We start from the raw sequence: 144,179 nt of genomic DNA, 5'->3' as shown, positions 1-144,179 counted from the left end.
ACGGCCGCCTCAGGTCTCTCCTCCTCCTGCCTCCCCTTTCCCTCATCCACTCTGTGGAAACTCCGCCATAGCCACCGCCAGAGTTATTTTTACACATCTGCCAGCACCTGGCCAATCCACCAGCTTTCATTGTTTATACTGTTACTAAAAAGAAAAGAAAAAATCATCAGCCCATAAAAACGAAAAATCACCATCGGCCATTGGGTACATGCCCTGTATGCCCGATGGCCAGTCCAGCTATGGTCATGCCATCAGTTAACTCTTCATGTGCCAGCTGTTGCACTGTGCCCAGGGTTGCCGACCCCCGCTCTAAACAGTTCACCAGGGTCTTTAATTGCTACTTGATGAAATAAGCTGCTCCTCAAATTTAAATTTTTGTTTTGTTTTTGTTCATTTTTTGATGTAATTTCACACATGTTAATAGTCTGACACCTTCACTACTGTTCTATGATAGTAAAAATAAGGAAAACCATTGATTGCAGTCACTTCTCAAGAGGCACTAAAATGTTATTTTGAAGAGGAGTAGTATTTCCTGTGTATTGTGAGTCTCTGTGTTTGTCTTGACAGTTTATCGAACTACAAGTGTGCAGGAGCTGCAGCCCTTGAGAGAGTGAGAAAGGAAACCATTTGCCCTCCCTGCACACAAATGAGGATAATTACAAACACGTTGAACTCCAACTTTTAACCAAATGCCAACCCCTACTGTTTTTAACCAGTTCTTTGTTCGCCTTGATGCATGCTCAATCATCCAGTTAAGTAAATTTCCAAAAGTTGATTCTGTTCATCTGGATGTAGCCTTTTCAGTGGAAGAAACATTTCGTCACTCATCCAAGTGACTTCTTCAGTCTCAGCTGACTGCAGGTTTCCCCAGTCTTATAAACAGTACATTGCATAATGACGGAAACCAGCCCAGTGAAGGAACAACGGGCTGGAAGGTCAGTTCCTTCATCATAATTATGTAATTTCTCATGACCATTGATCAACAACCACTAATCACGACCACTGATAAATGGCCATTAGTACCATTCACAGAGAGTTGGGGAATGGCTCCAATCACAGCATTGTAAGATGGCGAAAGATGTACCCTTAGGTGCCCTCCTCTATTCAGAGGTGGCCTTTTCGGCAACTGTGGCTCAGGGGGTTGGGAAGCGTATCTGTAACCGGAAGGTCGCCGGTTCGATCCCCAGGCTCTCTGTCCTGGTCGTTGTGTCCTTGGGCAAGACACTTTACCCTTCCGCCTACTGGTGTTGGCCAGAGGGGCCGATGGTGTGATATGGCAGCCTTGCTTCTGTCAGTCTGCCCCAGGGCAGCTGTAGCTACAACCATAGCTTGCCTCTACCAGTGTGTGAATGTGAGAGTGAATGAATAGTGGCATTGTAAAGCGCTTTGGGTGCCTTGAAAAGCGCTATATAAATCCAATCCATTATTATTATTATTTCCCTTTTCACGTAAATGGCCTCCTCGACACCGCGCTCAAACCAGCGTTCCTCCCTGTCCAGGATGTGTACATCCTCATCATTGAAAGAGTGTCCACTGGCCTGTAGGTGTGAATAGACTGCAGAGTCCTGGCCTGACGAGGTAGCTCTTCTGTGTTGTGCCATCCCCTTCACTAAAGGGTGTTTGGTTTCCCCGATGTATAAGTCCTGGCAATCCTCCTGGCATTTAACAGCATACACTATGTTACTCAGTTTGTGTCAGGGGACCCGATCCTTGGAGTTTAAAAGCCACAGAGACCCAGTGTTTAGAAAAAATGTGTCTCAACTGTTTATAAGATTGGGGAAAACTGCAGTCAGCTGAGACTGAAGAAGTCACTTGGATGAGTGACGAAACGTTTCTCCCACTGAAAAAGCTACGTCCAGAATCAACAGAATCAACTTTTGGACACTTCTTTGTTCTTATGGACACTGCTTTTTGAGCAGTAGTGCCTTACTTACATAATTTTTCCTGTAAATTTGCCATATTTAAAATAAAAGGAGGATATTAGCTTTTACAAGTTGACTTTCTCTGTTATAAGATTTCCCAACTATTGCCCTTAAATTACAAAAGTGGATAGCAACCTTACCCCAATTGACTTGGTGGGTGTTAGGAGGTTAAAAGACGCTGAAATATGAAATATAGTTATATTATATTATCTTCTTAATGTATAAACAATGCTCCACGCAATATTTTACATTTGTCCATTTAGGCATTAATTTTTTTTATTTTTTATTTTTATTTTTTTGACGGTACAATTTTACATTTATTTGGGATTTTCTATAGTCCACACATGGTATACATACAGGCTCAAATGTATAAATATACTCAAATATTTTATTTTATTTTATTTTATTTTTTTTGGTGTCCCGTTTGGATCTTTAGCCATCAGAATTGTTGTCTTAAGGCCAAGAAAGATGCCAAGCGGATTTATTTTACCAAGTGGATCATCATGGCCTTGCCATATTGGTCCATTTGATTGACCTTTATTATAATTATGAATTTATTTTATTTTCAGTTGCTACAAATGGGACAGACATGACTGGGGGATAGGACAGGGAGAAAGAATGAAAGAAAGAGAAGGAGAGAAAGAAAACCAAAGGGGAGAAGAGACGGTGAGAAGGGGGGGAAGAAAGAAAAAAACAAACAAACAAAAAAACAAAACACCTGGGTCACCTGTATGGAAAAAAAAAACAGAAGAGAAAGCAAGCAACAAAGAGCAACATAATAAAAAAAAAACAGCACCATCACAATAAACTAGCTAGCAGTAGATATCAGTAGATACTAAATAATAAACGATATTGTGCAGCACGCAAGATAGACAGCACACAATGTGCTTTGAGGCAGCAGCCAATAAAGCTGTAGTCCGCGTCTGTGAATACCCGTGTGTACACCTGTGTGCATACCTGTGTGGATCAGCATGTTTGCATTCCAAAGGTTTCTCCATGTAACGATCTGCTAGGGAGTGTGGGGAGCCACAGCCCCGTCCTCCAGGGTATGAAGCAGGTATGGAGGAGATCAAAACTCCAGACATCCAGAGGCCCCCAGAACACAAGAGACCAAGGAAGACCAACAGAGGGGCAGCCGCGCCACTGTCCCAGTAAGAGCTGAGGAGAGTCCCAGATGAGGGCTCACTCAGCAGCTGCGGAGCAGAAGCCAGGGGGAGTTGCAGTGACGCGCCCGTGAGCTCCGCCGGCAGCCAGCTGTGCCTGAGTGACCGAGCCCCAGGCCGAGAGGCCGGGGGCACCCCACCTCCGAAGTGGCCCGAGCGAGCCCCAGGCTCCAGGCCCCAATAAGCGGCGGCCAAGGAGTGAGCCGGTGTGTACCCGGACGCCCACCCCCAGACACAAAGAACCACCAACGCACCGATGTCTGAGGGAGTCCGCCACTGGCAGGGGAAGTGGTCGTGGGTGGAGATAGGCCTCCAAACCTTGGATGTCCCCAGAGAGGTGGCGTCTGATACCCAACCTGACATATAGACACAGACATACAGGCACACACAGACACAAACATCCATTCACACCCTCATGCTCTCATATGCACTTACTCCACACTCAACCAACGTGGAGACAGACATAAAGAGACGCTGTACACACGATCACACTCCCCAAGCATACTCTACGAACCGGGTCTAGGTACCCTTGCCCCTGGAGGGGGGAATTGCACCCAGACCCAGGTGGTGTTACCCTTTTCCCTGCGGTGGGGAGAGGCAGACCGTCCCGACTCCGCAGCAGCAGGGAGGCCCCACACTCCAGACCGCAGTCGGACGGCCAACTCCTCCTAGCCCCCCCCCCGCTCCAGCAGGCCGCAGAGAATGGGGGTGAGAGAAGACTCCAAACCTCCCTCCACCCGCTCATTGTAGTGTTGATGCATGTGTGTTCTAAGGTGCATTTAAAACCCAGGAGGGCATGGAGCTACCTGCCAGAGAGCAGCAGGTAAGCGCATAGTCCCTCCTGCTAGCCCTCAATGTCTACGTGTATTGAGAGGTGGGCAACGACGCCAGGGGTGAGGTGTACACCCTGATGGTAATTTGGACTCCGTGTATCGTGCCCACCCCCAAGATCCTATATGTATGTGTAATGAGAGTGTGAGTAATGTGAATGTCTAAGTTGTGGGATAAAATTGAGGCAGAGGCAGCCAGAAGGGGACAGAGGGGGGGATAGCCTCCTCTGCACCCTGGTGACATACCCCTACTCCAAGGCCCTGCATGTGTGGGTGGTTGTGGTGGAGCAGGAAGAGGGAGGCAGCTGGAGATGGGGAGGGAAGGAAGGGAGGGGCAGGTGACCCCTCCCTGGGGCCAGCTCCCCCGCTGACCCCAGTAGGCACTCCCATACTCCGCGACCCGCCAGGGAAAGGGGGCCCAGGCCCATCCAGACCGGGGGCCAGCGCAGCGGCGCCCCCCGGCCCCACAGAGCCCAGGACAGTCCACCCAACCCCACCACAGAGAAAACTGCACCCACCCCACCATCCACTCATCTTCCAGACTACATGAGACAATATGTCATGATCCGGAGTCTGCGACTCCGTGTTTATGTTTAGTTTATTAGTATTCTGTAGTTTTGGTTACCTTGGGTGTTTATACTCTTCTGTTTCATGGTTCATGTTCCTATGTTCTGTGTCCCCCAGTCTGTGTTAAGTTGGTGTGTTATGTCATTGCGTGTATGTGTTTCCTGTTTTATTGTGAAGGTCTGCGTCTTATGTGAGTGTTTTCAGTTTGTCTCCCTACTCTCGTCACGTAATCACTCCCAGCTGTGTTCCCCACCTGTGTGTAATCTCCCTGTGTTCTCTGAGTGTATTTAAGTTGTGTCTTCTGTCATGGTAGTTGCTGGTTTGTCTGTGTTGTTTCCCCTCGGTCTCCCTGCGTCTCTCCGTATGTATTTCCCCGGACCTCCCTGCATCTTCATTTCTGGTTTGTGTTGTTAGTTTACCCAGTTTAGGTTTCCGGTTTCATGTTTTCCCACCATTGCTGTTTGTACCCACCCTTGTAAATAAATATTCACCTGCACCAGAGCTGCCACCTTTTGGGTCCTTTCTACTACTCCACACGGCTTGCCCCGGCAATCCGTGACACAATAGACGCCCAGGCTGAGATCTTCCTCCACCTCTCCTGTATCTCCCCCTCCTGCAGGGAGTTCCTGAGGAGAGGAAAGCTCCTGTAAGGTGTGACAATCTCCCCCACCAGTTGAAGAGCCCCCCAGGTGGCTCGATGCACCGGCGGCACCCTGCACCAGGGATGGGCCCCCATGCACCCACCCGCCCACAACCCCGGCAACACACCAACCAGGACCCAAGGCCCCGAGGCCCGGCCAGGGCCCCAGCCCAGAGACGGAGCGCCCCCAGAACCTCACGCCCATCCCGGACCCACCCAGGGGCAGACAGGCTACCAGGTCAGTAACCCACGTCCGTCAGCACAGACCCTCCCCTAACCCCGCTGCACGCAGCCACGAGGAAACAGTCACCCGAGAGCCAAAAGAGCCCCTAACCGGACATGACCGCTACCCCGGGTTGAGCCCCCCAAGGAAGATGCCTCCGGGGAACCCCCCGACGCCCTAAGCCTGTCCCTACCCCCACACCAATCACAACAGTGAAGGCGGGACCAAACTATGACCCCCCACTAGGTGATGGAGCTGATCAAAGGAGCCAAGAGCAATTGATCTGATGTGGTGGCAGAGGCTGTATCAAGACTAATGTAATCTAATAGATAATTTCTATATTGGTTAGAATTAAGTTTGTTTTTATTTTTCCAGTTCATGAGGACAGTTTTCTTGGCTATGCATAGGGCAGTGAAAACCATATGGGCTATATTCTTTTCTGAAGTGACATTATCTAAGCTGCCCAACAAACACACTAAGGGGGAAGTTGGAATGTTACATTTCAGACACTTTGATAAGTCTTCACATATCTCGCGCCAAAACTTCTGCACTGGTGGACAGAACCAAAGAGCGTGAATGTAATTGTCTGGTGTATTGCCTTGACAGTGTGAGCAGTTGTTGGAAAATGTAAAGCCCATCTTGAACATCCGATAACCTGTATAGTGCACTCTATGTAATATTTTGTATTGTATTAATTGCAGACTGGGATTTTTAATCAATTTAAAGGTTTTTAAGCATACCTGAGACCAGAAGTTTTGGTCTAAACTGACTGATAAATCTGCTTCCCACTTTGCAATAGGAAGGGATATTGATTCATCTAATTTAGAAAGTGTTCTGTATATTTTAGATAATAATTTGGGGGATTTAAGAGTAAAGAAATGTGCCGCACTTGGTGGTGTTTGTAATTCAACTTGACTGAGGTTAAATTTCTTTTTTACTATGGATTTAATTTGTTGATATTCTAAAAATCTTTTCTTGTTGATCCCATATTGTGCAACTAGTCTGTCAAATGGAATAAATTCTGTTCCCTCTAATATATGTTCTAAGTATTTAATTCCTTTACAACTCCATTCTGGGAAATTAATCATATTATTGTTTTGTAATATGTCAGGGTTATTCCAGATAGGTGTACGTTTGCATGGGATTAATGAAGACTCCGTTATTTTTAGAAACTCCCACCATGCTGTCAGAGAGAAGCTGATGTTGATACTTTTAAAGCATTCATGTCTTTTGATGTTTGAGCTAATAAATGGTAGGTCTGAAATCTCTAGATCCTTGCATAGTGCCTGTTCAACATCTAGCCAGGGCTCATCTAAGAAGGTATGTTTTGACCATTCTGAGATGAACTGAAGCCTGTTGGCTAAGAAGTATTGGTGAAAATTAGGCAGATCTAATCCTCCTCTATCCTTGGTTCTTTGTAGCGTTTTTAAGCTAATACGCGGGGGTTTATCTTTCCAAAGGAATTTGGAAATATATGAATCCAGAGATCTGAACCATTCTTGTTATGGTTTGTTAGGGATCATCAAAAATAAGTAATTTATTTTTGGCAAGATCATCATTTTTATAGTGGCGACCCTTCCCATGAGTGATATGGGTAAAGATTTCCATCTAGTCAGATCGCCTTCTACTTTCTTTAGAAGTGGGATGTGGTTTAATTTAGTTAAGTCTGAAAGCTTAGGAGAAACATTAATACCTAAATATTTAATATTTAGGCATTTAGGCATTAATTTAAATGACACTGAGAAAAGGCTATTGGCCACCGGCGTGGAACTGCCAAAAGTAGATAGGGCATAACCATACATATGAAACAAGAAAAGACCGCAGTGTAATCCATTTATTTCAACATATTAACTGTATTCTGAATATGACCTTTTTAAACAGTAACTGTAATGGAATACAGTTACTTATACTTTGTATTTTAACTACGTAACGCCGGTACATGCATTCCGTTACTCCCCAACACTGTCTGTGCAATATCTCTATTATTTTTATTATTATTCTGAGCTGGATTCTTGGAATTCATTATTTTCAGGTTCCTCTCCATTAACCATATCGAGTGAGTGTGTGTGCCTCTGTGATCACTGGAGCCATGCTGTCATGAGCAGTTTCCCCCTAGTAGAGTAGCCTAGGCTAAATTGGTTCTGGGTGAGGGGCCAGATTAAAAGAGTTTTAAAGGGGAAAAAAAACATTAATGAAATTGAATCTAAGGGTTTCCTGCTCAAGACACAGTTACTAGAGTCCCCAAATTCATTACAACTTGCTCACTAATAACTCATAACAATTATGTTATTATAAGTTATTATTGTAATTAGAGTTCATATTAGCTATTTGCTCATAGTTCAGTATTGGAATTTATAACAGCTGATACATGAAATTTTTAAATAGTATGATTGTTGATATTGCATAGTTTTCCACTATAGAGCAATCTGTAACTCTCTAGTTGATGTTTGTATTTGGAGTTAGTGCTTCAGTTTGAGAAGCAGTGACAACTTTGTTTATGCTTATGTGCTGAGTGATAGTTCAGGGTACTAAGCTTTCTTGGAATCACTCGGCATGGTGTTTGACAGAGACGACCAGGAGCTCAGTTGTTCTTTTGGGGGACATCGACACTCACATGGGCAATGACTGTGACCTCAAGGGGTGTAACTGGGAGGAGCAGCCTGCCCAGTCTGCAAAAGAGTAATGTTGTTGGACTTCTGTGCTAACCATAGTTTCTCCATAACAAACACCATATTTAAGCATAAGGGTGACGCTAGGTTATAGGTTGATGATCATTTTTGTAATTGTTTCATTGTTGCATTACAGCATGCAGCCTTGGATCCTTTGGTAAAGAGGAGCTGAGCTGCCAACTGATCACTGAGCACAGACCTAGTACACCCAAATGTGCACTCATTATGCTTTGGGAGTGACTTGCAGAGACCTGAGTAGAAAAGCGCTATATAAGAACCAGTCCATTTACCATTTACCTCAGAGCATTAAACTGCATTAGTCTGCCATGGCAGTTGTGCATTATACAAGCTGCTTTGTGATTTTCCTCGACCCCAACTTCTCTTTTAATTCTGGGTAGATTTAATGTCACATCTCTTGTCACTGATGCCTGGTTTGTTCTGTGTTGGATTCTGCTCCTGCTCTTCGGAGGTCCCAGAACAGTGATGCTGCCAAATATGAAATTACATCAATTTGACTATAGTGTTCCTGACTATTTGTAATGTTGTGCAAAGAGCCATCAGGCATCCATTCCATTTGAATAGCATTGTTTCATATCCTCAAGTCCATCATAGTAATCATGGACAAGAGAACGACTGCAAAAGAAATGTCCATCAATGAAGGGAAGACAACATGTGTCAAACATCATCATCTCCAAGTTGGCCACAATAAAAAAACTGGCCCCAGATGTGACTGTGGTTAGGGGGGTTTAAAAAGGAAACTTCAGAAGAGTTTGAGCCTACCCACCACTCAAGTAGTCATGTAAAACCTAGGTTTTTTTTATTTAAAGTGAGCTGCATTAAAGAAGACTCAGGATCATGGAGTTTACTAAAACGCACATTGGCAAAGCAAATAATTTTAGTGTAATCCTTTAGACAATTTTAGTGTATCCTTTAGACAGACTAAATAAAATGAAAGATGAGTTGCATCAGCTCTGTGTTGTGTGTGTCATACTCTTCCTCTGTCACAGGTCATCTCTCTTCCAACAATACATTGACTTTAAATATGTGCCTAAAAGCACCCAGTGAGGGTCTCTGAAGGTGCTGCAAAGATCTTAACCCAACTGATCATCATGTTTAAGAAATACCTTTTGCAAACTTATCCAGAATGTATTTGTTTTATCCTTGGAAACTAATAACATAAAATAAACTTCAGCAATCGACAAAAATCAAATGGGATGGTTGTAGGGCTGGGTATCGTCATTAATTACTACAACTGATTCAATTCAACTTTGACTCAGACAGCCAGAAATATTATAATTATAATTATTTGTCAGTGCATATCCATATTTTTATATCTATGTATAAAAACAAAGCTGACTCTTCTGAAACTTCATTACATGGGAAAGCATCACAGCAGATGCCTTTGTGTCAAAGTAACTGATGATAAAACAGAAAAATATGAAGGAGATTTTCCTGCCCTGGTCTTTTATTGCATATAACCCCCTTATTCCCTTATTCTGCAGTAGATCATAAACATCACTCAGCATATGAACATTACCTGATGCTGCTGAAGTGAAGCAGGTTTTATTGGAGACACAGCCAAGTGTCTGTGAAGGTTCTCAGTCATCCAGGTCATCGTAGTCAAAGGAGCTTGCAAAGAAAAGCGTCTGGACTTCTTTAAGTTGCTTGAAGACGTTTCACCTCTCATCCGAGAAGCTTCTTCAGTTCTAAGGTCAAATGGTGGAGAGTCCCAGATATAAACCTAGTGGGAGTAACCCCCCACAGAGGGACAAAAGGACCCCCTGATGATCCTCTAGTCGCCTGAGCCAAGGTGTGAAACTGGGCGTGGGTCCAAATCAGCCAGAGTTTCGGGTGTGTTCATTGTGAAACCTGGCCCCACTTTATCATGCGAATTCCTGAGGTCAGATGGCCCAGGATGTGAGTGGGCGTTAAGGCGTCTGGGAAGGGATCTCAAAACTGGATTATAGATGGCAGAGAGTTGGTGTCGTAAACCCCCGCCTCTGTTCAAAGATGGTCGCTCACAGTGGACATAGATGGCTTCTTTCACTCCTCTTTCAAACCATCTGTCCTCTCTGTCCAAAATGTGAACATTGGCATCCTCGAAAGAGTGTCCTTTATCCTTAAGATGCAGATGGACTGCTGAGTCTTGTCCTGTGGAGGTGGCTCTTCTGTGTTGTGCCATGCGCTTGTGAAGTGGCTGTTTGGTCTCTCCAATGTAGAGGTCTGAGCATTCCTCGCTGCACTGTACAGCATACTCCACCATTGTTGACCTTAGAACTGAAGAAGCTTCTCGGATGAGAGGTGAAACGTCTTCAAGCAACTTAAAGAAGTCCAGACGCTTTTCTTTGCAAGCTCCTTTGACACAGCCAAGTGTTTTGTAATTTGCAAAAGCTGAAATTTCTTCAGTATTAGCATTTGCTGTCGAAGGTCATTTTTAGAGAAAAAAAACCTGGCAGCCAACAACACTGTACACAACAGTGGACTGGTGCAAGCGAATAATGCAGAAAATAGAGATGGTAAAGTGGTATTGAAGTACATTGAGAGAGAGCTGTGCAGGAAGTGTGATTTTATTGTAGTGGAAGCAAAACAGCAAAGGTATGAGGGAATTGATGACAATGTTTTTTCAAACATGAAGCGTAGTTTTGATATTCTTTTGGTGCTGGTTCAGTGAATTTTGGTCGGGGAGTGATGAAACCAAATCTTCTTGTGAAAACCTGCTCTTTGCAATCATCAAACTGCTCTTCAATCATTTGCTGTTTTAGCTGTTTGGCTGTTCTTGAAATAGTTTTGTAAGCTTTAAGTTAAGATTCTGGCAAAATACATTTATATTTAAAAAATGATTACGGTATTTAATGAATGAATATCGCATTATTCATATTAAAATTGATTTGGAGTCTCTTAAACCCACCCCTGGGTGGTTGTAGCTCAGGAGGTAGAACAGGTCATGGGTCATCTACTAATCGGAAGGTTGGTGGTTTGATCCCTGGCTACTTCAGTCTGTATTCCAAAGCATCCTTGGGCAACATATTGAACTGTTGGTCAGAATATAAATGTTGGATAGGAAGTACTTAGCTATGGGGGGGGTGAAGTGTTTAGTTGAATGAGGCACGTTGTATAGAGTGGTTTGAGTACTCGAGTAGAAATGTGCTATATAAGAACCAATGCATTTACCAAAAGCATGTTTCAAGACAGGTTTTCTTTTTTTATAGTTTCATGTTTGGTTAATGTTGCGAAATCAGTTTCACCCCAGTTCTTTTATTCCTCGGGCATCCAGAGACGGCACCGGAACTCAAAAGTAGTTATTTCACAAAACCTTTATTCATCTTTATTCATCTTCATTTAAGCATGCATCTTCTAGAAGGGGAGATGTGCCAGGCCGGTGTCCCTCTGCAGATCTTCCACCTCTTTGTTAGTTACAGCCAGCTTTATAGAAGTGAGTCTACGTGAGTGCGTGTGCATGTAGGTGTGGGTGTGTCGTAACAGTTAAAGCCCTGTGTGTGTCGCTGTATACGTGACTTCCTGGGGGTCATAAAAGTAATCTCCTCACCCAAGCTAAACCAAATTCCTCTACACAACATAGAAAACAGAGTTAACATATTACAAACACTGAGACCCCCACTCTGCATTCACTGGGCCATTGGCCTCTTGTAGTTTTACATTTACAGATAAGCATGTGGAGAGTCTCCTGCAAACCTACTTCTAAGTTATGGCAATTATGAACTTTTATTAAAGGTATAAGCATCAGCATCAGCAACCCCCAACTGTAGCTTCCTGACTCCTTTTATGACACCAGACCCCCAGTGTCCATAAATTCCTTTCTCTCTGAACAATTACACACACTCTCAGGCTACTGCTAAGCCAAACTAAAACACAGACCAATCCTTCCTTATTCCTGCGATCTAAACAAATTTAACACATCATATTATAATAATTATTTTCTTGTACTCACATTAACTTTCCCAGTACCATTAAAGAGACATGCATAACACCCTGCGTGTTATGCACTGCACCTATCTGTAGGTGAGATCTTCTCAAACAGGGCAGACTAGCTGCAAGCTATCCAATTATCCATCCATCTTCTTCTGCTTATTTGGGCCTGGGTTGCAGTGAAAGCAACCAAGAGATATAATCTCACCAGCGTGTCCTGGGTCAGCCTCGTCCCGGTGGGACATGCCTCACCTAGAAGGTACCCAGGAGGCATCCTTATTGGATGCCCAAACCACCTCAACTGGCTCCTTTTGATGTGGAGGAGCACCAGCTCTACTCTGAGCCCCTCCCAGATGGCCGAACTCCTTAGAGATAGCTCTAAGCTTCCACCCTTCAAAGGAAGCTCTTTTCTGCCACTTGTGTCTGTGATCTTTTTCTTTCGGTCACTATCCAAAGCTAAACTTCTCATCTTGGAGCAGAAACTTGTCCCTCACCCGGAGTGGGCATTCCACCTTTTTCCTGTTTGAGGACCATGGTCTCAGATTTGGAGGTGCTGAGTGTCATTTCCACCACTCCAAACTTGGCTGCAAACTGTTCCAGTGCAAGCTGGAGGCCATCACCTGATGAAGCCAACAGAACCACATCATCTCCAAAAAGCAGAGATGAGATTCTGACACCACCCAGGTGGATGCCTTCTGCCACTTGGTTATGTCTAAAAATTCTGTTCATAAAAATCATGAAATCTGGATGTCTGAAGTCTTGATCTCCTCCATACCTGCTTCATGCCCTGGAGGACGGGGCTGTGGCCCCCCCCACACCCTCTAGCAGATCATTACATGAAGGAACCTTTTAAAAAAAACAAGCGCGTCCATGCTCACAGGTGTACACATGGGTGATCACACCCACAAACTACACCCTTTTTGCCTCCTACCTCAAAGCACACTGTGTTCTGTTGATCTTATGTGCTGCACAATAATGTTTAATATTTAGTATTTACTGTCATATTCCCATATATCATTGTGATGTTGTTTATTCTATTACTCTTGTTCTCTTCTGCTTGTTTTCTTTTTTCTTTCTCAGCAGGTGATCCAGGTGATTGATATATGCTTTTTTTTTCTTTTTTTTTCTGCTCATTCTGTTGGGTTTTTTTTTTTTGCCCTTCTCCCCCGTCCCTCTTCTCAGCTGTTTCTCTTTCCCTCTTTCTTTCTCCCCTTCTTTCCCCCAGTCAAGTCTGTCCCGTATTCAGCAAGTGAAAATAAAATAAACAATAAAAGGTGAATCAAATGGACCATTACGGCAAGGCTGGGATGGTCAATTTGGTAAAGTAAATCCGTTGGGCATCTTTCTTTGCCTTTAGACAATAATTCTGATGGCAAAAGAGCCAAACGGGACAGGCAACAAAAAAAAAAAGGTCAAGGTCAAACAGTGTTGGGGAGTAACGGAATACATGTACCAGCATAACGTATTTAAAATACAAAATATGAGTAACTGTATTCCGTTACAGTTACCGTTTAAAAAGGTGGTATTCAGAATACAGTTACTTTGTTGAAATAAAGGGATTACACGGCGGTCTTATCATGTTTCATATGTTAGGCTCTGCCCTCTCTATTTTTGGTAATTCCACACCAGTGGAAACCCAAACAAAAGTGAAAAGTGTTTGTGCAGACCTAATATTTAGGAGAAGACTATTTCAAAGTCTGGGGCCTACCACAGAGAAGGCTCTATCACCACGAGATATGAGTGTAGTCTGAGGAATGGATAGCATTGATTTTGAGCTGGACCTCGTGGTTTTTTCCTGGAGCATAAACAGATAGGAGCACAGACAGGTATGAAGGGGCTCGGGCATTGAGTGACTTAAAAACAAAAAGTAAAAGTTTGTATTGGATCCTGTAGGAAACAGAAAGCCAGTGTAGAGAAGATAGAACTGGGGTTATATCCTCTCTAGCAGATGAGCAGCTGCATTTTGGACCATCTGAAGACAATAAATGGAGGCCTGGTCGAGACTGTTACGACCCGTCTAGGGCCCCCCCCCCAAGACCCAAGCAGCCACAGGAAACAAATCTGTTCTTAATAATGTGATTTATTTATAAAGTGGAAAAAAGAGGAACAACGAAATGGGAGTGTCAACACTTCAGGGTGAGCCAAGGCCAAAATAATAAACAAAAATAAAATCTACACAAATCCCGCACCCCCGACCTTCCCAAAACAAAGTCCAAAAATAAAGACAGAGTCTGACCTCCTTAACTAATTCAAAACAGGAGAAAACTGGTGATCAAAAGAAACGGCAGCTCACCCCTACCCACTCCACTTCCACAACTTTCAAACAGCACTGCAGCCAGCGGCTGTCACAGGTACACTGCTGGGTCATGAGGAGAAACGCGAGGACCTCTCCCACCATGGCACTCCAGCCTCCTTCTAATGGGCGGGTCCTCCAGCTGGAACCAGTCACGACGGGGCTGTATATCCACGCACCAATCGGAGCAGGGCCCTGGCACAGCTGAATTAACATAAACAGATACATTACCTGCACAGAACAAACACATGAAAATGCAAGTTCGTAACAAGACCAAAATACAATGAATTGCAGTAGTCCAATCTGCAAGTATGGAAAAGGTGAATGACACTTTTGAAGACGTTAGTCGGGAGTTATGGCTTTGCCTTAGCTAGCTGTCTTAACTAAAAAAAGCAGGATTGGACTACTGCCCTCACCTGCCTACTTAATTTAAAGGAACCATCAAGGTAGATACCGAGGTTTCCTACGTGTCTTGCAGTAGGAGGATAGGGGGCCCAGAGCGTTGTCAACATTGCCGAAAATGACAACTTCAGTTTTATTTTCATTTAACTTTAGAACATTTAAAGACATCCACTGTTTAATGTCAAGAAGGCAGCATTGTAAAAGTTAGGGTCAATCTAACCCTGCTTTTAAAGGCAGATCGATTTTACATTAAGATATACAGCTGGTGCTAATTTTCCAACCAATAAACCACTTCAGACATGTTCATTAAGGTTTTAATAGTTAACCAAACCTAATGGCACTGTCACATAGTAAAAAATAAGATGCCAACCTCCTTGCAACTAATAGAAAATTGTTGGTTATCCAGTGATTCCACTGTTTTTTAATTTGTTGCCTTCAGCGACCAAATACATCACTTTTGATCACAACCCAGTTGCACATGTTGCCTGGTGGGAGGCAATCTGCAATCTGGACTTGGCTCAACTGGTTGCCAACTGGTTGTATTCCTATATAAAAGGAATGTTTCCAAGCTTGCTTTCACCATTTACTGTTTTGGTTCACTCCTGCAGCTTCTAATCAGGCTTGCATCCTACAGCTGGTAGCTATCAACATAATTATATGGATTATCATAATTATTACCTGATACATGTATTCTAGTAAATACAAACCCCCAGTTTCTCAATTAAAATGTTATTTTCATGGTATAATCGAATGGCATTGTCTCTGGTATGCAATTAATAATGTTTATAAGCACTAATCTTTGTAGACCATACTTTTAAATACAACAGAGGCACTAAAAAGTGCTACATGGATTGACTGCTTTTCTTCAGCCAGGACCCGTAGTGCTCATGATCCAGAATGACAGTTCACCAATACTGACTAATGGATCTCTTTCTGTCCATGTTATCAACAGGTGTTTACACTTCACGGTTTATTTCTAAAGAGTGAATAGAAACATGTGGCAGAGCATAACTAAAATGTCTAGACACTTTGAACTGAAATGCTATGTGTTTTGTGGCTTCTTGGTAAAAAAAAAAAAAAAAATCTTGGTGGGAATCCCTCATGGATCATTCTGGTTGCAGATTGGATCATCTTTTCAGGAAGTTGCATTTTAATCCTGATGGCATACAATTTATTCTGTAGCTGTAAGCCAGGTTTACAAAGCAAATGTGCACTATGTTGTTATTAATGTTGCATAACAGTCCTCCTGTGCAACTTAATGTAAATGAGGTCATTTAAACCTAAATCTATATTATCATGAATGTTTAATCAATAAAAAGAAGGATCAGGAAAACACACACACACACACACACACACACACACACACACACACACACACACACACACACACACACACACACACACACACACACTTAAATAAAATTAAAAAACAAAAAACCCAAAACAAAACAAGACAAAACAAAAAAAATATTAAAAAAAGGGGGGGGGGGTGATAATATCAATCAGCTGGTAAAACGTTTAATGACTTGCAATGGTTTACAAGGGGCCCCAGATTCGATAAAATTCTCCATATTTGGCCTTTGTCGCTAGGCCTATCTTTTTCAATTTAAGAAATGACATCACATCTCAAAACCCAAAAGAAACTGAAGGTGGCTTTGAAGATTTCCAAAGGAGCAAGATACAACATCTGGCCAAAAAGTGATGTAAAGGCTAATATTTTGAAGTGTGTAGGGTTAGTTAGACCAGTATTAACTGGAAGCCCCAAAATAGCCAAAAAAGGGTCCATGCAGACCTGAGTCCCAAGAGCCTTGGAAAGAATAACTGAGTACCGTACTGACTCTAGAAGCCACGGAGTCTAGGTCAAAGAAAAAACATGTGACTCAGGTCACATGGGGTTGCATGACATCTCTCACACTGATCCACCACTTGTGGGTAAATCTCAGACAGACGAGACTTCGAATATTAAACCCTGTACAATGCCTTGAACTGGATAAGTTTTTTTTTTTTTTTTTGGCCTGTCCCGTTTGGCTCTTTGCCATCAGAATTGTTGTCTAAAGGCAAAGAAAGATGCCCAACGGATTTACTTTACCAAACTGACCATCCCAGCCTTGCCGTAATGGTCCATTTGATTCACCTTTTATTGTTTATTTTATTTTCACTTACTGAATACGGGACAGACTTGACTGGGGGAAAGAAGGGGAGAAAGAAAGAGGGAAAGAGAAACAGCTGAGAAGAGGGACGGGGGAGAAGGGCAAAAGACAAAAACCAACAGAACGGGCAGAGAAAAAAAATGCATATATCAATCACCTGGATCACCTGCTGAGAAAGAAAAAAGAAAGCAAGCAGAAGAGAACAAGAGTAATAGAATAAACAACATCACAATGATATATGGGAATATGACAGTAAATACTAAATATTAAACATTATTGTGCAGCACATAAGATCAACAGAACACAGTGTGCTTTGAGGTAGGAGCCAAAAAGGGTGTAGTTTGTGGGTGTGATCACCCGTGTGTACACCTGTGAGCATGGACGCGCTTGTTTTTTGTTTTTTAAAAGGTTCCTTCATGTAATAATCTGCTAGAGGGTGTGGGGGGGGCACAGCCCCGTCCTCCAGGGCATGAAGCAGGTGTGGAGGAGATCAAAACTCCAGACATCCAGAGGCCCCCAGAACACAAGAGACCAAGGAAGACCAACAGAGGGGCAGCTGCGCCACTGTCCCGGAAAGAGCTGAGGAGAGTCCCAGATGAGGGCTCACTCAGCAGCCGCGGAGCAGAAGCCAGGGGGAGTTGCAGTGACGCGCCCGTGAGCTCCGCCGGCAGCCAGCTGCGCCTGAGTGACCGAGCCCCAGGCCGAGAGGCCGGGGGCACCCCACCTCCGAAGTGGCCCGAGCGAGCCCCAGGCTCCAGGCCCCGATAAGCGGCCGCCAAGGAGTGAGCCGGTGTGTACCTGGACGCCCATCCCCGGACACAAAGAACCACCAACGCACCGATGTCTGAGGGGGTCCGCCACTGGCAGGGGAAGTGGTGGTAGGGGGAGATAGGCCTCCAAACCTTGGAGGGCCTGAGATGTCCCCAGAGAGGTGGCGCCTGACACCCAACCTGACATATAGACACAGACATACAGGCACACACAGATACAAACATCCATTCCCACCCTCATGCTCTCATATGCACTTACTCCACACTCAACCAACGTGGAGACAGACATAAAGAGACGTTGTACACACGATCACACTCCCCAAGCGTACTCTACAAACCGGGTCTAGGTGCCCCCGCCCCTGGAGGGGGGAACTGCACCCAGACCCAGGTGGTGTTTCCCTTTTCCCTGCGGTGGGGGGAGGCAGACCACCCCGACTCCGCAGCAGCAGGAAGGCTCCACACTCCAGACCGCAGTCACCCACGTCCGTCAGCACAGACCCTCCCCTAGCCCCGCTGCACGCAACCGCGAGGAAACAGTTACCTGAGAGCCCCTAACCGGACATGACCGCTACCCCGGGTTGAGCCCCCCAAGGAAGATGCCTCCGGGGAACCCCCCGACGCCCTAAGCCTGTCCCTACCCCCACACCAATCACAACAGTGAAGGCGGGACCAAACTATGACCCCCCACCCCCACTAGGTGATGGAGCTGATCAAAGGAGCCCAGAGCAATTGATCTGATGTGGTGGCAGAGGCTGTATCAAGACTAATGTAATCTAATAGATAATTTCTATATTGGTTAGAATTAAGATTATTTTTATTTTTCCAGTTCATGAGGACTGTTTTCTTGGCTATGCATAGGGCAGTGAAAACCATATGGGCTATATTCTTTTCTGAAGTGACATTATCTAAGCTGCCCAACAAACACACTAAGGGGGAAGTTGGAATGTTACATTTCAGACACTTCGATAAGTATTCACATATCTCGCGCCAAAACTTCTGCACTGGTGGACAGAACCAAAGAGCGTGGATATAATTGTCCGGTGAATTGGTTTGGCAGTGTGAGCAGTTGTTGGTAGACGTAAAGCCCATCTTGAACATCCGATGACCTGTATAGTGTACTCTATGTAATATTTTGTATTGAATTAATTGAAGACTGGGATTTCTAATTAGATGAAAGGTTTTTAAGCAAATCTGAGACCAGAAGTTTTGGTCTAAGTTAACTGATAAATCCGCTTCCCATTTTGCAATAGGAAGTGATATTGATTCATCTGTTTTAGAAAGCATTCTGTATATTTTGGATAGTAATTTGGGGGGTTTAAGAGTAAGAAATTGAACCACACTTGGTGGTGTTTGTAGTTCAACTTGACCCGGTTTAAATTTCTTTTTTACTATGGATTTAATTTGTTGATATTCTAAAAATCTTTTCTTGTTGATCCCATATTGTGTAACTAGTCCGTCAAATGAAATAAATTCTGTTCCTTCTAGTATATGTTCTAAATATTTGATTCCTTTATCACTCCAATCTGAAAAGTTTATCATATTATTGTTTTGTAATATGTCAGGGTTGTTCCAAATAGGTGTACGTTTGCATGGGATTAATGAAGACGCCGTCAATTTTAGAAACTCCCACCATGCTGTCAGAGAAGAGCTGATGTTGATGCTTTTAAAGCATTCATGTCGTTGGATGTTTGAGCTGATAAATGGTAGGTCTGAGATCTCTAGATTATTGCAGAGTGCTTGTTCTACATCTAGCCAAGGTTCATCTAAGAGGGTGTGTTTTAGCCATCCTGAGATAAACTGAAGCCTGTTGGCTAAGAAGTAGTGCTGAAAGTTAGGCAGTTCTAGTCCTCCTTGAACTGGATAAGTTGTAACCTAGCACAGGACATACTATAACGGACATTGGATACTGCTTTCTCCCATTGTTGATCTGAAAAGATTACTCCTAACTCCCGCTCCCAAACCAACCTAATTTTAACCACTGAATGCAATGGACATCTAATTCCATAAGTTGTTTATATATCAAAGATATAATTGATTTCTTTTTGAGTTTAAGGGACAACAATTCCTGCCAAGGAAACAATCACACGTGATCGAACCATCATCAACCACCTTTCTTCCTCTGAAGAATTAAAGCTAGTCCAAAGAACATTTATTCTAAGAAGCTCTTTGTAGATGCCGAGCTGCCTCAAGTGATTGTCTGCTCATTTATGACACTGAATGTACAAACAAGTAGAACACTGTTCTTTGTTCTAAAATAGGATCAACTGATGCATCAAGTAAGGCATAATGGATTTGTATCCTGTGATCTCAGCTTGGGTCATGGTTTTACATAAATACAGGCACATCCTTTTTAGCCATCTGGTGTAACCAGGGGTCACAAATGTAACAATTTACATGCTGTACGTAAGTATTTAAATCTTTCCAGAGAGAGATCCTGGAATATTTATAAATCATCAGTTCCCAGCTGAATTTCTGAAGTGACCCAGACTTTACGTACTTTTACTGTCATACAATCAGCGACTCAATTTAGTTAAGTGTATAGAAGACTTCACTGACTTTATATGACTTAGGGTTTATAAGCAAAATGTTTAAAACTGTCCTTAAATTATTGGATTGCATAACTGCTGACAGTGATGCCCCACCAGGTCACAGGCTTGGACAATGTCAGAGTTTCACCTCTGATACTGCTGGATAAACAAAAACTCACTCAGGAATGAGATCACAAAGAGCTCAAGTTTTCTCTCACGAAAGGGAAGCAGTTGCCTCCAACCCACTTCAAGTTCCTTCCTTTTGCAAGCTGCTTTTATTGTTTACACTCACGAATATTCATAACATTTGTTGCTATGTTAGCTAAGGCAGATTACTATAAATGGTTACAAAACATGGAGCGGGGTGTCTGTAGCTCAGCTAGTAAACCGGGTCACCTACTAACCAAAAGGTTGTTGTTTCAATCCCAGTCTGCTCTAGTCTGCATGCCAAATATCCTTGGGTTTTCTAAGCCCCCACTCCTAAATCAACACATTCACACACTCTAATGTCTGTTTCTCAATCTCACAGCCCATGTCACCTCTACTTGCAGCCGCATAATGACGTAAAGAAATATTTCTTAAAAATCATTTTTCAAAAAATGACCGACCTGAAGCGGGAGATGGAAGCATGTAAATATAATAATAACCACTGCAGCCAAAAAGAGTGCCTGACGAGCCCAGTTGTAAGTAAGCTATTAAGACTCGACTGTACACTGTGTTCACGTTTTCTTCCGAAACAATAAGTTCCATTGGAGCAGCCTTTCAACACCTTTCTCTGTCTCTCACTACCAAAGTTGCTAGTAAGTCCCTTTACTATAGTTCGGAGCCACTGACCTGTTTTATATACGCGCAGAATAGTTTTCTAAACTGCAAAAAGTGCATCCTTACTCAATGTCCACCCTACTGTTACTCATTTTATATTAAGCTTTAAAAATCTAGTTGGTATTGCTATGGCGAATAGCCTTCAGTAATAGAAATAAATCACACAGCAATAGTACATTCAGGTTGTTGTAAAAAGCATGACAATATATTAAGTAATCCAAAGTATTCAAAATACGTTACTCTCATTGAGTAACATAACGGAATGCGTTACAAAATATATTTTGGGGCATGTATTTTTTAATCTGTAGTGTAATACATTTCAAAAGTAACCTTCCCAACACTGTCCAGCTGTCACGCACGGATGCGGTAGCATCATGCTCTAGGCTGTTTTGCTACCAGGGTGCTGGTACTTTGCACAAAATGTGGTGAATAATAAAACAGGACGACAATCTTCAGATTCTTCCATTTAATCTCAAAGCAACAGCTAGATTATTATACACAATTTATACACAATTGTTGTGTACAGTTATACACAAGACCCAACAGGACCGTGATTCCTAATCACAACTTGTTCTGGAATAGATAAAGCAGGCTAACATTAAGCTTCTAGAATAGTCTTCCCAAACCCCTGTCTTCAACCCAATTGAAAATTTTAGGACTAAACTGACTCTACACCAGGAAACCAGTTTAAATAAATTTTAACAATTCTGCCAATTTAACAGGTCAACTATGCAGCGAGAATTATAATATAATCTTAATGATAGCTACCAAAAGCGACTCGCTGATGTGCAATTTGCTTAGGGACATTTAACTAAATGTTAGTGGGGGAGTATGTATATATGTATATGTTTGAGACTATATGTATATGTATGCTCAGAGAAATCATTAAAAGTGTAAAAAATTACCACAATATATATATTTTCAATATATACATTAAATGTATAAAAACTTCTGACAACAACAGTTGGCAAAAAAAAGTAACAATAGCTCTAGCGTTATATTGTTTGGTAAGAATATAACAAACGCTATATTGTTATATTCTTTACAATATAAAGAAATTCAAGAATAGATGAGAAACAAAGTCACTGACATCTATCAGTCAAAGCCATTTCTAAGGCTTTTGGATTCCAACGAACCACACTGAGAGTCATGGCAAAAATAGGGTGCCTGGTGCTAAAATTAAGGGTAAAACTTTAGCACCAGCATGGCAAAAGTTACTGGGAAATATCCTACATGAGAGGTTCATAAAAAAATTATGATCAAGATGTTAACAGTCAGATATACAAGGAAACCATAACGGCCCTAATGAGTTGGAGGCTTTTCTTCCACATAGTGACGCTGCATGGATTATACGTCTAACCAGAAATACATTATGAATGTTTGACTGGCATATTCATCAGTGGCACCGACTGCCCTGTGAATCTGAACAATGAAATCAACAAATAGATTCCACCTGGCAACCATGTATCAAGTTCTTGCTGCAGGAAGAAGATGCCCAAACACCGGAAGATGCAATCACACAGGCAGAGGGAGAGGTAGCTCCAGAATATGACAATATAATTCAAACATTTGTAGTCCATGCAATCAAAGGGGGCGCTGGACTAGAGAGCACCCCAACAAGGACAACATAACTGGGTGATGGGTAATACCTTGCAGGAGAGGTCCTTCTGACTGCTGAGGTTGAAGGTATCACACCTACAGTACACATAATAGTGCACAGCCTACGCTCACATAGTGATTTTCTATTTTGAAGATAAATTCATACACTGCGGGTACGTATCATGCTGATGCCATTTTGAAAATGGTTGAATGTGACCTAACAGTGCATGGCCAGAAAATCACCTTTCTTGTTGACAAAAGGGTGGGTTATTTCCAACTCCTTACTTTTAAAAAATAGATATAAAAACCTTATTTTGAGAAAAAAATAAAACAGTGATTCTGAGTTTGAGTTTTATAAAATTTCTTGTCACAACTTGGCTGAGGCTTTGATGTAAATGCTTATTGAGTCTGGCTGTTTTGGGCACTTTCAAAAGGTTCAAGTGAAGGATGCACACGCTGCTCCAGCTGACCACGCACTGCACGACTTCAAACCAGGAGACTGCCTGGTGGTTAGCAACCTGCTGAGGAAGCAAACAATGGAGCGGCCTATTCCAGGTGTCTCTAATGGCACACACAGTGGTGACAGTGCAAAAAGGGAAACGTGGGTGCATGCAAGTTGTTGTCAATGTATTCCATTAGCAAGGGTGGATGAAGTAAAATCGCTTTGCTCCACTAAACACCAGGTTTGGGAGGAAAATATCACATCAGCCTTGTTGTTTCAGCGGTGAATGTTAAATGGACTGGTTCTTATATAGCGCTTTACATAACTTGCCTCATTTTCCAATTAACATAACCACTTTCATCTATGCTCTAAGTGCTTTCTATCTAATATTCACACACCTTAATACTCCAATAAATACATCGGAGAGCAACTTCGGGCTATTATCTTGGCCAAAGATATTTTGCATGCAGACTGGGATTGAACCACTAACCTTCTGATTAGGAGGTGACCTGCTCTATTAACCCAGAAAGGAGTGCTGATCCTCATACTCCAAGTTCCAGCCACTAGACACCTCTAGGGCAATACTGCAGTAAGGTGCGATGGACTAAAGGTGCCAGTATACCAGCCATAATGGTTGCTTTGCTCACCACTGCAACCTTGTCAGTTACTTGTATGTATATCCGTCATTAAGGTGCAGGAAGCCACTGCAGTGTTCTCCTGTATGATAGATATCACCACTTAGATAATATGGCCAAATAAGCCCTGATATAGGAGAAGTGTGAAGAATGCAAACCAAACTAGGCCTGAATTAAACCTTTTTGTTGTTTTGGTCTGATGATTGTGTGACAAATGTGATATACTGGTGTCAGATTGGATGGATGAACAAAAATAAGAAATGTAATGGAAATGTTTGAGCTTCTGGTACTTTTCTGAATCAAGCTGGCCTTAATAAATTAAAGACAGTCAGTTTGTGTGCACCTGGATTTCTAGATTTTCGCAACAGCAAAAGGACAGCAGCCGTAAACTAACATAGACTCTGAACTCCGGCACAAGTTCATGTCTATGTCTTGAGGCAACATTAGAAATGTAAATTTTTATCCTGCGTCTCTAAAACTCCACACTTGTGTCTACAATATCCTATTATTTAAACCCACCAGGTTCACACTTGCATATTTAAACGCACATACTCACGAGCAGACGTACTATTATAGACAGAATCTGTCAGCTGAGGATAAGTTCACTGGGAGCTGCATTTCCTCAGAAAACTCACTGACTCTCTCTCAGTCAGCGGTCAATATTTTCCACTCAATATTTCCCTGAATGTTTTAAAGAACTCAAGCATGAAAAGGTCTCAGGATTGTTGTGGGTCCATGCAAACCTTTAAGTGAAATACAATTTCAAAAGCAGAGACAAAAAAGAAAAAGGAAGCATCTGTGACAGTAAATAAAGATGATGTTTATTCATTTTTGCAAAGAATCTCAGCTCATGCAAGGATACAGCTCTTGTAAACAAAATCACTTGAAAATATGTTATAAATGTGCACACATTTCTTATTTTCTTGGTGTCAAAATCTGGAATGTAAAATATGCAAAAGTCATATTACAGATGTTCCGTAAATAGCCATCACCTAAAACGTCCCCTCTCTTGTTTCCCACATTAGCCTATTGCCTGGCCACACTGCATTAAGAGCCACACTTGTTCAAAGCCAGAAATCCATGTATTGTGTGAGTGCATGACCACTCAGGTCAGATCACAAAGCATCAAAGTGGCCACTGTGGGGCTTAGATTCTTCTCCAACACAATCATGGACAGTTCCAGTCGAGCATTTGCACACAGAATCAGGCCCGGCAAAGACTTCAAAGTACAAAGAGATGGTTTTTTTTTTAAGACATTTGTGAGATATGTACAACAACATTAAGACAAAGATACAAACAACAGTAACAGGTTTTTGTCCTTGTGGTAGCACAATGTGGAACATCTAACCTGGAAACAAAACTTATGAGTGTCAGAATTTAAACATCCCTGTAACTTGCAGTGAAGCCAGAGGTGGATGCACTTGGTACTGTGCTGCTCTCAGTTTCTCAGTTAAGCTGTTGAACATTGTGAGAGTCAGGGCTACAGAATGGAGCTAGAGCGTAAGCAGTATGAAGACAGACATCAGCCCGACTGCTCAAAACACCTCAACTGCCTCCTTTCTACTTGGAGCAGTGCACCCTCTCAAATGATTGAGCTCCTCATCCCAACTAACTTATTAATCTCCATTCATGAATACATTACAGAGGCACATTCATTCCCAAACTGGAGCTGGACATCCTCCACCTTTTCCAGCTGAGAACCATTGCATCCATCTTTGAAGGTGCCAATATTTATCCCAGCCAATTTGCAATCAGCTGCAAACTGTTGAAACAATATAATACATGAAATGTTAAAACTGAGAAATCTGTTTTTTGTTTTGTTTTTTTAAATTACAAGCTCCTTTTAAATTTGATACCAGCAATGAATTATAAATAAGCTGAGAAAGGGCCATGTTTGTTACTAGGTTGCATTACCTCTTCTTCTTTGATCAGTGCACAGTTTATGGGAGCTGGCATGGCTAGTAGCTGTATATGTAAATTTTACTTCATAGAAATTCCAAATAATCCAAAACTCTTGTTAAAAAAAAAATCATTGTTTGATTTAAAACCCACTGTGATAGTGTACAGAGGCAAAACTACAAGAAGTACTCATGGACATAAAGTGCTTTTAAAAAAGGTTCTCAGTTTCAACATTTGATGCTGTTTTTGCGCTCTTCTACATTTTGTTTTTAATTTCCATTTCACACTGTGTGCAAAGGTTTCAGATGATTTGTGTACTCAAACATACAGTGAATCATGGAAACTATGGATGGTGCACCTCCCAACTCCACAAAAATGTTTTGTTATAATGATCCCTGCAGGAACAAGTGGACCCAAATTATGGCAGAAATATACTCCTATGAACAAATATATTCAGCTTCCAGTTAGAACTGACTGAGTTTGGCCTTCTGCGTTAGTGATACCATGCTCTACATTTCTGTACCCCTAAACATCATGACAAGTGAGAAAAATCCAGTTACCTTTCTTAACTGTAGCAGTACTTCCAGCTATAGAAACTGCCTGAGATTTAACGACAGTTGTTTGCTCAATGTCCAGTAAAAAGCAGTAACTTCTAATCTTTATTTAACTCCATCTTAAAACCCCTAATGTGTAATTTTTCAGATTGTAGACTCCTAGTGGTCAGCCCTGCTCACTTTATAAAGCTTAATTTAATCATCAGTCAGTTAATTGACTGATTCATTTGATGCCTCATACAGCAATCAGCCACTGCATTGAAACCACTACTGGGTGAAGTGAACGACACTGACCATCATGTTATGAAGAAATGTTGGATTTCTGGCATCATTACTGTAATAGACCAAACACATGAGAGGTGCTCAAAGTACTTCTCCAATCTGAAACCCGTTGAACACCGCCAACTCCCAGATGCCACAGGTCTTTCCTGGAGCTCCTCCTGAGCTCTTCTGTGTCACTTTGGTGGCACAGGCAGAAGTGACACAATATTGGGAAAATGGTTTTAATGTTATGGCTAATTGGTGCATGATAAACATGGCTGTGGCAAGTTGTGCAGGCATTTGAAGTGGAAATGTGGAAACACAAAATTTAGCCTAGGGTGTGGCAGCGCAGTGTGCTGTAACTATACACTGACAAACATGACAAACCAACTACTAGTTCAAATCATGGTAGTGCAAATCTGGTGGATGTATGTATGCATGTAACTTTAAGTCTGCTGAAACATTACGGATCAAGCTGCATGACACTTATACCCATCATCCATGCTAACATGGCTAAAAACACACTAGTTGACCCATATCGCACCAGTTTCCACCAGGATAATCTCATTCTTCAGCAGTGTTTTATCATCAGACGATTAAAAGGGGGAAGAAAAAAAAAAGGACGTGAGTGAATTTCGCCGCTTCATCATGTTCTTCCAGTTAGTTTAACCCATGTGTCTGGAATGTGGAGTTGTAGATTAAACATAAGAGGGAGGGGGTAGTCGGCTGAGCAAAAAGACACCAGACGATTTAGCAGGAAACAAAGATGGATGAGAGTAAGGAAGGCGGAGGTAGAAATGACAGGGATGGGAGAGAGCTATGAATAGACAAGCGAGTAGCAGAGATGATCGTAATGAGGCTGCCTTTTCAGAAGAATGTAGTCCCTCCTTCCTCGTGCCTTTCTTGCATTTTATGACTCTGGCTAAGTTTTTTGTGTTTTTCTCACAAAAATAGAAGAGCCAGCATAGAAGAGGCCCTCTATATAATATTTGACTAAGCGTGTCAGTAGATTTAAAAATATAGATATACAATATCATGCTGCAAATATTCCAGATCCCATTACAAACATTTAATAGATTGTTTTTTTGTTTGTTTTTTTCTGAAACAGGCACAGTAGTGTTATTCTGGGTAGGAATGCTAGAAAACATCAAAAGACAACAAAAAAGAAACGCGAGAGCTTGCTCTGACACGCTGCAGCCATGTGGTGGTGCTGTGCTGACAGGCGCCGTGCAAGAAAGAAAAACGCATTTTAATCTGAAGATGAAAACTCAAATAATCAAATCTGTTTAAAATAAATTTTTGTGCATTATAAAAATCAAAAAGAAATTAGGCAAGGAAAACGAGCACCCTCTGCTTTACACAAAGTCAGTAGTACTGGGAGCATCCCTGAGGAGTTCAAGGAACGCCAGAGTGATTGGAAAAGAGCCAGAGCAGCAGAGTTGTGAGTCCAGCGCAGTAGTTTGAAGTAAGGCCTCGGGTTTTTTTTCTTTTTGTATTGGCAAAAGTTTAAAAAAAAAAAAAAAAGAAAGAAAAGAGAGCGAGAGGAACATATACATCTGTAACTTACACCTAGCTTGAAAAAAATCTTATGTGCAAAATGTAAATCTTACAAATATGGAGAGTGAGTTTGTTTGTTTTTGTAGATCACTGAACAAGGATTGTGCTTGAGGTGGGTGGATTTCTCCACCCTCTCTCCCTCCATTTGACCATCCATACATCGCTGCCCTCCTGCTCTCCTGTTGATCGACGGGCAGGCCAGCAGCTGACCCCGAGGACTGCCGTTGATTAGATCAAGGAGTTTCACGTCGAGTGGATGGTTCGCTTTAGCTTCTCGATCTCCATCTGTGAAGAAAAAATAAACTTCTTACAGTTGGTGTGTAGGGTGGGGATGCATGGAGCTACACTGTGTCCAATGAAGTAGCTGTTTGGCTATGCAGAGAGAGGAACAACGGAACAACACTGTGCACACCTCTCCAACGAGGCCAAAAACATGTTATCAAGGCTACAAATGTAGCACAATGTTTGTACTGTTGGAGAAAGAGGCAGTAAAAAAAAAAATCCTCAAAAGAAAGTGTAAATTATAAAACACAGATTTATATGCAGGGTCATCTGATTTCAAATTGGTTCAATTCCACAGCCGTTTACCAGGAACACTCCTTACTGTTAGAGCAGATTTGTAACTTTCACAATGATTTCTCCCATTTTATGGCTCATGCTCTGCAGGACATGCCGCGAATGAGCCGATGCCAGAGACCTCCAGAGGTCACGCAGAGTGCAGGTATTCAAAATAACTTCAAATTAAGTGATTGGTCATAATGTTTTGCCCCATATCACACTGAAAAGGCGCTGCAGCCATATTCGATTTGCCAGAGTAGATTGAGCTTGTGAGTCAGTTATTGTCATTATCCCTCTGTGAGGTACAGTGGCATCCTGCTGTGGGGCTTTTCCACTGGTGGGGATTAGGAGAATTGAATGACAATGAAAGCACAAGCCGGAGGAAAACCTGAGCGGCACGGCCAACGTCTTTGACGAGGATGAGGAAGCTGAGGTGGAAGCTGAAGTTAACTGCAGGGGGGCTTAAACTAATCTGCAGTTATGTTTCTCTGTATGCGAGTCTGACCCTGCGTGGGGCTCTCTGCGGGGGACCCCTCCTCCTGTGATCCAATTTATATTGGTGCCCTGTTGAAGACAGAAAGGTCGGCCGGGCAGAGTGGACCAACCTTCAATCTCTCAGTTTAACATGAGCAGCACATGGACGCTGAATGTGTTCTCAACAGTCAGGGAGTGTAGTTAGCCTAGAGGCGTATCCTCGGTCATCAGTTTTCTTTCTTTAATTTTAAGTGAATGATTTAAATATTCATTCTTGACGTTCTGCACAGAACTTGATTTTTAAGAAAGAAAAAAAAGGATCCATCAGGTAGCTGCTCACCTGGTGAAACATCAGCCTGAAATTTATAACGAAACCAGCTAACAGAAAAACCCTCTCTACTAATGTCTCTCTCACAGACATCATGCTCAGAGAGCCTGTCTGTTTAAGGCAGAATTCCTGACAGGATCGGGGAAAAACCCAGAATTCCTGTGGTGTTTAATCCCACATATTGTGGAATTAAACACCACAGATGTTATACTACAGTTCTCTTTTCACCTCCAAAACCCTGGATCCCACAGTTCCTACGATGCAACTTAAACATGTTCGCTGAATAACCGCCCTGTTTTAACGATAAACATTGTCCATTGTAGGTGCTTTTTGTCATTAGCACAGGAAAAAAAAAAGGCCCAAATAATGCTGATCCATCCCAAACTCCTTTACTTTCATTATCTGAAGCTCAAACTGGAGCTGAGAAGAATCATAAACACAACTCTGAATAATCTGATCTTAGAGTTAGCAAACACATTGCACAACACTCATGCTTTTATGAGCTGATGGGACAACTCAGGACAGACAGTAACCGTTATGTGTATAGCTGGTGCAGTGTGTCCCTTAAGGGCTTAATGTGTTATTAAACAGTTACATTTCTTTACATGTGTAAAGGGAAAAAACCGAAGGCTTCATGTGTGCATGATGCTGTGGGGATGAAATCTTTAAAACTCGTAAATGCAGCCAGTTTTTTTTTATTTTTTTATTATTGTTTTGATTTTCATTAACGTGTGAGTGTTGACCAGGAAGGAAGAGGAAATAATCTGCTGCTGGTAATAAACTAAGGACACTTAACACATGCCAACGCATAGACTGCGAAATGAAACAATGCTGTTTTTGCACTTTCAACCCTGAGGCAGTATGTGCTTTGAGCAAAAATATTCAATTGGTACTGATGTCAGCAGATGAGAAGAGTTTAATGAAGACGGACGGACTGGAGTGCTTTGGTGTTTTGCTGTCAGCAGGTCTTGACATTAATGAACAATGACTAATTATTGCATGCATTCATGTGTTCACTCATTATTTAGTGGATGTAATAAGTTACATTTAGACGGTCCCAGCTGTGATCACATAGAACTTCTATTACTGAGTCAGTAGAAAGTCACTAGTGTACAGAGCTGGATGCTGTTCACGTGTGCACAAAAAGCATCAATATTTGTCTAAACTAATGGGTCTAATGAATGTGGACAGCTCAGCCTGTGTTTCAGTTGCGAGCTATACTACCTGCAGGGACACACGCTTTTGCCTTTCGTCATCCAGCTCTCCTCGAAGCTCAGTGATCTCTTTCCTGGAAATAAACGAACAGAGATGTGCAACCTTAGCATGTGGCTACCTTAGCAGCGAATATCATAAATATCTAAACACTTTCTTCCTTTAAACACACCTCAGAACCAGTTTCAGTGCCTCAAATGAACTTTGAGTTAATGTCGTCAGAATCCAAAAGACACATATTATAATACTTATTATAAAAAGCCAGGATGGTTTTAAAGAGAATGATGGTTGGAAAATGCTTGAGGCGATAAATCAGCTCGACAGAAACGGTAGCTATTGCTAATTCAGAGATACAGGAGTACGCATTACCATTTCAGTGGTATTGGGTTTGGCAGTGGCGTAATAATTTGATGTAAATCATATATTTATGTATGTTTTATTTATAATAATGTTTTATTATTTTATAAGGTCAGAACCTTGAAGAACAATTTTAGCTTTCCATTCCTGTCCTGCCCTCAAACCTTATCAGGCTCATGTGTCCTTACATTTGCTGGGACTTGAGCAGTTCCACCGTGAGCTGCAGCTCCTTCATCTGGCTCCTCAGCTCCTCCAGCTGGGAGCTCGACTCCTCATGCTCCACCTTCGCCTTGCTGCCCAGAGAGGCTCCGAAGTCTCCAAAGTCAGGCTTGTGGAATGACGGTGACAATAAGGTGTTTGTGGAAGGCTATTAAGACATGAGAGGAGAAAAATGTAAGACAAGAATTTTCTGCAATAATTCTTTTTTGTGTGTCTGTTTTGACCTCCAATCTAAAACTAAATTTAATTGGATGTTTTTATCTTGTCATTATAATACCTGCACCCTCAGGGAAAAGTATCTGTGATGCAAATTTAATGGTGAGGCTCTCAAATTAAATCCACTGTGACAGCAGAGCAGATGAGGAATTTAAATCCAATGCTACAGTGTAGGAAGAAAAACACGGGGCTGATTTACACAATGTGTTTTCCAGTGAAGGGGGATATTCAGTCTTTATCACCCCATCGCACTTCGTGTCTTCGTGTAGGTAAACAACACTGACTTAAAGCAAAATAACAAAGTGCTGTTTTTTGTAGCTACTTGTATTCAGTGAGCGTTTTCAGAAAAAGTGATGTAATGCTAAAAGGATTGTGTGACATGCCAAACTTTCCCTAAAAAGCCAACTTGGGGATAACTTTAGCTTTTAATTAGACAAATCTGAAAGCAGAGGACTTGAAAGGAACCAAACAGATGGAAGTCTCAAGATGAACAAACAGACTGTAGGTAATGTGTCAGGAAATAATCGGAGTATGTGAACTGTAAATGTGTGATGGTGAGAAATAGGAGTAGCAGGGGCTGAGCAACAGCTTGTTTGACACGGGTGTGACAACTTCCACTATGGTGGTTTATTCTGACCATACAATCAAGACATTGTTTTTACTGTTACACTTAAAAGAATCTGTATGTAGCTATGTACTCCAGATGTGCTGATGTGAGGCATGCATTGGGTATTGGTCAGATACTGAGCCACAAAAGCTGGACTGGGTATTGGTGACGACAAGCCGATCCACGGTCCAATCACAAACAGCTTCAACTCGTTTTTTTCCCCCCAAAGTTTTTTATCTAACTGCAAACTGTGGTCAAAGTGAGCCAACATGACTGAAAAGGGCCAACAACAATGATGTTCCACTTCCTTTTGATTGTGCACTTGATTGCTTTCACTCTCATGCTCGGTCAGAGACCTTATTTGAGAAGCTAGAAGCAATAATAACACATAGTAATACACTGTGACTGAATATCATTCACTTCAGCTCTTTACTGCCAGCTGCACATCTGTGTGCAAACAGGAAAAGTGAAAAACATTAAATTTATTTTACTGTATTTATTCTGGGCCTGTTTTCATTTATCACTTCACTAACACTAACAAAGTACACAAAGCTGTGAGGATTCCTGACACATTCAATTCTCTTACTCACAGTGAGAGGTGCAGATTATTAATTCAACACTGGCATCAGTAATGGAGCAAGACCAGAGTGGAGTTCCAAGTTATCAACTAATGTTTGCAACCTTGATTGTGAAGCAGCATCTATGAACTAAGAAACCAAATACCACAAACATGACTGAGAGGTCCATTTGGTATGAAGGTTTATAGGATGCATCGAAAAACACCTTTTTGTACCAGGCTGAAAGAGCCGTGTTATGGTTTTGCATGTCAGCATTAACCATGTGATGTTGGCTTATCTGCTAGTTTGGATGTGTGACATTCATGGTGACAACATAGTGAATAAAAGGCTAGTCACCAAAGCCTACAGAGTGGTCACCACCAGTTCCTAGGGAAAAATATATAGAAAGCTCCTTATGATTGCTTTGGACCCTAGAATCTTGTTGCAGCTGTGGTTTGATTAGACGTCTTTGATTTGTCCATAAACATTATCCACCTGCTCTCTGAGGTATAGGGAAACTGAAAAGTGTGACACAAACCAAGAACGGAGACAGTCTGCCTTAAAAAATGAAACAGCTAAAGAAAGAAAAAGACAATCCCTTTTCATTTCATTTTTGGTGCAGCATCTTCTCTGCAACTGATTTACTCAGCAACCTCAAACTACTGCCAATGAGATGGCGACGACTTGCTTCCCTAACAACCAGCAGTTGCATCGCATCCAATATGGCGGACAACTTTTGACCAATGTCCACAATGTCACATTAGAAGCCTCAATGTGGACTGGAGTACCATGCTGACTTGATTTCAACATAAGCAGGCAGTGTGCTATACTGTTTAGTTCCTACCAGATTCACACAACACAAACCATCACTGCTGTGCTACCATCAGCAACGCCGCTGGCAACAGCTGCCATCACTTCCACAGGTTTATACCCAAAGATCTGCTAAGACCATTCATTATTTGCTTCATTTCATGAGGCAGTTATGTCACTAAGCGGGCACCTGTAACTAAACTAAAGGTTTCCTCTAAACAGACATGAAATTAAATTACCTTTCTGGTTTCTGTTAGCTTTGGTTTGGCATCTTCTTCATCAATCTTAAAGGTTTTCTCCACACTCACTTCCTTGTTGGGCTGTAATGGAAACTGTGGAATCATGTTGGGATAAAATGTGCTGCTCGTGACAGGGAAAACAGGGAAAACAGGAAAAGCTGCAGAGTCCTGAAACGATTGCATCTGTCAATGACAGTTAACAGCTACACTATTAGCTCTAGTGTCATGGTAGGATTTGCAAGGAGTCTGCAGGTATAAAGAAGTTAGATTTTTAAAAGAAAAGACGCCAAACCTATGATACAAATGTACACCCGAAATCAAAATAAACTGATATAAAGACCTTGATGGCAATTTAATGATAACAGTATTTGGTTGCATTCAAGAATGTGGTCCAAATGTGGGAAAAGCCAAACACCTGCTATCTACAGCAGTTTGCTTTGTAAGGCACCAGCTTTGAGCAAAAACAAGGACTGCTGTTCTAAAGCCATTTGTCTTTGTTTTCATGAAATCTCTTTAACTATCAGGTGAAGGCTTGTATACTAAAGTTGTCAGAGAAAAGAAGAGATTTCTTCTGTCACATAAATAATACGTAGGAACAAATATAGAGACCAACTTGCAGAAACTATATTACCAGACGTCAGCCTAACTTTTAACATGAGATGGTAAGAATGATGATAGTAAGAGAGACAGCTCCTCATAATAACAATCAAAAGAAAAAAGGTCAGTGTCAACTTAAAGGGAGCGGGGGATTGTTAGCGCTAGAGCACATCCTCACCAATTGTCCTCCGCCAAACTGCGTGGGCAGCCTCCTTCCAGTCATCTTTGGTCGGTTGGTCGTGAGGTGAGAGAGCTTCTCCGAGGTAGACGACAAGTCATCAAAACTCATCAGATCTGTTGAAGCCAGATGAGAGAGAAAGAGGCGAGAGAAATAATAGAATTATTTTTTAGCAAAACATTTCAGCTATGATTAAACCCAACATCCACAAGCGAACTGACACTTTCAATAATTTCCTTTGATTCACTTTGAATGCACTGTAACTGCTCACAAACAGTTTGGCTTTTGGTTTATTTTCTGCCTCATTAACAACATTAATACACACACAGAAGCAGGAAATCAGCCAAACACAGGCACAAGGGTAAACAAACAACTAAAATATAAAAAGAATATATAAAAACTAGTGCTGTCAATAGATTAAAAAATTTAATTTTAATTAATCTCACAATTTTCTGGAATTAATCGCGATTAATCGTAATACTTGATCAATAGCCTGGACTTTATATTTAAGCTTGTAACTGACATTTATGCAATATAATGAAGTAAATTCAGAATAAACACAAATAATGTATGCTTATATTCAGATAATTTGAATAGTTTTCTTCAATCTTTTAAAGGTTTTCTGATGTGACGTACAACTTTTTAAAAAACCTATATACTAATAGGTAAGTATACACTTTTATATAATATATATAAGAGCTGTCAAACAATTAAAATGTTTAATCAGATTCATCACAGGGTTACTGTGGATTAATTTTGATTAATCACGATTAAATATAATTTATTTTTATTCTATATTAACCACAATTCATTTTGCTTTAGCAAACAGACTCGAGAAAAAAGGGAAAATATACGCAATTAACATGTTTACTGAACATCTTGAACATTCATGTTAACAAAAAACTCTGTAAACGTTTATCCACCCTCTCTCTGTTACTCTTGGGGAGGCACTTCAAGTCCTTGAAACGAGGAACCAAAGCTATGTAAAGCGCGTTCTCAACGATATTAATAGGTCTGCAGTTTGTTGCAGTCCACTTGGCAATTACGTCAGTCAATAATTCCGAGGTAGACTCACTGAGTCCCTGATGTTCCGTGAATGGTTTGTCGCAAGCTCGGTGACGCGTTAGCCAAAGTCCTAGCAGCATCCCCGACTAACGCATGCTTTGCGTCAATGTGACATTTTAAGCTGGAAGTGCTTCGGTGAAAAGAAAATTCCTTCTTGCACAATGTGCATAATACTTTGTCGGTCGACTGTTCTGTCTTGTTATTTTTGGAATACTCAAATTTCCCATCAGAGGGCCAATGTGTGTTTATCATCTTCCAAACTGAGTTGATTGGTTCAGCTACCCATCACTACCAGATCAACTGTCCATTTGCGCATGTGAGAAAGTAACTCTACTTGGACAAACAGCCCGAAATGCGTTGACAGAAGCATTTCAGGGATTTAGAGTCAGTCTACACTCCAGATGTGTTAATTGCGTTAAAAATTGTAATTGCGTTGACCGTGATAGCAAATTAATGTGCGTTAACGCATTCATTTTGACAGCACTAATAAAAACAGTAAAAAATTTCTTCTTTAAACACTTAAATCTACTGACACAAGGGGCAGCTTTCATATTTTTGGATGATGAAGTAACTCCTGTTTGATCCTCCTGTCTGGCCCCTGGAGAAACACGTGGGGTGCTTGACACAATATTGACCTTAAAACAGAGGAACCGTGAGGGAAGCTGAAAGGTCTCAGAGAAAGGACTCCTGAAATAGATTTAATAGAGCAGACCTGAATGGCTTTCACTCAGGGGTACTGTTTGCTACAGCTGAGGTGCTAAAAGTCGACAAGTCTCCAGAAGCCAGTCTGTCACGCACACCCATGAAACATGAAAGTTCAATCTCAGCTGCAATTCAAGCCAGCAGTTTACCGCTGAGTAGGTGCAAAGTGCTGTTACACAGTACTCACTGTTTTTCACCGTTCACTTTAAATGCAGCAATAACTCCATTCTTCCTGGCCTGTAGTTCATTGTGTTGTATGTAAACAACCTCATGTCAAGTTAACATACACGTGCAGTTAAAAATGGATATCAGGCTTTTACTGATAAAACTGCTTGTAAGATCATTGTTTGTGTTGTGTTCTTTTTTTTTTTTGTTTCCAGATCTGCTTAGCTGCAGTCACTAAACGACCTGAAGAATTGTTTTTAGATTAAAAGCCTCTGATTAGATCAAAGCTACTTTCAGCTGCTGCTTTGCTACAAGGGGGTCACCACAGTGGGTAGCTGTGCATGTTTGATCTAGCAGTTTTACGCTGGATGTCCTTCCTGCTACTACTCCACAGAACGTTTGCGCCTCTGGCTGAAAGTGAATCAGCAACCTTTTCCTTGCCAAGTGAATGTCTAACCCATGTGACACAAGAAATATACAGGTATTTATGAGTTCTTACTAAAACGCTAGGACAACCCAGTCTAAAAATAAGCTTATTTTGTTCTGACAGCAAGTCGTGGATTACTTGTTTAAGCTCTCCCCAACATTGCTAAGATCAGCTGATTGTTGCAAGGCATCCTCTGGCGGATTCACTATGGAATATCAACACAGAGAATGTGACTGAAGGGTGTTTCTTCAGTCTCATCTTTTTTCTTTTTTTACATTTTTATGGGTTGGCCAATATATTGGCAAATAGCTCATAAAGGTAATATATAGCCTGGAAAAAGCAAGCAAAACAGAAAACCTTTATGACTGGCCTCCTAGCATTCAAGTCTTATACAGACTAACAAGCTTAAGCTAATTAGGTACACATGCCATACATGAGAAAATTATCATCTATAGTTACAATTTTGCACTATACTAACAAATCAGAAATGAACTGAAATTAAATTATTATTTTTCTTTGGTTTAATAAATGGTGTTGGTATTTTGGTGACACTTTTTTGGTGCTCTTCACGAATTAGTCGTGATTTTCTGACCAAAAATTTAAAATCTGTGTTCAGAGGGGCGTGGTTATGGCGCTGAACTAGGCACACGTATTTTTGTGAGCTCCTGGCGATATTTTAGTAAGTTCCTGAAAACTGTCCTTTAACTGCGTCAACAGTGATAACTATTGCTTGTAACGAGTTATTATCGTGTATCCGCGACATTATGCCGGCTAAGAAAGCACAAAATAAATCTAAGGCACACTCTTCTCTGAGTGAGGAAGACGACATCTCTGATGCTAGCAGTCAAGCTAACTCTGCAGGTGATGCTAGCCCTGGGAGTCTCCTGGACGTGAGTACTGGAATGGCCCATAACATGGATGTTATTCAAATACTCGACGGAATCAGAAATGACTTTTCCACAAAACTTGATGTGGTCCTGTCAGCGATCCAAGATGTTAAAAGAGATGTGCAGGACTTTTCGGTGCGCATGGATGGGGCAGAGATGCGCATTAGCAGCGTGGAGGACGCCGTTAACTCAGAGAAAGGCAAGATAGATGCGCTAGTTAAACAAGTGGCTCTCCTCACGAACAAACTCGAGGACCTCGAAAATCGCTCTCGTCGTTCCAAACTACGACTAGTTAATGTGCCGGAGAAAATAGAAGGACATGACGCGGTGGCTTTCCTAGAGAAGTGGCTCCCCGAAGCGCTGGGACCAGCAACATTCCCGAGACAACCTCTCATCGAAAGAGCTCACCGGTTGCCCGGCCGGACGCAACCCAACCGACCACCCTCACCGAGAGTCCTCATCATGAAGTTTTTAAACTTCCAAGACAAGGTTCGGGTGATATGGGCGGCTATGGCCAAAGGGAAAGTTATCTGCGGGGGTCAAGAGGTCATGTTCTTCCCGGATCTTTCTACAGATCTCCACCGACGGAGGAGGGGCTTCGACCGGGTGAAACAGCAGCTCAGGGCGATGAACGTACGTTACGGATTAATTTACCCGGCGAAGCTACGAGTGTCATCTGGTGGACATACGCATGTCTTTGAGACCCCAGCAGATGCGGAAAAGTTCATCCGAGGTTTGCAGAATACAGAGGACTAGCAGAATATCTGATGGGGACTGCCGAATCCTTCACTATCTGCCCATAACAACTGTAGTTTGAAATTGTTGGATTTAATGGTCAATATCGCTCATCCTTACTGTTGAATTTTTTGGGGAGAGTATTTTTCTTTTTTGTATTTACTTTGGTTTACCGTTCCTTCGTTCTCCTCAGTTGTATTGGGCATTTTATTTATCCCTTATAGATAACTAGCCACGCCCACTCGTTGATTGGGCTTTCATTTGTGTCTTGGAGTACTGGTTGTTCGACATACAGTCGGCTCTCCGGGATGAGAGTTATGCTACAAGAAAGTTTGTAATGATCATTGTATACATACTTGTTCATGTAGGATATACATTTTCGTCAGGAGACGCAATTGTCCAGGTGGTTTGGTTTTGTTTGACCATGTCAGCTCGGTTTGGTCTAGCTGCTCCCTTGTTTACATTGGATCAGCTTGTGCACTTAACTGCACCCCAAGGTCAGGGGGAGGGCGGGGTAGGGCGAGGGGCTGTCCGGTTCAGGTTGACAGCTAAGGGGGTTCATTTATGGCAGATTTTGTGTTATTTCTTTGTGTTTTTGTATTTTTCACAACGTGTTGCTTTTTACTGGTTTACTCCCAGCACAACAGTTAGAGATACTGAAAGGTTTACCAACAACCAAATGAAGATACTATGTTGCACAATCTGTTGTATTAATAAGAATAGATGACTTCATATAAGACTTTTAAATTTACTTCTTGGAATGTGAGAGGAATGGTAAAAGTGGTTAAACTAAAACAGGTTATTACCAGGCTTAAACAACTTGAGTCATCAATAGCGTTTATCCAAGAGACCCATTTACTCAGAGAGGATCTGGTGAAAGTACGTAGGAGATGGCCAGGCAAAGTGCTAGCATCCTGTTGCCCTTCGCACGCGAGAGGGGTTATGGTGTTAATTCATAATTCAGTGCCTTTCCAAGTAAATAACACTATTTATGATAAAGCTGGCAGATTTTTGGTGGTTCAAGGAACTCTCTTGAAAGAGAATTTCAATTTAGTTAATGTTTATGGCCCTAATGATGATAACCCTTTATTTTTTGAGAATTTATTACTATTGATAGCTACCCTTCCTGGTAGGATAATATTGGCAGGTGACTTAAATTGTACTCTGGACCCGAAGCTTGACCGCTCATCAGGGATAGACACTTCACACTCTCAAACAAGAAAAAAAATACAACAATATTTGAAAGATCTGAACCTCTGATCCATGGAGAATTCAAAACCCCAATAAAAGGGAATTCTCATGCTATTCAGCAGTATTTAAATCCCACTCCCGAATAGATTATTTTTTAATTTCCTCATCTTTGCTACCCAATATAACTAAGTGTATATATGACAGCATTGTGTTGTCAGATCATGCCCCAACATCACTATTTTATGAGGTAGAACAAGTGAATAGCCGCTCAAACAAGTGGCGCTTGCACCCTAAATGGATACATGATTCTGACTTTATGAAATTTGTAGGAGAACACATTGATCTCTACTTCTCAATTAATACAATTCAAACAACAGCAGCCGTTAGGTGGGAAGCTTTTAAGGCATATATTAGTGGACAAATGATAAGTTTCACCAGTTCTAAATTTAACAAATTCAAACAGACAATGAACGAATTAGACAATAAAATTAGAGAATTAGAGAGAGAAGTTAACATAGATGATTCAACACAGAAAAAACAGGAGTTATTGACCCTTAAAGCTAAATACGAGGAGCTGTCTATGCTGAAGATGGTTTAATAAGATTGAAACAGACGTTTTATGATCAGGGTGAAAAGCCGGGTAGACTACTAGCTTGGCAGATAAAGAAACTTGAATCTGACAGAGCCATTAATATAATTAGGAACGATCAAGGGGAATTATCCACAGATCCCACAGAAATTAATAACACCTTTGTCTCGTATTATAAAACCCTATATAAATCTGACAGCCCACTGGACCTGGTAAGCCAAAATGCTTTCTTGGATAGATTGATCTTTCCCTGTATTTCTGAGGATGTGAAAAATGAATTGGAGAGAGAAATAAATTTCAATGACGTTTCTGATGCAATTACGAACATGAGAGGTGGTAAGGCTTCGGGTCCTGATGGGCTTCCGATAGATATTTACAAGCTATTTAAAGCAAAATTAATTCCCCCATTATTAGATGTTTATTTGGAATCCTATGAAACAGGTCGCCTCCCTGCTACATTTCGTAGTGCCCTGATCACTCTCATTCTAAAACCGAGCAAAGCGCCAGCCGAAAGCGGTTCTTACAGACCCATATCGCTGTTAAATTCTGACTCCAAAATCATAGCTAAGGCTTTGGCTATGAGGCTGGAGAGGGCTCTTCCAGTCATTATACACGGAGATCAAAATGGTTTCGTTCAAAATCGCCAGGGGTTCCACAATGTGAGGAGAGTTCTCAATATAATCCACGAATGTGAAGAGTTACCTGATACTGCAATACTATCACTCGACGCGGAGAAGGCGTTCGATCGAGTTGAATGGCCCTATCTAATTGAGGTGCTTAAGCGTTTTGGATTTGGTGATCACTTCCGCCGATGGATTGAAATTTTACTTGCTGATTCGGATGCAATGGTATCTACCAATAATCTCATCTCTAGTCCTTTTGAGCTATCTCGAGGCACCAGGCAAGGGTCTCCGATTTCACCTGTGCTTTTTGTACTAGCCATGGAACCTTTAGCGATAGCAATTAGATCACATCCCTCGATCCATGGTATTAAAATCGGGGAGATGCTACACAAAATTGCAATGTACGCTGACGATACTGTTGTGTTTCTATCACACCTTGCAGAATCAATACCATCTCTCCTGAAGCTATTCGATCAATTTAGCAGTTTCTCTGGGTTCAAAGTGAACGAAGAAAAATCATCCATTATGTTTTTAAATATGAACGAGAGGTTGAAACCAGTTGTATCCCACCCATTTGTGAATGCCGCAGAGGGATTTAAATATTTAGGCATCAGAGTAACACCAACGATAAGCAATCTTAGTTCAGCCAATTATGAGCCCCTGGTGGTAGGGTTGTCGGATGAGATCACTAGATTAATATCATTGCCTCTTTCTTTAGTGGGAAGAATAAACATAGTAAAGATGACTATATTACCTAAATTCCTATATATCTTTCAGTCAATTCCGCTGGCCCCTCCTCCTTTTTTTTCCAAGATCAGAAAGCTTCTTTCTAATTTCATCTGGAACAATAGGAAGCCAAGACTCAGACTCTCCCTCTTGTATTTACCATATATGATAGGGGAGGACTACAGTTTCCAAATTTAAAATGGTACTATTGGGCTGCTCAGCTGAGGACCACTATGTTTTGGTTTTCAAACGATATTTCCCTTCCCTGGTTAGCAACTGAAAGAATGTCCTCAAAGGGTCTGTCGTTAAATAGCTATTTATACTCAGCACCCTTTAAAACTTTAAAGAAAATTACTACTAATCCCTTTGTAAAAAACACTGTTGTTGTTTGGCATGAAGTACAAAAAATGTTGAATGACTCTCCTGGGTTGTCCTGTTTCTCCCCAATTTGGGGTAATGAACTCTTTGCCCCGGCTAAGAATGACATGGGCTTTAAAGCTTGGCTGAACAAGGGCATTGCGAAACTACAGGACGTATATGAGGAATATTCTCTAATGTCATTCAGTGAATTATGGGCAAAGTTTGATTTACCGCAGAAACACTTTAAGTATCTGCAACTTAGAAGTTTTATTCTGGCACACTTAAACAATTCAGTGCACCAACCCCCACTCTCCATCCTAGAAACTCATGTTACAAAAAACTGTTTTGGTAAAAGACTGGTGTCCCAGTTTTATAGCCTTTTAGTTGAAAACCATAAGGATAACTCTGATAGTAAAAGACGGGAGTGGATTAGTGACTTACATGAAGATATTTCATATACTGAATGGGGTAAAATATGTTCAAAAACACACACTCAAACCATTAACACTCGTTTGAGAAAGATACAATTTAATTGGATAATGCGAACATACATATCCCCTGTACAATTAAATAAATTTGATCCTAATATAATTGATCTATGCTATAAGTGTAATAGGCATCAGGGTACACTATATCACTGCCTGTGGAAATGTGAAGAGATCCAAAAATTTTGAAGCTCTGTGTTAAAATATATCTCTCAGATCACAACTTCTCCTGTACCGCTTTGCCCTAAGTTATGCATTTTAGGCTTGTATCCAGATGACTGTACTCTGTCTTGTGAGGAAAGAAAAATGGTCGATATTGTTTGCTACAGGCCAAACGCTGTATCGCCTTATGCTGGAAGAATGTTGGTTGCCCCTCTTTTAACCACTGGTTAAATAACTTAACACCGAGTTTAGCTCTTGAGAAACTGAACTATATTGTTAGAAAGAAGGCTTCTGAATTGTACAACATCTGGAAGATATTTTTGGATCTACTGAGGAGTGGGGATGTGGGGGGGTGAGTGAATAAGCCAACTAGATAATGAATAATGTCTGACTTGCTGTTGGGAATATACTATGTAACCTATATTATGATTTATTTATTTATTTATTTTTAATTGTATTTATTTGTATGGTTTAATTTAATTTATTTAACTATGCATTTATTTGGAACCTTTTAGGATTAACACTTCAATTATCGTTATTACTATTACTAATATTATTATTATTATTATTATTATTAGTGTTGTTATTATTATTACTATTATTTTAATGACTGCCATACGTTCATTTTATGTTGGTGTTGATACTGTTGAAAAAACAAATAAACATACGTTTAAAAAAAAATAAATAAATCTGTGTTCAGAAATGTTATTTACCACGGTCACAAAAAAGACTTACTGTCAAAGCAAAAATCTTCTGGTGAAGTCATTTATTGACTTCTTATAAGCAACCGACAATAATTAAAGTAGGAAAAAAAAACTATAGATACACTTTAATGTTTTTTTAATGTGGCTACAGTGGAAATAATTTGATACCAGGGGTTATGATCGTAGCAATCTGACATGCATGTAGTAGTATGGACATACCTGTACCCGACTTCTCCACAGAGTCTGCAGACACCGGTTTGGTGAGAGGTAATGGCTCGGAGTCAGACTTTGGTCGTGTGGATGGCACCTCTCCATTGTGCCTGTGGTTAAAAGAGAAAAACTTCACTTTAGCAATATCAGCGACAATTTAGCTGATATTTTACATTTTATATTAAACGAATAACAAAATTAATTGTTCTCATCATCCCATCGGATTTCTAAAAGTCTTATACAGATTGAAAATGTGACATCAAAACCGCAAAGGATTGTAGGTACGAGTGGCAAGTGGTACTAGCGCATGCAGGCTTTCACAAGAAAACAGTCACACAGCGATAAAAAGAAACACAAATAATGGCAAGAAGCTGTTGTATGCAATAGCCTTTCGCATGACAGCCACGGGAAGCTGACGGGTAAACAGATCGGTTTTTATTGGATTCCATCGTGGAAGAGAAACTGTTCAAGCCATGTTTCCGAAGTAACAAAGAGCCGATGGATGGTCTGGATTGCAGCTATTCGAAGACTAAATATTTCAGCACACTCCAGCTCACATGTTAGTCTGCTCCAAGCATGTCCACAAAGGTAAGTCTTTTGTTGTGGTTAAGTAATTTATCATAACATAATAATAGTTGATGTAGGTTACAAATAAGTCTTATATTGATTTGAATTGAATTTGTTTACTGTGCCTTTGCGGGCTAATGTTTGTTGTGTTTTGTAGGAAAACCAGCCTTCAAAATGTTGGAATGCGATCCAGACTGGGCACCCTCTATCAACCTGGGTCATACCGAGTTTAAAGCTGTTACCACAGCGAGATTTGATCAGTTAAGAGAGAGAGAGCGATATCAAAACAGCCATGAAAAGTAGTAGCTCTATCCTGGCCATTTGTGGCCACTTCACTTTTGTTTTTTCAACCATTTTTGTTCTGTTAATGCAAATGGAATGAAACTTCCCAAAGGTGTGTATTTTTTCCAGAGTTTTTAATTTTCAACACCAGCTCCTTAATAATGCCAATAATACAGTGACTTGCAAAAGTATTCGGCCCCCTTGAACTTTTCCACATTTTGTCACATTACAGCCACAAACATGGTAAATGGCCTGTATTTATATAGCGCTTTACTAGTCCCTAAGGACCCCAAAGCGCTTTACATATCCAGTCATCCACCCATTCACACACACATTCACACTCTGGTGATGGCAAGCTACATTGTAGCCACAGCCACCCTGGGGCGCACTGACAGAGACATGAATCAATTTTATTGGAATTCCACGTGAAAGACCAATACAAAGTGGTGTACACGTGAGAAGTTGAACAAAAATCATACATGATTCCAAACATTTTTTAAAAATAAATGACTGCAAAGTGGGGTGTGTATAATTATTCAGCCCCCCTGAGTAAATACTTTGTAGAACCACCTTTTGCTGCAATTACAGCTGCCAGTCTTTTAGGGTATGTCTCTACCAGCTTTGCACATCTAGAGACTGAAATCCTTGCCCATTCTTCTTTGCAAAACAGCTCCAGCTAAGTCAGATTAGATGGTCAGCGTTTGTGAACAGCAGTTTTCAGATCTTGCCACAGATTCTCGATTGGATTTAGATCTGGACTTTGACTGGGCCATTCTAACACATGGATATGTTTTGTTTTAAACCATTCCATTGTTGCCCTGGCTTTAAGTTTAGGGTCATTGTCCTGCTGGAAGGTGAACCTTATTTTGGTCTCATCTGACCAGAGCACCTTCTTCCACATGTTTGCTGTGTCCCCCACATGGCTTGTGGAAAACTGCAAACGGGACTTCTTATGGTTTTCTGTTAACAATGGCTTTCTTCTTGCCACTCTTCCATAAAGGCCAACTTTGTGCAGTGCACGACTAATAGTTGTCCTATGGACAGATTCCCCCACCTGAGCTGTAAATCTCTGCAGCTCGTCCAGAGTCACCATGGGCCTCTTGGCTGCATTTCTGATCAGCGCTCTCCTAGTTCGGCCTGTGAGTTTAGGTGGACGGCCTTGTCTTGGTAGGTTTACAGTTGTGCCATACAGAAACACTTCCATTTCTGAATGATGACTTAAACAGTGCTCCGTGGGATGTTCAAGGCTTGGGAAATCTTTTTGTAGCCTAAACCTGCTTTAAATTTCTCAATAATTTTATCTCTGACCTGTCTGGTGTGTTGTTACGGACTACGGATTGGTAACAGACTGATTCTTATATAGCGGTTCTCTACTCTCCCGGAGTACTCAAAGCGCTCTATACAACATGCCTCATTCACCCATTCACACCCACTCATGCAAGCACTTCTAAACGCAAGTGCAAACCTAATCTACATTAACACACATTCACACTCCGATGAACGCATCGAAGGGCAATTTGGGGTTAGTATCTTGCCCAAGGACACTTGACATGCAGACTGGCGAAGCCTAAAATTGAACCACTAACCTTTCGATCAGTAGCTGATCTGCTCTACCACCTGAGCCACAGCCACCCAATATTCTCTTAGACAACCTTTGAGGCCGTCACAGAGCAGCTATATTTGTACTGACATTAGATTACACACAGGTGCACTCTATTTAGTCATTAGCACTCATCAGGCAATGTCTATGGGCAACTGACTGCACTCAGACCAAAGGGGGCTGAATAATTACGCACACCCCACTTTGCAGTTATTTATTTGTAGAAAATGTTTGGACTCATGTATGATTTTCGTTCCACTTCTCAAGTGTACACCACTTTGTATTGGTCTTTCACGTGGAATTCCAATAAAATTGATTCATGTTTGTGGTGGTAATGTGACAAAATGTAGGGGCCGAATGCTTTTGCAAGCCACTGTATACACTATACATGAAATTGTTCCTCTTGGGGGGCGTGGTTATGGCGCTGAACTAGGCACACATATTTTTGTGAGCTCCTGGTGATATTTTAGTAAGTTCCTGAAAACTGTCCTTTAACTGCGTCAACAGTGATAACTATTGCTTGTAACGAGTTATTATCGTATATCCGCGACATTATGCCGGCTAAGAAAGCACAAAATAAATCTAAGGCACACTCTTCTCTGAGTGTGGAAGACGACATCTCTGACGCTAGCAGTCAAGCTAACTCTGCAGGTGATGCTAGCCCTGGGAGTCTCCTGGACGTGGGTACTGGAATGGCCCATAACATGGATGTTATTCAAATACTCGACGGAATCAGAAATGACTTTTCCACAAAACTTGATGTGGTCCTGTCAGCGATCCAAGATGTTAAAAGAGATGTGCAGGACTTTTCGGTGCGCATGGATGGGGCAGAGATGCGCATTAGCAGCGTGGAGGACGCCGTTAACTCAGAGAAAGGCAAGATAGATGCGCTAGTTAAACAAGTGGCTCTCCTCACGAACAAACTCGAGGACCTCGAAAATCGCTCTCGTCATTCCAACCTACGACTAGTTAATTTGCCGGAGAAAATAGAAGGAAATGACGCGGTGGCGTTCCTAGAGAAGTGGCTCCCCGAAGCGCTGGGACCAGCAACATTCCCGAGACAACCTCTCACCGAAAGAGCTCACCGGTTGCCCGGCTGGACGCAACCCAACCGACCACCCTCACCGAGAGTCCTCATCGTGAAGTTTTTAAACTTCCAAGACAAGGTTCGGGTGTTGGGGGCGGCTATGGCCAAAGGGAAAGTTATTTGCGGGGGTCAAGAGGTCATGTTCTTCCCGGATCTTTCTACAGATCTCCACCGACGGAGGAGGGGCTTCGACCGGGTGAAACAGCAGCTCAGGGCGATGAACGTACGTTACGGATTAATTTACCCGGCGAAGCTACGAGTGTCATCTGGTTGACATACGCATGTCTTTGAGACCCCAGCAGATGCGGAAAAGTTCATCCGAGGTTTGCAGAATACAGAGGACTAGCAGAATATCTGATGGGGACTGCCGAATCCTTCACTATCTGCCCATAACAGCTGTAGTTTGAAATTGTTGGATTTAATGGTCAATATCGCTCATCCTTACTGTTGAATTTTTTGGGGAGAGTATTTTTCTTTTTTGTATTTACTTTGGTTTACCGTTCCTTCGTTCTCCTCAGTTGTATTGGGCATTTTATTTATCCCTTATAGATAACTAGCCACGCCCACTCGTTGATTGGGCTTTCATTTGTGTCTTGGAGTACTGGTTGTTCGACATACAGTCGGCTCTCCGGGATGAGAGTTATGCTACAAGAAAGTTTGTAATGATCATTGTATACATACTTGTTCATGTAGGATATACATTTTCGTCAGGAGACGCAATTGTCCAGGTGGTTTGGTTTTGTTTGACCATGTCAGCTCGGTTTGGTCTAGCTGCTCCCTTGTTTACATTGGATCAGCGTGTGCACTTAACTGCACCCCAAGGTCAGGGGGAGGGCGGGGTAGGGCGAGGGGCTGTCCGGTTCAGGTTGACAGCTAAGGGGGTTCATTTATGGCAGATTTTGTGTTATTTCTTTGTGTTTTTGTATTTTTCACAACGTGTTGCTTTTTACTGGTTTACTCCCAGCACAACAGTTAGAGATACTGAAAGGTTTACCAACAACCAAATGAAGATACTATGTTGCACAATCTGTTGTATTAATAAGAATAGATGACTTCATATAAGACTTTTAAATTTACTTCTTGGAATGTGAGAGGAATGGTAAAAGTGGTTAAACTAAAACAGGTTATTACCAGGCTTAAACAACTTGAGTCATCAATAGCGTTTATCCAAGAGACCCATTTACTCAGAGAGGATCTGGTGAAAGTACGTAGGAGATGGCCAGGCAAAGTGCTAGCATCCTGTTGCCCTTCGCACGCGAGAGGGGTTATGGTGTTAATTCATAATTCAGTGCCTTTCCAAGTAAATAACACTATTTATGATAAAGCTGGCAGATTTTTGGTGGTTCAAGGAACTCTCTTGAAAGAGAATTTCAATTTAGTTAATGTTTATGGCCCTAATGATGATAACCCTTTATTTTTTGAGAATTTATTACTATTGATAGCTACCCTTCCTGGTAGGATAATATTGGCAGGTGACTTAAATTGTACTCTGGACCCGAAGCTTGACCGCTCATCAGGGATAGACACTTCACACTCTCAAACAAGAAAAAAAATACAACAATATTTGAAAGATCTGAACCTCTGATCCATGGAGAATTCAAAACCCCAATAAAAGGGGATTCTCATGCTATTCAGCAGTATTTAAATCCCACTCCCGAATAGATTAACCTTAAAGCTTAAATACGAGGAGCTGTCTATGCTTAAAGCTGAAGATGGTTTAATAAGATTGAAACAGACGTTTTATGATCAGGGTGAAAAGCTGGGTAGACTACTAAGCTTGGCAGATAAAGAAACTTAAAACCCTATATAAATCTGACAGCCCACTGGACCTGGTAAGCCAAAATGCTTTCTTGGATAGATTGATCTTTCCCTGTATTTCTGAGGATATGAAAAATGAATTGGAGAGAGAAATAAATTTCAATGACGTTTCTGATGCAATTACGAACATGAGAGGTGGTAAGGCTTCGGGTCCTGATGGGCTTCCGATAGATATTTACAAGCTATTTAAAGCAAAATTAATTCCCCCATTATTAGATGTTTATTTGGAATCCTATGAAACAGGTCGCCTCCCTGCTACATTTCGTAGTGCCCTGATCACTCTCATTCTAAAACCGAGCAAAGCGCCAGCCGAAAGCGGTTCTTACAGACCCATATCGCTGTTAAATTCTGACTCCAAAATCATAGCTAAAGCTCTGGCTATGAGGCTGGAGAGGGCTCTTCCAGTCATTATACACGGAGATCAAAATGGTTTCGTTCAAAATCGCCAGGGGTTCCACAACGTGAGGAGAGTTCTCAATATAATCCACGAATGTGAAGAGTCACCTGATACTGCAATACTATCACTCGACGCGGAGAAGGCGTTCGATCGAGTTGAATGGCCCTGTCTAATTGAGGTGCTTAAGCTTTTTGGATTTGGTGATCACTTCTGCCGATGGATTGAAATTTTACTTGCTGATTCGGTTGCAATGGTATCTACCAATAATCTCATCTCTAGTCCTTTTGAGCCATCTCGAGGCACCAGGCAAGGGTCTCCGATTTCACCTGTGCTTTTTGTACTAGCCATGGAACCTTTAGCGATAGCAATTAGATCACATCCCTTGATCCATGGTATTAAAATTGGGGAGATGCTACACAAAATTGAAATGTACGCTGACGATACTGTTGTGTTTCTATCACACCTTGCAGAATCAATACCATCTCTCCTGAAGCTATTCGATCAATTTAGCAGTTTCTCTGGGTTCAAAGTGAACGAAGAAAAATCATCCATTATGTTTTTAAATATGAACGAGAGGTTGAAACCAGTTGTATCCCACCCATTTGTGAATGCCGCAGAGGGATTTAAATATTTAGGCATCAGAGTAACCCCAACGATAAGCAATCTTAGTTCAGCCAATTATGAGCCCTTGGTGGAAGGGTTGTCGGATGAGATCACTAGATTAATATCATTGCCTCTTTCTTTACTGGGAAGAATAAACATAGTAAAGATGACTATATTACCTAAATTCCTATATATCTTTCAGTCAATTCTGCTGGCCCCTCCTCCTCCTTTTTTTTCCAAGACCAGCAAACTTCTTTCTAATTTCATCTGGAACAATAGGAAGCCAAGACTCAGACTCTCCCTCTTGTATTTACCATATGATAGGGGAGGACTACAGTTTCCAAATTTAAAATGGTACTATTGGGCTGCTCAGCTGAGGACCACTATGTTTTGGTTTTCAAACGATATTTCCCTTCCCTGGTTAGCAACTGAAAGAATGTCCTCAAAGGGTCTGTCGTTAAATAGCTATTTATACTCAGCACCCTTTAAAACTTTAAAGAAAATTACTACTAATCCCTTTGTAAAAAACACTGTTGTTGTTTGGCATGAAGTACAAAAAATGTTGAATGACTCTCCTGGGTTGTCCTGTTTCTCCCCAATTTGGGGTAATGAACTCTTTGCCCCGGCTAAGAATGACATGGGCTTTAAAGCTTGGCTGAACAAGGGCATTGCGAAACTACAGGACGTATATGAGGAATATTCTCTAATGTCATTCAGTGAATTAAGGGCAAAGTTTGATTTACCGCAGAAACACTTTTTTAAGTATCTGCAACTTAGAAGTTTTATTCTGGCACACTTAAACAATTCAGTGCACCAACCCCCACTCTCCATCCTAGAAACTCATGTTACAAAAAACTGTTTTGGTAAAAGACTGGTGTCCCAGTTTTATAGCCTTTTAGTTGAAAACCATAAGGATAACTCTGATAGTAAAAGACGGGAGTGGATTAGTGACTTACAAGAAGATATTTCATATACTGAATGGGGTAAAATATGTTCAAAAACACACACTCAAACCATTAACACTCATTTGAGAATGATACAATTTAATTGGATAATGCGAACATACATATCCCCTGTACAATTAAATAAATTTGATCCTAATATAATTGATCTATGCTATAAGTGTAATAGGCATCAGGGTACACTATATCACTGCCTGTGGAAATGTGAAGAGATCCAAAAATTTTGGAGCTCTGTGTTAAAATATATCTCTCAGATCACAACTTCTCCTGTACCGCTTTGCCCTAAGTTATGCATTTTAGGCTTGTATCCAGATGACTGTACTCTGTCGTGTGAGGAAAGAAAAATGGTCGATCTTTGTTTGCTACAGGCCAAACGCTGTATCGCCTTATGCTGGAAGAATGTTGGTTGCCCCTCTTTTAACCACTGGTTAAATAACTTAACATCGAGTTTAGCTCTTGAGAAACTGAACTATATTGTTAGAAAGAAGGCTTCTGAATTGTACAACATCTGGAAGATATTTTTGGATCTACTGAGGAGTGGGGATGTGGGGGGGGGGGGGGGGGGTGAGTGAATAAGACAACTAGATAATGAATAATGTCTGACTTGCTGTTGGGAATATACTGTGCAATCTATATTATGATATTTTTTTTTTAAATTATATTTATTTGTATGGTTTCTGTCTTAATTTATTTAACTATGCATTTATGCATTTCTTTGGAATCTTTTAGGATTAACACTTCAATTATCGTTATTACTATTATTATTATTATTATTATTATTATTATTACTGTTGTTATTATTATTATTTTAATGACTGCCATACGTTCATTTTATGTTGGTGTTGATACTGTTCAAAAAACAAAAACAAATAAACATACGTTTAAAAAAAAAAAAATTGTTCCTCTTGGCTCTATCGTGGCCATTTTTGGCCAATTGAAACCCATTATAACCACCTTTTTTTGATTCCTATTTATTGACAGAACTATATCATGCGATTTAGGTAAAATTGCTTTCATTCTAAACTCAACACATGAAAATTGTAGTTTTTCATGTTCTTTACCAAATTTACCCATTTTTGGCCAAACAAGCAATTTCATGTAATATTCCTAGTTTCTAGTAGCGGCTTACCACACTCCAATGGACCAAAATAATGAAACAATTTTGATATAGGGGCGATCGTGGCTCAAGAGTTCGTCTTGTAATCAGAAGGTTGCCAGGTCGAGCCCTGGCTCGGACAGTCTTGGTCGTTGTGTCCTTGGGCAAGATACTTCACCTACCGCCTACTGGTGATGACCAGAGGGGCCGATATGGCAGCCTCGCTTCTGTGGCTACAGCTGTAGCTTGCCTCCACCAGTGTGTGAATGTGAGAGTGAATGAATAGTGGAATTGTAAAGCGCTTTGAGGGTCTCGAAAAGCGCTATATAAATGCAATCCATTACTACTATTATTATTATTACATAGGTTTGATCTTAAGGATCTAATAGTTTGTGTTTGTGTATGACATTGCAGCACAAACATGTATTTGCAAGATAGACTGAAATAAATAATGACACATCAAATATTACATAGGCTGCAGTGAATTTCTGTCGATGCAGGCTATTGAGCTTTGAGGTTCCCAGTCAAACTTAGCTTTGAAGCACATGCTAAAAGCACTTTTACCCTACTACTGCTGTAAGTAAGCCTAACAGCTTCCAGATAATTTATTCAGGCAATATGGCAATAAAGTCATCACTGCTTCAAGCACTGTCTATATGATCTGGTCAGAGAGCAAGGACAGCAAGCAGTCCTCTGCCCTTGAAGAAAAGACACCTGCCCAAGATGAAGAAACTTCCTCTCCAGAAGATGAGGGGACAATCTCCAAAGAAGCTGACTGCGTCACCACTGATGAAGAGTACTAGCCAGTGCCTGAATCCTCTTCTTTGGGGGAGGATTGGGGTTGGGGGGCATGGAGGTGGAGGCCGAGCAGCTGATGGAAAACAACATAGGAGCATTTTCTGAGACCAAGGAGCAGGCAACTAAGTGGATCCCTCATGAAAGGAAAACCATGTGGGTCCCACTACTGAAGAGAGACTGCTCTACAATCCAGTACCCACTGGTATCAAACCAGGGCTCACCCTGTATGGAGATCCCTGCATTAGCAGTCTGAGATCTACTTTCGACATTTTTATAACAAAGGAGATCTGTGCACCCTTACAAACCTGCACGGGAGGTGAAGGTGTGAGGATTGGAGGATTATAGATGAAGTGGAGATGTGAGCCAACAACAGGATAAAGCAATACATAGCATGTTGGATGACAACACTGGAAGTATCAGGAAGTAAAAAAAATGGCATGAGATCAGACTCCAGCTGATGGAGGAGCTCCGAGGACAACATCTTTCCTTCGGTCACCTTGGCAGAGGAACCCCTCACATGAAAACTGGCACAGGGGAAACAACCCAGAGCTCCCTCCCCAGCTCCTCCAGTTGCAACAGAGGAAGATTTTGTTGTCTGTCTTTGGCTTCACCTAAACCACCACGCCGATATCCCACATGCCAAAACAACGGAGGAATGTGCTTCTTTTGACAGCAACTCACAGGGAACCAGCAGTCAGTGATGGGGAATAGAGGACGCCTGGAAGCAAGAAACAATCCTGCACTACAATAGGCACAAATACAGCTTGGATAACTTAGAGAGGAGTTGTTGAAGGCAAACTAACTGATGGCTGCTGGCTCTTTTCTCCAATCTCCTGGATGTCTTGAGATACGATGCCTTTGTCCCGTCCGCCGGAAACAACTTCACTGAAGTGGGGGAGTCCTCTACAACCTACAAATGAAGAGTGATCCTGGAAGAGCTGGGGCACATGCTGGTGACCTCAACAACTGCAAGACACCCTTGTCCCTGATTCTCAGCCACTTCTGCCATTGATCTCAAGATACAGTAGTCTGAACCACAGTGTGGGTGGCGCACCTCCAGGATTGGAACAGCAGCCCTTTGCACCGGGTGTAGAAAGTGTGCCTACAAAAACCACTCTACTGTGGTTAGCAAATCTTTCTGCTAATGAGGATGCACACAGAAGCACACACACTGTAATATAAAATTTGATCATTTTTGTGGTCATTTCAGTGGTTATTTGGTCATTAAATGGCCTTTCTGGCCACTAACACACCATGTGTGATTTTCTTTTTGGCCATTCACCCCCCCCCAAAAATAAAATAAAGTAAAAATAAATCATTGTTACTGTTATTGGTGCCTGCAATGATGATTAAAAAAAAAATTAGGTTTCATCTTTCATATTCTAAAAAATGTTAACTTTATTGCTATTTTCCCCCAAAAGCGTAGTAATAATACATAATCTGTAGGGGTGCAACGATACCCAAAATTCACGGTTCGGTTCGATACTTTGGTGTCACGGTTCGATATTTTTTCGATACAAAAAAAATGTTCATGCCTTTTTAATTTGTCATTTATTAAAATTATAAATATATATTTTAACTCAAAAGTACAGTTTTTAAATTTAACCCTAACCCTTGTGCGTGTTTTTTATTTTGACAGCGAATGCGCACCTGCGGACCACTTATGTGCAGCCCTGGTTATTTAGCTCGTCATATTGCAGCCACAGAAATTCTTTTGTCCATGAAACCATAAAGCTGCACTTTCTTTTTGCCTTATAGTCTGATTTGTCATAACTTCTCCGTTTTGTGGTAAGCTTTTCTTTGGCTGTCACCCTGACCTGTCTTATTTCGCTCAGCAGAACTAAAATATATATCTGTCTGTGAAGGTCATCGTAGTCAAATATAAATCCTGCTGCTTTTACACACGCACTCACATAAGCTCAGCGATTCTCTGCACGATCAACCTCTCACATGTTTAAGCTTGCTGCCGGAGATTTCACTTGTCATGTTTGCATAGTAAGCTACCGATTAATAAGACGATGTCAGAGGAATTGGTGCACAAATTATCATCACTCACAGATCAGTGCTGTCGCTCTCTATACACAGTTCGCGCGATTGCAAAGTGAAAGCAAAAAAACAAGCGCAAATTCAAACGCGATTTCAATATGTCACATATTGATAATGGCTCACCGATGCCAATGACATAATTACCCAGCTACATTTCTGAAAGAATGCAAAAGCATTGACATATATTTTTCCTTCCTACAATAGCCCGACGGGCAGGGCAGAGATAGATTTTGGTAGCCCGACTGAAAATATCGCTAGCCCCGGGACGTCGGGCTAGCGATATTGTGAGCCCTGTATCTGATTGATCATCACTCATCACTCATCTTTGGAAAAGAGAGTTTATTACAGTGAAATGTCTCTTTCCAAAATAAAAGCTATACTATCCGCTTCTTCTGGGCTATATTCTCAGCAGCATATTAAACACATAAGGAGAATCATGTGCTAACAGCTGTCTAAATGACTCGGCTAAAGTTAGTAGCATGCTTGCTTGTTTTTTTTCTGCTTCCACTTGTCTTTGCACTAGGATGATGTCGGCGTAAATGTGCAGTCATATTCGTTGTGTTCCCACTAGTGCTTTCAGGTTAATCTCGTTGAAATGACCTTAACGCCACAACACGGCAAATCTCCGTTAACGAGCTACCGCCGATTGCCCCGTGCATGGGGCTAGACGGCCAACACGTTAACGAGCTAACTGCGCTAACACACTAGCTCCCACCCATGTAATTGAGCATTGCATGGCACATCCAACATACTGTTTTACTTTAGTCCATGACTCGCTTACCTTCAGGGTCATACGTCACATGAAAACCAAAATAATTCTAAACGCCAGATCTGAATGAGGGTGGGGAAGGTCCATGTTGCAAGGAGAGCTTAACTTCTGTCTCGCTAGCTTGCCCTGCGCTCTTCCTTCTGACGATGCTGTCTGTGTTGAGCGCTCAGTGAATCTGCGTTCGACTACTCCGCCTAGGCTGCATTGTCGAGCCTAGGCGGAGTAGTCGAACGCTCAGATAAAATAAATTAAAAATTTTGTATTGTTCGATACATATGCGTACCGAACCGAAAGCACTGTATCGAACGGTTCAATATCGATACGAATATCGTTGCACCCCTAATAATCTGGTATTCAAAGGGTATAATTTCTGATTTTGAATTATATTTTGGTTTTCATGAGTAGGAATTTAAAAAACCAAGTCAATGAAAGTAGAATTTTATAGCATTTTGTAAACATAAACAGGGGGTGGCCCTTTCTGGCCACGAACAAGCTGAGGGGGAGATTTTTTGTTTGTCTGTCACTGCACAAAAAAAACAAAGATACATAAAACTCATTGATACTTTTAATTATTGCTATGTATCTAACCTCCATCATGGTTAGATAATAAATCAATTTGCATGTATTATTTAAAAAAAAAAAAAAAAAGGGACTTTATGCTTTTATCCCTATGTAAATCATTACAATTATGTGATTTAACTGGTATTTAAAGGGTTAAAATTCTGAATTTGAATGAAATTTTAGTCTGGATGAGCAGCACTGATACTAATTTAAAAAAATCAAGTCAATGAAAGTAGAAAAATGTTTTAATATATATATATTTTATAGCATTTTGTAAATGTAAACAAGGGGTGGCCATTTTTTGGCCACGAACAAGCTGAGAGGAAGTTTTTATGTTTTGGCTCTCCCTGCACAAAAATAACAATGCATTATAATCAATGTTATATCAATGATCGTATGGGTCGATCCCACACAAACTGGTTGAGCATGCTTTACACTTCCACCATGTCCCCAGCAAGATCAAGGACCTGATCCTGAACTATTACGCCAATTTCAGGCTTAGGGTCCCTTCTAGGACAGTTACTTCAGACTGGCACCGACTCGGGAAAGTTATAATAACAGGCTGTACCATCTCAGTTACGCTCTTTGCCCTGGCAATGAACATGGTGCGGAGGTGGAGTGCAGAGGGCCGTTGACAAGGTCAGGTGTTCGTCAGCCCCCTATCAGAGCCTATATAGATGACCTCACCATTACGACATCATCAGTTCCCTGGTGTAGGTGGATCTTGCAAGGTCTTGAGAGACTCATCTCATGGGCAAGGATGAGTTTTAAACCTTCTAAATCAAGATCGATGGTAGTGAAGAAGGGCAAGGTGACGGACATGTTCCGGTTCTCAATTTCAGGAACCATTATTCCATCCATAACGGAACAACCAGTTAAGAGCTTGGGGAAACTCTCTGACTCCAGCCTGAAAGACTCTACTGCTATTCAGAAGGCAAATGAGGAGCTGGGAGCGTGGCTCATTAAGGTGGATAAGTCCGGCCTGCCTGGAAGATTTAAAGCCTGGATCTACCAGCATTCCATCCTGCCCCGAATCCTGTGGCCCTTGCTTGTCTATACAGTTCCAATAACTACTGTGGAATCCCTTGAAAGAAAGATCAGTGGCTTTCTTCGTAAGTGGCTGGGACTTCCCCGCAGTCTCACCAGCGCTGCCTTGTATGGGGCAAGCAACAGCGTGCAGTTACCCTTCAGTGGTCTCACAGAAGAGTTCAAGGTGGCTTGCACACGAGAAGCCCTACAGTACAGAGATTCTAAAGACTGCAAGGTGGCATCAGCAGGTATTGAGGTAAGGACAGGAAGAAAGTGGAAGGCTGAGAAGGCAGTTGAGGTGGCGGAGTCACGCCTAAGGCAGAAAACACTGATGGGGGTCTTAGCAACAGGGGGAGCAGGCTTGGGGTACTTCCCAAAGGCCCAGGTCAGCAGGGCACAGGGAAAGGAGAGACACCAGCTACTCCAGGAAGAGGTCCGAGCAGGTGTGGAGGAGGAGCGAGTAAGTAGAGCTGTAGGCCTTAAGCGGCAGGGAGCATGGACAAGGTGGGAGAGCACCTTGCAGCGCAAGGTCACCTGGGCAAACCTCATGCAGGCAGACTTCCACCGGATCCGATTCCTAGTGCAGGCAGTATACGACACTCTGCCAAGCCCAGCAAACCTCCATCTGTGGGGAAAGAGCGAGACACCTGCCTGTCCCCTGTGCTCTGGAAGAGGGACCCTAGGACACCTCCTTAGCAGCTGCCCAAGGGCCCTGGCCGATGGTCGGTATCGTTGGCGGCACGACCAGGTGCTCAGAGTAGTTGCTGAAAAGATTGTCTCAGCAATCAGCACCAGCAAGCATCTTCAGGCTCCAAGGAAGGCAATCTCTTTTATTAAGGCTGGAGAGAAACCCCAGGTGCGCCCACATTTGACAACTGGCCTCCTCAATACAGCCTCTGATTGGCAGCTACAGGCTTACCTGGGTAAACAACTAAAGTTCCCTCAGAACATTGCAAAAACATCACTCCGGCCAGACATGATAATTATTTCTGAGGCCTCAAAACAGCTGATCATGCTGGAACTTACAGTGCCCTGGGAAGAACGGATTGAGGAGGCCAATGAAAGGAAACGAGGAAAGTACCAGGAACTAGTGCAGGAGTGCAGGGGAAGGGGCTAGAAGACTTTCTATGAGCCCATAGAAGTGGGTTGTAGGGGCTTTGCAGGACGATCACTCTGCAAAGTCCTAGGCCGACTGGGCGTGGCGGGGGCAGCCAAGAAGAGGGCCATCCAGGCTGTGAGTGAAGCGGCAGAGAAAGCCACAAGGTGGCTGTGGATCAAGAGGGCTGATCCGTTGGTAGCTACTGGTACGCAAGTCGGGGCCTGGGCGAGGGTGTATAATGTTGTGAGACCCGAAACACCTGATGACCCTAGGATACATCACTGAAGATGCGTACCAGTGCATCCAGGAGATGTGTCTTTATAGGCCATTTTTTGGCCACGAACAAGCTGAGAGGAAGTTTTTATGTTTTGGCTCTCCCTGCACAAAAATAACAATGCATTATAATCAGTGTTGATGTGAATCAATTACATGCCCCAGACTCCACTATTAATAATACAAGAAATTCCAGTAGAACTGTAATTATATAAAATTGTGAAATTTGAGGTTGTTTTACAGCTAGTGCAGTGGACAAACAAACTGGTGTTTAAAGGGTTAAAAATGTAAAAAGTAATAACTATTTTATATTTATGAAAAGAACTGAAGTTAGTTAAAAGCTTTATGCAGAAAAAAATGGTAAAAAAAAACAAAAAACAAAAAAAAGAAAACAAACCCAAAAAACCCCCCAAAAAAATAAAAATTACAGACCTAATCTGTCGGTGGCCACTTTTGGCCACGAAACAAGCTGAAAGGGTATTGATTTTGAACAAACCCAGAGGGTTAAAATCCCTCAAAAAAACAACACAACTTGGAAAAGAAAAGAAAAAATAAACAAGCATTGGACTTAGAGTAACTAAACTAAAACTGTGGTTAAGCACATACCTATGAAAAGACTAGATACAACTAGAAAAATTTGCATTTCCTGCGAAAATGCTGTGTGGATACCTTAACGCTGAAGATTTCTGCTGAAAAAAAGCTGAAAAAGTTGAAAAAAAGTTGCCCTGAGCAGGATTCGAACCTGGCCCTTCTGCTCTCAAGGAGGCTACTCATCTCACTGAGCCAAACTCATTCTCACAAAGAAGAGGGGGAGAGACTGACAATTCTGCTGAAATGAGCAGAAGCTCCTGAGAATTGTGCTGATAAGAGGTGAGAAGGCTGAAAATTTTTCAGAAGAGGTGAAAAAGCAGAATTTGGGCAGAAAAGAGGTGAAAATTCTGAAAAATCTGCTGAAAAGAGTTGAATGAGCAGAATTTCTGCTGAAAAGTTTTTTTTCTGAAAACAGCAGAAAAAACTGAAAATTCTGCTGAAAAGAATTCAATCAGCAGAATTTCTGCTGAAAAGAGGTGAATGAGCAGAATTTCTGCTGAAGAGTTTTTTTCTGAAAACAGCAGAAAAAACTGAAAATTCTGCTGAAAAGAGTTCAATCAGCAGAATTTCTGCTGAAAACAGTTGAATGAGCAGAATTCTGCTGAAAAGCGTTGAATGAGCAGAATTCTGCTGAAAAGAGGGTTTTGCTGAAAACAGTTGAAAAAGCTTGGATTTGTGCTGAAAAGTGGTGAAAAAACAGAAAATTCTGCTGAAAAGGGTTGAAAAAGCTGAAATTTGTGTTGAAAAGAGTTAAAAAAGTTTTACTGTTAACTGAAAGAAATTTTGCCATAAGCGGGATTTGAACCCAGGCCTCCCAGTCTGAGAACGGATGCTCATCTCACTGAGCTAAAACACAGGTCAACCCGGCAAGGAAAATCAGTGAGGCCACTGATAATATGGCAGAAATGGGCAAAAAATATTGCAAAAATTCAATATCTCAAAAAGTATAGAAGTTATGAGCACCAAAAGTCATAGCACTCATTAGCAGAAAGAGCAGAATTTTTTCAAGTTTGAACTGAGAAAATCGGCTGAAAACTGAGGGAGTAGTTAACGTCCAAAAAACGTACGGAAGCAACTAGCAGAATAATAAAATTAAAGAATAAAGAGAAACAGGAACTCAATAGTGTGGATGCCTTTGAGGGCATCCACACAATTACATCCTAGTAAATTACATTTGGTGTCAATATGCTGCTCAGTATCGACATAAAGCACTGTAAATTAAACCGAATTGTCTTTTTTTTTTAACCCAAAGCTGCAGTGGAGTTTATCAGTGGTGGTCAAATGATGAACAGATACTTACTTGAAGCTGGGTGAGGAAGCAAGAGGCTTCTCAGGTCTCTTTGGTGGGATCATTCCTGGTCGGCCTTTCCCTGGAGGAGGGACCGGCTTCTTGGGCGGGACTAAGGGCGCAGCTGGTTTAGGTTTAAGATCTGGTATGGGTTTGTCAACTGGTGAGAAAGAAGGGGTCAGGTAGATGTTAGAAACAGGAAATATGAACCAAAAAGAAAGGAAATGGACAGAGAAAAAAAACAAGAGGGGAAAAAAGATCATTTACTGGCTGAATGAACTATTTTACCATCATGTTATGCTGCCTATTCTACAATTACACACTGTAACTGAGAGTAACTGATTGAAATTCAAGCCTCGTTCTTCTGGGAAGCAGGACAAAATGGTGTACAGCAGTTCATCAGCTGATTCTGTTTGCCCTCAGCTGAACTTTAACATGCTGATGACAGAAACTTTAAAACTGCCCAACTATGGGCATTTCTGCCCATAGTTGGGCATGTGCCATCAGAAAGTGAATCTGAATAAGTTCAATTTGAATTTGAATTGCTCAGATTGAATCTGAATTGTAACTTGAATAAATGCTTTTGAAAACTGAATTTGAATTAGTCTAATTTGAAATTGAATTTATGGTTTGAAAATGATCATCACTAAATTGAAATTGAATTTTATATTTTGAAAATGAATTGATTTGCTTTGAAACTACATTTTATCCTTTAAAAATTCAGCTCTCGAATAATTTCAGTTTCACTTCTCACCATTCAGTTTCAGTTCTACAATTCAATTTCAGTTCCAAAATTCAGTTTTTTGGAACTTACATCCGGTTCCGGTTCAAGCGCAGATTAATAGAACTATGTTTTACTAGCGGACCAAAAGTGTTACTGACGGGAATCTACAGCGTCTTGAGCTGAATTAAGACTTCAGAAGTCATTCGTCATGTCGAATGACCAGCGGATAAACTCTCAGGTTGGTAATAAATGTACTACATGTATAAGAACAAGCGTCATGTTAACAAATGATAGCCGTACAGTAACTGTTATGCTTATTGTAGCTGCTAGCTAAAAACGCTAATTTAGCGTAGTTTGCCCTGAATTCAGCTTTGACAAACAAATATGATCGACTGTTTCTAGTAGATTTCCAAAGTTGTCATCTTGGACCCTCTCAGAGTACCCCCTCTGCATGCTTGCAGAGACCCCTACAGTAGGGAAACATGCAAAACGGTTCCCAAACCTTTGTATTTTAGCTTTATCCATGTCTTACACAGCATCCCAACTCTTTAGCTAACTTAATAACTTTAGCTAAAGTGAATAGTTAGTCTAATTCATTAGTGCAGCATTGCTGGATCACCTCTGTTTGAAATGATATAATGTGATATACAACTATCACTGAAACAGCAAACTTTGTAAATAAGCAAACAACACTTCTCATTCTTTAAACGTTTGGCCAAAGCTGTAGATTACACTATCAGTGCTTGTTCACGCTTGACAATAATAACATTTCTAAATTTACTTTGTGCATTTACAGGTAAACAATATCTAATATTTTATCTAAATGACTGCTTTGTCTTTGAAAAGGGTGAAGAGCCTGAGGCCGGTGACAGTCCAGTTCTACTCTAAGTACATTCTTACGGTGGCTCACAGGACAAGGCCACATTCCTGTCCTGCCAGAAGAGAAGAGAAACTTCAGAGTCTTCATGCAGTTCAACCACACCTGTCATATTCCGTATGACAGGGGTCTCAAACTCCAGTCCTCATCGGTCAAAGTGTCATGCAACTTTTCCATGCATGTGATGACTAAGGCCTTCCATTATGGTGTTTGTCATCACATGTCACAGACATCTGGATGATCATTTGGAATAAACAAAAAACTAACAACTTGTTACTTCATCTTTTATCCTTATTATTATTATTATTATTATTGTTCTTATTTTACACTTTTCATTGTTAGGCATTAGGTTTATTTGTAGTAGTCCTTTCCAACGTCTTTCCCTCTTCCATGTTACTGTGTCAGCTTGCCAGCATCTATTTGGGTTTGGAAGTGGAACAGAAAGTAAGGAAATCCAAAGTGCCATTAAAACCAGGAGAGGTTCTTATATTTCAGAAGAAGGGATTAATTTTAAAAAAATGACCTCAATGCCATATTTTATTTAGGAACCCTAGAGAGCACTTTGCAAAATAACACATTCTTATAATTTCACCCTCAGATAAGATAAGATAAGATAAGATAAGATAAGATAAGATAACCTTTATTAGTCCCACACGTGGGAAATTTGTTTTGTCACAGCAGGAAGTGGACAGTGCAAAAGTTATGAGGCAAAAATTAGAATACAATAAGAATAAATACAGTACACAACTGTACAGAATAGAATAAAATAAAATACTATATACAGTAGAATAAAATAAAATAAATATACAATAAGATAAAAATAGAATACAAATACTATATACAACTGAGTAAAAATACAACGATGACAGAAAGGATTATTGCACTTAGTATTATTGCATATGTATGGATGTGTGTGCTTGATCAGTTAAAGTCTTTATTATGGAGTCTGACAGCAGTGGGGAGGAAAGACCTGCGAAATCTCTCCGTCCCACACCGTGGGTGCCGCAGTCTCCCACTGAAGGAGCTGCTCAGTGCTGTCACAGTCTGCTGCATGGGGTGGGAGATGTTGTCCATCAGGGATGACAGCTTAGCCGCCGTTCTCCTGTCACTCACCACCTCCACTGGGTCCAGAGGGCATCCTAGAACAGAGCTGGCCCTTCGGATCACCCTGTTCAGTCTCTTCCTGTCCCCAGCAGAGATGCTGCCGCCCCAGCAGACCACGCCATAAAAGATAGCAGAAGCCACAACAGAGTCATAGAATTTCTTCAGGAGTGGGCCCTCCACTCCAAACGACCTGAGTCTCCGCAGCAGGTACAGCCTGCTCTGCCCTTTCCTGTAGAGGGCGTCTGAGTTATGAGTCCAGTCCAGTCTATTGTTCAGATGAACACCAAGATGAGCCAAGCTACAACTGTCAGGGAAGGTGATGTAGGTACAGAGCATATGAGAGTGGTTAAGTTAATGTCTCTTGTCTAGATGAAGGCACAAGAGGGATCAATGGCAAGGCGTAGAGATTCAGTATCTTCAGTCTTCAGTGGACACTCCATTTCTGGCACAAAACACCTGTAAAAGATGGTCGATTTAGGAGGTGACCCGACAACTTCAGCCTGTCAAACATAGTAATGGAGCAGTATGCTTTAAAAAAACAAAAAAAAACAACAAAAAAAAAACCCAATTAAGCATGCACTCAGTACCCTAAGAATTATTATGGTAGTTAAACACAGTGATAGTTGTATATCACATTATATCATTTCAAACAGAGGTGATCCAGTAATGCTGCACTAATGAATTAGACTAACTATTCACTTTAGCTAAAGTTATTAAGTTAGCTAAAGAGTTGGGATGCTGTGTAAGACATAAATAAAGCTAAAATACAAAGGTTTGGGCACCGTTTTGCATGTTTCGCTACTGTAGGGGTCTCTGCAAGCATGCAGAGGGGGTACTCTGAGAGGGTCCAAGATGACAACTTTGGAATTCTACTAGAAACAGTCGATCATATTTGTTTGTCAAAGCTGAATTCAGGGCAAACTACGCTAAATTAGCGTTTTTAGCTAGCAGCTACAATAAGCATAACAGCTACTGTACGGCTATCATTTGTTAACATGACGCTTGTTCTTATACATGTAGTACATTTATTACCAACCTGAGAGTTTATCCGCTGGTCATTCGACATGACGAATGACTTCTGAAGTCTTAATTCAGCTCAAGACGCTGTAGATTCCCGTCAGTAACACTTTTGGTCCGCTAGTAAAACGTAGTTCTATTAATCTGCGCTTGAACCGGAACCGGATGTAAGTTCCAAAAAACTGAATTTTGGAACTGAAATTGAATTGTAGAACTGAAACTGAATGGTGAGAAGTGAAACTGAAATTATTCGAGAGCTGAATTTTTAAAGGATAAAATGCAGTTTCAAAGCAAATGAATTCATTTTCAAAATATAAAATGCAATTTCAATTTAGTGATGATCATTTTCAAACCATAAATTCAACTTCAAATTAGACTAATTCAAATTCAGTTTTCAAAAGCATTTATTCAAGTTACAATTCAGATTCAATCTGAGCAATTCAAATTCAAATTGAACTTATTCAAATTCAGTTTCTGATGGCACAGATTTCTGCCCATACCCAACACCCTAACATGGGAAGCACAAGATAGACCAGACTAGATTACATACACAGATAGATAACAGATAGAAAGATGGGCAAATAATGTAATACACATAGCACGACATGTGTCCTGATCTGTCGTTATTGCTTTCCACAGATCTGTTGTCATACTGATTAGAAAACAGTGATGTGATTGTGTGTCATGTTACCTACCTATTAACCAGGAAAAGCATTTATTGCGTGAGCAATCATCTGTGACAATGCAACATAATTGAAAGTATCAGCTGTATTGTCAAGCGGCAATGTTTTCTGGAAGACCAATTAGCTTTACTTCCACAACAGCTACTGTGATTCATTCTTTTCCTGTTTGTCTGCTGGTTCCTTTACTATGAACATAAATAACCCTGTGTGATTCTTAGATTTTTCCTTTACCTCCCATGAAGGACCTCCTAGGACACAAATGGAGAGAAGAAAACAAAAAGAAACAAATACGAAGAAGCACTAGGATGAAAGACAATAATGTCGAGGGAAAAAGAGATTAGTGTTACAACTTGTGTGTGTGTGTGTGTGTGTGTGTGTGTGTGTGGGGAGGGGGGGATTTGAGACATAGAAAGTAACCTAGAGTGAGCAGACACATACTTTGTGAAGTGAAGATTTGAGGAAGAAATTTAAATATGCAGAAGTTTGAAAAAAATGACAGCAGGAGGTACTGCTGATCCTGCTGACCCCCTTATATCATTGTTGCTGTTATTCAGTCACACACTGATAAAAATCGTATAAATACTTCTAGCACACATGAAGCTGAAACTTCAGTCGGCATCATTTTACCGCTTGTACTGCAGATAAAGCCCTTCAAGTCTATATAAACAGAATTGCATAACAATTCATTAATTATTAACTTTTGGTATCACTTGTCTTTGACGTCTACCTCCTGAGAGGCATGCTACAAAGCCAAAGAAGCCTTACCATGTTGAACTGATGATGTACTATGGACCTTAGAGGCTATTTTTCCCTTTATTATGGAAAGGATCCAGTGATCATCTACCACTATTGTCCTCTACTATTCCACTCTTTATTTAGAGAATGTACCAACATGCCTGAGGCCAAATGAGCTAATATGTGTATCCAGACATTTCCAGATCCAACTGCATTTGCTTTGGGGTTTTTATTACAGATTTTGGAATCTCTACACAATCACAATGAAGATTATCTTCTATCCATAAAGCTTTAATCCTGAACACCGAATTAATTACATCTAAAATGATTACATAAGACAGACACCAACTCAGCAGTACGGGCAGCTTCTAGCAGGGACGCACACACACACACACACGCACGCACGCACACACACACACACACACACACACACACGCACACACACACACACACCCCTTGCATTCGGCTCAGCAAGAGAAACTGCGTTGACAGCACTAGAGCTTGCTTCAACATGTGCTGTGATTATACCATAAAAATAAACTGACCTCAGGTGTACAGCAGCCACCACACAAGTAAACTCATTAAATGCATCCATCTCCCCCACAAGTTGTGAAGCTGGCTAATTTTTTACTATAAACGTATTTAAGTTTGAAAATCTTATAAACCTTACCTGAATATTATTTAAAAGAGACATTAAACCGAGAAAGTGTTGTTTTGTTGTTGTTGTTTTTTTAGCCTGTGGGACAGTTTTCCACCTACATACACATCCTAATGAATCTGGACCCATATTGGGTTTTTTTTGTGTATGGCAGTTTTTATTTATATTAAATGCAAATCAGTGCTTTCTGTTTATCTTCAAATAGTGCAAGTGTTTTAGCCTTTTCTAGAAGCAGTACTTTTTGGAAGGGAAAACAAAAACAAAAAGAACCAGTGTATTTTGAAACCTAATTTCCATCGATGAAGGAAAAACATTCAAATGAACAAAAAAGTAAGCGAAACGTAGAAGGGAGACACAATATAGAAGACCCCACTAAGTCAGAGAACAAAGGCTTTGAAGAAAGTGAAGACTCGAGACAAAAACAGCAACAACAAAACAGACGAAGGAACCACAAGAGGCGCTTCAGGTAGACACAAACTCAGACTTTTGTCTTTTAGAATTTTCCATAAAAGCCATCAGAATATGAATCAATGTCTTCTAAACTTTTGAACACTAAAGTTAAACCTGTGGTTAAAGCTTTTATTGACTGTGTTCCAGTCTACCCAACATTTTCAGCAAAGTGAAGTGAGCTAGAAGGAGCTGGTGACAGTGAGGTGCTGTCTCAGGCATACCTAGTAACATTAGCTTCTTACTTCATAAATCCTCTGTTAACTTGTGTTTTCTTCAATTTAAACCAAGCAGAGAGGAAGGCTGCTTATCCAACAGTATGCTGAGTAAAATGCCATGTGGCAGAAGTAGGATGGATTTATGCACCGAGTGAAAAGGCCATAACAGGAAAGTAATATCGGATGGAGATCTGTGTTCAGTGCCAAATTTGGAGGGAAATGTCCAAAAAAAAAAAAAAAAGTATTTTGATATGTGGAGCAAAGCTGTGAGCAATGTGGAGAAATGGGAACATAAAGAAGGATGCGAGCAAAGACGGAGTGCAACCGTACCTCTGTCCTCTGGCCTGACCAGATGAGGCTTCTTGTCAGCACTCGGGATCTCCGGCTTAAGAGCTGAAAAACGAAACATGGTCCGCACAAGAGTCACCTCGTCTGTCTGACGCGACTGACTTGAGACTCACACAACAGATAGGAAGACACTTTCTCAAGTAAACACAACAAAGCACTGACACAAATACACTATCCTCTACCAGACACTTCCAGGCGGGTATGAAATTAGCACAGAATTGCCAGATGACTATTACACTGTGTATGTATTGGTGGGTGCACACCAGTGTGGTTTGGTTATGTTTAACATCTACACATTAAGAAAAAAAAAATCTCTACACTGACAGGAACTCATGCGCGCGCACACACACACACACACACACACACACACACACACACACACACACACACAATGGCAGAGGAGCCAATCCTTTTTGGATTTTAATCTACTTTCTACCATGTGTATATATACACTTCTTTTTTTTATGAGTTGCTACAGTTACAGGATCCCAGCATGTACACAGGTGCACTCAATGGGACATGATGATGGAAATATCCTGAGTACACAGCTGTTTCTTTTGCGTCCTTGATGATATTTCAGCAATGAAACAGCACAGACGCTGGCTATAAAGAAGGATTGAAACCAAAGAATTAACAGATTATTCTAACAATAATCTATATATTTTTTCCAAACAGTAATATTAATGCACTTTATATTTTTGAGGCGGTGTAGAATAAATGTAAACACCTACTAATTCTACTTAAGAAATGAGCTGCTCAATAGCAAGACATTTAAAGTAAGAAGCCCGTTTTCACACTTCCCACTGACTTGAGAGCAGATAATAAGACAAAGAGGTTAAACTGCTCCTTACCCGTGCTTTTAGATGGTGGAGGCGGTTTCTTCGGTTTCTGACAGGAAGACAAAAGTAGAGAGTTAATAAATGTTAGTGTGAGGATGACACAACAAAGTGATTAACTTTATTTAAAAAAAAAAAAAGCAAAAAAAAAAAAAAGCAGGAGTTAAGGAGAAAGGTACAAATTCGGTTTGGTCTAAACAAAGATTAAATTTGTTGCACTAGATTCAGTCCTGCAGTGAAATGTTGTGATTGTCTTCTTATATTAGGAGAGCAACACAGGCAGTTTAAATATTTTGTCATTTTACAGCACAGCCCTCTTCGATTACAACTCAATATATTAATTCAATGAAGATTAACCACGAGTCTGACTGTCTAACATGAGTAACGCCAACACAAGTCAATATATAAGACCTACATTTTAAAGGCCTTACAATGCTGGTTTCAACCATTATTAACAGACGTACACAAAGTATTTCACTAATTAAAAAAAAATAAAATAAAAAAAAATGACGAGGTTCCATCTGCTATGAAACGGGGTGAAATAGGGTGGGAGGAGAGGCAAAGTACAGCGAGTGTCACCCGAAACCAACCCGGGCACTGGAGTATCACACTGGACGCATTTAGCACTTAGCAGGTTTACTTGCTCAGACATGTAGGTGTTGGCTGCTACTTTCAAAATGCTAAAGGTTATTGGTGTTTACAGACACAGACTTAAAAAGGTTTCTCTTTATATTAATACTGTGTCTCTCATCTAACTGTTCCCAACAATAAACTTTGGCATAATTATGACAATAATGCCTGTACGGGCAATATTTCAGTACAAGATTCGCCAGCTGACTTGTGCTGCATTAGTTAGACTGCCGCTTTGTGACATTTAATAGCTTAGGCACTGGTACCCTAATACCCATTAATAAAATCTATTTCCATAAAAATATTATGGTCAGCAGTGATGGGCTTACAGCATTCATTGAGTGAGTTATTTACTGTCCAGTCATGTTATATAACCCTAACATGACAAACACAAAAGCAGTTCTCAAAATGAATGGGGTATATATCTTTTTTTCCCCGCTTTCTTTTTTTTTTGCAAATACACACCAACATCTCTGGAAAACACTTTTAATTACTCATCAGCATTACAGTAAATCTTATATACAAAGGTGTATATATGTATTGTATTGTTCCAGTTGACATTAAAGTGTGAGAGCGGGTGGCTGAAATATGTTCAGGACTTCTCTTGTTGTGTTATTTCAACATGTGCAGTTAAAGACGATTCTACCTCCCACAAATTAAATAAAAACTGATTTCATCCCAGCAATTCACATCTAAAGTAAGAGTCAAATATGGAAGCGGAGAAGGGATTATGGAGGGATTTGAGGGCACGCATGTTACATGTCAATGATAAAAGTCACACAGTGGCTCTTTTCCCAAGATTTTTATAGATTCAGTGAACGTAACAGGCTTTTATGTGTGTGTCTGATTTATAATACAGTCATGTTAAAAAAAAGAAAGAAGACACACACACCCACAACCTCACCCTGAGCATTTCAGTCAGATTGAGGTCTGGACTTTGGGCCACTGCAACACCTGGAGTCTTTCCTTTCCATTATAGATTTGCTGCTGTGCTTGGGATTATTGTTCCTGTGCAAAGCAAAGCTTTAATTGTCAGATGACTTCACTCACTCATTCATGAATATTTAACACATTAAGGCCTGATTTAGATTTAGGGAATCTTTTTAATTGTTGCAGGCTGCGTTGACCCGATATGTAATTACATTTCTTGGTGTGTGTGTGTCATAGGTTTGCTGCTGAAGCATAAATCAGGTGTAACAGAGGCCTGTAGAGTCTGAGCTGTAATTCTTGGTCACTCTTGTTTCACATGACTGTATATCTAAAGATATGGTTCAATCATCAGCATGATCCATGATTATAACTCACCTTTATGTGTATTTAAGAAAAACAAAACTAGAATTAAATGAAACTATTAATAAAAAAAACACAATTCCTTATACAAAGACTTCGCTTGCAGAATTTTGAACACAGTAACAAATCAGGTCGATTTCTAGCTAACCAGCTAAAAATAAATAAAGAAAAAACAACTATATGTGCTGCTAAAGATTTATCGGGGAACACAATATATGATCCTGGAAGAATAAACAACATTTTTAGGGATTTCTATGAAACTTTATACTCACCACAAATAAACCCATCTAAAAATGAAATTGATCTGTTTCTTGACAACGTAACTCTTCCAAAATTACTAGACAGTCAAGCAATGGAACTGGATTCGCCACTGACGCCAAGTGAACTCCAGGAAGCCCTGATAAGTATGCCCAATAATAAGGCTCCAGGTCCAGACGGCTTCCCTGCAGAATTCTACAAAGAATTCTGGACAATTTTGGCACCAGTATTCCACAGCATGTTGCAGGAAATCGAGGAAAAGGGCAGACTACCACCAAATATGAATTCTGCCAACATTAGTCTCCTGCTAAAACCAGGCAAAGACCCTTTATTTCCCTCAAGCTATCGTCCAATTTCTCTTTTAAATGTAGACCTTAAAATAATCTGCAAAGCTCTCTCAAAGAGATTAGAGAAAATGACCCCCCTCTTAATTCATCCTGACCAAACTGGTTTCATAAAAGGTCGGCACTCCTCAACAAACACTCGTAGATTACTTAATTTAATAGACTACTCATACGATAAAAACATCGAAACCATAATATTATCTCTAGATGCAGAAAAAGCATTTGACAGAGTTAATTGGAAATTTTTATTCGCAACTTTACACAAATTTGGTTTTGGAAACTCTTTCATAAACTGGATAAGAATATTATACAATTCCCCAACGGCTCGTATCAGAACAAATGACCAGACATCCTCCAGCTTCTGTCTCCTGAGGGGCACCAGACAGGGATGCCCACTCTCCCCTTCACTTTTTGCAATTTTTATCGAACCTCTAGCAGCAGCATTTAGACAGGCTACAACAATTAAGGGCATAAAATGTAAGAACATAGAACATAAAATCAGTCTCTATGCGGATGATGTGTTGCTTTTTCTGCAAAACACACAAACCAACCTCTCTGAGGTAATTACTTTAATAAACTGGTTTTCAAGAGTTTCAGATTATTCAATTAACTGGCCAAAATCTACAGTTCTCCCCATTAACTGCTCCTTCCATAATTCTTCCTCTGCCCTACTGCAATCCGGAAATATTAAATATTTAGGTATTAATGTCTCTCCTAAGCTTTCAGACTTAACTAAACTAAACCACATCCCACTTCTAAAGAAAGTAGAAGGCGATCTGACTAGATGGAAATCTTTACCCATATCACTCATGGGAAGGGTCGCCACTATAAAAATGATGATCTTGCCAAAAATAAATTACTTATTTTTGATGATCCCTAACAAACCATCACAAGATTGGTTCAGATCTCTGGATTCATATATTTCCAAATTCCTTTGGAAAGATAAACCCCCGCGTATTAGCTTAAAAACGCTACAAAGAACCAAGGATAGAGGAGGATTAGATCTGCCTAATTTTCACCAATACTTCTTAGCCAACAGGCTTCAGTTCATCTCAGAATGGTTAAAACATACCTTCTTAGTTGAGCCCTGGCTAGATGTTGAACAGGCACTATGCAAGGATCTAGAGATTTCAGACCTACCATTTATTAGCTCAAACATCAAAAGACATGAATGCTTTAAAAGTATCAACATCAGCTTTTCTCTAACAGCATGGTGGGAGTTTCTAAAAATAACGGAGTCTTCATTAATCCCATGCAAACGTACACCTATCTGGAATAACCCTGACATATTACAAAACAATAATATGATTAATTTCCCAGAATGGAGTTGTAAAGGAATTAAATACTTAGAACATATATTAGAGGGAACAGAATTTATTCCATTTGACAGACTAGTTGCACAATATGGGATCAACAAGACAAGGTTTTTAGAATATCAACAAATTAAATCCATAGTAAAAAAGAAATTTAACCTCAGTCAAGTTGAATTACAAACACCACTAAGTGCGGCACATTTTCTTACTCTTAAATCCCCCAAATTATTATCTAAAATATACAGAACACTCTCTAAATTAGATGAATCAATATCCCTTCCTAATGCAAAGTGGGAAGCAGATTTATCAGTCAACCTAGACCAAAACTTCTGGTCTCAGATTTGCTTAAAAACTTTTAAATTAATTAAAAATCCCAGTCTGCAATTAATACAATACAAAATACTTCATAGAGTGCACTATACAGGTCATCGGATGTTCAAGATGGGCTTTACATCTTCCAACAACTGCTCACACTGTCAAGGCAATACACCAGACAATTACATCCACGCTCTTTGGTTCTGTCCACCAGTGCAAAAGTTTTGGCGCGAGATATGTGAATACTTATCAAAGTGTCTGAAATGTAACATTCCAACTTCCCCCTTAGTGTGTCTACTGGGCAGCTTAGATAATGTCACTTCAGAAAAGAATATAGCCCATATGATCTTCACTGCCCTATGCATAGCCAAGAAAACAGTCCTCATGAACTGGAAAAATAAAAATAATCTTAATTCTAACCAATACAGAAATTATCTATTAGATTACATTAGTCTTGACACAGCCTCTGCCACCACATTAGATCAATTGCTCTGGGCCCCTTTTATCAGCTCCATCACCTAGTGGGGGTGGGGGGTCATAGTTTGGTCCCGCCTTCACTGTTGTGATTGGTGAGGGGGTAGGGACAGGCTTAGGGCGTCGGGGGGTTCCCCGGAGGCATCTTCCTTGGGGGGCTCAACCCGGGGTAGCGGTCACGTCCGGTTGGGGGCTCTGTTGGCTCTCAGGTGACTGTTTCCTCGCGGCTGCGTGCAGCGGGGCTAGGGGAGGGTCTGTGCTGACGGACGTGGGTTACTGACCTGGCAACCTGGCTGCCCCTGGGTGGGTCCGGGATGGGCGTGAGGTTCTGGGGGCGCTCCGTCTCTGGGCTGGGGCCCGGGCCGGGCCTCGGGGGCTTGGGTCCTGGTTGGTGTGTTGCCGGGGTTGTGGGCGGGTGGGTGCATGGGGGCCCGGCCCTGGAGCAGGGTGCCGCCGGTGCGTCGAGCCGCCTGGGGGGCTCTTCAACTGGTGGGGGGGATGGTCACATCTTGCAGGAGCTTTCTTCTCTTCAGGAACTCTCTGCAGAAGGGGGAGATACAGGAGAGGTGGAGGAAGATCTCAGCCTGGGCGTTTACCGTCTTATGTAGTCTGGAAGATGTGTGGATGGTGGGGTGGGTGCAGTTTTCTCTGTGGTGGGGTTGGGTGGACTGTCCAGGGCTCTGTGGAGCCGGAGGGCGCTACTGCACTGGGCCCCGGTCTGATGGGCCTGGGCCCCCCTTCCCTGGCGGGTCGCGAAGGGTGGGAGTGCCTACTGGGGTCAGCGGGGGAGCTGGCCCCAGGGAGGGGTTACCTGCCCCTCCCTTCCTTCCCTCCCCATCTCCAGCTGCCTCCCTCTTCCCGCTCCTCCACAACCACCCACACATGCAGGGCCTTGGAGTGGGGGTATGTCACCTGGCTGCCTCTGCCTCAATTTTATCCCACAACTTAGACATTCACATTATTCACACTCTCATTACACATACATATAGGATCTTGGGGGTGGGCACAATCACGGAGTCCAAATTACCATCAGGGTGTATACCTCACCCCTGACGTCGTTGCCCACCTCTCAATTTTAAATACACTTAGTCATTGAGGGCCAGCAGGAGGGACTATGCGCTTACCTGCTGCTCCTTGGCAGGTAGCTCCATGCCCTCCTGGGTTTTAATTGCACCTTAGAACACATATGCATCAACACTACAATGAGCGGGTGGAGGGAGGTTTGGAGTCTTCTCCCACCCCCATTCTCTGCGGCCTGCTGGAGCGGGAGGGCTAGTAGGAGGAGTTGGCCGTCCGACTGCGGTCTGGGGTGTGGGGCCTCCCTGCTGCTGCGGAGTCGGGGTGGTCTGCCTCTCCCCACCGCAGGGAAAAGGGTAACACCACCTGGGTCTGGGTGCAATTCCCCCCTCCAGGGGCAAGGGTACCTAGACCCGGTTTGTAGAGTACGCTTGGGGAGTGTGATTGTGTGTACAGCGTCTCTTTATGTCTGTCTCCACGTTGGTTGAGTGTGGAGTGAGTGCATATGAGAGCATGAGGGTGGGAATGGATGTTTGTGTCTGTGTGTGCCTGTATGTCTGTGTCTATATGTCAGGTTGGGTATCAGACGCCACCTCTCTGGGGACACCTCAGGCCCTCCAAGGTTTGGAGGCCTATCTCCACCCACCACCACTTCCCCTGCCGGTGGCGGACTCCCTCAGGTGTCGGTGTGTTGGTGGTTCTTTGTGTCTGGGGGTGGGCGTCCGGGTACACACCGGCTCACTCCTTGGCGGCCGCTTGTCGGGGCCTGGGGCTCGCTCGGGCCCCTTTGGAGGTGGGGTGCCCCCGGCCTCTCGGCCTGGGGCTCGGTCACTCAGGCACAGCTGGGGGCCGGCGGAGCTCACGGGCGCGTCACTGCAACTCCCCCTGACTTCTGCTCCGCGGCTGCTGGGCGAGCCCTCATCTGGGACTCTCCTCAGCTCTTACTGGAACAGTGGCGCGGCTGCCCCTCTGTTGGTCTTCCATGGTCTCTTGTGTTCTGGGGGCCTCTGGATGTCTAGAGTTTTGATCTCCTCCATACCCGCTTCACACCCTGGAGGACGGGGCTGTGGCCCCCCCACACTCCCTAGCAGATCATTACATGGAGAAACCTTTGGAATGCAAGCATGCTGATCCACACAGGTATGCACACATGGGTATTCACAGACGCGGACTAAAGCTTTCTTGGTTGCTGCCTCAAAGCACACTGTGCGCTGTCTATCTTGCGTGCTGCACAATATCGTTTATTATTTAGTAAATATTGATATCTATGACTAGCTAGTTTATTGTGATGGTGCTTTGTTTTCTCTATTATTATGTTGCTCTTTGTTGTTTGCTGTCTCCTCTGTTTGTTTTTTTTTGTTTGTTTGTTTTTTTTTTCTCTCCATACAGGTGACCCAGGAGTTCTTTTTTTTTTTTCCTCTCTCTCTTCCCCCCTCTTCTCACCGTCTCTTCTCCCCTTTGGTTTTCTTTCTTTCTCTCCCCCTCTTTCTCTCATTCATTCCCCCTGTCCTATTTATTAAAAAAAAAAAAAAAAAAAAAAAAATGACAAAGGATGAACTGAAGCTCTGCCATCACGTAATGTCGCATACTGCTGTTTCTGATGTCATTAAAAAAAATAAAAATAAAACAAAAAACAAAACACGAGTCATAAGTGCAATAAAATAATCTATTAAGTGGGGGAAAAAATCCGGACTGCAAGAACAAGCAAACAAACCTAGTCTATCTTTTTATAGATCAACGTTGTTCATGTGAACAAAAAAGGTAAAGATGTCATTTTAATGCAACAACGCATAGCAATGACTTTTTCCTGTGCATATATGCATTTTCACTTGTACCGAGCAAACAGGCTTTGTGGTACAGATCATGCAGCAACAAGCAGCACACAGCAACAGTTTGAAATGTAAAACAGAAATAGTTTTAAATATATCAGTGCAGTTCTGCTATTTCACTTCTGCTTTCCTCTGTTTCTGCGATTCAAGATTTGAATAGTTGTGCGGGGACTTTGAATTTAAAATGTGCTCCACAAAGCAGGAGCCAGAAGGTGGGGCCACAAAATGTAAGGGCATAATGTAAATCAACAAAACACCAATGAGCACCAAAATACAAGAATAAAACAGTAAAGAATAATAAAAGCCAAAAGTTGAAACCCGTAAATAACAAGGAATTAAAATTAAATAATAAAGGTGAGCAGCAGACCTGTGAGCGAGAAAACACCAAAACTGAAAGCAAAAATTAAATCAAATGACTCAAAACAAATCAAATTTGCACCGATTGATCTCCTATAGTAATCACTGAATGTGGCCATGGATGATAAGCATACAGGGGGTACAGAATTATTAGGCAAATTAGTATTTTGTCCACATCATCCTCTTCATGCATGTTGTCTTACTCCAAGCTGTAAAGGCTCGAAAGCCTACTACCAATTAAGCATATTAGGTGATGTGCATCTCTGTAATGAGAAGGGGTGTGGTCTAATGACATCAACACCCTATATCAGGTGTGCATAATTATTAGGCAACGTCCTTTCCTTTGGCAAAATGGGTCAAAAGAAGGACTTGACAGGCTCAGAAAAGTCAAAAATAGTGAGATATCTTGCAGAGGGATGCAGCAGTCTCAAAATTGCAAAGCTTCTGAAGCGTGATCATCGAACAATCAAGCATTTCATTCAAAATAGTCAACAGGGCCGCAAGATGCCACTTGCCACCAGTTTGGCCATATTTCAGAGCTGCAACATCACTGGAGTGCCCAAAAGCACAAGGTGTGCAATACTCATGGCCAAGGTAAGAAAGGCTGAAAGACAACCACCACTGAACAAGACACACAAGCTGAAACGTCAAGACTGGGCCAAGAAATATCTCAAGACTGATTTTTCTAAGGTTTTATGGACTGATGAAATGAGAGTGAGTCTTGATGGGCCAGATGGATGGGCCCGTGGCTGGATTGGTAAAGGGCAGAGAGCTCCAGTCCGACTCAGACGCCAGCAAGGTGAGGTGGAGTACTGGTTTGGGCTGGTATCATCAAAGATGAGCTTGTGGGGCCTTTTCGGGTTGAGGATGGAGTCAAGCTCAACTCCCAGTCCTACTGCCAGTTTCTAGAAGACACCTTCTTCAAGCAGTGGTACAGGAAGAAGTCTGCATCCTTCAAGATGAACATGATTTTCATGCAGGACAATGCTCCATCACACGCGTCCAAGTACTCCACAGCATGGCTGGCAAGAAAGGGTATAAAAGAAGAAAAACTAATGACATGGCCTCCTTGTTCACCTGATCTGAACCCCATTGAGAACCTGTGGTCCATCATCAAATGTGAGATTTACAAGGAGGGAAAACAGTACACCTCTCTGAACAGTGTCTGGGAGGCTGTGGTTGCTGCTGCACGCAATGTTGATGGTGAACAGATCAAAACACTGACAGAATCCATGGATGGCAGGCTTTTGAGTGTCCTTGCAAAGAAAGGTGGCTATATTGGTCGCTGATTTGTTTTTGTTTTGTTTTTGAATGTCAGAAATGTATATTTGTGAATGTGGAGATGTTATATTGGTTTCACTGGTAAAAATAAATAATTGAAATGGGTATATATTTGTTTTTTGTTAAGTTGCCTAATAATTATGCACAGTAATAGTCACCTGCACACACAGATATCCCCCTAAAATAGCTAAAACTAAAAACAAACTAAAAACTACTTCCAAAAACATTCAGCTTTGATATTAATGAGTTTTTTGGATTCATTGAGAACATGGTTATTGTTCAGTAATAAAATTATTCCTCAAAAATACAACTTGCCTAATAATTCTGCACTCCCTGTAGTGTAACTTAAATAGCATCCTTTCACAACAACAGAAAATTTGATGTGAATTCCTCAAGAAAGTGTATCTCAGAATGTTGATCCCTGCAGTATTTGACAGAAACACAGATCTAAAAATCTCTCATCAGCAAGGACTGTCAACAGTGGGGAGGAAGACCACCCTTTCAACAAGAAGAGACCAGTAGTAGTCACCTGCTGCCACTGTTTGGGACGGTGAGAGGAAAGTTAAGAGAAAAGGAGGAACATAATCCTGTTTTCCATCACAGGAACTATGATAGCTGCACCCATCCTTTACATACAGGCAGCTAAGGATGAAAAGAAGTGCTTGTGAATAGTTCAGGTACTCTGGATGCTTACCTCTTCTGCCTCTGGCTTTGGTGATGATTTGATGGACCCTATTGATGTGGGAGCCTGAACAAGAACAGAAATCTGCTAGAAAGTCACTCCAACAGCTTTCTCTGATGAGATCAATCAGTCAGACTTTCACACTATTTTACACAACCTGACGGACTGTTTAAAAACTGCTCCACTGATCTCAAAAGGCTCCTTTGTACTGTAAAAAGCATTTGGACGACACCAACAGTTACTTGCTGCATTTGGGACATGGGAAATTTAATCCGACTTTGAGCTCCATAAAACTAATTGGTAGATGTAAGATACAGTACGCCATATGTCAAAACTGGGATTGAGTGAGCAGTGTGAAGCAGGGAGTCCTTATCTAAACCTCTGCGTTTAATTTCATGGGTAGGAAAGACCAAAAGATTTTCACACTAAAAACTAAATAAAATGTAAGAACGCTGCAGAGTTTACTACACAGCTGGGGATCAAACTGTGTAGAAAGAGCAAATCCTGAACTGCACATTCAGGAGATTTTTTGACATGCAGAGACAGATGTGGGAAACACAATGTGGAACGCCAGAGTGGTGATGTTACGCATAGGTGGAGTGGTGATTGCCTGAAAGGTAGGTTTGTACAGGAATCGAAGCATAAATAGTGCAAAGTTTTTGTTTTACCCCAGGCTACATCAAGCTGAACTGAGCAGATGAGGGCAAGAATTAAAACACAGCAACAGGAACTAGAAGCCAGGAAATTTATAAAAAAGAAAAAGAAAAAAAAGAATGTGTGTGGATTAAACAATTCACTTTGGAAAGTCTCCTGGAGTCCACTGAAAGCATCCAAAGGATGAAACCAAACTGCAATGTTTTCCTTAAGAGGAGTTTAGATGACTTAATCTATACATCTAACCATCATAGTGACTTTGCAAAGGAACTGAACAAGACTTCAGGACACAAGAGCTAAAAACAGTTTTAGAGTTGCACATGGAGATTACCTCAAATGATACGGAGACCACCACAGTGCTACATCCCTGTGGGGCTCATTCTCATGCGCAGCATTAACGTGCTGTCAGTCACCAGAATGTGATTTTCCTAAGTGTCCTGATAAGCTGATGAAGAGATGAGAGTTTGAATGACATCATATTTACTCCTCCTGATTGGTCCGTGTGAACAGAAAACAAATCAGGACTAAAACATAGTACTGCATAATTTCTTTTTCATTGGTCCAAATCAAATTGAGTTCAGGTTAAAAAACTGAATTAATTTATTGACGTTTGGTTTTAATTTATACGCACAGTATATCCACTGTGACTGGTTAATGGATGAGGGGAATGGAAAGATGATTTTATAGTAGTATATAAACACATGGGGAAGCTCAGCAAAAGGACTGAGTGCATCATGGGAAGTCCCCCAGCAGTCTAAGCCAATAGCAGCATTACTAAGGGATAGCTAAGTGTTAACTGCTCCAGCATGAAGTGAAGGAAGTAAGCCTCTAAGGATCACTCTGGATGTTTCTAAATTTTGCATCACTGCAAATATAAAGAACATATCCTTGTATCTATTTACTCTCATATTTTACACCATGAACACCACCCGCCACACCCTCCTGAGTCTCACGAATCCCTCGGTTAACTTAAAGAACCTATAACAGATGATCTAGTAACGAATGACTGGGAACGTTGACTGTAGACCATAATGAGTTCATTCTGTTCTTTTTCCAATCCCACCTCTTTCTCTGCTTCAGAAATCATGACAACGAAGTTGTCAGGGAAGACGCCTTCTTTGCCTCCGACTTCGCCTCGCCACCAGCCCGGCTCTCCTGTGTCCTGTGACAGAGGCAACAGAAAACAATGAGCGGAGGCTAGCATGACATCACACGTATGTCCAATAAGGCTGTTGTTTTTTCTTTATTTAAAACTAATGTAATCTCCTTTTTGAAAAAAAAAAAAAAAGAAAGAAAGTTTTTTATTACTTTGAAAACTACATAGCCTGAACCCTGACCCTACGCTATCAGGGGTCTTGGCAATAAAGGAGTCAAAGAAAATATGTAAAACAGGACAGGGAAAAACAAAAAGACCAGCTTAAAAAACAAAACAAAACTTAACTCCCTCTACTAATATGTCAAAACTTGTTTTCATTTGAATGCACTTTTCTCGTTTCACCACTAGATGGAGGCAGCTTCCCAAGAATTACAAGAAACCACGTGTTGCTTCCACTTTTCTCTCTTGCAATGCAGCTATAGGGCTGCTATGAACTCCCCACACATAAATAATTACATCCAGTTCTGAGAGCTAGGTTATAAGAGTGTAACTGGTTTGGTACAAGTCCATGCTACAGTATTGTTTGTGCGGTTGGCTGCAAAATGAAAGCAGCAATGTTCATGTTGTAGATGCATAAATGGTAAAAATGGGTGATTTCAGGCAGCATGATGATTTTATAATGTTGCTGTGAAGCAATAACTTGTATGAGGTGCTGAAAACAAAAGCAAAGAACAGTTTGTTTTTTGCCAGGCAACATAACAGTATCATCATACAACAAGCAGAAATGAAATGTTATTATTGCTAAATTACAGTGATATAATGCTTTTATATAGTGTTATATGTGCCTAAGTGCTAAGCACAAGCTATTTTAGCCTGTTGCTAAATTGCTGCTAGGCAACATTATGATATCAGATGATACACATTTAGCTGCTCAACTCCTGATCATGTGAGAAGAGTTGGTGCACACAGACATATAACAGGATTGCACATTTCCTTTTTGCTAAAGTTCCCTTGTTCTTCACCTGTTCTTCTGCTTCACATGTTGGGTTGTGACACTGACGAAAAGGTATTTCATTACACAAGTTTACAGCATGAGTCACCTGGAGGCTTACCTTGCTCAGCACGTGTACAATATCGCCTTCATTCAGGGTGAGCTCGTCCTCGTTTGTGGCTTTGTAAGCGTACGCCACCTTACAGTACTCTTTAGCTGTGGAAACCAAAACATTGGCTTCTATTATAGATTGAAGACACAAATAAAAATCACCAATACACTACTTTATTCAACTTGTCACCACATTTGTCTCTTTACTAAAAGACGAAAAATATTAAACAGTATCTATATTTAAAGAGCAACCTCGGGGATGTTTTCATGTTTCTCAGCCAGATAGTGTGATGTGAGAAGCATGGGGAGCCTGCCCAGTGTTCTACATCAATTTCTCACTCAATTTCTAACTCCTAGTGAGTTACATATAAAACAAAAAAATATAAACCTATAAACAAAAGCAACATGCATTGGCTAGTAGCAAACAATAACTGTCAATTTTTGTTCATATATTATTCAAAGTGAGGTGCTAAGCAAACATCATGTTGAATACATGTTGAATACGTAAAGGTAAAAAAGGAGCACATAAAAACTTTCAATAATCTCATTTACACTTATTCAGACCAACAAATATGCTAACCCTTCACCCAAAAGGCAATCGACTTTTAATCATTCATCAATCAATCTATGACAATATCTGGGGCAGGTCTGCAGGGGCAGAAGGATGAGCAGTGACCTCCCTTTCTCCACCTGCTTCCTCCAACTTTCAGACATTAACAGGCCAGCTGACAGTTACAACCTCTGTAGTTTGTCCTAGGACCTCCTCCCTGCAGGATAACACCTCGGCCTGGAGGCGTCCATCCCATCCCATCCCATTCCATCCCATCCCACTCTTTTTTGACGTGGAGGAGTAGCAGCTCCACTCCAAGCCCCTCCTGAAAGACCAAGATCGCCGCCCATCAGGAAAGCAGAGCCTAGCCACAATTCAGAAAAAGCTCATTTCTGCTTCTTTTATCCATGACCTCAAGCCAGCACCTGTCTGCTGTATATGAATGACCAGGCCAAGACAAACAGCTGAATTTGAGATTCATCACCTTTGGCAGGACTTTTCTCAGGTTTTGTGCAAGTCTCTTTTTACCTTTATTTCTTCAACAATGGGATTCTAATCATTCCTGCATTTATTGGACACACTCGTTAAACATTCCCAGTGCCGACGGTAAAAGGATGCTCGGCTTTAATGAGCTGTCAACCATTTTCTGTAGCACAAACAAATTCCCAGCAGCTTGCCTGGGAATTTGCTTTCTGCTTGCCTGATCTACAGATCAGGCAAGCAGAAACCTCGAAAAGGAAGTTTAGCCCATTCTTGGAAGAACTGTTTCAGCTCAGTCACATTCTCAGGATATCAAGTGTAAACAGCTACTGAGATCAATCCAGAGGATCTCTACAGGGTTTGGGCTCCAACTGAATCGCCTCGATCGGCGAAGGTTGTCGGTGATGTCATTCAGTGCTCTTACTTAGATATTTAGGGTCACTGTCCTGCTCACCTTTTAAGCCTATTAAAGATCATTCAAAATAAGAGAAAAAACAAAAACAAAAACAGCAGAGAGCACAGAACCTCAATGAAACTCAGTAACTTGTACTTGAATGACAGGGGGAATACCTGGTAGGATTGCTAAGTGACTAGAACGCTGAATGGGCCAAGCAGCTACTAGCAATACTGTTACTGTTACTTTCAAAGCAGTGTATGACAAGGCCGAGTACTATTCAATTCAATTCAATTCAATTTTATTTATATAGCGCCAAATCACAACAAAAGTTGCGTCAAGGTGCTTCATAGATACAGAGAAAAACCCAACAATCATATGACCCCCTATGAGCAAGCACTTTGGCGACAGTGGGAAGGAAAAACTCCCTTTTAACAGGAAGAAACCTCCGGCAGAACCAGGCTCAGGGAGGGGCGGCCATCTGCTGCGACCGGTTGGGGTGAGAGAAGGAAGACAGGATAAAAGACATGCTGTGGAAGAGAGACAGAGGTTAATAACAGATATGATTCAATGCAAAGAGGTCTATTAACACATAGTGAGTGAAAAAGGTGACTGGAAAGGAAAAACTCAATGCATCATGGGAATCCCCGGCAGCCTACGTCTATTGCAGCATAACTAAGGGAGGATTCAGGGTCACCTGGTCCAGCCCTAACTATATGCTTTAGCAAAAAGGAAAGTTTTAAGCCTAATCTTAAAAGTAGAGATAGTGTCTGTCTCCCGAATCCAAACTGGAAGCTGGTTCTACAGAAGAGGGGCCTGAAAACTGAAGGCTCTCCCTCCCATTCTACTTTTAAATACTCTAGGAACAACAAGTAGGCCTGCAGTGCGAGAGCGAAGTGCTCTAATAGGGTGATATGGTACTACAAGGTCATTACGATATGACGGGGCCTGATTATTTAAGATCTTGTATGTGAGGAGCAGGATTTTGAATTCAATTCTGGATTTAACAGGAAGCCAGTGAAGGGAAGCCAAAACAGGAGAAATATGCTCTCTTTCTAGTCCCTGTCAGGACTCTTGCTGCAGCATTTTGGATTAGCTGAAGACTTTTCAGCGAGTTTTTTGGACATCCTGATAATAATGAATTACAGTAGTCCAGCCTGGAAGTAATAAATGCATGAACTAGTTTTTCAGCGTCACTCTGAGACAGGATATTTCTAACTTTAGAGATGTTGCGCAAATGGAAGAACGCAGTCTTACATATTTGTTTAATATGTGCGTTGAAGGACATATCCTGGTCAAAAATGACTCCAAGGTTCCTCACAGTATTACTGGAGGCCAAGGTAATGCCATCCAGAGTAAGAATCTGGTTAGATACCATATTTCTAAGATTTTCAAGGCCGAGTACAATAACCTCAGTTTTATCTGAATTAAGAAGCAGAAAGTTAGCGGCCATCCAGGTCTTTATGTCTTTAAGACATTCCTGCAGTTTAACTAATTGTTGTGTTTTATCTGGCTTCATGGACAGATAGAGCTGGGTGTCATCTGCATAGCAGTGAAAATTTATGCTTTATGTCTTCTAATGATGCTGCCTAGGGGAAGCATGTACAGTGGGGCAAAAAAGTATTTAGTCAGCCACCGATTGTGCAAGTTCCCCCACTTAAAATGATGACAGAGGTCAGTAATTTGCACCAGAGGTACACTTCAACTGTGAGAGACAGAATGTGAAAAAAAAATCCATGAATTCATATGGTAGGATTTGTAAAGAATTTATTCGTAAATTAGGGTGGAAAATAAGTATTTGGTCACCTCAAACAAGGAAAATCTCTGGCTCTCACAGACCTGTAACGTCTTCTGTAAGAAGCTTTTCTGTCCCCCACTCGTTACCTGTATGAATGGCACCTGTTTGAACTCATCATCTGTATAAAAGACACCTGTCCACAGCCTCAAACAGTCAGACTCCAAACTCCGCCATGGCCAAGACCAAAGAGCTTTCGAAGGACACCAGGAAAAGTATTGTAGACCTGCACCAGACTGGGAAGAGTGAATCTACAATAGGCAAGCAGCTTGGTGTGAAAAAATCAACTGTGGGAGCAATCATCAGAAAATGGAAGACATACAAGACCACTGATAATCTCCCTCGATCTGGGGCTCCAAGCAAGATCTCATCCCGTGGGGTCAAAATGATCATGAGAACGGTGAGCAAAGATCCCAGAACCACACGGGGGGACCTGGTGAATGACCTGCAGAGAGCTGGGACCAAAGTAACAAAGGTCACCATCAGTAACACACTACAACGGCAGGGAATCAAATCCCGCAGTGCCAGACGTGTTCCGCTGCTGAAGCCAGTGCATGTCCAGGCCCGTCTGAAGTTTGCCAGAGAGCACATGGATGATACAGCAGAGGATTGGGAGAATGTCATGTGGTCAGATGAAACCAAAGTAGAACTTTTTGGTATAAACTCAACTCGTCGTGTTTGGAGGAAGAAGAATACTGAGTTGCATCCCAAGAACACCATACCTACTGTGAAGCATGGGGGTGGAAACATCATGCTATGGGGCTGTTTTTCTGCCAAGGGGACAGAACGACTGATCCTTGTTAAGGACAGAATGAATGGGGCCATGTATCGTGAGATTTTGAGCCAAAACCTCCTTCCATCAGTGAGAACTTTGAAGATGAAACGAGGCTGGGTCTTCCAACATGACAATGATCCAAAACACACCGCCCGGGCAACAAAGGAGTGGCTCCGTAAGAAGCATTTGAAAGTCCTGGAGTGGCCTAGCCAGTCTCCAGACCTCAACCCCATAGAAAATCTGTGGCGGGAGTTGAAAGTCCGTGTTGCTCGGCGACAGCCCCAAAACATCACTGCTCTTGAGAAGATCTGCATGGAGGAATGGGCCAAAATACCAGCTACTGTGTGTGCAAACCTGGTAAAGACCTATAGTAAACGTTTGACCTCTGTTATTGCCAACAAAGGTTATGTTACAAAGTATTGAGTTGTATTTTTGTTATTGACCAAATACTTATTTTCCACCCTGATTTACGAATAAATTCTTTACAAATCCTACCATGTGGATTCATGGATTTTTGTTCACATTTTGTCTCTCACAATTGAAGTGTACCTCTGGTGCAAATTACTGACCTCTGTCATCATTTTAGGTGGGGGAACTTGCACAATCGGTGGCTGACTAAATACTTTTTTGCCCCACTGTATAGTGTAAACAGAATTGGTCCTAGCACTGAACCCTGTGGAACTCCATAATTAACCTCAGTGTGTGAAGAGGACTCTCCATTTACATGCACAAATTGGAGTCTATTAGATAGATATGATACAAACCACTGCAGCACAGTACCTGTAATACCTACAGCATGTTCTAATCTCTCTAATAGGATATTATGGTCGACAGTATCGAATGCTGCACTAAGATCTCTGTGCTTGTCCTGCTAGACGAGTCCACTGTCAGAGGCCATAAGAAGATCATTTGTAACCTTCACTAAAGCTGTTTCTGTGCTGTGATGAACTCTGAAACCTGACTGAAACTCTTCAAATAAGCCAGATGATCAGTTAGCTGTTTGACAACTACTCTTTCAAGGATTTTTGATATGAAAGGAAGGTTGGAGATTGGCCTATAATTAGCTAAGACTGCTGGGTCTAGAGATGGCTTTTTGAGTAAAGGTTTAACTACAGCTAGCTTGAAGGCCTGTGGTACATAGCCGATTATTAGAGATAGGTTGATCATATTTAAGATCGAAGAATTAATTAATGGCAGGACTTCTTTGAGCAGTTTTGTAGGAATGGGGTCTAAAAGACACGATGGTTTGGAGGAAGTAATTATTGAAGTTAACTCAGAAAGATCAATTGGAGAAAAAGTGTCTAACTTAACATCAATGGTACTAAGAGTAGCTGTAGATAATATTACATCTGTGGGATGATTATTGGTAATTTTTTTTCTCTAATGATAAAAATTTTATTTGTGAAGAAGTTCATGAAGTCATTACTAGTTAACGTTAAAGGGATGGTTGGCTCAAAAGAGCTCTGACTTTTTGTCAGCCTGGCTACAGTGCTGAAGAGAAACCTGGGGTTGTTCTTATTTTCTTCAATCAGTGACAAATAGTAAGATGTTCTGGCTTTGCGGAGGGCTTTCTTATAAAGCAACAAACTATTTCTCCAGGCTAAATGATGATCCTCTAAATTTGTGATACGCCATTTCCTCTTCAGCTTAGGAGTTAGTCGTACGTAGTGAGGAGGTAAAATTATTAACAAAATAATCGACCTCTGTTGGAGTAGTATTCAGATAGCTGCTCTGCTCTATGTTGGTACAGGGCATTGAAGATGATAACAGTGGGTGGATTATATTCTTAAACTACCAAGTGTAAATGTGTGAACATTGGACAGAAAGCACTGACATGTAGAAAAAGTGCTTATGAATGTTATAGAATGTGCTTTGAGTGTTGTAAAACAACATGACTATTTACCATTTAACACGTTTATTAGACACACAAATATTTTAGAAAAATGCCAAAAACGTGTTTAAAACTATAGACACTATTTTGACATTTTTGGGCAATTAACATGGTCCTTATTCACACAGTGTGACCATAGAAATATTTTCATGCAACCTCCTCTGGCCTTGATAACATCTGGTATTCTGGCATTGTTTTTATGCACTTTGACAGTTTCTTTTATTAGATCCCATAGGTTAGCTGTCTGATTATCTTTGAATCCACTAAATTCCAGATTTGTTTAATAGTCCGGACTTTGACCTGGTTGGCCCATCAGTTCCAGCACTCCAGATTCCTTCTTCTGGGTCTCTGCACAGCTTTGAAGCCTGCTTGGGTCATTGTCTTATTGTTATATGAACCGACAACTGATCTGATCCTTCTGTGTCTAGTACTTAAAGCTTCAGTACATTTAATCAAACAGAATATTCAAACAAAAAGGCTATACTTTCTGTCCAAGAATGCAAGCAAATAGCTAATTTGGCATCTGAATCAAAAAATAATCATGTGCTTCATTATTTACTCTGTAAATTCATGGATAATAATAATACTAATACTTATTATTATATTTTAGCATTAAAAAAATTCAGATGAAAGCACCTGTGCATACTGGTGGATTGACCATGACAGAAGCATAAAAGGGATTTCTTACCAATACTGTTAATGTGGGACAGCTGTGGCCTAAATACTACACTGGGGGGCAGACTAATACATCTATCAGGTACTGCACGTGGCCAGGTTTACTCTGGGCTTAATGATGTACACTTAGATTCATTTCACATAGTCCTTTTTGTAGAAAGTTAAGAACCCACTGCCACCGAGAAAAACTCACCTCTACCAGATTTGTTGCAGGTTTGCTGCTTGTTAATTTTCTGAAATAATCTACAGAGGGTTACTGCATGTGGGAAATAGTTCCAACTACATCTTGTCAACAAATGCAAAGCTGCATCAGATCCACCAAAATATCAGTAGCTCACCGATATGCTGAACGCTTTAACAACATCACCAGTAATGCACTAATGCTTCATTTAGGTTCATTAATATAAACACGCACAGGTGACTCTTTTTTGCATGGTGGCAGCTAATTGGTCAGTGCTGCTCCATACTCCTCCATAATCAATACCCCTTAGCAGAAAAGGGATGCATGTAGATCACACTTCAGATTTTACAGTACATTTTAAGGCTTGCAATTCCACTCTGTAGACTGTTTTGAACCAAGGTTTTCAGTATTTAAAATCAATAAATCTCACAAAAAGATAAACAAAAAGACAAACATCACTCTCATACAGATCTATAGACTGGTGACAGAAATTACACTAATGCACCTGAAGTATGTTTGTAGTGTGTTACCTTTGGCTTTGCTGTCTCCATCTGCTTTCTGTGAATCTGTCGTGTTGGGAGGGGCGGGCTTTGCAGCAAGGGGTATTGATGGGATTGGCTAAAATGAAGCAAACCATACAGATGGGAATGATTTATCAGACATGAGTGGACAGTGTTTGGAGGCGCGTTGTCTGTTGAACAGTGTGTCTGAACTGAAATGAGTGGAATAATCCAAACAGCTTTCTTTCTTTTTTTTTCTTTTTTTTTTTTAAAGGACATCGGATAGACTGTGTTGCTAATTATGAGATTAATAGTTACGGATCATAGGACGCAGCAGGAAAGAAGAATGACAAGTGCTTCAGTCACAGGCAAGAAAAACAGAGCATGAGGATAAAGAATCCTGAGAAATGTTTGAATGTCAGCAACAATGAGGTGCTAAAAGGAATAGGTATGAATCAGTTTTTAAGGTTTTGGGGGTTTATTTGAGTCGGGTCGGGGGGGGGGGGGGGGGGGGGGTCGTCCCTAAAAGGTGCAATAAGTCAAAGTCAGACAGTAGTGTTTGAGGGATGATGAAGGTCACATGAAGATACCTGAAGCTGTGAAGAAGACTGTGGGAGAACATGTGAAATGTGGTGGTATGTAAGGAGTGGAGGAGAGTGGGGGAAGCTGAGCTAGTGATAAAGACAGAGTGTGAAAGCTGTTGTGAAGAAGAGAGAGAGAGAGGCAAAGTTTCAGAAAAACAATAAACGCTATACTAATTATTCACTGAGCTTATGCATCGAGTTGTTTATCAGGAGCAGGCTGGGATTTACTCTTTCCATATTTGAGAAAATTATACTTGACAGGTGAAGGTGAAAGTTCCGGCTTGGACTTACTGTGATGATAGCAACAAGTGTGTTCATTAAAATAAACATTAATGTAGGTATGGTCCTTCAGTGTCCACAGTAATATATGAGCCTCATGAGTGTCAGACTGAACAGAAGAGCTGACAAGCTAACATAAAAATAATCATTACAGATATGACTTGAATCACACATGGGGTGTCAACCAACAGAAACATACAGCACACTAAGATCATGTAATAATACTGTCCTAATATAATCCTATCATGGCCTGATGTTGTCAAGATATGACACAATATTTTCGCAATGTGATACTTTTAGGATAGAATATTGTGACAACATGATACTATCACAATAAGACATGATACTATTACAGTACAATACTGTCACAATATCAAGATGTGATATTATCGCAGTAATATAAGGATTTGATGTTGTTACGATATGGTTACCAGAACGAAGTCAAATAACATAAGGATACAAAACTAAACCACTTAGATACAATCCTGTCATGTCACAATAATATTATGACACACTGCCCTCAGTAATGCATGGTATTAATCAAACACTCATTCTGTGATGCTTGATACAAGGAAATCCACAATATCGTGATTTCTATAACTGCAGGAAAAATGGGGGGGGAGAAACGTGTGGCAGCTCGATTTATGGCAAGGAGCTTTTGCCTGATGTCTGCCATTACTGTGGTGTAAATCGCACTTACGTTTTCGTTCTTCTCCTCTTTGTCAGGGGTTTGCACTGAGTGCCGTTTTTTGTAAGAAGCATCTTTGAAAATATCTCCGAAGCCGACTCCTTTGATCTTCTTGGGCTGGGCAATGCCTCCGTTCCCCGGAGTGGGCAATGGTGAGGTGGGTGTGCCAATGCTTTCCGCTCCATTTCCATCTGATTGAGACAGAGTTTGAGTTAACAGGGGTTCATTTTACTATTACTGTAGTACTTTATAAGACACCAGAAGAGTCTGTTTTCAGCCGACAGTCAGTGCTGCAACTGTGATTTACTTCTTAAACAGGGTATTCCATCTCAAATCATAGTGGGGCTTCTGCTTGACCATCACAATAATAATACTTTTAAAGTGAAATTCTTAGTTACAAAGTCAAGGAAATGCTGTTTTCATTCAACTTTCATAGTGAATTAAGCACCTATGACAAGCGGTACCATAAAAACAAAAATATCCATCAATGGTCTAATCCAAAGCCAGGGAAGATTAAAATCAGTCTCAGCTGAGCATGATTCATTTAGGAAGTGTTCAGATTAAAACTGGTCCTGACCTCTTCTCTGTTCTCTGGTCACAAATCTAACAATTGCATGCAGTGTAGATCAGTCATAGCTAGCTGGATAGTCATTTGTTCGGCTTCATTGCTAACGTTATCACTAGCAAAGTCATATCCCGGTAGAAATGCTAGTTTATCAGCTTGCCAAATTACTTCAGCAGCTAACATGATCCATGTTACTAAATTCTGTACAATATGAAATGGTGTTGATAGTTGAGCTAAGCAGCTCTGTCAGTAATGCAAAGATTTACCTTTCACAGTGACAATCAACATAAAAGGTAGTCACCCAGCTAGCTGTGGTTTAGCTACACAACATATCTGGCTTTTATAGTTTCATAAAAAACGTGTTGACTCTGCTCTCATTGTCCTACAGTACACACACACACACACACACACACACACACACACTCTGACTGATAGAACTTTCCTCCAATACGCTCTCATATGAAATACTTGTTTACTACTGACTGCCATCAATCTGTGGATCCTAAATTGACTTTTTTTTAAAGAGCTTCTGTATCTCTCAGTCATAGAAGAACCGGGCAGAAGGCTTAAAAACATGCAGCTGTAGACTAAACAACTTAGCCTACTGGCTTGTTGAGGCTTGTTTCAGACGGACTGCATTCTAAACTGAACGGCTTCATTAACTGCACTTAATTCTACTAACAATGGAGTAATGACCTTTAAATACAGAAACAACACAGCTTAACTAACAAGCTCTAGATTTAGAAAATAACTAGCAGTGTTCACTGTGTCTGATGAATGTTTGCTGATGGCCAGCTGTTTGGTTGGTTTCTTTACGGCCCCTTCATTCACTGCTGGGATCATTACACTTCGGTGTGTTTTGCTGTGTAGCAGTGTGCAAAACAGTGAAAACCGAGTGATCTCCTGTTGCTTCCAACTTTCTCTGATCATTTTATTGTGGTTAAAATCATATCACACTCCTACCTCCACAGCTCTGAGGTATTTCTCCATAAACACTATTGTATAAGTGGTATTTATGGTTTATTAAATGATTAGCACACTGACTAAAGACAAATTACACAAAGTTAGTAAATTCAAATCCAAATGTTTTTAAATTCAGCTGCACCCTTTTTTAAAATTTTTACCAGTGTCATCTGCTCTGCTGGTGTCATTGGACTCTCCGATGTCTCCCATGGGCTCCAGCTCTTTGACAAAGTTGGAGGGAAAAATGCCTGATTTACCGTTCAAGGTGCCGCTCCACCAGCCCTCTTCTACCTGTGCACATGTCAAATAAAGCAATCAGTCCTGATTGTGTAGAGAGATTGAGAGGTTCAGTCAGAACATTCTGATGCCATGAGGGCAACAAGAAAGGTCCAAAGGAAAAGTGAAAAACTTTTCCCACAGCACAACCACTGACATCTCTCACTTGCCAAAACGTGTCTGCACTGCAAAACCATAACATTCATGTAACACTACACCTATACACAAGGAAGCAGTTAGACTAAAAAATATCTTCAATGGGGCCTGGTGTCTGTGAAGGTTCTCAGTCATCCAGGTCCTCGTAGTCAAAGGAGCTTGCAAAGAAAAGCGTCTGGACTTCTTTAAGTTACTTGAAGACGTTTCACCTCTCATTGGACATAGATGGCTTCAAGCCATCTATGTCCACTGTGAGCAACCATCTTTGAACAGAGGCGGTGGTTTACGACACCAACTCTCTGCCATCTATAATCCAGTTTTGAGATCCCTTCCCAGACGCCTTAACGCCCACTCACATCCTGGGCCATCTGATCCCAGGAATTCGCATGATAAGGTGGGGCCAGGTTTCACAATGAACTCACCCGAAACTCTGGCTGATTGGGACCCACACCCAGTTTCACACCTTGGCTCAGGCGATTAGAGGATCATCAGGGGGTCCTTTTGTCCCTCTGTGGGGGGATACTCCCACTAGGTTTATATCTGGGACTCTCCATCATTTGACCTTAGAACTGAAGAAGCTTCTCGGATGAGAGGTGAAACGTCTTCAAGTAACTTAAAGAAGTCCAGACGCTTTTCTTTGCAAGCTCCTTTGACAATGGGGCCTGGTTTTTCACAGTACCTCTTCAGTGATCTCTACGATGTTTCCAACTTTCAGCTCCAGCTCGTCTTCGTTCTGCGGTTGATACTCAAATAGCACCTTGCACTGTCTCTTCTTAGGCTCTGAGAAGAAGAAGAAAAAAAGCAGACCTGCGTTTGCTGTTTGTAAACCTGCATGTCTGCAACGTAAAAGTAAGCGATGCAGGAAAGCAACAAAGGCATGGATCCAGCCAGTGGGATGGCCTTTAATGAAAAGCTCGCTCATAAGAAACTCTTCTACAAGGTGATCATACAGCATGAAGTAGCCCCGCCCTATTGATCAAGCAGAGCTGTGCAGAATATTCAAAGAATATGGATATTCACATAGGTCATTTAGTGAAATGTTTTTAATCAACCTTAGAATTCTCATTTTTTTCCTAGAAAATATCACTTCTAATAGAAAGGTGCTGCTAGTAGCATTAGCCTTTATTTAATAAACGAATGGTTTAACCAACTTACTGACAGTATGCAACATTTTAGAGTTTAAATTACCGTTTATGATTACACATTTAACTGTCTTTTAAGATACCAAGTAATCATTGATTCAAATAGTCCAGTACATTGGCCAATATTTTATATGAGACTATCCTCATAACGGTTGTATTTGTTTGTTCTGCTTTTATTTACTTGTTTACACTCTTGCCCAACTGTCTTCTGTGTTTGTGACATCATTTATATGTTATAAATGCGGCTCAGCAAACAGCCAATATTGGCTAATAACAACCAACCATGGATAAAGAAATCAGTCAAGCTCATATGAATTTGTGTTCTTGGCATCACAAAAAGTATCAAAACTATAAAGCCCAAAGACTGTATATCAAAGACAATGTAGCAACTGTGACCTCACACACTGGGTTTTATTTTTTAAAGCTGGAGCCTTCTCCATCTTCTCCAGGCGTGACAAGGGGAGGATCATACTGAGAACTGAGAACCCAAAGGATATGGCACACTCAGCTAGTCAACTCAATCAGAAGGTGGGTCTATCCTATTCTCTACCACATTACTTTCTGACCTCGTGCTCTCCCTGCCTGCTCTGTGTAGCTCGATGTGGTTGGACACTGAATAATATCATGAATTCAGTTAGGCCATGCATGCCATCTCCCTCTGGCTCATATGTCGTTACACTGAGTTCACTGTGGTTGCAGAGCAGGACAAGGACTACAAGCAGCACAATATAAACTCCAACAACATAAACAACCCTCTGTCACAAAAAGAACCCAAAGAATACAGATTTATTTTCTATTACAGTTTTTCAATTTATAATAAATCAAAATCGGAATAAGAACAAAAAAGTGGAAATAGATTGAGCTCTACGCTTGTTTCTAATTCATTTTAATTCACCACTCAGTAAATGAAACCTTGATGGGTCAGCTGGCACAAGCATTTCAGCTTTACTTAAACTACTTCAAGGTTTTCAATATCAGTGTCTCAGAGCCTTTTTGAAAGAATGACCTAAACAGGTGGATGCATCGACGCAGTCTCTTCTTAGTGCTCTGAGGCTGCCTTTACCTGCCTGTAACATAGAGCTGGGCGATAGAACGATAACGATATGTATCGCGATATGACTTTTACTCGATAGAGAAATTAAGCTATCGCGATAGACCTCGCCGCTCTTGTCCTCTTAAAAAAAAAGGTCAGCCGATCCAAATTAAGTAGCGCAGAGCCGAACAATCAGCGTCACGTCGCGTGACTTGTTACGTACAGCACAAGTGCCAAGCCGCACGTGTGTTTGTTTGGGAAGCAGCCAGCGGGTAATGGAGCCAGCGCGTAATGGAGGAAATGAGTGTGCCGACTAGAAAAATCAACCGAGCGTGACCGAAGAGAAAACAGATGATGGTTCCAATGCCGGAGAGATTGTCGAACGGAAGAGCCAAAGAAGTTCCGTAGTGTGAAGGTATTTCGGCTATTTCATGTCTGACAAAAAACAGAGTAGCCTGCACTGTAAATTGTGCCGAAAGCAAGTCTGGAAATACAATAAACTGGTGCATGCGTCACACTGTGCGCCACGTTATTGTTTCGGTGAAATGAATTTCTACAATACTGTTACTGTTAATTCTACTCTCTGCAGTGTTTAAATGCTTACATATACACACAGTTACTGTCCCTCCACACATACGACTCTGTTCTGCTTCTATGCCCCAGCTTTGTTTACTTTTTCCCACCGAGGCTTCTAGACTTCTGATTGGCCAACATTTCTGCACGGTTAGGAACCTAGCGCCACCTGCTGCTTTGGCATGTTCATAGCAGCGTTTTCCTTCATTTCTGCCTTTATGTGTGGACGGGATTATTTTTTAAAACAAAAACGGAAAATCTCCGTTTTCAAAAATACCCGTGTACGTGTGGACGTAGCCTCAGTCTCTGACTGGAAGCGCTAATTCGTCATTCGGCTTTTGTCAGACTAAAGTAACAGTTAAAACTGTTTGAAAAACTAAGCTATACAACAAGGAGAGATTGAGAATTTCCTTTTAGTTCTCAGTTTATTTGATACTGACAAAAGTTAGTCAGTTTTGTCTGTTCTTCTGCAAAACAAACTAAGATTTATTTTTAGAATTAATACTTTGTTTCTAAGTGGAATTGACAATTTAGTAGTCTGTTTCATTTGTTCTATTTTGAAACTTAAACGCTTTAGCGGCTGCCTTTTGTGTAGTTTGCAATATTTGCCTTTATTTATCTGAAAAAGTCTCATGTTCCTTAAGTACATCTACCCTGTTGAACTTATTATGGGAAATAAATATTTAAATAAAAACAAGCTGCTGATTATTTCACATTTTACTTGTGAGCAACGGCACATTTAAATCTTACAAATATAGTTATTTGGCTTATATCGTGATAGATATCGTTATCGCCTGAAATGAAAAAAACATATCGTGATATGAAAAAATCTCATATCGCCCAGCTCTACTGTAACATGGACACTTTGAGCTCTCCACTCAGAAGAATAGATAGATACATGCAGAAGACAAAGATCTGTATTCAGTTAAAGACCTCTGAGCGAAATGAGACACGGTGAAGATGTGGAACGTACAGCTGAAATAATAAAAGGAAGCATCAACTTCTCTTAACCTGCCAGATGCTACATGAACAAGTTTTACCAGAAGTCCACGTCCTGGACACCAAGCACTTTAAAGTCTCATTCCCTCCAAACATTCAAACACCAAACTCGGGCTCCTTACTCTTTGAAGCTGCGGGCACTGGTGGCTGGAAGGCACCGGTCGGGATGCCAAGAGTGCTTATTCTCTGGACCAGGCCGGCCACGTTCCCCACCTTCTCTCTCTTCTGAGGCTGCTCTTCCTTTGGCTCATCTGCTGTTTGACTGCCCTCTTTAGGGTCCTTTTTCAGTTCCTATGAATACATATACAAACACATACATACATACATATATACATAAATGAGTAACAATCACACACCAGGCAGCTGGTAGTAAGTGGGAAGCATTTCTTCACACCAAGTTTAAGCAATAATCTAGTACTTCACTACTTAGAGATCAACAAACTGAAGCCATTTTGTAGGTGTCTGCTTATGAATTTTACAACAATCCACTGTTTATTAAACGGAACTTCTTGAGCTTTTCTTCATTTCCTGTTACATAAATGTTGTTACGTTGGTAGACATTGTTGTTGTAGATGGCCAAAGTTTCAAATAATGAGGTCCGCATATGAACAAGTAAATCCTGTGAGACAAGACCTCAGGTCAAACACATAGTTTCACACAGTTTTTTTTCCTGCTATTGGAAGCAGGCATTGCTAATATGATCTCCTCACAGATGTGCCACCCATGTTCTATTCAAATCAGTTTACAACTTTACAAGGAGCAGCCATCAGGAAAAAAAAATATGAAGGAAGTAGGGCTGCTCAATTAATCAAATTTTAATCTAAATTACGATCTCGGCTTTCAACGATCATTAAAAATGACTGAGCCGATTATTAGCACCTCCCTCGTGCTTTACTCTCGCGCTGCTCCGTGTGGCAAATCAAGCACGCCTCTCTGCGTTTCGAACACACATCACAACAATAAAGAGGACTCGAGGGAAGCTCGGAAAGCTAAGTAGAAGTTATTTAGAGAGAATAGGATAATGGCTGCTAAAGAAAGAATGCCGTTGGTTGAAAAGAGAGATAAAACGACTTCAGTGGTGTGGAAACATTATGGGTTTGCAGAGTCAGACGTGGATTAAGTAGACATAGTGTGTAAACTTTGCTACGGTGTCGTGGCTGCACCATGGAGCAACACTACAAATTGACATACCTCAATGTCAGTTTGATGCAATTGTGCATTGTGTGGCTACACAGCTTGCCTTGATGTTTGGTTATTTGTATGCATAAATATTATGCAGTAATATATGCTGCCATCTTCTGTTTCAGTCCATTATTACACTCTTAAATCCTACTACTTATTCCTGCATCTTATGTGATTTTACAAAGCTTCAAACGATTTTGAGAGAGAGAGAGAGAGAGAGAAAGAGAGAGAGAGAGAGAGAGAGAAAGAGAGAGAGAGAGAGAGAGAGAGAGAATCAAATGGAAATGTACTCATGGCCAAGATTTTATTTACTAAAATAGAAGTTTAAAATCTGAACTCAATGGAATTCTCTTAATTTCTTTTCTTCTCCTTCTTACTGCAGCAAAAAAAAAAAAAAAAAAAAAAAAAAAAATATCACAGTTTGGCCATTTAAACAGCTTCTGAATGTGTTCTGAAAAACTCTCAACATACAGAACCCATGGATGTGAGCCACGCAGGATGAAAGCGGCTGAGACAGTTCCAGTGTCACCGAAAGGGACAATAAGACATTAGGTTCCATTAGGTGGAAATAAAAGAAGAAAAAAAACAAACAAAAAACAGTGTGTCAGTTTCACACAACATAAGGGGAACTGAAACGTAATCTAAAATGTTCAACGTGAAACCATAAGTATGGAAACCAGTATCAGCCTGCAAAGTAAGACTGTACTACTTACAGCTGAATGTAGCAATTGCTAATGATCCCAACCACGCCACACAGTCGGGCTATAAAACAGCTGCCACATTCTGCCTGCCTGGGAAATTCCCTGACAACAGCACGAAGTCCCGGTCACACCTTCACTAAATACTGTCACGAGTGCACAGATGAAGGGACACTAGCCAGCATGCTGAGTAACATTGCTTAGAGTTTTCAATGTATTGTACCATTTATCGCAAGAAGTACTGAGGTGTAAACTGGTAACGAGTCAGAACGTTTTAACAACAACTGCAGATCATCACCAAACAACTACTACTACACCAACAACAAATGCACCAACAAAGACTTTTGTTTTACTAAAGCATACTGAATCTCTGATCCACCTCTTAGTGTGTGTACAGGTGGCATTATTTCAAATGACAGCATCTGGGCCTTAAAACTGAAGCCAGCATAGAAACGCAGAGAGGAGGTAGCGGATCCAAAAGCAGCTCAATTCCCAAACACTTAGTAAAGTTAAAACTTTAAAGCATTAAAAAGCAGGGCACCAGTCACAGCTTCTCTATATAATCGAGTCTGTGCATGAAGTATGTCAGGCCAGTTGATTGTGCAGCAAATACAAACAGAGGACTAAATTATTGCAAAATTTGACTCTGCGCTGCGGTTGATGAAAACAATTCTGTTTTTCCTCTTCTCTCTTGGTGCTTAAATTTGAACCAATGAGTCTTTCACAGAAAAACCCCCGCAACAGAAGCTTAAGTGTGATCACACTTTTAAAGTTCATCAAAGCTTCAATGCACCAACTTCCCACATTTAACATAAATGAAAGCAACTTAACTGTTCGGAGGAGTTTGGACTGTCCTTGGTGGGACTGATCTGGAGACCGCCACCCCACAGGACTTTAAAGCTGTGCTGGTTAAAGAGTGAACAGTTCACCACATGCTTCCTGGTGCACAGACACTCACTTTACTATTCTGCAGAAGAGGAAGCCCAGCTGTGTGTCTGCCTCAAAATATATATACATTTTTAAAAAAGTTTCAGCTCCAGCAAGCTGAGATATGACAAATGGAAGAAATGAACACGATGTACGCTGCTTCAACAACACCTCTCCTCTGACCTCTGCTGAGAACTTAAAATATTTGACCTCACACAGCCAGAGTATTAATTTGAGGGGTTTTTTTTTTTTTTTTACATTCACTGTATGAACAAACATCTTCCTCCAGCAAAATCAGCCATCCAAGCAGCCGTCTCTGTGCACTTTCGTCTACTCAACAACTCTTACAGATGCTGCACTGAGTGCACAAGTTTGAATTTATTTAGGATTTTTTCTAATCCACAAAGGGTCACAATTATTGGGTGGCTGTGGCTCAGGAGGTAGACAATCAAATCAGAAGGTCGATGGTTTGATCTCCGGCTCCCATAGTCTTGCATGGCCAAGTATACTTCAAAATACTAAACCCTAGGTTGTCCCAATCAATCATTGTGTGAGTGCATGTGTCAATTCAAGGACACATCCGGGCTTAAAAGGAAGTGCTGGTATAAATGTGTGAATGGGTGAATGAAGCATGTAGCAGAAATCGAGTAGAGAGTAGAAAAGTGCTATAAAAGTACAGTCCATTCAACATTATACATAGATTTGGTAATATGCATACATCCACACAAATATTTAGTTTGACCAAAGGCTTTTGCTAAGCATCAAGTTTCTGACACAATTCTGGCTGGATATCTGAGCACTCTCCTTGGCTGCACTCAATTAAATTGGAGGCCTGGACCCCAATTTGTAAGTATAGGACGCAAATGTTGAAAAAGGTTGAGGTTGGGGCCTTGGGAAGATGATTCCAGAAACCAGTTTTGACATGCGTTTGGAATCATTGATGTGTTGGAATGTCCCAGTTATGTACAAGTTTCAACCACCCCTCTGTTAATTTCAAGCAAAGTTGAAGAATTGGAAGGTAGTCCTCCATTATTCCATCCACTCTGTGCAAAGCAAAACAGTCCGAGAGCATAATCCTACCACCTCCATGCTTGACAGTAAGTACAGTGTTCTTAGGTCTGAAACCCTCCTATCATTGTTTCCAAATAGCTCAATCTTTGTCCTGTCTGAATATAAAACATTTCTCGAGAAGGCATTTGTCTGTCTATGTGGGAAATTGCAAATTGTTGATTTTGGAGTAGAGTCTTCCTTCCTGGATGGCAACCCTCAGCCCATGGCTATGAAAAGCTTACTCAATATGCAAACCAATTTCCTCTCATCTGAGGATGACAGTTTTCCAAAGTCAACAAGAAGACCCAAACAAACATTTACTTATGTCCAGTTGTGTCCAACGGATAATCTTGCAGTTGTTAGAAAATGCCTTTGAAATGGCTGTCCAAAAGCCCCAACCTCAATCCTATTGAATATTCCTATGCCACCAAACCAACCAATTTAAATGAACTGCGTTAATTTTTCCCAAAACGTGTAGTCAAATATCCAACCAGCATTGTGTCAAAAGCTTGTCGATGGCATCTGATCAAGTTGCAACTTGCAAAGGGACATTAAACCAAATATTACTGGGATTTAAGTATATATTTGACCCTCTGCAATAAATAAATTCTAAGCTGTGAACCCACTGCGAAGGTCATTGAAAGCCCAAAATTTCCATGGCATTCATGCCTGTGATGAGTGTACATAGAATTTTGAACTTTAATTCTCAGCTGTAGACTGTCAACAAATATTTTACATTTCCTTATACAATTGACTTAAAAACAAAAATAATGCATAGATTGATTTTAACTAGAAAAGAATTTCCTGATTGTGAAATTCATAGATTATGGTAACATTTTAAAAAGAAAAAAAAAGGAATCAATGAGTCTATTTGTTGTAAGTAATCGTTTTTGTGTCAGGAAAACAGTGTTTTTAATCTATGAGCTGAATTTAAATGACTTTCAGCTCATTATCAGACAGTCTTAACGCATTTATCCAAAATGAAACCATTGCTATCAGTAAATGTTACAGACACTTGTGACCATAATTGACTGTCAATAAGTCCTTCCCAATGAAGACAATGAGTTTCAAAAAAGTTAATACTGCGAGAAGCTGCCAACAGATAGGTATCAGCTAGCTAGTACAATGTAACCTAAAAGTCTGAGACCATACAGTTGTATTCCATTTACAAAAACACAAACACTTTCAGAGCCTGAAACATTTAAACCAGTAAAACCAGGAGAAAGTGAATAACTGGAAGAGAGAAGCTTCCAAACCCTTCACTACCCATACACAAAAAATGATCAATTACAAAATTCCTTAAAGCATTCCCATTATTGTGAGAGTCTTTCATTTAGCCAACTTCCTTACCATGCCTCAGTTTCACATCCCTCCGATCACACAAGTATGACTCCAATTAAAGGGAGGAGGAAGAAGAAATGCAATAAGTCATACCACTGTTATGTCATAAGGAGCAAAGTTCAACAGCCAGCAGGCTCCATAGAGGATTAAATACCTGAGCACAGTGACTAGACCAGGCTGATTAGCAGATTACCTATCACTACATTAGAGCTGGGCGATAGAACGATAACGATATGTATCGCGATAGACCTCGCTGCTCTTGTCCTCTTAAAAAAATAAAATTAAAAAATTAAAAAAGGTCAGCCAATCCAAATTAAGTAGCGCAGAGCCGAAACAATCACAGCCGCAGCGTCACGTCGCATGACTTGTTACGTACAGCACAAGTGCCAAGCCGCACGTGTGTTTGTTTGGAAAGCAGCCAGCGGGTAATGGAGCCAGCGCGTAATGGAGGAAATGAGTGTGCCGACTAGAAAAATCAACCGAGCGTGACCGAAGAGAAAACAGATGATGGTTCCAATGCCGGAGAGATTGTCGAACGGAAGAGCCAAAGAAGTTCCGTAGTGTGAAGGTATTTCGGCTATTTCATGTCTGACAAAAAACAGAGTAGCGTGCACTGTAAATTGTGCCGAAAGCAAGTCTGGAAATACAATAAACTGGTGCATGCGTCACACTGTGCGCCACGTTATTGTTTCGGTGAAATGAATTTCTACAATACTGTTACTGTTAATTCTACTCTCTGCAGTGTTTAAATGCTTACATATACACACAGTTACTGTCCCTCCACACATACGACTCTGTTCTGCTTCTATGCCCCAGCTTTGTTTGCTTTTTCCCACCGAGGCTTCTAGACTTCTGATTGGCCAACATTTCTGCACGGTTAGGAATCCAGCTCCACCTGCTGCTTTGGCATGTTCATAGCAGCGTTTTCCTTCATTTCTGCCTTTATGTGTGGACGGGATTATTTTTTAAAACGAAAACAAAAAATCTCCGTTTTCAAAAATACCCGTGTACGTAGCCTCAGTCTCTGACTGGAAGCGCTAATTCGTCATTCGGCTTTTGTCAGACTGAAGTAACTGTTAAAACAGTTTGAAAAGCTAAGCTATACAGCAAGGAGAGATTGAGAATTTGCTTTTAGTTCTCAGTTTATTTGATATTGACAAAAGTCAGTTTTGTCTGTTCTTCTGTAAAACAAACTAAGATTTATTTTTAGAATTAATATTTTGTTTCTAAGTGGAATTGACAGTTTAGTCTGTTTCGTTTGTTCTATTTTGAAACTTAAACGCTTTAGCGGCTGCCTTTTGTGTAGTTTGCAATATTTGCCTTTATTTATCTGAAAAAGTCTCATGTTCCTTAAGTACATCTACCCTGTTGAACTTATTATGGGAAATAAATATTTAAATAAAAACAAGCTGCTGATTATTTCACATTTTACTTGTGAGCAATGGCACATTTAAATCTTACAAATATAGTTATTTGGCTTATATCGTGGTATATATTGTTATCGCCTGAAATGAAAAAAACATATCGTGATATGAAAAAAATCTCATATCGCCCAGCTCTACACTACATAGGATTGTGTGATGGTGGGGAGAGGAGAGAAGAGGGCAGCAGTTCAGGGACTCATTTTCAGTGCATTAGCTGTGCAGAAGGAGAAGCAGTCAGATGCAGACAGCACGAATAAGTAATAAAAGGTGAGTGAGCTACATTAAAACCACAGAGCTGACTGACGGCTAATCCACAGCTGTGAATTAGCTGTGTGTGAATGTGTGAATGACTGAATGTAGTGTAAAGCGCTTTGGGGTCCATAGGGACTAAGTAAAGTGCTATACAAATACAGGCCATTTACTACTAGTAGCAGCATCACCCAAATCCAACAGCAAAAGGTTGACCACTAGCATTAATCAACCAATTTAAGCCCTCGCTAAATCAGAGGCCACTTTCATCGTTCACAGTCCAAGCTCATTCATAATGACAAGCCACAATAGGAAATTCTCTATTGGAAACCAACTGTATCCGGGCTGATCACCCTAATTTGATTCAGCAATGTAAAGTGTGCCAAAAATTGGCTCAAAAAGCAAGTTATCCCAATACATAGTAGGTGGGCAGAAAACAATACTCTTGGCTCTCCAACCATTCTTTAAACGCCTCTGAGTTTATCTTTGCCAAAATGCCAGAAAGTTGCTGTGCTATCAAATGCACTAAGCAGCACTTGTTTATTGGTGGCTGTAAATTCATTGGCTCATTCAAACTGTGGGAATGATTTACCCGACCACTGGAGAAATACTCAGTGAGCTTTACTATTATCATGCGACATTAATGTAATAAATTAACATTAGTGGAACTTTCCAGACACTACACTGTGAAAACCCAAGTCAAAAAAAATGTAAGATCATTATGTGGCAATTTGTTTAAGCTATCTATGTAGCACTTTTGCTTTATTTCTATATTAAAATGTCTAGTTTTACTGCATTACGAAGCATCTTTATAGCCAAGTTTTAGCCTCCATGGAGAGTCCCTGGCCCCATTAGCAGTTGTATGATGGGTACATTTTGTAATTTATTATTTACCTTAAGATAATTTTGATCCTGTCAAAAGGCTTAAAGGCAAGGGAGAGCCGTTTAGAGTTACAGGATTGCTAGTGGAGGCCCAGATAACAGTTAGCTGTTCACTAGACAACTTAACTGTGTTCGACCCATTGGCAATATCTTAGAAATATTATGGCTACATACTATTTTATATTGCAGTATTACAACTATCTGATAAACACCACTAATTAACAGACAAGTATTGTTGTGTTACAGAAACGGTTTGGAAAATGGTTGAGGCTGAAAAAACTGGTTACATTGTATCTTTTATATACAGGTTATACTGTGTTATCAGTGTGTGCTTTAGATTTGAAGTAGTGTTTACGCTTTAAGAATGACTTTGCAATTGGCAGTTCCTACATTTCACTGTTAAAGCAGCACAAAATTATCTCTCAAAGAAAGGTCATCATAGACCGGACACAGCTCTGCAGACGACAGTTTAATAACCAGTTTCACTCCAGAAAAGGAAAAAAAAAGTCAACACCCCAATCCCGATACTGCTCCTCTGCATTTGTTTCTATATCAGATTGTTTGGTGACAGACTGAAGTACTACTCAGTCTTATTTTTATCTTTTCATCTAAAAAGGAACCTTTGTAAGGGTTACAAATCTTTAAATTAGTATTGCAGTGTCGATACCAATGCTTTCAGCTCAGTGGTATCTGTTCCTTAGAGGCTAAGGCCAGACACATAAGGTACAACAACAACAAACTTTTTTATAGAGCACATTTAAAAACCAGCGGTATACCAAAGTGCTTAACATAAGAGACAGAGAAGTAACACGAGAGGACAGAGGTGCTTTTAAATACAAGATACCTCACATCCAATGTTCCCTCTAAGCTGTGCACGTGCGCAATTGCACACTGCTGGCACGGTCTCTGCGCACAGAAAATCTGCATTGCGCACAAAAAAAAAAGAAAAAAATTTTTTTTAACCTGAATTGAAATTAAAAACTTAAACAATTCTGTTTTGCAGTGTTAGTCAGTAAGTGACTGGCTGCTCCCGTATGGGATAACAACGATGCCAACTTATCCCATAGTCCAGGCAATAATGCGATTCACATTCGTATATATGCAGCTAATCAACGTCGTTGACAAGCTATTACAGCGTCCTTATGTGCCGACACCAGTGTTTTAGCTAGCAAAGCAGTGTGGCTGATGTGAAGTGAAGCCACGTTAATGACAACGTGTACAACCATTAGATATGTGAGCAGGACAGACGGAACAACTGACGGAAAAAGTGTGGACTTTATACCAGTTTTTAAATTGTGTTGATAGGCTACGTAAAACCAGAGTTATGATAAAAATATATGCAATGTTTGGTTTGCTTCCTGAATACTATCGTTGTTTATATTTGCGGGAAGAAACAGTAAAAACAGCGTTTTATAAGGAAAGCGCTTGAAAGCGCTTGAAAGCACTCGCCGCCTGTGAGCAAAAACAAAACCAAAAAACCCCCACCCTTTCCTATTGGTCGAAAAATGTATCATGTCGCCCAATCAAAAAATGATATGCCAACATGGCATTTAGTTGTTTAGGAAAGGGGGGGAGTTTTAGGAGTGACGGCGGTGTTTTGAGATGTGAGCGATTTACGACGTTTAGCGCAAATCTTGTGTTGTTAGTGTGTAGTGTGGTCAATAGTTTTGTTGTGTGTGTCAGAACAATGAGGCGACTACTGAATATTACAGGTGTTACAGGAGTGATACATCTCCTGTTGTCAGGCCTGCAGGTATCAGGTTGTTCTCCTTTATCTCATAGTGGACAGAAATTATTTTTGAAGTGGCACAAATAATTTGTGTGGCATCAAATTTGATGCAGAACACCTGATTGTTCTGTAAATAGTTTTAAATGTTTATTTAAAAAACCGCCTTGGCTGCATTTTTAGATAAACAGCTGCAAAAAAACTTCGTAATTTGCATAACTCAGTTACTTTGTTGAAGAAGTAACTATATAATTAATTGCCCAACATTGGTTATTACAGAGTTACATGACGCTCTCCCAGACCACAGACTCATACTCATAATACAAGTCAGGGCTTTATAAAAAAGAAAAAAAAAGAAAGAAAGTTGTGTTTTCAAAATTGGAGTTGAAGTGTTTTTTTTTTTTGTTTTTTTGTTTTTTTTAAACTTCCAATAGTGTTAACATTAGTGGTGCAATGGATCACGGTTGATCCGTAATCCGAACCGATCCCACTCCACGGTTCGGTACGCACGTGATCCGAAGATTCGAAAAAGAAGAAAAAAAAGTATGTGTATGGTGCGTGTGGTGGGTCTGTCAAGCGATAGTTATGGCCAGCGCTAGCGGTCTAAGTGGAGGAGCAGAGGCGTTTGCGGTATTTAAGCAGCCCTTTGCTGCCCAATCCGACCGGGCTAAAGCTATTACAAAAGCTATTGGGGTGTTTAGCTGCAGATGGAAGGCTGTATTCCGTTGTGCAAAACAAGGGGCTTAAGCTATGATGAACGTGCTTATGCCATGCGTTTGTGTTCGCGTCCACTTTAGTGGCAAGATCCAAGCATGTATGAGCTAGAAAAGATTTAAGTCGTGGCTGAACTGTCCCAGGCATCTACTGTTGCCCCAACTACTACAAATGGGTGGACCTCCAGGGCAACGGAAAGCTACGTGACCGTGACAACTCATTATATCACAGCAGAGTGCGATATAATGAGCGGTATGTATTATTATAGGGTCTACCTTACAATATAAAGTGCCTAGAGGCGACTGTTGTTGTGATTTGGCGCTTTATAAATAAAATTGAATTGAATTGAGTGGTAGATACAAAGACCTGTACTGCCCTATATTGTACCATAATTTATTTTTTTTTATAAGTGCGTGGAATGAGTCTTGAGTTGAATGTTTTTAACAGGCAAAAAATACTTCAATAAGTAAATAAGTAAATGTTAAATTTTTGTCTTTTTTCGCTGATCCAAAAATGTATCCGATCCGTGACTTAAAACCGTGATCCGATCTGAACCGAGAGATTTTTGATCCGTTGCACCACTAGTTAACATACTACACAGGTCATGAACAAGATTTTTTTTTAATTTTCATTGTAAGTGGGCTAAAGCAGTTAATTAAAAGTAGTCTATCATAAATGCTGTAATTTGATTATTTTAATAAACCACGTAACTTGGATGGATTCAATGCTGGCGTGACCACAGTGCACATGTCTGCTGTTGCTCACAGTGGTCCAAGGGACCGCTCAGGGAGTTTGTGTGTTCGCTCAGACACATGAAAAATTAGAGGGAACATTGCTCATGTCTCTAAAATAATCCATCAAAATGATACCAGGTCAAGTTACCCCTTTAAACCTTTATTCCAATAAAAAGGTTCTGCTTTTCCAAAACACAAATCTAACTTTGCAAAAGGAATTCTGTAAACACTTTCTGATCTTTAGTTCTATCCTTTCTATTCTAAAATGTTTACATCATTCATCAAAGTAATATTAACTAGAAAAATTAGCATTTCCTGCGAAAATGCAGTGTGGATGCTTTAAAGCTGAAGCTGTATGCAAAAACTAGCTGAAAAGGCTGAAAAGTTGCAGAAATTGTAAAAACTTTGCAGAAGCAAAGGAACTTTGCTAAAATGGAATAACTTAGCAGAACTGCAATATCTTAGAGGAAACATAATACTTGGCAGAAATACAATAGCATACCAGAACTTAGCAGAAATATTGTAACTTACCAGAAACATGATAACTTCTCAAAAATACAAGAATTTAGGAGAAATAATATAAGATAACAGAAAGAATGTATTTAGCCAAAAATACTTAAGCATTACAGAAACACTATGATTTAGAAAAATAGTACAACAGAGCAGAAATACTGTGATTTACCAGAGACACTGTGTTGAACTATGAATATTGTAATTTTAAATCAATACTATGTTTCAGCACAAATACTATAATTTGACAGAAATACTATAATTTGGCAGAAATACCATGTTTCAGCACAAATACTCTGGTTTAGCACAAATATTATAACATAGCAGAAATACAATTATATAGCAGAAATGCTATATTTAGAAAGAAAAATATAGTATAGTAGAAATAGTATGATTTAGCAGAAATACTACAATATAGCATAATAACAATGATTTAGAACAAATACTATGATTGAACAGAATAGTAATAACTTAAGTGAAAATACTGGAAAATGTAAGATGACAAGCTGAAAAAAAAAACGGAACATGGTTAAGTTCCCTCAAAACTAATTGTTATTCACCTGTGAAAAAAAAATAAAGAAATAAAAATAAATTTAAAAAACAAGAAGGAACAGCCAACAGATACACACAAAATCAAATATGTATACACAAATGCACAGAGAGAGAGACACACACAGAGGGTCTATGCCAGTCAACCAGTCTGAATATATTATATTTTTTCCAACAATGAGATGCTGCCCTAAAGAGGGTCTCTCTCTCTCTCTCTCTCTCTCTCTCTCTCACACACACACACAAGATCCAATTCAGTCAACCAGTCTAAATATATTGAATTTGAATCTTACAATGAGATCATCCCATAAAAAGGCTTTCTCTCTCTCTCTGTCACACACACACACACACACACACACACACACACACACACACACACAGGGAGAGAGAAGCAAGTTTCATGCTCAGTCAAGCAGCCTGGGAGCTGCTCAATTTGAATCCACCAATCAGAGAGCCTGTGCACTTTTTCCCGCCAAAACAGGTGCACGCAGCACAAAGAGACACAGGATTTTTGCAGTCTATTTCTCGTAATGACGACTCCCCTCAAACAAATGACCATAATTTCCTAACCGTAGGGGCTAGAACGGTCATTCTTACACCGTTTTGTTCAGAAGAGATGGGGGAATCTTAACGTGTTGACAATTTATCATTAAAATATGAATTATTAAAGATATTTGACTTCTAATGCACCATAACTGAGTAGAGCAAAGCAAAAACTGCCTTGACTTGCCCTCAAACAACGCTTTCTAACTCTAAATCTATTTGGAGTATCGATATCATTCTTTCACCGTAAGAGACAGCAGGCTTTGGTGAACAATCATGGAAATTTTCAGGTCTCTGTGGAAATCCATTAAAAAGATATGACGAGAGAAAAAAGTGGTTCATTTCCAGAGTTTGAAATCTGAAGAAATCTGAGCGAAGGACAAATTTCCTACTCTCAAACAAGTCTAACTCATTTCAGAACGGCAATAGGTGAGAAAAAAATTCTTGAATTGTGAGCGTCAGGAGTGTCTGAAGATATACTGGGACAAGCCTTATGTCTTAACTTTGCTTCGTTAAGGAGATATGACGATTGGAATATGCCTCTCATTACAGAAATCAAGCGGTGATTTTGAACAAGCTCTCCATTGACTTTCTATGGAGAGTTTTGCGACTTTGTGTTGGTCTGAGGAGATTTGCCAAAATTCTATAAATCCCACAACAATGATAGTGACATTTTCGGAAAGCCAGCAAAAATACCTACGTTTTGATGTATAATTTGTGGAAGTTGAGTGAAAATTGAGCAAGTAGCAAGAAGTTGTTCGGACATGAAGAGAAGACTGCAAAACCTTCAGTGGCACACTGGAAGCCAAGTGCATAGCAACCATAACAACGCATGTATTTTGTGAAAAATCACAATTTTGCAACTGAAAACTTTAAGAGGCATAAAAGTAAAACGGTAAAAGATTTGAAAAAGCTGATTTATACCTGAATAGCCCAATAATTTGAGAACATTTTAAAGTTTGAATGCTTGTTCTACGTGAAAATATGAGGAAGTAGTTAAGTTTCGAAAACAAGCAAATTTTAGCAGAATTGCAGAAGTTTCCCATTCATTTCAATGGGACAAATTAAGCTTAATATTTTAAAAAGTATAATAGTGAAAAATACCAAAAGACATAGCACACATTAGCAGAAATAGCAGAATAGTTTAAAATTTGAACGGTGAAAATCGACTGAAAATTGTGGAAGTAGTTAAGTGCCAAAAAGTGTACGGAAGTCCCAAGAGGAACTCAATAGTGTGGATGCTTAAAGCATCCACACAAATATAAAGCACAAAAATTCCTCTGTGTAGCAGACTGCTATACTCTGATAATGCTCCCAGTTTCAATAGGATTATCACTAACAGTGTGATAGACAACACGGTTAGCTCTACTCCAACAAACAAGCTGCAGTTTGATATAAGCCAGTTGATAGATGAACACTAATCTATCTCTCACCTTGACAAAGTTGTCGGGAAAGAGGCCCCTTTTCCCATTGAGGTCCCCCTCCATCCAACCATCCTCCTCTACGTAGCGCACATTTTTGATGATGTCGCCAGGTCGCAGGGTCAGCTCGTCATCATGGAGCGCGTCATAATCATACTCCACCACAACCTCTACTCCAGACAAGGATGATGAAATGATAAAGAGGGGGGAAAGGCAGGGGGGGAATGGATGAGCCAAGATGAAGTCCAAATTTAATGAAAAATTGAAAATTCGATACTTTTGTAAAATTGTTTATTACACATAAATCTCTTAAACACCCTTGAGTGAAATATTTAACTGATACATTTAAAGGATTTAAAGAAAAATATCACTACTATCCCATAAAACACACACACACACACACACACACACACACACACACACACACACACTAAAACGTTTAATCTCAAAAGTTAAAATTCTTATTTTGAGAAATGTGGCGAAAATAACGATGGCTAACAGTCTAGTCTTGTTTTTTTTTTTCTTTAAACGTTTAAATAAAATGGTAAAAGTCACAATTATTAGCTAAATGTTCTCACTTGAAAAGGGAAAAAAAAAAAAAAAAAAAGAGTCCAAAGTTCATGATTTTACATCAATTGGGGGGGGGGGCGGGGGGGGCGACAAACAAACAAACAAAAAAAGAAAAAACAAAGCAAAACACCCACACTGGCACAAATGGGCTTCCATAATAATTCAGAAAGAATGTGATTCTATGAATGTCTGGTCCTACCAACAATCAGTGTAATTGGCAAACTAAATGATTTATGCAACTTCAATGTTTCTATCTACATCTGTAATTGCAGGATAAGCAAGATTTTTCAACAGAAAAATACTACACATTAAAAAGTTTAGTCTGAGACCAAACTGAAATATATGAAATATGCTCCACACACCACAAAAAAGACAAAGGAAAAAAAAAAACAATAGCCACAGACTGTACAGACTTCTACCGTATACTGAAGCGTATTTACTGAAATAAAAAAAATTTAAAAAATAAATTAAAAAAAACCACACTCATGCTGACACATGAATACATGTTTGATTATACTGACTGAGTGAAAAGAGTGCTCTTTCATAGTCAAAACCAAGACCTTTAACAACTTGCCTTACAAAGCAATTACTTTGTATAATATGGAATAAAAATATGGGAAATATGGTGCTGACAACTGAGCTTCCAACATCTGTGCACAGCTAAGCTAACAGAGTTTTTCACAGATGTATATTCTAGTTGTGGCAGATGATTAAATAGACAATCATTGTCACCCTTTGGTTAGTGAGGTCTTGTTGTGAAGCCTTGAGCAGAGCAGATGCAACACTCATGGGGTGGATCTGACATACTTTACACTCATAGTTTAGTAACTTGTATGTCCACTATAGCATACAATGCTTCATCCCCCTTATTGACTCTCACAGGATTGTGTTTTACTAAATAAACACCACAATGTTTCCACTAAGAACAGAAACTAGCAACTGAGCCCATGAACTCATCAGGAACATTTACCCAGGATTGAAAGAAGAAGAAAGAAAGAAAGTGTACTTTATTGATCCCCGTGGGGAAATTCCTCTCTGCCTTTAACCCATTCACTCAGTGAAGCATTGGGCAGCCATTGGGCGCCCGGGGAGCAGTGTGAAAGGACAGTACCTTGCTCAGGGGTACCTCAGGGTAGCTGTTCAGGGGAATCGAACCCCCGACCTTCCAATCATGGGGCCACCACTCTACCTACTGAGCTATCCCTGCCATTTATAACTCAGCCAAAGGCCATCACTCATATGTAACCAGGCTTCTTTATATAACCAGGGGGGATCTCCTCCTTTCTTGCCACACAGAAAGAATGCAGATTTGCCCATCTTTTATATACAGTCTAGTCAGTTCAAAACGTCATACATAACCGTTACAGTTAATGTTTCTCCTCCGCAAATATTTTATTGGCTATATAACATTTAATATCTGAGTAAAATAATTAGCTCAGTTTCTTTGATTAACTCCAACTTCACAATCATCTGCTAAAGATGGTGATGAAAGTAGTTAGATGGAGACATTAGTCCTCTGGATATCTGCTACAAGCTGAAGGGCCACTCCAAGTCCATCAGAACACAGGAGGACATCGTCAGTGACGCAGGTACACAAAAACCACAGCCAGTGACCCAACCAGGGGGCAAAAACAGGTCCAGGGCTAGCAACTGAATTTTAATGAAGTTCTATTAAAATATGAGTGTACAGTAAGGTTTAAAGGTAGACGTGTGGCCACTCTGACGCTGCTGTTAGTTTCAGCCTCTGAAGTAGACCTCTTAATGGCAGACACTATGGCTTGCTGTGCAGCACAGACTGTACAAGAGGTTACACTGCCCTTAATAGCAGATATGTGGGTCTGTGTATAGCACTTCTACAGTTTGTATGCAATACTTTTGTATTAGTTTTGGACATAGCTTGTCACTAATTTAACTTTTGTCAAGATACAGTCACCTCTGGCCCCAAAATGCCAATATGGCAGCAACCAAAACACTAATACTAACATACCAAGTTTCCTTGCAGAAACCAATGATGGATATCACAGTGGTTACAGACATTTTTTTTATCTTTTAAGTACATGCTATGACTGGTCCCTCCAATTGCAGTATTTAGCAACAAACTGACACGAAAATGCACAATAAGTAAAAGGAGGTCAGAAAAACAGATACTGAGAGGCTGCCTGACTGAATCCAGCACAGCAGGTTGAACTGCTTCCGACAATAAACAGTCTTAGGAGGAGTGACAGGTTGTGAGGTATTCCAGCCACACAGGGTGGCCTTTTAACTCATGACTCATAGCGGAAAGGCTCCGCTGACATGGCTGAGTTCGCACCAAGCAGAAACAAAAACATGCAGAATAAGTAGAGTTTCCTGACCAATGATCTCACAGCAGCTTTTCCCCTCAGCATCAAACACCAAGGAGAAAAGGAGGACCAATGAGGTAGGTACGATCTCCTTAAACGCCTGCTGGACAGCCTCACTGATGGAAACACTTACATTGCACCACAGAAACCTAACCAGGAATTTTTAAGGCTGATCACCAACATATATGATTCGGTTGTCCATTTACTGTTATGGAAAATGGTCAGACAAATACCAGATTCACATCAGCCTCCTACTGATTTGACTAAAAACAGCAGGGACCATACTGGTAGATTTATGTTCACTATCCCCAGTTAGAAGAAGTTTATTTCCTGTTAGGCCTGCTCTGCTGACACTGCTAGAATGACACTAGAAAGGCTGATGAGATTTGTTTCATGAGACTGCAGTATCTCTCCATGCTACATCTTATTTAGTCACAAGAACAGCTGTAGGCCACACCACCCAAACTAATTTCTGCTGCAGTTACCTCACTGCATTTTCTGCTTTGTTAAAACCCAAATAGTTTACTACCATGCACCCCTTGTGGGTCTGTTTTGCTTTTTCCACATCACTTCATGCTGCATTCCTATTGGCTGGCTAACAAAAGTGTGTCTACCAGCATTAACCATGTGGATTGTTATCATAAGTTTCTGACATTACAATTCTTCTACTGTACATTTAGAGTGCCCCAATTGCCTGCTGACCTCTCACTGTATTACATGGCAGCACAGTTTTTAAGCCACATTCCGAAATGTCAGAGTGATTAACATCAACCCTCACACCAGAGTCACATCAGCGTTTTCCACACATAGAACTTACTTGAGCAGGAAACACTGATGTGCATCTTTAACTTTAGCATCTTTTAATCTACTCAGGACGACGACGTCATCCACGACTTACTAGGGGACCATCCCTGTCCTTTTAATTTGATATTTCAGATGTTCTGTGGGTTCTTTCCTCTAGCCAGCTCATTGGCCAAATTGCTTTCAAGTCACTCAGCTGTTACACGTAGGATCTCTCACTGTGGTTGCCATACTCCAGCTGCACTGTCTCTGCCTGCACTGGTTTACTCTAACCAGAATCTACACCAGAAAAATTACTGCTTCATATCCTGCTATAATAGAAAATACAATCTAAAGCCTTAGACTGCCCGTAAAAGCAACAATATGGCACCGATCATTATTTTTGAAAATATTCATCCATCTCACTATAGCTAAAAGTAAATACCACCTTTACTGAATAATCTGTTTACTTATAAATACAATAATGACTCAGTGTAATTGCAGTTACACTGAATAGAGTTTCTGTCAGCGTGTTGCAAGCTAAGTTAATGGTAACTACTAGGGCAGGGCAATATGGCCGCTGTAAAAAGAAGTTTTCTTCCCACGCACAATGGATGCTAATGTTTTTGTCACGTTTTATGGAATCAAACTTAAAGGAAGGTCAGTACTTCCACGCTTTAAACGCTGCATGCTCATACTCTCTCCCGCACTCGATATATTATCCATTGTTGATCTGCACACAGCTGTTGTCACAAACGTCGCACTTGCTTACGTCACTGTCGTGAGACATTCTCGCAAAAAAAAAAAAAAAAAAAAAATCACGGTTTTAGTAACGCAGTAACGCAGCGTTCCTACGGGAAAGTAACGGTAATCTAATTACAGTTTTTGCAATAGTAATCCCTTACTTTACTTGTTACTTGAAAAAAGTAATCAGATTACAGCCCATCTCTGGTTCCAAATAAAGAACTTAGTGTTGTTAATCATTTACAAATCAATATTGTCTGTATGGTCAGCAATTACTCCCCAAAAAAACAACGAAAAAAGCGAACATGTAAAACTGTGGGGTTAAGCGATGCGGCTGAAAAATTTGGTTGCACCTAACTTTTGTGCTGGTGTGCCTAAGAAAAAAAACGTTAGGTGCACCAGTGCAACCATGGCAAAAAGTTAGTCTAGAGCCCTGGCACAACTGTGACTTTATGCAGTTTACCGTTGGCTATTCAACTGATATCCTTCCACACATGTTAGCTAATTACATTCCTTCCTCTTCATGGAACTAGACAATAAACCACACAGTGTTGGCTTTTATCAACATTTGTAATTTTACAAAAGCCTATAAGAAATCTAGTCTGCATTTACACTGTAAACGACAGTCTAAACACATTAAATGCATAAAAGAAGCACAAGCCGAGCAACAGAAAAATAAACAGCTTAGCCGAGGCCCCAGACCATAATTTAGGAATATCTGTCTGTGTAACCACAGGAAGAGATACGAACTCCGGTAGTAAACAAACAATGGAGAGCTCCGATAGGCAGAAACCTACCCTCAGTTAATTCAATACACAGGGCACAAGACTGGATGTGGAGCAAAGGGACTTTAAAACAGCCCCTCAGAGATCACACAAATAGACCCTGGCTTAGAGCAGCACAGCTCCTCAATCAGTCTGACTCAAATCTCTTCTGAACACCACTTATATGCCAACGGAAGTCAGCTTAAGATAATTATTGCTTTCATAGTCTTCAGTGGAGAGAAGGCAACCAAGAAACTGTTTTATTTTGCATCTTCTTTTAAAATGTGTGTTACTGTAGGGTGAGATCAACAAAACACAGGGCTATCAGGTTGTGAGTTAAGCCCAGAATACAAGTTTTTCTGTCAGATGACCAAACACGTACAACATAAATTTAGCCTGTGATGACCAATGACCACTCACTTCCAAGCTGTTCCTGTGCACTGCTAAAACACTGAGAATCCTCTCAGTATGGAAATATCAGCAGGAGTCCCAATTTAAAGGGTTTTTCCTGCGCAGAAGACCGACTCCTTTTTTCGTCAGACAACTGTAACACAACAAAACAGTCACACACAAACAGCATTTGAAGTCAGTATATACAGGAATTTACTCCAACCGTCTAAGAATGTCCATGTGTGACTGTTTTACTAGTCTACAGTTTGCTTGCTTTTATTTCTAAGGTTTAATCCATTCCATTTAATCCATTAATGTCCAACTAGCTGCAGCCCTGCCCACCTTGTATTTCAATACAGATAAAATAAATACAATAAATTTCAATACAAAGCCCATTTCTCACAGTCCACCATCATTCAACTGCTCGTACAGCGAAGACGCCATCCTACAATCAGACTGCCTCCATCTTCACCACCTCTGACTACAGCTGATACTAGCTCTTGTTCTGATCACCCCCTGCAGCAGGTGTTGATCATACTACACAGCAGAATGATGACTGTCATCACAAACTAGAGCTAAAGCCTGTGAATTCAGAGCTAATGCACATGGTGTGATGGAGAAGTAGGGCAGTATTCAACATATAAATGGCAATGATATCATCTATATAAATGCTATAGTATAGGATAGTGGAGGACTATCGCTGCAGTCAAGATTACAGCTATTTCTAAAATATACCGTCTAGGGTTGGGCCATATTATACCGTTCACAGTAATACAGTGTTAGGCAATGATAAAAAAATGAAACATCGCGATAGAATATGGGTAAAACGCTCATGCGCAGTGCCTTTGTTTTTATTAGGCACATGGCGGAAAAAGCATGGCGGCAACAGAGAATGAGAAGGACAAAAGCAGATCGTCGAATGAAACAGATGAACCAGAATTGGTTTGTAAAAATGGTGCAACTTCAGTGATGTGGAACTTGTATGGTTTTTGTCCGTCAGATAGCCACGATTGTCGGAGCATTACGGCTACCGTAGTCAAGAGCCTCGAGCAGTAATATGTACTGTGCTTCAACATAATATTACCATGGACTTCCGGAAGAGCTTTGATGGAGTAGGACGCGAGTCTGGGAGCTGCCGCCGATTTCGATTAAATTGTTATTCATTCGCGCTTTTCGGCTATATTTCCAGTCCTGTTTTGGTTTGTTGATTGTTTTGTTGAGAAGTTTTACTCGGGCCTGCGTAAAATGGCAGCAAAAAATGTTAAAACTACTTCTATCCGGTTGTTCAGTGATGACGCGACGAATCCTACTTCCGGGTCTAAAGTAGTCTGCGTTTAATATGGCTTTTGTGTTGTTAACATGTTTAATGTTATGTATTTTCTTCTATTTGATCTCAAAAAGCTCCTAAAACAGTCAGTGATCACCGTTGACCTCCCTCGGCTTTTATTACCGCTAATCATTTATTTAAGCTCAGTTTTTAAAACCTTAGGATGTAGCTACAGCCCAGCCCATGCAGCAGTATATGAATGACTAACCTCGTATTATGGATGGATTATCTCAGTTGTTCTCCTGGCTGAAGTTTGGTCCTTTTACAGCATCCTGCCATGCGATTACATTTGTTCCTGACCACCGAGAACACTCACGGTAACTTTTATCGAGTGGAAAAAAAGTTAGCTTGTTTATATTATGCTAACATAGCTGTGTCGCTAGCGGTCACGTAGCACATCATTATATACCAGCTAGCCCAACTTCAGTAACCCTACAAACGTCACTGCTGTTTAGTTTTCTGTCTTCATTTATGCTGGAAGTGATAACAGAGCTGTACGTTTTAATTTGTTTCCAAAACCCCGCAGTCAGGACATGCTATATTGTATTTACATGGAAGCTAGCGAGCTAACTTCCTGCTAACTTCTAACTCTGTTAAATGTCATAAATTCCATTTTCATGGATGCCTGGATGTTAAACTCAGTTGTTACACCTGGTAGAGCAGAACGCTGATCATTTTATTAAAGATGAAAGACTAAAGACAGTTTTTCAACTCTCAGTAATGCCATAGTGATCGTTTGATATATGGACCTGCAGCGGAGTTTAGACCCAGACACGGCTAGTGACGTCAGACTGAACAACCGGATTCAAACACAACTGAGGCCTAGTTTGCAAACCGCGACCATGTTGAGGTATTCAACATACCTCGGCTCACTCGAGGTATGTTGAATACCTCGAGTGAGCCGTCGTACTGTGTACTGTGCTTCAACATAATATTACCATGGACTACCATGGACCCTCGTGCCAAGCTAATCCTGATATTGAGGCTCTCAAGGTCAAGCTGTTGGCTTCGCTGAGGAAAGATATCGCCGACATCTTTAAAAAGGAACTTCAGGACACTCTGGGTGATGCTTTGTCTACCATTAAGTTCGACCTGCAGGCGGTGAAGACGCGATCGATAAAGCTGCCAATGACTCTACCGTGTCCGAGCTAAAAGGTACGGTCAAGGAGATGGAGCACGCACTTACTGTCTACTCTGATGATATAGCTGAGATGAAAAACACTATCAAGGGCCTCACAGCTCATGTAGCCAAGCTGGAAAATAAGTGTGAAGACTTGGAGTCCAGGTCGCGGCGCAACAATGTTAGGATAGTGGGAGTACCGGAGGGCCTTGACACGTGCACCACTGCTGCCGTAGCCTCCTTGCTAAAAGAAGCATTTGATCTGGGGAAGGAGCCGCTTTTGGATCGTTCGCAAAGGACCCTCCAACCCGCACCGAAGCCTGGCGACCGTCCACGAGCCATTGTATGCAGGTTTCATTACCACACTGACTGTGTTGACATTTTACAACGTGCTAGAGAACGCCGACAGATTAAAGTTAGAGACCGGACCATCTCAGTCTGCCCCGACTATACCGCCAGGGTGGCACGGGCTTGTGCTGCATTCAACACTGTCAGGCAGCAACTCCGTGGCATTGAAGGTGTTCGGTATGGCCTGCTTCATCTAGCGCAACTCCGCATCACATACAAGGGTGTCGAGAAGGACTTTGTTTCAGCAGAGGAGGCCAGTGATTATGTCAAAACTTTGATCTCTGGGTGAGCCTCGATAGCCCCTCAGTTTGATGCTGTAATGCTAATAAGGGTTCACACTCTCGTTAGGTTTAACGCCATCTGTGCATTGTTTTCTTAGGCCGTTGTGCTAGTTATTGTACTGTTGGTGTGTTGGTTCCTTTTATTTTCATTGTTATATAATGAAACTGAATCATATAATATACTCTTGAACTTCGGACCAGTCCAGCACAATCTTCTCCAAGCTTGCTGCATTGATTTGCACAGGACTGGGTTGTTTTTTGTTTCTGTCATCTTTTTTTGGTTGTTTTTTTTTTTTAATTAATTAATTTTGTTTTTAAATTTTATGCACTTTTGATGTGTTGTAAAGTTCTCCATCTGAGGAAATCATATTTTGTACTGTGAGATTTTTTTTTGTTTGTTTGGGTGGGGGGGGGGGGGGGTCTTTTTTTTTTTTCCCTTTTTTAAAAAAATAAACAAAAAAAAAAACATGTTTAATGTTACGCGCACACTGTTATACTGTAGAGAAGTTGGCGAGAGGTTGTTTTTTTTTTTTTTCCCCTCTCTCGCTTTTATTTTTATTCGGACTCCAATTAGTCCAGTCACATTGGTGAATCATTTTTGCTACTTTGGGGTACACTGCTGTCTCCTTTGTTCTGCTCTGTGGAGACTTGGGGTGTATTTGTGTTTAGGGTTGGGGAGGGAGGCTGTCCCATTTCAGCTCTTCATGGCCACTGGCATTTTGGTTTGGTTCTTTTCTTCTTCCTTTTTATGAATGGTTAATGGCAATATAGACCCCAGCATTGCTGGGTCAGGCATGCCTCTTAGATTCATTAGTTGGAATATGTATGGGTAACCCCATTAAGAGATCTTGAAACGTCTAAATTCTGACAGCATTTTTACAGGAGACTCATCTTCACATTAAGGATCATTATAGGTCATATTGCCCTTGGGTAGGTCAGGTCTTTCATTCAAATTTTAATTCGAAAGCTAGAGGAGTGGTCATTCTCATTAATAAGAAAGTTCAATTCTCTTCGACCAATGTTATCGCTGATAGGAATGGTAGATTTATCATTGTTGCTGATACCCTAATGCAGAAAAAGGTTTTGTTGGTAAATGTTTATGCCCCGAATTTTGATGGTGCTGAATTCGCTAATAGTTTGTTGAGTAACATCCCCTTTCTGAATACTCATTTGCTTATCCTTGGTGGTGATCTGAATTGTGTTTTTGATCCAATCTTGGATCGATCTCTTCCTCGTAATTTGACTCCATCATCTATGTCTAAAACATTCTCAGATTTTATGAAACAGAATGATCTTGTTGATCCATGGAGATTTCGCAACCCTTCAATCAAAAAATTTTCGTTTTTCTCCCAGGTCCACCAGTCTTATTCCAGGATTGATTATTTTTTCATCGACAGAACTCTTAATTCGTGTGTTAATTCTTCCGACTATTCTGGTATTATAATATCTGATCATTCACCTCTGCTATTGGATATCCAACTTTCTACCTATAAACGTAGTCCTCCACTTTGGAGATTTAACTCCCTCCTTCTGGCGGATAAAGAATGTTGTGAATTTATTTCAAGCTCTATTGAGGAGTTCTTGTCCTTAAATCAAAATGATTCTGTTTGATATTCTCTGCTATGGGAGACTCTTAAATGCTACCTGAGAGGTCAAATTATTTCTTACTCTGTTCGTGCTAATAAAAAGATTAATGCCAGGCTTAAAGAACTTATAGCTGCAATTAGTAACCTTGATCAAAGTTATACACTGAACCCTTCTCCAGAATTACTGAAGCAGCGGCTTGATTTGCAAGCAGAATTTGATCTTATGTCAACCAAAGAGGCTGAGCACTTATTACTACGCAGTCGTGGTTCATATTATGAATACGGTGACAAGGCTAGTCGCTTGTTGGCACATCAGTTACGACGTCATGCCTCCTCACGTGTGATACCCAGTATTAAAATCTCTTATGACAATATCACTACAGATCCCTTGGAAATTAATTCTACCTTTAAAACATTTTACTCTTTGTTGTGCAAGTCCGAATTTCCCACGGATAAAGCTAAAATGAATGAATTTTTTCATAATCTTTCAAACCCTGTTATTGGTACTAATATTGCCGGGCAATTGGACTCCCCATTATCTGTTGAAGAAGTATTAAAAGCTATTACATCTATGCAGCCTAATAAAGCTCCAGGCCCAGATGGGTTTCCAATTGAATTTTATAAAACATTTATTGGTAAATTTGCACCATTGCTTTTGTCTGTGTTTAATGAATCCTTGGAAACGGGTTCATTACCACCTACTTTCACACAAGCCACCATAGCGCTCCTTCTCAAAAATGACAAGGACCCAACCTCCTGTGGTTCCTACAGGCCATTATCTCTGCTTAATGCCGATGCAAAGGTATTGGCTAAAGTAATTGCATCTCACCTAGAGGATGTGCTTCCTCGAATTATATCTGAAGAGCAGAATGGCTTTATAAAGAGACGACAATTGTTTTTTAATACCCGTACACTCTTTAATGCTATTTACTCAAAGCATCTATCTGAATTTCCTGAACTTGTGATTTCTTTAGATGCTGAAAAGGCTTTCGATAGGGTGGAGTGGGAGTACTTGTTTGCAGTTTTAGAGAAATTTGGTTTTGGCGATAAATTTATTTCCTGGATTCGGCTTCTTTATTCGTCCCCTAAAGCCAGTGTTCAAACTAATGATGTTTACTCTGATTATTTTGCGCTGGGTCGTGGTTGTCGTCAAGGTTGCCCTCTGTCAGCTTTACTCTTTGCCATTGCCATCGAGCCTCTGTCTATTACATTGAGACCTCCTTCTGTATTCAGGGGAATCATCCGTAATGAAATTGCACATAAAGTATCATTGTATGCGGATGACTTGTTATTATATATGACTGACCCTGTACGCTCCATCCTTGCTGTTTTAAGTATTCTGGATAATTAGGTGGTTCTTAACACACTCAAAATCTGGTTTCAGTTTAGACGTGTGGTGTGACAAGGGTATAAAACAGTTCAAACATTTATATGTGGATGGTGTTTTCAATAGTTTTCCCAATTTGTCTTCTCGTTACAATCTCCCTATTACCCATTTGTTTCGCCATTTTCAAATTCGAAATTTTGTTGCCAAGTGTTTCCCAAATTTCCCCTCTTTACCTCCAGAACAGCAGTGAGAAACGACGTTATCATTTATTCCTCATCACAGAGGAACCATTTCGAAACTCTATGATGCTATCTTGTCTTTTAGTAAGGACTCTAATGTTAAGCTTAAGTGTACATGGGAAGGAGAACTAGGAATTCGAATACATGAGGAGTCTTGGGAACAGGCTATAGCGAGGGTACGATCTTCCACCTCCTGTGCTCATCTTGGACTTATTCAATTTAAGGTCATACACAGGGTGCATTTCTCTAAGTCTAGACTTTCTGAATTGTATCCAGAAGTGGAAAATAAATGTGATAAATGCCATGGCTCTCCTTGTCACCTTAGCCACATGTTTTTTTCTGTGTCCTGAGCTAGAAGGTTTCTGGACAGGGTATTTTGCTATTATGTCAACTGTTCTTGGGGTAACTCTTCATCCTTGTCCTCTGATTGCTGTAGTCGGGATTCCTGATCGCTCACTTACACTTGATTCCACACAAAAGGATATTATAGCCTTCACATCCCTATTAGCGAGACGTCTAATATTGTTGCATTGGAAGTCTGTTAAATATCCTACCATTTCCCGGTGGCTTAAAGATGTCATGTTTTTCTTAAAACATAATAATAATAATGATAATAAATACTCACAAAGAAAACGGCAGCCGTCACAACCTATGTCTAAAAATGTATAGTTTCATGCATCAGTTAAAACACTCGACTCTAGGTCTATGACGCCCAGCTGGAAACACTTCACAGAAGTCGAACTGCCTGAGATTCACAGAATTTACAGAAAATGTTGCATCATTGTGATTTATATCGTTATCGGACGATAGATGTCTTAATATCGGGATATGAGATTTTGGTCATATCGCACAGCCCTATATATTCCTGTAATATGTTTGATGGTTGTGTTGATCTGTGTGGGACTGGGGGGGGGGGGGGGGGGGGGTTCTTTGTTTTAGAATGCGTTTTTGTTTAGTTGTTGGTGTAGCAGTGGACAAAGTCCTCTTGGTTTGTTCCTTGGAGGAAATGCCTTTCCAAATATGTTAAGCATGGGCGCATTAAAAGACGGCGTACAGGTACTGTGTGTGCGTGGCATCAGCAAACTTCCTGCCTAGTCACTAGAGTCACGCCACGGGGCAGCAAGACTGAGGCTGAAACAGCTGCAACCTATGAAGTAACGTTGAGGGTGAAAGTTAGAGTTTCCTGAAAACTGAAAGTGAAGAAAAGTCTCCTAATAGCCTAAGCTGGACAAGCTCAGATCAAGCAGCAACTTTCAGACAAGTACGGCTGCCACAAACGATATTTTGATAGTCGACTAGTCACCGATTATTTTTGCGATTAGTCGACTAATCGGATCATGCATCCATTGGACGTAAAGCGCACCAGCGTGCGCCTGCTCTTATATAACTATCATTAGCTTACAGCTTGAAGTGTTTAAGGTATGTGCTAACTAAAAATAAAGACAAGATGATAGTTTATTAAACTTTTAATGAAATTTGCAGATTGTAAATGCAAATGTAAAATATAACAACAGGATACTGGAGTAAATTCTCTACCATTTCACACTTCTGTTTAATCAGTTCTCTGTTTGACATTTATTCAGCTGTGTAAAAACTGTAACTTTAATCTCAGCCAAACCAATTTACTGAGGAACAAATAAAACATTGAAAAAAGCCAAACAATAACATTTTTAAATTATGTCTGTGAAGGTTCTCAGTCATCCAGGTCATCGTAGTCAAAGGAGCTTGCAAAGAAAAGCGTCTGGACTTCTTTAAGTTGCTTGAAGACGTTTCACCTCTCATCCGAGAAGCTTCTTCAGTTCTAAGGTCAAATGGTGGAGAGTCCCAGATATAAACCTAATGGGAGTAGGGATGGGTATCGTTTAGGTTTTATCCGATACCGGTGCCAAATCGGTACTTTTGAAACGGTGCCGGTGCTCAAACGGTGCTCAAACCGGTGCTTAAAGAATGGAGAACACAAAATTGGTCCAAAAACCTCTCATGTTCAGCTGTTTTTTGTAAAAATATAACAATGTTAGCCTTTTCTGCAGCTATGGGGCATATATGGTATCACTCTTGGCTGGAAGCAGTGCTTAAACAATGGAAAAAACACAAACTTTGTCCTAAACCTCTCATGTTTAACTGTTTTCCACTTTTTCTTTGGTCATTTTAGCCTTTTTAGCCAGGGTGAAGGGAGTATCTGCCATCAAACAAGAGGACAGCCGCATGTAGCTATGATGATGTTTGCTAGTTCACCTTACATGCATTAATGTAATAACGTGGTTAGCCTACTCAACGTAAATTAGCTATTCACGCAGAGAAGAACGGCTGCTGCTGCCACCATCATCCGTCATCATTTCTGCTACACTGGCAGGGCTAGGGGCCAGGACTCTCCTCTTCGTGTTTTTGGGGGATGTTGCATAACAGGCAACCCACCCGCAGTAGATGTGCTCGGTGTGAGGTCTCGCAGCAAGCTATCAAATACGGCGCATTTCTGGGCTTTTAAAAAAAACGCTATGCGTCGCCAGGTGTTTCGTCGGATTTAAGGTGTTACCTCCTTTGACAGTATCACAGTATCAGCTTAAAGCACTTGTTGCAGGCTGCTGAGTTTGCATACTTTGCTGTGAAGTACAGCCAGACTTTTGACCGCTTTGCCTTGGACATTTTTAATCTGTAGCTCTGCTCTAACAGAACGTACGTACCTGGCCCCGCCTACTATCCTCGGAAACGTAAAATGATTGGCTAGAATCTAAAGTGTATCACAGCTCAGGAAAAAAAAGCACCGAAATAAAGCACCGAAATGTGCGCTGCTTTTCGGTCTGGTTACTACCGTTTATGTCAGAACCGGTGCCATCATGGCACCGGACACCCTAAATGGGAGTGACCCCCCACGGGGGGACAAAAGGACCCCCTGATGATCCTCTAATCGCCTGAGCCAGACTCAGCAGTCCATCTGCATCTTAAGGATAAAGGACACTCTTTCGAGGATGCCAATGTTCACATTTTGGACAGAGAGGACAGATGGTTTGAAAGAGGAGTGAAAGAAGCCATCTATGTCCACTGTGAGCGACCATCTTTGAACAGAGGCGGGGGTTTACGACACCAACTCTCTGCCATCTATAATCCAGTTTTGAGATCCCTTCCCAGACGCCTTAACGCCCACTCACATCCTGGGCCATCTGACCTCAGGAATTCGCATGATAAGGTGGGGCCAGGTTTCACAATGAACACACCCGAAACTCTGGCTGATTGGGACCCACGCCCAGTTTCCCCACCTTGGCTCAGGCGATTAGAGGATCATCAGGGGGTCCTTTTGTCCCTCCGTGGGGGGTCACTCCCACTAGGTTTATATCTGGGACTCTCCACCATTTGACCTTAGAACTGAAGAAGCTTCTCGGATGAGAGGTGAAACGTCTTCAAGCAACTTAAAGAAGTCCAGACGCTTTTCTTTGCAAGCTCCTTTGACATTTTTAAATTATCTGAGTGACTTATATATCATGTTTAACATGAGTAGTGAAAGACCGCGGGGGGTTTGAAAATGATGTGCCCCGGGAGTTCGCTGTTCTCGCCAGCTCTAGTGGGCCTTGAACCCTCTAGCTATCGAGCTGGTGGTTCTCCGAAAACGTCGGAGCACTTTTGCAAATATGTGATGTCTTGCTAAACCGAGCAGATATTTGAGGTTTACACAGCTACATTCTCGCCTGAAAATATGTTACAAGTTTATTTTGTGACCCAGAAAGAGAAATAAGAGTAATATTAAAACTAAGTAGCTGCCGCCATTGTTGAAAACTGGAATTGGCTGGGCCGCGCTATGAACTCTGAGACAGGTTGGGCCACAACGGATACACCCGACCCATCCTTCAAATCTGGGGAAATGAAGGACGCATTTTTCGGCCGCATTTGGGGGAGTCTTTGAATTTGGACAGGCTTCGCCGTGTCACTGTAACGTAATTCGCCTACAAATGCAGCCTCCGAAGGATGTGGCTGCTAAATCTGGTCACAGCTATGAAACCGGACACTGCTTCTTCTTCTTCAGGGTTTAACGGCAGATGGCATCCCTGGACATGCAGTGCTGCCATCTTCTGTTTCAGTCCGTTATTATACTCTTAAATCCTACTACTTATTCCTGCGTCTTTCAGGATCTTACAAAGCTTCAAACGGCGCATCAACTATTAAATTGGTCGTCGACGATTTTAATAGTCGACGTAATCGTGACTAGTCAACTAATCATGGCAGCCCTACAGACAAGGCATATCCTCAAGTTCTCTAGTCCTGGCCTCTGCCCCAGAAACAGCTACACTGCTTTACAGTTTATATTCATAACACCTCATAACTGGGCTCTGCCATACAGCACATCTGAACATACACTCACTGTTTGCTAGGCGTTGACAAACAACTTTCAGCACCGAAGCAGGAAGCTGACGGGCCTACAGGTGCCTCGCCATCTTTGTATTGCTGTGTAGATGTAGGTCAGCAGGTCTGCTAGTCCTTCATGGCCAGGTGACACCAGACTACAATAGATTGGCTCCGTTACTGGTGCACAGCTATCCTACTGCATCAATGATGTGAAATTAACTGGACCTTAGTTTGAATCATTTACCAAACTAATGTGAACACAGTATCGATGGTGGTGGTGGTGGGTAGGGCTGGGCCATATTATACTGTTCACGGTAATACTGTTAGGCAACAATAGGAAAATGAAATATCGCGATAGAATATGAGTAAAACTCGCATGCGCAGTGCCTTTGTTTTCATACGCACATGGCCGATTGTTGAGTGAAACAGATGAACCAGAATTGGTTTGTAAAAATGGTGCAACTTCAGTGATGTGGAACTGGTTTGGTGTTTGTCCGTCAGATACACGGCAAAGCACATTTTTTTTGCAGAACATGCAAGCGGCCGTCGTTATTGTCGTATTTGTCAGACTAAGATGCTCTTAAATCTGGGAGTAATCTGGGTCCTAAACTCCGTATTCTTCAGGTCAAATGAACACTGCAGCATCACTGAGAGTTAAAAACTGTCTAAATTCTTTCATCTTTATTAAAACGATCAGCATTGCTGCTTTACCAGGTGTAACTATGAAGTTTAACTTCCAGGCATCCATGAAAACAAAATGTATTACATTAAACGGAGTTAGAAGTTAGCAGGAAGCTAGCGGAAGTTAGCTCGCTAGTTTCGCTAGTTACCTAAGCATGATATATAGATTTCTGAAAAAAAATCAAACGTACAGCTCTGCTATCACTTCCAACATAAATGAAGACAGGAAACTAAACAGCAGTGACGTTTATAGGGTTACTGAAGTTGGGCTAGCTGGTATATAATGATGTGCTACCTGATCGGTAGCGACACAGCTATGTTAGCATAACATAAACAGTGAAGCTGGAGGACGAACACTAACACTTTTCCACTCGATAAAAGTTAACGTGAAGGTTCTTCATGGTTAGAGACAAATGCAATCGCATGGCAGGATGCTGTAAACGGACCAAACTTCAGTCAGGAGAACAACTGAGATAATCCATCCACAATACGAGGTTAGTCATTAATATACTGCAACAACATGGGAATAGAGCAGCTGTGATAGAATACAGCATTAATGAATCAATGGTACAGAAGTGGAGGAAGCAAGAAGAATTCGTTTAATAAAGTTTGATTTATCTGACTGCTTTGTTTCGCTTAATGTGCCTTATAATCCCGTGCACTTTATGGTCCGAAAAATACGTACTGCACACTGCAGTTTAATGTTGCAAAGCACCTCTTTTTAACTTCAGTGGATATTATACATGGTTATGCTCAGGATATGTCAGCCCATTTCTACTGGAAATGCCTTTTGGTTAAACTTTCAGCAAGGAATTTGCATTTGCACTGTTAAATTTTTATAAAGCTTTAATGTACATAAAAACCAGCTTCTTGTTTAAGTGAAAATAAATGGAAGGTTGCCTTTTTGCGCTAGTAATGTTGTGGAGTTGTATTTTGTCTCGCATCAATTATATCGTCAGTTATATCGTTATCGCAAATTTTCAAATATATATCGTGATAAATATTTTTGGCCATATCGCCCTGCTCTAGTGGTGGGGGTAAAAGCACCTCAAGTTTTTAGAATACATCAATAATGTGGCCAGCGGCAGCCACATCCCTGCTGCAGGAGTGCTTCTACTGTCTTGCTCTAAATGCACAACTGGAACGGAGAGACAAGAGCTCCCAGAAGCACAGCAATTAAATGGTAGGAATAGTCAAAACAGAGGAGCTCCAGCTGATGACAGAGAGCACCTCCTGTTTGGTGCCACAGCTCATAACAGTGTTCATCTCCTCTTAACCACCATTTCCATAACCCTAACCTGTTTCCATTAATTGGGTGTCCATCCCAAACGCCCTGCAAAGTGACCACAATACCAGTGTCGTATTTGGATTCTGCACATCAAAATCCATAAGAAACAAATCCATTTCATCTCCAAAACAGACAACCAACGAGCATAGTCTACGTGTGGGAAACTGTATGTGTGTACTGATATGGGCAACTGCACACTGTCACACCACCTCTCAGCATTCTGTATGTTATCTGGGTGGGTGAAAACAAAGTGTGTAAATGCAGCAGGATGTGTCTGAATGAGCCAGACTGCACTTGGTAAGCCAGGTGTAAATCCAAGACAAAACAGCAGGTCCAGCTGCTGCTGACTCACCGCGCTTACGGACATGTGTGATAAACCCCTTTCCCTCAGGCCTTTTCTTGTCTCTGATAGATATGGATCATGATACGGAATGCCTGGAAACATTAACATTTACAAACCACTTAACGCTGCTTGGCTGTACAACAGACCCACGGAGCCTCACTCTCACAGCCAACAGACGGCATTTCTATGGAGATGCAACCACATCTCTGAGTGGATACAATGCACACATCCATGCTGCTGCCCTACTGACTACTGAGCACGGCCACACAGGGAAAGCAAAGTCAGCCGTCTCTGATGTGGGTGTGAAAAAACTAGCAAAAATAATGTTAGGAAAGAAATTAAAAAAAAAAAAGAAAAAAAAAAACAGTAACAGTGACGGTAACAGTGTGATGACACCTAGGCGTGGTGGAGCGGTACTTAAGGATTCTTGACATATTTGCTGCTGCTGTGACATTAGTGAGAGAGGGAGACGGCTTATGTTTGAGGACTTGATCCACTTTGGAAACACGCACATGGCAGAGTTTGGGACTGCGATATAAAAGAAACGCTGACTCAGCAGGTCCCCTTTATAATTCACTGCATTCAGCTCTGATCTGGGTCTTTAAATATTCACTAATACGTGAAACGACTCCACTTCATTCAAATGTAGCTCCGCTGTATTTGGGTCATTTGCTACAACAACTGATCCAGCTGGACACTAAAACTAGACTTGCATTAACAAACATGTATTCTTTTAAAATCTGAATATTAACTCAAACAGCTGCTTCTTGTTTGTGTGTCATGTGTATTCAGAGGTTATACTGGAATGCAAAAATTGTACATCTGCACAGCAAAGTGTTGAAGTGGGTCAGGGTTTACAGAGCCAATAGCCACTAGATGCCAAGCTCAGTTCCAGTCCCATGTAGAGGATCAAATTTAGGACAACCATAATGGCATTAATGGATATTGACTAGGGCTGCACGATTTTGCATAAAATGAGAATCACGATTTTTTTGCTTAGAATTGAGATCCCGATTCTCTCACGATTTTCCTTTCCAGTATAAATATTTATTGCGCTTATTAACTGCACATCAACTTCGTAACAGTTGAAACTGAACATAAAAACAATAAATAAACATAAAAACAACAAATGTCTCACATTTTGTCATTGCCAAATGTTGTACTGCTTGAAATTCCGTCTCCACCGTTGCTCGACGCTGCGTGTATAGAGCAGGTAGTGCAATATCAATGAAATGCAGCAAAGCACAGTAGGTGGGTTCAGAGCTCAAGTTCTTCAACACAGGAAAATGACTGAAGCAATTACTACTGGTTGTAAAGTGGTTGCCTATAGAACTAGACACTGATACATCCAACTGTCATTTAGGCCTATATTTAACCATCTTCCCTATGTTTGAAGACTTGTGATTGGCTGTATTACCATCACCAATATTTTATTAGGTAAACAAAGTGGTGTTCATTGGACGAACAGATCAGCAAATGCCCGAAAATATCATAATCAAGACAGTCAAATGAATTCCAACTCAAGTCTATGGCAACAGTAACAATTCTACTCTGAAGATCTGCTGCAAGCTCCACATGACAATAATACTTCCATAAATCCAGTCTAGCGCTGTAGGATAAACTGCATTTAACTGTACCATGACACACTGCAGATGGCATGAGCTAACACAGATAGGATATTTGTTTTCTATTCAATCAGGAAGCTGTCCATTTTGCTTTACCTCTTCCCAGTTATAGAAGAAGGAGCAGCTACTGGCCACAGCAGGTATTGTCTGCATGTTTTGTTTGACAGAGTTTTTATGGCGGATGTTCTTCCTTACGCAACCCCAAAGGGGATTTCCATCTCCGGCTGGAATAGAACCAGTGACCTTTTGCTTACCAAGTAAAAGTACTGACTTGCAGGATAAAAAAAATTTTTGAAGTTGAACTAAATTAATTAACTGAAATTAAACCACACGACTTCATTATACTTTTTCAAGCATTCATTACAAGGTTTTAAAACATACATAAGGAAAATCATCCCTTAACCCTCCAAACTTAACATAGGTGATAACTGTTACCTGTATATTTTAGAGAAGCCAAAACAGACTGAATAGTTTTCACATGTGCATGTGTCAGAATGATTATTGTCTTTGTGCCAAGAGAACAATTTAAAAAAAAAAAAAAAAAAAAAAAAAAAAGAGGAAAGAACCCAGACCAGGTGAAGTGTCTGTCCACCTCTGCTGCAACTCTGGTTAGTCATTGCGCATTCTGATTCAACTCAGCTGGGGAAAAAATATTATTCAATCTAAATATACATATCCCAACTACACTCATAGCTATCAAATTCGTAAATGCAAAGAGCAGCAAATTCCCACCATATGTCCTGTCTGTGAGCTCACAATCAATAGACGAGCTATACTGGTTTGACTCGCCTTGCACGGCGCAGGTGAAGACTTTGGGATCTTATATAAGCTGATGACAGAGAGGAGGATGTTACAGGGGAGAGAGAAAAGGGGGGAAAGGAAGGAAGGAACGAAGGGTGTTGGGGGGTACACAAGGCCACGCAAGCGAGCCGACTGCCAGGCAGGCTGCGTGCTTCACTCAGTCACTCACACACGATCAGTAAGGAGGAAACTCATAACTGCATTCCTTCCCCCCTGATCTGAGAGGTGGCTGATACAAAGAGCAGTGTGCTGCTAGGAGAAAAGACACTCACTGCCTGGATTCTCTCCCCATTTAACAGCTTAACAGGTTGTTTTACTGACGCCTTAACACACATTAAACACAAATGGAGTTTAAGTTTCAGTCAACTAGTCAAACTCGCCTTCAGTGGGACCCCTATTTTAAGCTAATATTTAAACAGGTCCTGCTCTACTAGGGACTTAACCAGTAGCTTTATAAGCAAACAGCAGGTATGCGTGTCAAACAGGTCCCGGCAGTCTGAGATGGCTTACATCTAGGGGTGGGTTTTTATAATCGATTCATCGATTAAAATCGATTCTGGCTTGGATAACGTAAAATCGATTCATTAAAATCCTGAATCGATTTTTTAATATAAATTTATTTTGTCCGAAATGCCAGAATCTCTGGTGACATCTCACAAAATTTCAAGAACCACCAAACAGTAAATGAGAGCAGGTACAGGGATTCTGCACATAGACTCAAACACACAGCGCGACCCGCGGATCAGAATCAGTTAGATGTCGCCTTTCTCACAGTCGGGGCTGAAAGCCGACAGCTCGCTGATCCGGGTCCGCGCTTTGTGTTCACGCCCTTTATGCGCTGATTCTAAAGCTGTTAGTTTGATCTCTCTCCAAACAATATTGACCGAATCAGCAGCAAAAGAAGATCCAAACGCTTCACATAAACATCGTCATGAATTCACTCTTTTACTGTTTTGCTTCCATTGCGATGCGCAGCTCTCTCTCTCTCCCTCTCTCCCTCCCCCTCTCCCCCCCCTCTCTCTCTCGAACAGTTTCGCTTTCTTCATTATTCGCTTGCTTGTTACACAAGTCTACTGTTGCTTACAGCGCTGTCGGCCGCTGTTTTTTCCCCTTTTACATTCTTCCGAAAAGAAAACCTCATTTCTGCTGTTCAATACTGAACAAATTGAAACTTTTTAAAATTATTCAAAATGCAAAATGCTTAGCCATGTCTCTAATAAAACCGCTGTAACGTCAGAGGTAATGTTCATTAATTAATGGTTTTCTTTCGTTTTTGATGTACTGCAGAATATTTTTATAAAATCCCAGGCCAGGAAAATCACCTACATGTTTTTCTGTGTTTTATCTTCAGCTACTTTGACACAAAGGCATCTGCTGTGATGCTCACACCTTGGATAAAGTCTTGAGAGTGTCAGCTTCCTTTTTATAGATACAAAAATATGTAAATGTCCTGATCTGAATTATATCTCTGACTGTCAAAATTTCCCAGATTTAAATCGAATCGAATCGAATTAAATCGAATCGTGGATCGAATCGATTCGGGACCTTGTGAATCGGAATTGAATCGATTCTAGAAATCAGTGACGATACCCAGCCCTACTTACATCAATGCTAACTACTGATGTTAAAGTGACACATACTGAAAAAGGACTATTTAAACACAATGTAGGAGAGCTTGTTCTATCAGAAACCCCCAACACTGGATTAGAAGCTGGTTGTTAAAGAGCACTGATAGTCAATGCTCTCCATATGGCCATGAATGATCCAGTCTACCTTAATCCCTTACTTGTGACAGATATCAGCTGACAGGTGACAGCATTTACATCTGTCTTTAGATGTTTTCAAAGGCTGACAAAAACAGCAACATATCTAGACACGGCTCTAGAGAAATGATCGTTCCCAACGCCACCAACGCCAGGGTGGGAGGTCAACACTGACGACAGACTGTTAAATACTGGCTGAGGCCAGCAGAGATTGGGTTTAATATTAAATCAAACAGTTTGGCCCATGTCCAGTCTGATTTAGGCTCTGCTGTGGTATTCACATCCTGCTGCTCCAGTTATGTGTGTAATGAAAAGTTCTATGCTGATATCTGGGGACTGCTTTTTCTTTGTCATCTCAGGCAACCCATCTTCCTTTCTTTCTTGTCATAAAAAAGCTAAAAGTTAAAGACCAGGAGATCTGTCACCTTGAGGCTGACTGCTTGTAGCCTAAACTAAGAGAAGGGAAAGCAAACAGTGTGAGTGAGGGGGCTCACTCACATAGCTGGGACATGTTCAAACGCAGCTATGAATGAGCTACCTGATCAAAGGCATAGCAAAGTCAGACACAGTAACTCTAAGCTAGTTAAAAGCCCTGTGGCTGTGGGTCTTTTTAAGCATCTCTGTCACTTGAAAATCCCAAAAAGTCCCAGACACCCAAAGCTGCAAAAGCCTGAGCTTAAAACCGGTTTTACAGCATACAGTAAATAAGTAAAATTTCACGCAGAGATAACAAGTGCACACCGCTACACTAACCACAGCCTACAGAGAGCTGCAGTCTGATGATACAACAGGGGAGGTCTGCACTGTACACATACACACACACACACACACACATCAGAGGTTTGCTTTGCATGCTGACAGCAAAAGCAGCATGACGGTCACAACAGCAGCACCACACTCTCCTTGACAGAGATGTGTGCAACATCAAAAGCTGCAGTTACACAGTTGTTTAAGTCTGGAAGAATCCACTTCATTTTTTCTATCATATTGAGTCCACCTTTAAAAAAAAAGACCCTGGTGTACGATCACGCAAGACGAAGCAGAGGAAACTGGAGGATGGCATGCATTAGGGTGTGGGAAGTCAAGGAGAGTATGCCACGGAAAACTTCCAAATCACATCAGGCTTAGAGCAAACGTCAGAAAAGGAAGTTATTAATACCCTTTCAGAGCCAAAGACGCCAGGTTCACGTCACAAGTTTCCAGTCTGCGTACTTCTATCCTCAGTTTGGATAATTACCTCTGCCGGGTGGGAATAAAATGGGAATTCCGAGCTGCTACGCTATTTTCAGCACAGTGAGTGTTTTCGCGGAGGCCGTGTGGACTTGAGCTCACTCGAAGCTCCTGGTAACATTAGCTACAACCACAGCCAAATCCGTTGGTGGGATGGAGGTGGCGTTATCCAGCCAGGCAGTCAGCTAGCTGGCTAGGCTAGCTTCCAAGGCTGGCTAACTTTAACTCCCTGCTGGTATAAAAAAGGGGGGAGGGGGGACGCTGACAGCGTGACTTAAGACCCTTAATTTGAAGCTCAGTCTGGGTTACGATTGCGGGCTGGGTGGGGAAATAAAAAGCCGTTAACGTATGAACACAAACAGACACACACAAGCGCCACATCATGGAAACTCACCCATTCCTGTCCTTCTCGGCGCCTCGCGATCAAATGCTGGGATTCTGTCGTCCAGCAGCCTCGCTGCTAGCTAACTACTAACCAGGTAGATGAGCACGGCCAACCGCCAAGAGTTTTCTAGTCGAGTTACTGATGAAAAAGAAGCCAGATGAGGGGTATATCCATTCGTCTTCGCTTCAGCAGCGGCAGCAGCCTCCCTGGTTGTGTCTCTCGGTAGTGCTTCTAGAGTTGAGTGCAGGACGTTACCCAGGAGTCTCCACCTTTCTTGGACTTGCCTCCACGGCTCGCTGCTACTCCGATTGCCTGATCCTTGCTGCTACCAAAACACTACATAGCAGGAAACTTCGCGATGTTTCATTCCCGCGAGAGGAATGGTTAATGGAATGTTGACACCCCAACCACCACCTCCTCCTGTTAACTTTGTGATTTCAGATGTCTTGTGACATTTGGGACCACATCTAACCTACACAACATACGCTGTTATGAATGTCAGGCCCATAATTTTTGGGCCGTTTGAACGATAGCAGACCTTCCAGTGCCATAACTTAGCAATAAGTGCAAAAAGTAGCACTGGTAGACCCAAACGCGTCTGATCTGAGTATAATTCTGGGAGACTTAGTAGATTATGTGAACAGAATGAAGTACCAAAGTGAAATATTGTGATAGTGTCTCCCTATAGTATGTGTGCATTGGTTTGCAAGGTGCCACAAAGACATGTAGCATTTCCTGTTTAATTTAGCTGAAACTCGGTGTTGACATAATGTTAAACAACCCAGTACAGTTTTCAGCTGTCTCAATAGTGCTGGCAATAAAGGGGTGTTTTTTGTTGTTGTTTTTTTAAATAAAGATGACTGCACAGTGCACACATTTAATTACACTCATCTCTGATACCATACACAAGAGAAAGTGTTTGACAGAAATTAAGAATAGTAATAATATTCACAGAGTCACGGTCTCTGACACTCTTCGAGGACTCAAGCTGTAACAGAATAAAAGAACTCAATCACTCACTCTGCTGTGGCTCATCGTCAATATTGTGTCAGATGCTTTAACAAGGGCAACGAAATCACAAAGTCAACTTCACAAGCAGCAGCTGGAGACCACTTTCAACCAGTCTTGCATACATTTGCTGGTGATCAGCATTTTTTAGTAATGCAGATTCCTGACACTGCCTGTACCGGGTATTCTCATTTTCAGCTCCAAACCTCTTCCCTCTTCAGAAAAGATCATCTCCCTCACTAACAGTATGTAAGTCCCAACATTTTCAGGTTCTGACAGTGTCATTTTTCCCCAATAGGCCTCTTTTATTACTTTATTTCAACAGGTTGTATCTTTTCTTGTTATATTATTTTTTATTCTCTAATTATCTGCTCTGTTTAGCACTGTTTGCTGGTAGATTTACTTGTAGTGTAGCACTTTGTTAATGTCTGTTGTATTTAAATTTGCTGTGACTTGTCACAATGTAACAGCACTGTTGTTAGAGGGCAGGTCAAACAAACAGGCTGCCACTGTAATGTATAAAGAGCAAAAAGCTAGCACAGGAAGTAAGTAATGAGGGCAGCAATTAACACCAGCAATTAAAGACATGTGCAAAGCCGTAATGTAATGTAAGCACTGGGATAAAATGGAAAAATTAGAATGACATTAAAAACAGTATAATATACTATGTGTAGCCTATGTGTGAACACTACTTCACAAGACTGTTAAAGGAAAAAACAGGTTATTATATTGTGTTGTGTAATGAAGTCTGAGACATAGGTCAGTATGAGCATCTGTGGTGGTCTGTAGGTCAGAGTGAAACTCAGAGTTGTTATTTTAGTAACCAGCACTAACCAGCTTGTGTTTGCTGAAACTTGGACATAACTGCTCCACACCTACTACAGTTGGGAAGGACTATTTACTTCCTTCCACTATTTCAACACATTGTTTCTTTACACATGCACGACAACGACTCATCAATGCTTCTGACGTTGATCCCATGTGTTGCAGGAGTTTTGTAAATATCACGGTTTGGCATTTGAGGATGCAATGTGAAAGATTCACACCACAACCCAAACCATGCAGTGAAGGAAATGAAGGAAACATTCTTGGCACAAAGTATCAGTGCGGAATCATTTTACCTTCAGTATGTGCGGGAAGGACAGGAATGTTTACCGCAGAGACTGGGAAATGGGAAACACTTTAGTTTCATATCTGCAGTTTCTGATCATATGATTTTGTTTTTACCTTTCTTTTTTAAACTCTGAAGACAAAACTGTTTGCCCTACTCTGCAGTCATTGCCTTTGCCATTCTGAGCCGAGCTGTTGCTCCGCAGCTGTGGCTGCAGTGGGACAGTGGCTTTTGCGGCTTACTGTGATCCCAGAGAATGAACTGTTAGGAGAGGAAGTATTTGAGGGTAAATTCATCCTGACTGGAGCCATTTAAGCAAAATGTCAACAAGTTTTCAAAAGGCAGCACAAAACACAAATGCTATGCAAATGTGTCTGACCGCAGAAGCACAACACACACACACACACACACACACACACACACACACACACACACACACACACACACACACACACACACACACACACACACACACACACACACACACACACACACACACAGCATATCTCACTGTTGGCTGCAGTTGAATGGGATTATGAGAGCCATAGCCGTCCTCTTTTGTGATCACTGATGTAAATAATTTATCATTTTGGTTTTATTTTCCACATTAATGGAAAACACTTTCTCAGAATAGGAAAACACTTTTATCAAGCTTAAGATATAAATGTATGCATGCTTCTCAACACATTTTAACGAGTACTTACTCACTGTGATTTTTACTTTCTACAATAACACAATAAGAGCACACTTTTCAGTTTTTCTGTGCAACTTGAGACTGTTGTTTTTTTGCAGAGCTGGAATGGAAATGTGCCTCTCTTTAAAGCACTTTGGATCCTCCTCTGTTTTTTAAATGGACTGTAGGAAAATATAGACATAACAGTCCACACACTAAGCTTCAGACACTTCTCATAGTGCATATTTGAAGGTATATTTTTCCATTTCCAAAACAACTAATTAACACAAATCATTGGGCTAAATACTGCACTTGGAAAAACAAAAAGTAACAATGTATCTAGCATCTAGTATTACTCTGAACTACTTATACTAGTGCTGGTATTGACACTTTAAAGATGGAGGGCAGAAATGTCAGGTGGCCTCCACCTGTAAAACCATTTCTGTTTTGGGGGTTGTCTCATTGTTGCCCCTCTACTGCACCTGTTCAGTTCAGTTTATTTAAAGTGAGGTTATTAATAAAAAAACACAAAAGCGGAGACTACTGCTCCAGGAAGGAAGGGAGTCCAAACATCCAGTTATTCACAACTAACACTCTCTTTCCAGCAACACACCAGGGAAGGGAATTCAGGAATCCTAACAGAAGAAGCACATGGTGAGTATCCAGGGAGCGCAGAAACAGTGTGGCTACATAGCAACAATGCAACCAGGGTTTCACTGACAGTAGCTCAACCTTCTAGAAAAGACTGGCTGCCAGCCATTGCCTGACGAAGTGGCCTTGATGAGATCATCGGAGACAGGTGTGTGATTACTGCAGGTCTATCGGGCCAGAGGTGGAAATCCAGGATGAATCCCGCCCACAAGCACAGACAATAACAACTGACATAGGAGAGAGAAAGAAAACCAAAGCAGAGAGACGGATGGAGGCGAAACCTGTTATTCATGTCAGTAACACTAAAGCAGTAGAAACTGACTAACAACGCCCTCTGATACTTAACTGACCACATCAATATACTTTTCATGTTTGAACAACATAAAATCACGTTATTACAATATACATAATTATCACATTCGTACAATATAATATTTAATATTTATTTACTTACTATGTAAGAACGTGAAAGGTTTTTTGTTATAACGTGATAATTATGTATATTGTAAAGTGATTTTATGTTGTTCAAATGTGAAAAGTATATCGTACCAACATGATTGTATATTGTTCAAATGTGAAAGTATATTGTTAGAACAATAAACTTTTAATGTTATAACATAATATATCTCTATTTTTCTTTTGCCTGGATAGCAGCTCTACGCTACTGTAGTTTCCTGTGTCAAATGTTAACAAGTTCTCATTCCTGAGAAAAGGCACCTTGTCCAAACTGTTGTAGTGAAGCTGATCAGTGCCCAGCATGAGTGCAGTGCAGCTAGCAGGTGCTAGGTGTCACGCTGTTGGCCACAAACAAAGCCAAATCAGCTTAAAAATGCATTCTCCTGTAACAATGAGGTTAAAAACCTGTTGCATGACATAGTTTGGCTACACTACTGGGAGATTAGAGCCACCGTGTGGTTAGAATGTATAATTCCACTATTCTTAGACCATAACGTTTTCCGTAGGGGGGATGCCTCTGTACACCACTGCAGCACATTTGAAATCAGCCTATCAAGCTGAGACTGAAGTGCAGACTTACAATTTTAAGAAAAGTACCACATTAACTATTCAGGAATTACAGACACATTTATACATATATATTTATCTCTGAGTGGCTGAACAGTTAATGCAGTACTTTTCTGTGGTAAAAAATGAACAGCTTGGTGGCTCACAGTTTGTGTTCAGGAGACAGACACCCTCTCTACTTTCAAGATTAGAGTTCAACTTTCCCTTTTGATAAAGCATATAGTTAGGGCTGGATCAGGTGACCCTGAACCAAGACCCATTGAATGGAAGAGTTACGTCATTTCTAGCCGCCTTTTAAGTTTGGCGTCAGTTCCCAAAATTCAAACAAATCCCTGAGAATTAAAACCATCTACATTCTTTCATAAATAAAAACAAAATGATCAGTGTGGCTGCTCTACCAGATGTAATAATAAAGTTTAACATTCAGGCATCTATGAAAAACAGGATTTATGAAGTTAGCTCTTTAGTTCTCTAGTTAGCTCTCTGAAGATGATACACCATGTTCTGACTGAGGGACTTCTGAAAACTTTAAATGTACAGCTCTGGTATCAGTTCTGACATAAAGAAAGGCAGACAAAATAAACAGCAGCAACATTTAGGGTTACTGAAGTTGAGCTAGCTGGTATATGATAGCGTACTGTGTAATGGCTAGCTAAAGAGCTATGATTAGGAAAAATATAAACACAGCAGATTCACTGAAATGGACAATCTTTTTTTTTTTTTTTTACAGCAATGGCAGATACAGAGTCTGAATTCAGAAATAGAGAATAAAAGTTTTAGTTGTGTTTATGCAGAAAGTTGAAGTTAAAGCACGATAATTCATTTTACTGAACGGCTCTGGGTAACAGTAACTGTTCAGACAAATCCTCTCATATTTTACTGTTAAAATGCATGTATATTTGTAACTGTATAAACAATTGTATGTGGTATGTAAATATTGAAAATGAATGCATTTATAGATTAATAATAATATATATATATATATATATATATATATATATATATATATATATATATATATAGTAATGCAGCACGGTGGCACGGTGGTTAGCACTGTTGCCTCACAGCAAGAAGGTCCTGAGTTCAATTCCACCATCAGGCCGGGGTCTTTCTGTGTGGAGTTTGCATGTTCTCCCCGTGTTTGCGTGGGTTCTCTCCGGGTACTCCGGCTTCCTCCCACCGTCCAAAGACATGCAGCTTGTGGGGATAGGTTAATTGGATAATCCAAATTGCCACTAGGTGTGAATGTGCGAGTGAGTGTGAATGGTTGTCTGTCCCTATGTGTTAGCCCTGCGACAGACTGGCGACCTGTCCAGGGTGTACCCCGCCTTTCGCCCTATGACAGCTGGGATAGGTTCCAGCACCCCCCGCGACCCTGAAAAGGATAAGCGGAAGCGAATGGATGGATGGATGGATAGTATATACATTGGGTGAATGTGCAGTAGTAGCAGCAAGCAGGTGAATTCTGTACATTAATATGAATAGACATCTGACTATTTTACAGGATAGACAATATAAACATGTTTAAAATTAAAGGAATTTGAAATGTACATTGTTCCTTGGTTTAGTGTCTGGAAGAGAGTCCTGTCTCAGTCAATTATAGATGATGTGAGATAATGTGAGATGATGTGAGCGGGCGGGTGTGTGTGTTTAGGGCACGGATGGCTTGGGGATAGAAGCTCCTCTTGAGTCTCTCTGTCCTTGCCCGGAAGATGCGGAACCTTCTACCAGATTGCAGAAGTTGGAACAGTTTGTTGCCAGGATGGGACGGGTCCTTCAGTATCTCCTGCAATTTGCCATTGCAGGAGATCCTGAGCAGGAGAGCAGAGCAGGAGATGAAGGAAAGCTGCTGATGACAGTTAACAGGAAAACGGGAACACAGAATCTCAAGTGACAAGTTTGGTCTTGCAGTTACCCTGACACATTGTTTTGTACTAAATGCTAAACTCCTCGTTTAGTCTGCAGTGTGTTTATTACAGTGTAGGAAGACTGTCATGTTGTCGATTTAAGTCATCAAAGGAGTTTATTTTTTTATTTAAATGCTGTTTCTGTATCACTTCACACTAACAAATGACTTACTGTGCTCATTAAAAAATCCACTGCCACTTGCTGAAGGAACTAACATTTCAAATGCCACATTATATCACAGTATTGACCATAGGCAGCGTGTCTGGCCTTTTACTGGGTGCATCCTTTTTTTTTTTTTAACAATATTTTTATTGTTTTTGCAACAGCATACAAAGATTTGTTTTCACAGTAATATGCAGCAGTAGTAACAAAAAATGTCCCACAGGCTTCTCCACATTTAAAACATGTATCTGGAATTCTGATGTTTTAATTGTTCAATTTCACCAGTGTTACATAAGTTTGCAGGATCCAGTTGTATTGTAATAGCTTTAGGTTGCTATTAATCGATTGTTTTTGTAATTTTAAACAAACTGACTTCCATGTATCCTCAGAAATGTTGATATTTAAGTAATTTCACCAAGATTCTAACTTAGAAGCTGATGTTTCTGGAAAGGCAGTGACAATCCTGTTATAGAATGTTGAAATTAAGCCTTTGTTACAACATTTTTTCAACATGAACTCCTCTAGATGAGTTAACCGTTTTTTTTTCTTCTCCAATTCACCACATCTGTAAAGTTCAGTATGACGTTGTACATGATACAAAAGAATAAATACAGAAGAATAAAAACTTTATGTGAATATCTTTACTCTTCTTAAAAAAAACTCATAAAACAAGTAAAAGTACAAATGTGTACAAGTTACAGACTTCCTCAGTAAGTTTAAACTCTTTTGGAGAGATTTTAATTGTGTGTTAAAGGAGAAAGAGATACAGTAGAGGATGCAGAGTCCATCATCAATGAGGCTGTCTCTCCTGCATGACGTCCAGGTGCTGGTTTTCCAGTGTGTGCATCTGATGGCCCAAAGCTGACTCAGAGCTGTAACACCATCTATGGCTGCAGTATGGAATAGAGATGGACCAATCCGATATTACGTATCAGTCCGTTACTGACCTAAATTACTGGGTCGGATATCGGAGAGAAATAAGAAATGTAATCCGATCCATTAAATATCACGAAAGCACCTCACAAAACTTGCGACACGCCGTAACTCGCCTCATAACCTTAGCACGTTGGAGCAGTAGTGATGGTAAATTTGATTCTTTTTACTGAATCGAGTTTTAATGAGTCATTCACCAAAGTGAATCGGTTTTTTTGAGTCACTGTTTATTGTTGATTCACTGAGTCAGTGGACCAGAGAGTGCAAAAAATTTACATTTTCACTCAAACTTAATTTGTTTCTCTTTTCATGTAAATCCTACTGCTAAGATGAATGATTCTATAAAAAAAACAACTATTTTATAGAGCAAAAAAAGAGCAAAAACATTTCTAAAATTAAGCAATTTCCTATCAAAATTGCTTAATAAACATTTATTTGGTTTATTTTTATTTTATTAGTATTTTCCTTAGATGTTAAATATATATTTTCTCATCTAAATGTCCACTGAAATGTGAGCCAGAGGGCGGTAATGCGCCTTAACATTGGTTGCCAACCAAAAAGAAGAAGAAGCTGTGAGCCAGGAGGGAGGGGGTGAGTGATTGAGTGATTGGCTTACGCTTACGATTCAGCACAGGAGGGAGGAGGTAAGGCTACGTTCACACTGCAGGTCTTAATGCTCAATTCCGATTTTTTGATCAAATCCGATTTTCTTGTCTGCTTGTTCACACTACAAATAAAATGCGACTGCAAACGCTCTCTAGTGTGAACGCTCAAAGCGGCCCGCATGCGCAAAAGAAGATGTCACACACAACGCGCTCTGTTTAGACTCAGAGCAAACAATATTGTTTGACTGATGGCCCTTAATATAAAGACTTCGGACTTTACGTTTCCCAATTTTTGCTTTAAGTTATTTTCTTATTTACATAATAATGTAGATAACCTAATAATTATCCTTATTGCTGTTTTAGAGGAGCGGTGCTTCAAAGGATAGTTGCAGATTTCTGTCAGAATCTGCAGATTATACAGTACAAATAAAATGTTCACGTTTCTCCAACGTTGTCTTCCCAACAGTTTCACTGACATCTACACTGGATGGCCAGGAAGCGTTCGCGATGTGTTATCGGGCGCTTTTCCGGTGCTGATAATTGGCGTCTGTCTTGTGTCAGTGACGTAAAAGATGGATTTAATGCGACTTGACCGTTCAAACAGCAGTCGCTTTCTAAAACATCGGATATGTATCGGATTCAGTACCACATACGAAAGTGACCCAGATCGGATTTGAAAATATTGGATTTGCACCATTCACACTGTCATACCATACGATTCAACACGGGAGGGGGTTAGTGAGTGATTCGTTCGCTCTATGATTCAGTACAGGCGGGAGGGGGTGAGCGAGTCCTGAGTGATTCGCTTATGCTTACGATTCAGCACAGGAAGGGAGGGGGTGAGTAGCTCAAATGTGCTGTTAGCATGTTAGCAGAGTGATGCTACAGTGAACCGAGGAGCTATTTTCTTGATGTGAGCTTCTACTCAGGGTTTTTTCTTCCAGTTCAGAGCAGAATTTTTTTTGTTAAGATACTGGATGTTGTGTTTTTCTCCACAATTTTAATTATAAGCTAGATACATTGCTGCTAACAGCAACAGGGATGAGTCAGTGAGTCAGTTGGGCTTGTGAATCATGATTCATGAGTCAGTAAACTCAGCGGTGCCCAACCCCCGGGCCTCGGCAGGGCTGGACTGGGACTGTCACTACCCGATCCGTACCGGAAACCCGATCGGTACCCCGCATGCGCAAATCTTACGTCACTTCCTCTCTTTGCGACATTCAATATATTTGAATGATGCGGTTAGCGCCCAGTTAGCTCCTAGCATTTCTCAACAGCTCTGCCTCCTTTTCGACTGCCCGGGACATTTAAACAATGGATAATCCGTATACAAAGAAATTCATGCTTTTCTCCTCAACAGAGAGCGTCCCCTGATTGAGCAACAGCGCCGTAAAATAAGAAGAATGGCGCCTAATTACAGAGTTAATAATGCAGACTTTGTAATATCTCACGTGTAGATTCATCAGCCAGATGAAGTGTTTACTGACAATTGACAGTGATAGCGCACATCATCATCACTATTCCAACAATCCTCTCCTCACAGACAAGCATAAAGACACTCGACTATCGCTAAATCAAATTTAACACACGTTTGTAATGACGCTAATTCAGTTTATAATAGGGTTTATTCGCTCGGTCAGCAGGTGGCGGTATCCTCGTACACTGGGGAGTACACTGCCATTAAACGAACAGAAGAAGAAGAAAACATCTGCACATGCGCAGTACGGATCGGGTAGACCCGATTTGTTATTCTTAACATCTTAACAGATACTCTGACCTGTAACTATCGTAAAACACTACGACTGGAAGTAGAAACCTTTCGCGCATGCGGGGTACCGATCGGGTTTCCGGTACGGATCGGGTAGTGACAGGGACAAAAAAAATCGGCCCGGGCATTTTGACTAAAGACCGGCCCACCAAAAATGTGACGTCATTCAGGGGTAAAACCGCAAAGGATTCTGGGAACTTGTGGCAAGAGGTACTAGCGCATGCAGGCTTTCAATTGAACTCAGTTACACAGCGATAAAAAGAAACACAAAAAATGCCAAGAAGCTGTTGTATTATTAACTGCAAAAACTGTTGTGCCAAAAAGTGATTTCCGGTATTTGCCAAAAAATGATTCCTCGTATTTAAATTGCTATAAGTAACTTGTTGGGCTATAATATGTGAAACATATGTCAAATGCATCCCTCATGGATGACATAAAGTCATCTCTCCATCTCTCTCTCCTGCTCTTTTATTTCTCTCTCTTGCTCCATCTCTCTCTGCTGCTCTTCTGTCTCCTCTGTCACAGACTTCTCCACTTTTGATGATAAATCAGCCTGGTGCAACATGTAAGGATTGGCACAATTTGTTAAGATTTTGAGGAGTTTGAGAAACTAACCTTAAGCATAAAATAAAATTTACTATCAGTAACTTCATAGCACCCGACCAGCAGTATATAAACTCCGTCATGCTAGCTAGTACGCAGTACCAGTTATTCTAAGTGACTGTAAAAAGTCAGCACAACGAAAATAAACTCCACCTAAACTTGGTTTATATCTGACACAGATAGACAGCAGGTCATAACTTCTTACCTGAAGTTCAGTTCCTCTGCCACTATGACCAGCGGCCGCCTCGGGTCTCTCCTCCTCTTGCCTCCCCTTTCCCTTATCCACCTGCTGGCCTCCACCACTTGCTGAGGTTGCTAAATCTGTGGAAGCTATGCCATAGCTACCGCCAAACAATTCAGTTATTTTTGCACATTTGGCAGCGTCTGCCTGAAGGGCTTGTTTCTTTTTGGCCCTAATTTTTTCTGCACCTCCTTTCCTTTTTTTGTTCTCCATTTTCTTTAGTTCATCTATAAGATTGCTAAACAAGGGGGAGGGTGCAACCGACCTCCTCGGCTGTAATTGGTCCAGCCCAGAGTCGATCATGACCAATTGGCCAATCCAACACCTTTCATTATTTATACCCTTCCAAAAAAAAAAAAAAAATCGATCAGCCCATAAAAACAA

The 144,179-nt window shown here is 40.9% G+C and overlaps 1 protein-coding gene across 3 annotated transcripts; it reads right to left on the bottom strand.

Moving 5' to 3' along the window:
• Positions 1-24,381: 24,381 nt before the first annotated feature.
• On the bottom strand, positions 24,382-133,607 carry cd2ap (CD2-associated protein). 3 transcript variants are annotated; one of them, XM_026143289.1, is made up of 19 exons: positions 133,119-133,607; positions 108,853-109,010; positions 95,013-95,181; positions 91,823-91,923; positions 90,873-91,002; positions 89,196-89,374; positions 87,663-87,750; positions 80,402-80,496; positions 79,257-79,355; positions 77,552-77,605; positions 67,765-67,801; positions 66,896-66,958; positions 60,115-60,262; positions 43,246-43,346; positions 34,206-34,321; positions 33,431-33,511; positions 30,971-31,149; positions 30,438-30,501; positions 24,382-28,138 (listed from the first exon to the last, which is right to left on the bottom strand). In XM_026143289.1, the coding sequence occupies exons 1-19, from the start codon at positions 133,120-133,122 to the stop codon at positions 28,097-28,099; spliced, it is 1,908 nt and encodes a 635-aa protein (XP_025999074.1). In that variant the 5' UTR covers positions 133,123-133,607; the 3' UTR covers positions 24,382-28,096. The 3 variants fall into 3 exon arrangements, with proteins under 3 accessions (XP_025999074.1, XP_025999073.1, XP_025999075.1); XM_026143288.1 differs by having other exon boundaries at positions 33,431-33,523; positions 133,119-133,606; XM_026143290.1 differs by lacking the exon at positions 77,552-77,605 and having other exon boundaries at positions 33,431-33,523; positions 133,119-133,604.
• Positions 133,608-144,179: the final 10,572 nt, after the last annotated feature.

This window comes from Astatotilapia calliptera, chromosome 15 (assembly GCF_900246225.1).
Source record: "Astatotilapia calliptera chromosome 15, fAstCal1.2, whole genome shotgun sequence".
NCBI lineage: Eukaryota > Metazoa > Chordata > Actinopteri > Cichliformes > Cichlidae > Astatotilapia > Astatotilapia calliptera.
The sequence above is the reverse complement of the archived record's forward strand: the minus strand, read 5'-3'. Positions and strand labels throughout refer to the sequence as shown.

What these genes read in the sequence shown, in the direction of transcription:
- cd2ap (XM_026143288.1), bottom strand. An exon ending in CAGCAGAGCAGATGACACTG is followed by an intron (nt 89,375 to 90,872) that starts GTAAAAATTTTA and finishes TGTCTCAATCAG; the next exon opens with ATGGAAATGGAGCGGAAAGC. An exon ending in GCTTCCTCACCCAGCTTCAA is followed by an intron (nt 43,347 to 60,114) that starts GTAAGTATCTGT and finishes TTTTAACCACAG; the next exon opens with GCACAATGGAGAGGTGCCAT.